Source organism: Cetorhinus maximus, chromosome 19 (assembly GCF_964194155.1).
Source record: "Cetorhinus maximus chromosome 19, sCetMax3.hap1.1, whole genome shotgun sequence".
Lineage (NCBI taxonomy): Eukaryota > Metazoa > Chordata > Chondrichthyes > Lamniformes > Cetorhinidae > Cetorhinus > Cetorhinus maximus.
The window spans coordinates 82,067,787-82,211,965 of record NC_135897.1 but is presented as its reverse complement, the minus strand read 5'-3'; the positions used below and the strand labels follow the sequence as shown (position 1 = coordinate 82,211,965).

Genomic DNA, 144,179 nt, shown 5'->3' with positions numbered 1-144,179 from the left:
AGAGGTTGTGGGTTTGGAAGGTGCTGCCGAAGGAGCCTTGGTGAGTTGCTGCAGTGCATCTTGTAGATGGTATATGCTGCTGCCACTGTGCATCTGTGGTGGAGGGAGTGCATGCTTAAGGTGGTGAAGGAGGTGCCAATCAAGCAGGCTGCATTGTCTTGGTTGGTGTTGAGCTTCTTGAGTTGTTGGAGCTACACTTGTTCACATGCTATTGGAGAAGGTAATGTGAATGATGAAAATACTAAGAGTGCAGGGTGCTGTGATCTCCTTTGAAGTATCCTGGGACACTTTACCACATTGAAGGCACTATATTAATGCAAGGTGTCGTTGATTTTGTGCTTTGGCCTTTAATGAAGTAAGCACGTTTAAGGAATTTAGGCTTGTGGTCTGGTACAAAATAATTGGAAGCTTTTGTTGGTGGCAGGTCAGCAGTGGGGAAATGGGTTCAGGCATGGGTGGAAGAATTAGGAGATGGTGGGGAGGTGAAGCATCAATTTGCTCTCCAAAATATTTAGAAAAGTGCTCACTTAGCTGGGAAACACTCTTGTCATTTGGAACAACAATCAATAAGTGCAGTAGAATGTGATAAGTATAGCAAGTGGGATGCAAGTCAAAGAAAGATGTGGTCAAACTGTATCATGCTCCATTTGGCAGCAATTTGTACTATGTCCAGTGTTGTGAGTGAGTCGTTCAAGCGTTGGAGGCAGTAGTAGAGAAAGGCCAGAGGGCTGACCTGAGTATTTGAGGTCTTAGTTAAAGGAAAGAGTGAAGAATTAAGCTTTTAAGACTCGACATGAGGTGATATTACGGAGATATAAGGGAATGGAAGGGGTAAAATGGGAAAATTACTTTAAAGCGTAGGATAATGGAATATGGACTCAAATTAGTTATAAGTTAAAATATCCCATGTGTCAATCACCAGTGTTTCACATTGATCATCAATGTTTCTTGAGTTCTGTTTGTTCATCAATGGTTGCAAGCAAGACTCAGGCTAGGATTTGATCTTCCTCAGCTGCCACTCTGTTGCCTAAAGTTGTCCAGTTATGTTATAGAAATCCCTCTCTTGCATAGCTGCCCAAACAGATGGCTATTGCACTGTCTTGTGCCAAAATGGCACCTATCATTCTACAAGTATAAAAAGAAAATCTTGAGAAAATGTTATATTGCACAGATTGTTCATGTAATATTGTTATCATGCTATACTGGAGGAGTTATGTTAAAATTGTACAGAACCTTGATTAAACCACACAGTACTGTGCATAGCTCTGATCTCAATATTATAGAAAGGATGTAGAGGCATTAGAGGAGGTGCAAAAAAGATTTACAATGATGCTACAGTTGAGAGCTTATACTGATCAGGAAAGACTGAACAGAGGAGGCTGTTGGGTGACCTAATAGTGAATTTGTGGTTATGGAAGTGTTTCACCAGGTAGGCATAAAGATGTTTCTACTTGTGGGAGGGATGGGTGAGTGTGAGGTCAAAATTATGGGTCATAAATATAAGCTGGTCACCAATGAAGCCAGTTGAGAATTGAGGAAAAGCTTCTTTAACCAGAAAATGGTGGGAATGTGGAATTTGCTTCCGCATGGAGTTGTTGAGATGAATAGCATAGATGCATTTAAGGGAAAGTTAGTTAAGCAAATGAGGGAGAAAGGAACAGATAGTTATGAAGAGAGGTGGGAAGAGGCTAATTGGGAGCATAAATATCAGCATGGACCAGTTGGGCCGAGTGGCCTGTTTCTTTTTCCTTTTTGCTTGAGATCGCACCATGCTGGTTGCTCATCCATCTCTATTTCCTCCTGTCAGTCACCCATTCCTCTTCCAACCCCACTGCGTTTAAGTCTCTCACCGCTGTATCTTTCTATCTGGTATTAGGCCTTCCTCCTCTTGTTCCTGGCAGTCCATCTCCATCACTCACCTCACCACATGTCATCTCGCCGCAACAGATGACCATACCATTTCAATGTCTTCTGGGCTGCTTTCTTCAGTTCTCCCACTATCTTCACCGGACCAGATCAGCCATGGTTTTATTGAGTAGTGGAACTGGCTCGAAGAGCTGAATGGCCCACTTCTGCTCCATACTCCTTTGTTCCGCTGATGTGTTGGTTCCTGTCCTTTCTTGTCACTCTACCCATCCATCTCAGCATCTGCATTTCATTAGTATTCAGTCATTGTTCCTATCTTCTTGATGTTGCCCAAGTTTCTGCACTAATTAACAAGGCCGGTCTCACGACTGTCTTTTAGATTCTTAAGTGTTATTTCTCTATCGCATAACACTCCGCTGCATTTTTTCAATTACTCCAACCAAAGTTAATCCATTGCTTAATTTCCATTTCTGTATTTCCACCTTTTGCTCCCACTGACCGCAGGTACTTAAAACTACTTACTTCCTCCAAGCCTTCACCCATAATCTTTACACCTTCACTCTGATCCTCTTCTCTAGGCTCAAACTAACAGTATGTGAATTGGGTCTTTGGTTTACTGCCTTCCAGTGCTTTTCTCCAATTCTCCAGATACTCCGCCATGTTCTCATCATCCCCACCACATACTCAGTATCAAACATCATTGACCATGGCACTTGCTGTCTCACTTGCTCAGTTACAACATCCATCAGGAAGGGAAAGCAACTCATTGCTGATTCTTGGTGTAATCCAACTTTGGCTTTGAAACTCTTACTCTCCCCCCACACTGTTTCTTACTCTTGTCTGGCACTGCTTGTATTTGAGCTATGCATGTATAATCACTTTGTCACACAAAGTGATCAATAAATGGGATGAACTCTTGGATAAATTAGTGGAGGGAAAAACCTTGGATTCATTTAAGAAGCAGCTGTATGCTGGAGCCGTTATGCACTGTGATCACCAAATGGCCTTCTTTATCTCATCCTTAATTACCCTGTGATTTAAAGTGTGTACCAGGTTACACTGTAATTGTAGACTGTAGCGCATTGCTCTAAGTGACAGACCTGCCCAGAGCAATGTTCAGAAAGCCCTTTTGTGTTCCCAGTACTGAGCTCACGTAGTAAAGGTATATCTGTGATACCAACAAAGAAGTAAGCAGAATGAGTAGGGAGGAATGGGTGGTGTAGGGTCGTGGAAGGAGAGGTGAAGATTTTTGGTAGCGGGCATGATTTTTTTCAAGCCGAATGCAAATGTCACTGCAAAGACTGAACTGGGGAAATTCAATGGTAGATCAACATATTGAATAGGTCTAAGTGTTAAGCAGGGTAGACAAGCATGACTGAAAGAATGACAGAAAAGTATTAGAGGGCATATGATGCATGCGAAATGAGCACAATGACGGACTTCTAATATATTAATATAGATAGAAAGAAGACCAAGAACAGCGATTGAACTAGCATTTATATATTGCTTACTTATCAATGACATTTTTTTGCAATGTTGGTCAAAGGATAACAGTTGACCAGAAACTCCCCTGCTCTCTTTCAGATAATACTGTGGGACCTTTTAAATCGATCTAAAAGGGTAAAATGGCCTCAGTTTAAAGTGTCATCTGAAAGACAGTACCAACAGCAGTGCCACACTCTCTAAGTAGTGCAATAAAATGTTCATTTAGATTATGGAGTAGGGCATAAATGCACAACCTTCTTATTCAGAGTTGAGAGCCAGGTCTGTCAAATCTGTGACTTTTATGTCGGTGTTTTGAGATTGAAACTGGAAATTCCGTAAGCTGGCGGGTTGCGGACTCTGGGAAGTAGATGATGCTGTTGGCGAGTTTCTGAATTTTCTCATCCAAATGTATTAGCATTGTGTATATTAAAAGAAATTGACTTTGGCAGTGCAACTGCAAGTTGCCAGTTTTTTAACAGAAGAAAAATGTTTAGATAAATTTCTGGGGAGTGTTCTAATTGTGGCATCCTGTTTTATAAAATATTCTGGAATCCTGCTTTATTATCACTAGCCTATGTTTGTTTTTCAACATGGGCATATTAGGATTGGTTTTACAGACAGCACAGGGAGCGCTGGCCAGGAATTTGAAGGTCTGTTGGGCCCAATTTCTTTTTTAAAATCCATGCGTTTAAATGTGCTGAAAACTAGACACTGAGGGTCCTATGAATCCCCAGCCAGTGCTGCCTGTGAATAACCGTGGGATAAGCCTTTGAACGGATTCAGCATCTCAAGTTGTCTGGAGTTTCATACGGTTAGCGCTGCAGATGCTTCAAATGGCTTCTGCCACCTGACCTACGGACTGATATTTTAGATTGAAATGAGTTGATTTTGTGTTAACAGGCTGTCCGTACACCCTTGCTGCCTCATCAGAAACAGGCATTGGCCTGGATGGTATTGAGGGAGAACAATGCAGATCTGCCTCCATTCTGGGAGCAGAGGAACAACATGTACTATAACTTGCTGACAAACTTTGCAGAGAAGGAGAGACCCGAAAATGTCCATGGAGGGATCTTGGCTGATGACATGGGCTTGGTAACTATCTACCTTTGTCAGTGTGACTTGGGGCCTTCGCTTTTTTAAAAACCGAGGTTCAGTTATTATTCTGTACTCAAAATATCAACAAAAGGCAGCAGACTCCTCCCCAGCTGGACAGCGAGTGAGGGGAAGGACACGCCACACCCATAGCCAGAATTGGGGAAGGAAAAGAGCAAAGATGCAACCTCTGTCCAGAAAGACTGGGGAGAGGAGTGGTGGCACCATACTGAAGGGAAAGAGATAAGAGCTCTTGTTTGTTTCTGTCAGGACGTGGTGGTTCCCTCTGTGGAATCAAGAGCACTTTCTGTATGGAAAATGAGACACATACGTATTCACCCACAGAGAACTGGAAGCATTTTGTATGAAATGAATCACAAAGGAAGTAATTGTTACAGTCTGTAGCTGAGAAGAGATCAATCTAGTGGGAAAAAAAATGTAATTGGACAACCAGCACGCAGCTACTCAACAATCTGAAATACACTGCATAGATATCAAACAGGCTGTACACAATCAGGTTCCCTTTAAGATGCTTTAATACGCAGCAATCTTAAAGGGACTGCACAGTGCAACAAACAGGCTACACATAACATAGAAAGATTAGACGAAATATTGCAGCCAACACTGTGTGAGACATAGAATTAATTGAGTGCCAAAATGCAGCCTTCAGCCTCCGAAGTTCTAATATTGTTTCTCTCACCGCCACTACAGTATGAGGCTAGTCTCCGTGATATACCTTTTGATCTGGGGGAGTTGCACTATAGCATGATCACCACTTATTGATTCACAGATTGCAGTTTACTTCTAACTGGGAGAAAAGCCTTTATTTAAAAAGTTTCCATGCCTCATTGTGAAATGACTTTTTTGCATTTTTCTAGGGAAAAACACTGTCGACTATTGCAGTCATCCTTACGAATTTTCACCAGGGGAAGCCACTTCCCACTGAAAAATATGCAGAAGTGGTGCTGGAGGAGGTATGAGTTAAAGCAGATGATCTATCATTTGAGTTTTTTTGTATTAAGTACCTTTAATGAGCACTACTGACGAGAGATTGTTACTACTTTTTAGGTGAATAGTTCACTAAATTGAGGTTTGGGCTATTAACCACCAATTTCAGGGCAACTACTCAATTTTGCAAGACAGGTTAAAAATACAAAACATGATCAGGACACAGCAAATTTAATTATATAAACGCAAAGTGATTCCAATCAAAGTTGCAAACCAAACCCACCTGACAAGATTTTATTTGCGATGAATAGCTTGGCCACTAACACTAATACTAAGCTGTGAAAGTAGCATTTATTTTTTTTTATTTGTTCATGGGATGTGGGTGTCGCTGGCCAGGCCAACATTAGTTGCCCTAGTTCAGAGGGCATTTAAGAGTCAACCACATTGCTGTGGGTCTGGAGTCAAATGTAGGCCAAACCAGGTAAGACCAGACAACATTTCCTTCCCTAAAGGGCACTAGTGAACCAGATGGCTTTGTACAACAATTAACAATGGTTTCATGGCCATCATTAGACTTTTAATTCCAGATTTTTATTGAATTCAAATTCCAACATCAACTCCCCAGAGCATTACCTTGGGTCTCTGGATTACTAGTCCAATGACAATATCACTGCGCCATTGCCTCCCCTGTAGTAAAAGAATTACAGTGCGTATTACGTACAAGATGCACTGCAGCAACTCACCAAGGCTCCTTAGACAGCACCATCCAAGCCCATGATCGCTACCACCTAGAAGGACGAGGGCAGCAGATGCATGGGAACACCACCACTTGGAAATATATCGCCATTCCTTCACTGTCGCTGGTTCAAAATCCTGGAACTCCCTCCCCAACAGCACTGTGGGTGTACCTATACCACATGGACCGCAGCGGTTTGGCTCGCCACCACCTTCTCAAGGGCAATTAGGGATGGGCAGTAAATGCTGGCCTAGTCAGCAACGTCCACATCCCATGAATGAATTTTAAAAGAGCTGGGCGAGTTTCAGTGGTATCATATATACCATGGTCGAAATAAGGAAACAAGTACCTTAATATGCCATAAAACAAAGTATTTCATTCTTGTCACGTTTTGTCTGTAAATGGGAGTATTTTCAAGTAATTTTTCAAGAAAATGTTCTTATAACCGGTTAAGCTGGTGATGTTACCAGATTTCTTTATCACTTAATATGGTTTGATAAACTTTTGCATTTGTGAAAGTGAGGAATATTTGCACTGGGAAATGGCACATTGAGTAAGCAGCAAGTAGACAATTGCGGATCAGGTCAGATATCCCATTGCTTTCCATAACTGACCTCAACTTTCACATGTGAAGACCCCTCCCTATTTGTAGCAGTGTGTGTGTGGTATTTTCTACATGGATTATCCTTTTGATCCCGTGGGATGAGTTACATTTTGCTTAACCCTGGAAGGGAGAAAGAACTTGCCTCATGAATGTGGATCAGACTAGACAATGCTCTAGGCCAATTCCAGCTCCAGTCTCCATCTCAAACGGCCTGACCAGCAGCTCCCCATTGGAAAAATCCACTGAGAGGTTAAGGCGATCTTATTTAGGGGTGAGGATAGAGGAGAGTGTTCATGATCTGAAGGTGTTGAACTCGATGTTAAGTCCGGAAGGCTGTAAAGTGCCTAATTGGAAGATGAGATGCTGTTCCTCCAGTTTGCATTTGGCTTCACTGGAACATTGCAGCAGGCCAAGGATGGACATGTGGGCATGAGAGCAGGGTGGTGTGTTGAAATGGCAAGCGACAGGAAGGTCTGGGTCATGCTTGCGGACAGACTGAAGGTGTTCCGCAAAGGGTCACCTAGTCTGCGTTTGGTCTCTCAAATGTAGAGGAGACCGCATTGGGAGCGGCGAATGCAGTAGACCAAATTGAGAGAAGTGCAAGTGAAGCGCTGCTTCACTTGCAAGGAGTGCTTGGGCCCTTGGATGGTGAGGAAGGGGCAAGTAACGGGGCAGGTGTTGCACCTTCTGCGATTGCATGAGACGGAGGAGTGGACCAGGGTGTTCCGGAGGGAATGGTCCCTACGGAATGCCGACGGGATTGGGGGGGTGATGGGAAGATATGTTTGGTGGTGGCATCATGCTGGAGTTGGCGGAAATGGCGGAGGATGATCCTTTGAATGTGGAGGCTGGTGGGGTGAAAAGTGAGGAAAAGGGGGACCCTATCATGTTTCTGGGAGGGAGAGGAAGGTGTTAGAGCAGAGGCGCGGGAAATGGGTCGGACACGGTTGAGGGCCCTATCAACCACCATGGTTGGGAAACCTTGGTGAAGGATGACATGTCAGAAGCACTGTTTTGGAAAGTGACATCATTGGAACAGATGCAACGGAGGCGAAGAAACTGAGAGAATGGGATGGAGTCCTTACAGGAAGCGGGGTGTAAGGAGTTGTAGTCGAGGTAGCTGTGGGAGTCGGGTGGGTTTGTGATGAATATTGGTGGACAGTCTATCACCAGAAATTGAGACGGAGAGGTCAAGGAAGGGATGGGAAGTGTCAGTGATGGACTATGTGAATGTGATGGGGGGGTCGAAATTGGAAGCAACATTAATAAATTTTCCCAGGTCTAGACGAGAGCATGAAGCGGCACCAAAACCTTCATTGATGTATCGGAGAAAGAGTTGTGGGAGGGGGCCTAAGTAGAACTGGAACAAGGAATGTTCCACATACCTCAAAGAGGTAGGCATAACTGGGGCCCATGCAGGTACCCATAGCCACACCTTTTATTTGGAGGAAGTGAGACGAGTTTAAGGAGAAATTGTTCAGTGAGAGAACAAGTTCAGCCAGACGGAGGAGAGTGGTGGTGGATAGGGATTGTTCGGGCCTCTGTTCAAGGAAGAAGCGGAGAGCCATCAGACCATTCTGGTGGGGGATGGAGGTGTAGAGGGATTGGACGTCCATGGTGAAGAGGAGATGGTTGGGGCCAGGGAGCTGGAAATTTGTTGATATGATGTAGGGTGTCAGAGGAATCATGGATGTAGGTGGGAAGAGACTGGACAAGGGGAAAGAGAACGGAGTCAAGATAGGAAGAAATGAGTTCCGTGGGGCAGGAACAGGCTGACACGATGAGTCTAGCGGGACGGTCCTGTTTGTGGATTTGGGGGAGGAGGTAGAAGTGGGCTGACCAAGATTGTGAGACTATGAGGTTGGAAGCTGTGGAGGGAAGATCTCCAGAGGAGATGAGGTCAGTGACAGTCCTGGAAATAATGGCTTGATGTTCGGTGGTAGGGTCATGGCACAGGGGTAGATAGGAGGAAGTGTCTGCGTGATCCTTCCTCCACCTCCCCCTGGACCATGACCCCACCACCGAACATCGAGCCATTGTTTCCAGGACTGTCACTGACCTCAACTCCTCTGGAGATCTTCCCTCTACTGCTCCCAAGCTCGGTCAGCCCACTTCTACCTCCTCCCCAATATCCACAAACAGGAATGTCCCGATAGACTGATCGTGTCAGCCTGTTCCTGCCCCACAGAACTCAATTCTTCCTATCTTGACTCCGCTCTCTCCCCTTGTCTGGTCTCTTCCCACCTACATCTGCGATTCCTCCGATGCCCTACATCATATCAACAGATTCCAGTTCCCTTACCCCAACTGCCTCTTCTTCACCGTAGACGTCCAATCCCTCTACACCTCCTTCCCCCACCAAGATGGCCTGAGGGCTCTCCGCTTCTTCCTTGAACAGAGACCTGAACAATCCCCACCACCACTGCTCTCCTCCGTCTGGCTGAACTTGTTCTCTCACTGAACCATTTCTCCTTAAACTCATCTCACTTCCTCCAAATAAAAGGTGTGGCTATCGATACCCTCATGGGCCCCAGTTATGCCTGCCTCTTGTGTGGAACATCCCTTATTCCAGTTCTAACCAGTCCCCCTCCCACAACTCTTTCTCCGGCACATCGATGACTGTTTCGTGCCGTTTCATGCTCTCGTCTAGACCTGGGAAAATTTATTAATTTTGCTTCCAATTTTGACCCCTCCATCACTTACACATAGTCCATCACTTACACATAGTCCATCACTTCCCTCCCCTTCCTTGACCTCTCTGTCTCAATTTCTGGTGATAGACTGTCCACCAATATTCATCACAAGCCCACCGACTCCCACAGCTACCTCAATTACAACTCCTCCCACCCTGCTTCCTGTAAGGACTCCATCCCATTCTCTCAGTTCCTTCGCCTCCGTGGCATCTGTTCTGATGATGCCACTTTTCAAAACAATGCTTCTAACATGTCTTCCTTCTTCCTTAACTGAGGTTTTCCACCCACGGTGGCTGACAGGGCCCTCAACCGTGTCTGATCCATCTCCTGCGCCTCCGCCCTCACACCTTCCTCTCCCTCCCAGAAACATGATTGAGTCCCCCTTGCCCTCGCTTTTCACCCCACCAGCCTCCGCATTCAAAGGATTATCCTTCACCAACTCCAGCATGATGCCACCACCAAACACATCTTCCCTTTAACCCCCCTGTCGGCGTCCCATAGGGACTGTTCCCTCTGGGACACCCTGGTCCACTCTTCCGTCACCCCCTACACCTTAACCCCCTCCCACAGCACCTTCCCATGCAATCACAGGAGGTGCAATACCTGCCCCTTTACTTCCCCCCTCCTCACCGTCCAAGGGCCCAAACACTCCTTTCAAGTTTACTGCATTGGCTGCTCCCAATGCGGTCTCCTCTCCATTGGAGAGACCAAATGCAGACTGGCTGACCGCTTTGTGGAACACCTTCGGTCTGTCCGCAAGCATGACCCAGACCTCCCTGTCGCTTGCCATTTCAACCATCCTGCTCTCTTGCCCACAGGTCCGTCCTTGGCCTGCTGCAATGTTCCAGTGAAGCTCAATGCAAACTGGAGGAACAGCACCTCATCTTCCGACTAGGCACTTTACAGCCTTCCGGACTTAACATTGAGTTCAACAACTTCAGATCATGAACTCTCTCCTCCACTCTCACCCCTTTTTGATCCCCTTATTTCAATATTTATTTTAAAATTTTTTTTCCCCCACCTATTTCTATTATTATTTAAAAAATTTATTTCTATTCATTATTTAATCCCCACCTTTTAGCCTATTTCGATCTTTTTCTCCCACACTATCCCCTGCACCCACTAGGGCCATCTGTCACTTACTCATTCTGTTTTCTACTCTTAATGTCACCATTAGCACCTTCTTTGGCCAGTATCACCACCGTCAACACTCCTTTGACCTCTTGTTTATGACATCTTTTGCAACCTCTCCTTTGCCTCCACCTATCACTGGCCTTCTATCCATCCCCACCCCACCCTTAAACGGTATATATTTCACCACATTTCTACTTCTCTTTAGCTTTGAAGAAGAGTCATACGGACTCAACGTTAACTCTGTCTTCCTCTCCATAGATGCTGTCAGACCTTCTGAGTCGTTCCAGCAATTTTTGTTTCAGATTTCCAGTATTTTGCTTTTATTTAAGGATGGCAGATTTCCTTCCTGAAAGGACATTAATGAACCAAATAGATTTTTATGGCACAGTCACCATTACTGAGCCTAGCTTTCAATTCCTGATTCTCTTCTATTAATTGAATTTAAATTCCACTAGATGCCATGGTGGGATTTGAACCTGTCCCCAGAACATTAGCCTGTGCTCTGGGTTACTAGTCCAGTGACATTGCCAGTATGTCACCATCTCCCTTTTAATCTGGAGGAAGAAGGATCTGGAAGGAGAGAGCAGTAATTACAGTAAGATGGACCTTGTAGTTGGTTCTTCCAGTCAGAGCATATTGAAGGGTATACAATTCCTGCTTCTAGCAGCACTGATCACCTCCTTCCCCCACCCCACCCCACCCCACCCCACCCCACCCAAATTTATGTCCTGCTTGGGAAATCCTTAAAGTTGGAGAACAGAACTTCTGGGAATGAGTGGGGTTTGTCAGTACACTGGTTCCTCCTGTGTGAGAGCAAAATGTTTCCAATTGATTTGTTCCCTGTGGCAGATCAGCTATTTGGCACAGTTAGTGGTTTTCAATCAGTGCGTGCCACTCCTTCAGTTGTGATCTGAGCTGGGATCATGAAAGAACATTCCTGTCAGGGCTTGTTTAGCCCGTCTTTCAGAAAACAACCTTTAAGAAAGGCTCAGCCTGGCCTGCTGGGGCTGAGTGTGATGAACATTTCTGAGTGCCCGAAAGTGGCAGACCAGCAAACAGGAGAGTATTGGACTCGATCCCATACCACATAGCCCTGGACTCACCTACCAATATTGCCACACCTAACTCTCACCTGTGTCCGCTTGCTGCTATCTGAATTTTGACCTCCTTGTGTGCTACTGCTATCCCTTCCTGCTCAAATGGAGTTAGAGAATTGGAGAGAGGCGCACATGCAGAGATGAAGGTGAGACACAGTCTGGGAGGGGACAGAGAGGAAAACTATTGAACAGTCATGGTTTAATGACTCCCAAAATGTGCAACTTATAGGGCAAAGAATGATACCTTTCCATCACCACTGTCATTATCACCATCTTATAGTCATTGCACAAGAATGGAGCTCAATCCCCAGAATTTTCCGTGCTCGTTGGCGGTGGGCGTGTCCGGCAGTGTGAGCGGGCAGTATGGTGAGAAGGCCAGAACTTGGTTTCACAACATCATGAAGCCAGTTTGCAATCGTCCACTCTGCCCATTATTGTTGGGCCACGTTCCCTGCCATTGGATGTTGGGAACTTCATTGTAATACATCTGCATATCATTATGGTGGTGGTCGTGGGTTTGGAAGGTGCTGTCTAAGGAGCCTTGGTGAGTTCCTGCAGTGCATCATGTAGATGGTACACACTGCTGCCACTGTGCTTCAGTGGTGGAGGGAGTGAATGTTTGTGGATGTGGTGCCAATCAAATGGGCTGCTTTGTCCTGGATGGTGTCAAGCTTCTTGAATGTTGTGGGAGCTGCACTCATCCAGGCAAGTGGGGAGTATCCCATCACACCCCTGACTTGTGCCTTGTAGGTGGCGGTCAGGCTTTGGGGAGTCAGGAGGTGGGTTACTCGTCACAGAATTCATAGCCTCTGTTCTGCTCTTGTAGCCACAGTATTTATGTGGCTAGTCCAGTTCAGTTTCTGGTCAATGTAACCCCCAGGATGTTGATAGTGGGGGATTCAGTGATGGTAATGCCATTGAAAGTCAAGGGGCGATGGTTGGATTCTCTCTTGTTTGAGATGGTCATTGCCTGACACTTGTGTGGCGCGAATGTTACTTGCCACTTGTCAGCCCAAGCCAGGTCTTGCTGCATTTGGACATGGACTGCAGCGGTTGAAGAAGGCAGCTCACCACCACCTCCTCAAGGGTAACTAGGGATGGGCAATAAATGCTGGTCCAGCCAGCGAAGCCCACATCCCGTGAATGAATATAAAACAAAAGCCCAGCTTGCCGGTATCATTCCCCCACGCTGGATCATCCGAGCAATCACACTGACGTGTTTCACAACTGAACATAAGCGACATGCACCTGGCGAGTTGCACTTCACTCAGGACTTTGTGGTTGTTTGCCAACCTTTCTTCAGGCACCACTCACAGTCAACAGCGCCCAGCTACGCAGACAGCAACACATTGTTTTTAGGGGGGCTCACAGGCAGGTCTTTACTTACCAGACCAACTGTAGGTGGAGGGTGGCTTTTCAACAGCTGCCGGGCTAGGGCTTTCTTGGGGAAGGGGGAGAAGTGGCCTCAGGCCAGGGAAGAGGCTGCAGGGCGAGGCTGTACTGGGTAATGGGGCTATCCCAGGGTGTGTGTGGGGGCACATGTTGTTCTGTGCAAGTGACCTCAAGAGGGTGAAGGCTGAGGAGACGGTCTCCAGAGGAGACGAGGCCAGATGGACGTGAGGGTGTGTGAGAGAGAGCGCGTGATAATGTCCCTTGAGTGGCAGTGAGTGAGATGTTAGTGAATGTATGACAGGCTTGAGTGAGTTGTGAGAGTTGAGCGATGAGATGGTTGCCATACCCTGGCGGCATGGATGAGATCATTCATACTCTTTCTGCACTCAATGGCCAACCTCTTCTATGTAGTGTTGGTACTGACCGCCTCTATCATCGCCTCCCAAGCCAGAGTGGTGACACTGATGGGCCTCCTGCGGCCAGAGCAGGGTGGAGGATATCGCGGTGGGCTTCTATGGCATCCAGAAGGCGCCCCAGGGATGCGTCACTGAATTGGGAGGCTGCAGTCATCTTGCCTTTTGGGGCCATGTCTTCTGTGCAGCAGCCCTGGGCTGGAAACACTGAGAGGTGTGCGCACGGCTGCACTTTAAATATGGTGCCCGGCGTGAGGAACCGGCGAGGTGATGACGTGGCGGGCAAATCGGAGCATGATTCCCGGAAATACATGATTAATGAGGCGGGATTGGGATGATACGGCATGAAAAGCTGCCATTGCGGCCAGTGGGTAAAGTGTTCTTTTTCCCACCCGCCATTGCACTTAGGGCAGAATCATCCTAGATTTGGATTATGTAATAAAAATGGAATTTAAGTTATTTACACACAAATTGCTTACAACACACTGATGTAGCCCTCTGCTTCAAAAGTTTAGATACCCTGTTATAATTCGTTGAACTGTTCAGCTCCCTTGTCCTGTTGGGTCGTCTTCGACTTGGTCAATATTTTCACACAAACAGATGTTGTGAAACATTCATGCCCGCTGACTCTTAAAATGTTTAATCATACAAATAACGTGTATTCGCCTCTGTCTATTTTAAACCAGTGTACTGATCTTAAAAATTGTTTTCCAATAGCTGCTTCACTGGTTGAGCTCATCCCTTATGTATTTGCAGACACTCCCTATTGGAGAAGTTGGATGTGTGACCTGTTTCTAGGCCTCTTAAATGATCGGCCTCAGGTCCTCTTATGTTGTAATATTTCTTCCCTGTCTCCTTTTGCTCTCTGACTGAACTCGGCTCAGCCATTCCGTCTCCCTACATGGGTTAATTTTCCAGTGCTTTCCCCTCTGGAATTGGGAACTCTGTATGATGAGAATAAAAGGTTCACTGACCTTTTCTTCTCTGATAATACTCTTGTGTGTAGTAATAGATGTGTTTACTCTGATATCATTGTAACCGTGCATGTGTGAAGCAGGGATTAAGGGTATATTTACACTATAACAGCAGTGTGAGCATGAACATTTCAGTTTGCACCGATGTTGCAGTGTACATAGAACCTCGATCCCAGACAGAGGTAGACCTGATACTGAACACAGTGGTTGGGAGTCAGCTTGGGCCTTCATCACTCTACACTAGTTTAGCATTGATGCAAAACTTAAATGCTTTAAGTTTGTGATGTAAATGTGTCCTAAAACTGTGGTGCTATAATACTTTTAGCTACGCTTTACCAAATTTGAGTGACGTATAAGTCTGGATACAAGGGCAGGCAAATACTAACCTGCTTTCTGTCCTATAAATGTAGGAATCATCTGACTTTATCGATGCAATGGGGAAAGCTTCTGCACAAAGAGCTAGCAAGGAACTGTCCAACAGTTTCAAAATACAAACGGGTAAATGCATTATCTTTACTGTTGTAATGAAGGTTAGTTTTCTTTAAAACTTGTTAAGCAGTAATCTGTTTTGGCATAGGGGGCATACTCACAAAAACCTTAGTTCTTGTTTTAACGTTTTATTTTGGCCATGCTTTTTCTGAGATCGTTTACCAAAGTAAATTGCTACATTTCAGTTTTGGTTTGTCAAATGTCACTGTAATTCTAGGCTCTGGCTACTAGGTGCCTCCTTTTTAGAAAGAGTTTTAGAAGTGTCTTCCACCTCTATTGCGCTTGGATTGGATTGGATTGGCAGCTCTTGGAGGAAGACAACTGTCCCACTGCAGCCACTTAACTGGCCACCACAGGGAATACGCCTGTGGTTATTTGAGCAGTTTGTGAATATGGGGATATGGGTGGATGGTCCTGCAGTGTATGTTCTGTCTCTTAGTGTTTTGGAATTGCAGTGTGCTGCACCACATGTCTTGTGCCAATGCATTAAATCATGGCTTCATTGCCTGACTTTGTTATCTCTGCGCTGTGGTGCAGTTTGCTAGGGCAGTCCGATTCTATGTCGGATTGTTAAATATCCGTTCACTTTTATCATCCCAAATAATGTAGGTGCTGACAACAGGCAAAAGGCCACTGTGATCGATACCACAGGAAGCATTGCTTCCTCAGGATCTAATCCACTTGCTTCATCATATCCCAAAAGGTAATGTGCTGTAAAATTAACCCACATCCTTTCTTAGTGTTATTTATTTCTGCATTTGCATGCTTGAGTTGCAATTCTTAATTTGGATAAGGTATTTTAAGGTATTCATTTTTACATCTGCACAGCCCTTTATACACACTAATATTAGCTCATCACTGCGGGTGTACAAGATGATATACAACTCTCCGTTTAAGCCTTTGTTTGATGAATACACTGTGGGAAATCATCAAGAGGCTTGTGTTTTCAGGGACCCACTTAAGCGTGCACCATATATGTTTGAAGAACTATCCGCATTTGGAACTGCCTAAACACCAAGGACTCTGAAATTCAATCAGAGCAAACCAGCAAGCGAGGAATATAAGTGCATAAAAACACTTGAGTCGCTTGGGCTTTTCTGATCACTGCCTCAGATCTGTTCCTTGCAGAATAATCTGCAACAAGTCGCAATTTGGCAGATGGGACCTGACTCTCTCGGCCGTCGAGTCAGAAATTTGTGTGTTCAAGTTTCTCACTCAAGAGACTTGGGTACTAAGCCTAGGCTGAAATTCCCAGTGTGGAACTGAAGGAGTGCTGTATGATTGGAGGAATTGTCTATCAGATGAGATGTTGCATTGAGGCCTAGTGTTCCCTTGCAGGCTGATGCCAAAAATTCCATGGCACTACTTTGAAGAAGTGCAGAGGAATTCTCCCACTGTCCTGGCCAACATTTATCACAGAATTATCACGGTGCAGAAGGAGGCCATTCAGCCCGTCATGCCTGTACTGGCTTTCTGAGCATTTCACCTAGTGCCATTTTGAATGCCTCGATTGAACCTGCCCCCTCCAAACTCTCAGGCACTGCATTCCAGACCCTAAACACTCAGTGTGAAAAAGTTTTTTTTCATGTCACTTTTGCTCCTTTACCAATTACCTTAAATCTGTTGCCCTCTGGATTTTGATTCTTCCGCCAATGGGAACAGTTTTGTCCTGTCTACTCTGTCCAGGCCCCTCATGATTTTGAATATGCCTGTCAAATCTCCTCTCAGCCCTCATTTCTCTTAATCCCTCGACTCAATACTTAAAACAGATGAAGTTGTCATTTATTTTGTTGTGTTTGTGGGCGCTCACTGTGTACAAAATGGCTGACACATTTCTTGCATTGAACTTTGAAATTACTTCATGGGCTGTAAATATGATTTGGGATGTCCTGAGGCCGTGAAACGCACTGTATAAACGCAAGTCTTAATTTTCTTTTGACTATGATGGTTTCTGAAAATTCTTTACTCCTTTTTTCTGCTTTTACATTTTATTTATATTTCATCAACCCGAATGCTGTTCTGTGCAGGAAAAAAACAGAGGGAGTTAAATACACGTACAGCAGCGACTCTGAAAAGGATGAAGAATGGGCTTCCACAAAAAAGAAAGGTAAGTCTGCGACCATTATGTTTTTTTGGTATGGATTTGCAGGACCCAATCTAAAATCATTTAACCAACGTGAATAAAATAGATTATTTGCCCATTCTCATATTGCTGACTATGGGGCTTTGCTGTGTGTAGATTGGCATTTCCTATATTACAACAGTGCTTATATTTTAAAAAAAAGCACTTTGTTGATTGGGAAGTGCTTTGGAACATTCTGAGGTTGTGAAAGACGCTCATTAAGTGTGACTATCTCTTTTGGAACAGAAGGAGAAAAGGCTGGAAAAATTCAGCAGGTCTAGCAGCATCTGTGGAGAGAGAAACAGAGTTGCCGTTTCGCGAGGGTCATACGGACTTGAAACGACAACTCTGTTTCTCTCTCCACAGATGCTGCTCGACCTGCTGAGTTTTTCCAGCATTTTCTGCTTCTGTTTCCGATTTCCAGCATCCACAGTATTTTGCTTTTTATCACTTTTTTGAAAGTTGTGACCTGGTTACCATTTTTTTTATTGCAGTGAAAACACAAGTGAAAAATGCGATGGGTAAAAGAACAGAATGGAAACCTACAAACAGTGGGAGAAAAGGTGAACTATTTAAAACCAAAAAAAAAAAATCGGATTTTAAAGAGGATATTTTCCATACGTTTGTTTGTATAAAATGACACCCATGATCTGAAAGGTCTCGATGGAAATTCTAAAAAGAGTAGTTCTCTCTGGTCTAAGATTTGTTTGGGAAGTTGTGAGAAGTATAAACCTGTTTTCGATCCTGGGGCAGGGGCATCGCTGGCATTTATTGCCTTCCCCTACTTGCCCTGAGAAGGTGGTGGTGGGCAGCCGCCTTGAACCGCTGCAGTAATGTATTAAGGGTACACTAGAAACTAGATGCTGGAGAAACACAGAAGCTCATTGATTTTTTTTCAATTCTTTTAATACCATTCATAGATTTGGTTTCATGGTTATTTTGGGCCCAGTGTTTTTGGACTGCTCGAATGGATGATTTTCTTGTGAATTCAAACCTTGTTTTGTCGGAAGAATGTCTGTGACGAGGAACAATAATCATTGCTTGGTCTCCTTGTAATAGCTACTTTTTGCATTTTAACATTTTTAAAAAATCTTTTATATGACAGGCATCACTGATAAGCCTAGATGTGGTCTGATGGAGGATATTGATTTCGCATCTGCACTTGGCGGCTCAAGTTCCACGTTAAAAAAGATGAAAGGTAATGCTTCATCAGCGTGGGTAACTTGTGTTTTTTTCCCCTCCTTTTGTTGGCGATTCCTTCTCTCTGTCTCTCAGCTGGAGATGCTGAATACTTGCTGAGCCCTCTCACCTGAAGGTGCTGAATCCTTGTTAAGCTCCAATCTCACAGGTGCCAGCTAAGCTCTGGTTCCTCAACCAAGTGCCTGCTCTGCAGGGGCGGCTGTGAAGGATCAGCATCGGCAGGTATATTCAACCACCAGACAGAACAATGGCTGCTGTTAGGAAATAGAGATAGTTTAAGTAAGTTAGATTTGTATTTGTGGGCGTTAGGAATGAGTTTTAGCTTTAAAGTTTGTTTGATTTGTGTTTCTGATTGTATTAAGAAAGGTCAAATGAAGTTTTAGTTTCACTTTTAAAAAGGCTGCTTGCATTCCTAATGAGGTGTTTTACCACCCCTATAAAGTAAAGTTAAACATACAAGGGAAGGATTGGCCTGTTGCCTGGCAACAGGGGCCTAGAGAGACAGGTCCCTCCCACAGCCACACAGAAGAGAAACAGCAGTTTGTTTTGGAAACTGTTTGAGCGCAGTTGATTTGAAGACAGCTGTAAAGCAGAAGCAGCCTAAAATGGGACAGTTAGCAATTCCTAAGCTAAGGAAAACCCGAAAAATCCAGGGGAGTGGAAAAAGAGAAAGTCCAAAGGACACCTAGTTAAAGGAAGGACAGGAACCTGGGAAAAGGTCCTGTTAATGAAGTTAAGAGTGAGGGGCAGAGAAAAAGGCTCCAAGCTTCAGATTTAAAGAGACACAAGCTGCAGAAAGCAGATTTAAAACGAGAACAGCTTGCAAGAGGCAAGAAGGTCCAAAGAGACAACTGAAGGTCTGTAACTCTTTGCTATGGGCATGTGACACAGTGGTGTTCTGTTAACCCTAAACTGGGGAGAAACAGAGTGTGTAGAAGACAGCTTGAATGCTTGTGGTGACCCAGGGAAGAGGAACATCAGGGGGAAAGTTTGAAACCCTGGAGGTGAATCCTTGTGGAAGGCATCTGAGAGAAAGTGTCGGTTTGGGAGAAGATTCGATGGTGAGGTCTTGGAGGGTGGAGTTTCATGTGAAAGTCGGAATTCAGTGAGTCTGGTTAGCTCACGGTGTAACAAGCATCTGGTGGGAGTTGAGAGAACCATAGCATCTGTTTGAGGTGGCATCTGTCACGTGGTTTCAGAGTGTGGTGTGTCTGACCACAGAGTGCCATAGATTTACATGGACTGTGTACATTAGAGTATAAGATAGCTTTTGTAACTCGTGTTATCCTTACAAATCTGTATGTATCTGTAAAGATGTAGTTGTGGATGAAGGAGTATTGTAATATAGTTCATCTTTTCTTGTTGAATAAATGTTTTATTCATTTGTTAAAAGTTCATCAGCTAACTCCTATGCGTCTGTTCAGTAGCTACCCTCCACGTATCTAAACAAACAAAATAAAAGTTAGGATCTATCAAGCTGGGTTCCACTCTGGGATCAGGCTTGTCCAGGGGTAACCTCAGCTGGGATCATAACACTGCTTTTGTAATGCTTTTCTGTGCTTTGTTCCAGAGTTTGGAAATATTAAATATACCAGTGAGTAGACATCTGCTTTTACCCTTCCTCCCCTCCAAATTCCCCACACTATGTCCTCTTACTCCTGGCTATGCCCTTGCCATGTTCAAATCAAAGCATGCTTTTAATTCCTTCTTTCCCAAGGCCTCCCAAGTTGTGGAACTACATCCGCTCTTTGCTACAGTTTGCAAGTTTATCAAGAAGTCTTGAGCCTCAGTGGGCAGCGTCCCTGCCTCCCAAGTCAGAAGCTCTGGTTCAAGTCCCATTCCAAGACTTGATGGCCAAGGAAGATGTGTTCATAACGCAGCCAAACAGGTTGAGTATCAACCTGCAAATCCTTCCGGTGCACACCAGTGGCAGGCAGTAAGAGTGAGAAAGATTCCTGCTCAGCCTTGTGAAGGGAAGAATAGCTCCAGACTACAATTTGCATATTAAAGTGCATGTTGCCACAGCAACTCAGACTCCCTGAGTAAACAGCAACACATCACCGCCACCACCACCATAAGCTGGCCATCACCTCTTGTAGAATAGAACCATGTGGCACAACTATTCAGCACCTTCAGGCGAGAGGGCCCAGCGAGTATTCGGCATCTCTAGTTGAGAAATGGAGAGAGAGAAAATCGAATGGAGGCCATTCAGCCCCTTGTGTCTGTGCCAGCATTCAATTAGTCACAATTTCCTTGCTCTTACCCCATAGCTCTGCAAATCTTGCCTTTTCAAGTAATTATCTAAGTCTTGTTGAAAATTACTAATTGAATCTGCATCTACTGCCTTTGCAGGCAGTGTATTCGAGATCCTAACTCGTTCTTTTGCTACCTAATCAATATTCCTTATTTTATTTTGTAGATTTTTCTATCCAGTGGAGACTCATAGGTGCCAATATTCTTGATAATGATGATAAAATTCTGTGCACAAAATAACTGAAGAACTTAATGATTGCAATACCTTTAGTGCCTTTAGATGGTGCTAGTGGAGCATGTACAAATGCCATATTCCAATATTTCATAAGAGCTTGCAGTTCTAGAGTGCTCCTCCTGTACAGGAAGACATCTCCAAATCCTGAGATTAAGGAAGACAAAATTGGATGTTAAGGAATAGAGTTGGATGGGATGTTGATGGTTTGAGTGTGGGAACATAAGAATGAATGATGAGGGGTTTTTGGAAAGCGGGGGAAGGAGGTAATAAAGTGGATGAAACTGGGCAGGGTATAAATGCTGTACTTTTACATTGTCTACCTGTGACATCTGGTAACCGGATGTGGGTGCTGGACAGAAATATTGCTGCCTTATTAAGCAGGTTTTTTTTTACCTCTTTCAGTTTAATTTATATAGTGCCTTTTAATACAGCAAAATGTCCCAAGGTGCTTCTTAGCAATTATTGGACAAAAACTAACACCGAGCTATGTAAGGAGATATTGGAAGAAGTGACCAAAGTCTTGGTCAAAGCGGTAGGTTTTAAGGTGTATTAAGAGCAGAGTGGCTTAGGGAGGGAATTCCAGAGCTAAAAGCAAGGCCAACAATTACACAGAACCTATATCTGAATTTATAGACGTGATTAGACTTAAAATCTAGTTGGTTTGGAGTACCTTAAGTGAGTTTGTCAAAATGCAAACAACTTTTTTAATATAAAATAAAAATAGAAATACTGGGAACACTCAGCAGTGAGGCAGCATCTGTGCAGAGAGAAAGAAAGAGGCTGACATTTCAGGTCGATGACTCTTCATTAGACCTGTTTATCTTTATTGCTAAAACAAGCTAAAACTTGTTTTCATAGCTGCATCTCTTTCCTCAGTTCTGATGAAAGGTCATCGACTTGAAATGTTAGCCCTACTTTCCTCTCTTCACGGCTGCTGCCTGACCTAAGTGTTTCCAGCACTTTTTGTTCAGATTTCCAGCGTCTTCAGTATTTTGTTTTTGTTTTTTTTTAGGTTGTACGAGTGCACAGAGCAGCACTAATACAGCATCGAATACAAAGGCAAGATCGACCCTGATTGTTTGTCCACTGTCTGTGCTCAGTAACTGGATTGTGAGTGCATTGCGGCAGATTTGAGTCTCGACCTACAAATTTGGTTGTATTCTTCATCAATATCCTCCTTTTATTGTAATCAGTCCAAACTAGTTGAAATAACTTCAAATGCAAATCTGTCTTTCAGGATCAGTTTGAGCGACATTTATACCCTGACGTGAAATTGAATATGTATCTTTATTATGGTTCTGAGAGAAATAAGGGTGCAGCGTTCCTTGCTGAACAGGATGTAGTGTTGACCACCTACAATACCTTAACAGTCGATTATGGGGTAGGTGATGAATGTTAAATTGGTATGGTATTGAAATCCATTGCAGTCTTTTAGATTGCACACTTTTAATGCTTGTAAAGTCAAAATATTTCACTGAAAATCGCAAACACTTTTGGAATCAAGTCTTTTGCTTTTCTGACCCATGAATAGTTCTTAAAAGTTGTGCTGGAGTTTGAAATTTCCCTTTATCCGTCGTCTTTGGAGCTGATACAGTTGTTATTTCTCAGTGTGGAAACAATTTCCATACAGCTGTTTGTATTTATATTGTGCCTTTTTAATGTAGATAAGAGTCTCAGACAGAGAGGCATGAGGAAAATGGATTCCAAGCCAAAGAAGGAAAGTTTGGGAGGACAGACTAAAGTCTTTCTCCGAGCAATGGGCTTTAAAGAGGGTCTTCAAGATGGAGGGGCAGAAGGATTTAGGGGTGGAACTCTAGAGAGTGGGATCCAGGTAGCTGAATGCACATGTGCTAATGGTGGAGTGAAAGAGTCAGATGCACAAGAGGATGGAGCCAATAAACATGGAATTTGGTTGGGAGATTGTAGGACTGGAAGAGTGACACAGAGGGATAAGGTAATAGAGGGATTTGGTCATGTTTTTTAAGTTTGAGGTACTGAGGCAAAGGGCTTGGAGCCGATGCAAGTCAGCTATGATGGCGTGATGGTGAGTGTGATTGGGGTTGTAGGATAAGATGCAGAGAGTTTTTGGATGAGGGTAGGCCAGGAGAGTAATGGAATAGTCATGTGTAGATGAGCAGAAGTAGGGTCAGGTTATGTTAGATTAAATATAGTGCATGATCTAGTGATAAGAAGGAAATAGGCAGATTTAATTTAAGGAAAATGTGGAGTGGAACATTTGGCTTAGGGTCAAAGTGGTCACTTGCGAACAGTTCTTTTCCTGTTAAACCAGTGTTAATGGTGAGCAGGACCTAGTGCCGATTTCCCAACCTACTCCTCACAGTTAAAGGTGCACCAATTAATTGTGACACCTATCTCCACCTCACAGGATTTATGTTATTAAAAGGAACTTGATTTAATGCCAGGAAGCTCGAGGATCTGTAGTGCTCTATCCGTGGAGGTTAGCACAGTAAAAGCAATGGGAAGTGAGCTGATATTAACTGAAGGTCAGGAATATTTTGATGATCCCCACAAGGGTTATGGTGACAAACAGACCTGGATGCAGTATTTCTGCTGAATTAATAATGCAAGAGACTTGTAATTGAAGTAGTTTCCCATTACACTGTGCCTCACAACAGTCAGGTGAATGAGAATTACACTTTTGACCTGCTATATAACACATTGCTTAAACCTTAAAGCGGCATTGTTTGAGACAGCTAAATAAATATTTTATGCATTTGCACTGGTGTGCGTATATGTGTGTGTGTGTACTGTATAAATGCAAGTCTCTCTTTAGGAAGAGTGACAAAATCTATTCCAAGTTTAAATGAGTTTGGTTATGATGAAGGATTAGAGCTCATGTCTAGAGGGAAGGTTATAGGGACATCATTGATCAAATTACATAAATTGTTAGCAGTCTGACAATAGCAGTTGCTGTTTTTATAATGACCAGCTAATACAGGAGGTATTTTCTGCCTCTAAGGTGTAATTGTGTCCCTTCAAAAGCTACAATGTCTAATTCTTGCTGAGCAAACATTGGGATAGATTTGAAACTTGACACTCAGTTGTAAAACTGGTGTTGTGGATCTGCCCCCAGTTATAGAAAGCGACCGGGTTTCATTTCAATTGATCTACACCAAAGTTAAAATAGGGTGCTTCCTATACTGGGTGGCCAAAGCGCAATGCTAACTTAACGCCCCCAGTAAAAAGTTGAAAATCTAACCCGTTAAATGAGTGGAATTTAATTGCGCTTAAGGCTAAAGATGAAAACCTCTGCTTCCTTGCTTTACTTAAGTGTGATTTGTAAAGTTAGTCAAGTGGTTAGGGATTCTGACTTCTTCATTCCATTTAAACATTTTTTTTATTTGAGTGTAACACGAAATACGAGGGACCGATTACTAGATATAATGAGTAGATTAAGTAGCATAAGCAAAATAATACACTAGGTTTATGATGCTAATGGGCCCAAGAGAGACAACTTAAAATTGGTTAGAAATAAGCTTGAAATGGATATTTGAAAGTGATAAATGTTTGAAATGGTATGTCAAGGAAAGATATTGCAGGGATATTGTCTAATAATAAAATTAAAAATAGGAGCAGGAGTAGGCCATTCAGCCCCTCAAACCTGCTCTGCTATTCGATAAGATCATGGCTGATCTGATCTTAACCTTAACTCCACTTTTCTGCCTCTTTCCCCCATAACCCGTGACTCCCTTGTCAAATCAAAAAAGCCTGTGTAACGCGCTTTGAATATATTCAATGACTCAGCCTCTGCTGCTCGCTGGGGAAGAGAATTCCAAAGTCTTATGATCCCGACACTCTCAAACCAAGGTTTACAGCAAGCACTTGGAAACTCCTCATCTCCATCTTAAAATAGGAGATCCCTTATTTTTAAGCTGTGCCATGGCCTCTGGAAACTGACTGTGTGAAAGGGTATTACAAAAGGTGAGCAGAAACGAAAAGCTAAGCTGGTCCAGAAGAGAGCCAAGAGAAAACAGAAGCCAGTCCAATGCATGAAGTAGTTGTACAGTTTTCAAATGGGAGGGCGTTGCACTGGATTTTTATCCTTTATCATCCTGCAATAATTATTATTAATTTGCCCCGACAGAGTGGAAGCGCCAGCCCATTACATAAAGTGAACTGGCTCCGTGTGGTATTGGATGAGGGACACACCATCCGAAACCCAAATGCCCAGCAGACTAAAGCAGCGCTCTCACTAACTGCTGAAAGAAGATGGGTGTTAACAGGTAGGACTGGGAGATGTGTATTGTCTAGTTTCAACCAATCATTGTGATTTTCGCCGGGCGGGGGATGATACTGGGCCGGATGTCATGGTAGAAATGATGACGAGGCTGCGGCTAACAGTGCTTGCTGTTAGTAAAGTGTAAATCAAACAGCAAGTTTCGACCACTGCACATGCGCAATTAAATGCGGAAAGGAAGACATTGCCATCCGAGATGTCCTGCTCCTCCAAAAGCTGGAGGGCACTGCTAACTTGTGGAGAGACTTGGTATTAAAACAAATTGAACTGCGTAAGGCCCCTGTATTTAACTGATGTATGTACACTAAACTCAGCAGTTTGCTTGCCCATCCCAATGTTAGTAAAAATTTTAACAGCGTGATGAGTCTCAAATACTGCTAAACAACCTCTCTGGCTCTGAAAATGAACTTTAGCTAGTATGGCATCTCATACCTTCAGATTTTAGTTATTGTTGGCGATTTTATAATTTTTTTAAACTTTTTATTTCTGTTGCTTTTATCTATCAATTGAATCTTTCTTTCCCAATCTTTATTTTACTTTCTAGACCTGATTTGGCATTAAATTAAATATTCTTAACTGACAATTTCTGGTTCAGCTGCTGCATGTCTCATTAACGATTCTTCAGCCTGATTGGTTAAGGAGATACACAGTTGCTTGCCCTGTTTACACAGGTATCAGATCCTCCATTGAGGGTGTTGTGCTTTTTAGATAGCTGACAGGAAGTTCCAGTGCAAAAGTTCATTTCAAAAAGCCTAGGCACTGGGCAGACTGCTGACTGTGGAATCCAACCGCTATTTCTACGCTGAGATAAAGTGAAAAAACTGCAAATACTGGAACTGTACAACAGGCCTGAAAGCATCTGGAAAGAGAAAGGACAGCGATCATGAGCTGACAGCAACACTGAAGAAGCTGGACACCGTCCAGGACAAAGCAGTCCGCTTGATTGGCACCACATCCACAAATATTCACTCCCTCCACCACCGATGCACAGTAGCAGGAGTGTGCACCATCTACAAGTTGCACTGCAGGATTTCACCAAGGCTCCTTAGACAGCACCTTCCAAACCCACAACCACTACCATATAGAAGGACAAGGGCAGCACACACATGGGAACACCACCACCTGGAAGTTCCCCTCCAAGTCACTCACCATCCTGACTTGGAAATATATCAGCTGTTCCTTCACTGTTGCTGGATCAAAATCCTAGAACTCCCTCCTTAACAGCACTGTGGGTGTACCAATGCCACATGGACTGCTGCGGTTCAACAAGGCAGCTCACCACTGCCTTCTCAAGGGCAACTAGGGATGGCCTAGCTAGTGAAGCCCACACCCCGTGAATGAATAAATAAAAAGAAAACACCCCTAGCTGAAAACATTTTCCCCCTTCACAAATGCATATTCGTACTCTTTTTTTTAATTGCTGCAGATTATAAACGCGTATGTGCATTGAGTTTGCTCTGAAAATGATTATGTGGATTAATATGTTCTTGTGAACCTGTTAATGTAAAAAGCTGAATGTGATGCATATTATCAGATCTGGGATACTCAAAACCATAATCTGAAGATCAGTATGATATACATAGTGAGGGCCAATTAAATGGGACTGAAATGGGACTTTCTCACTGGGTATATAAGTTACTTACCATGTTTAATTCATTAAAGGTTTCATTATTGAAGGTCTGATTTTTAGATTACTCAGCAGATCCCAAGAATATTTTGCAATTAAACAGTGAAGGTGATCTTCCTGAGCTGTAACTTACCCCAAATGTTACAGAGGGAACGGCTTGGGTGTTCAAGGCAGCCTGGGAGCTGTCGTTTTATTTGAAAACTTGTTTTGTGCGTAAATGCTGCTAAAACTGAAGCTACGATTCATCAGATGGGTCGTTTGCTCTCCAGAATATTAATCCCACCGCTTTGGATTAAAACTTCATCCAAAGAACACCACCTCTGTCATTGTCAGCGTGGCTCAATTGGCACCTCTCAATCACAAGGTTCCCGGTTCAAGACCCAATCTCGGGCTTGAGCACAAAAATCAAGGCTGATGCTTCAGGGCAGTACTGACGGAGCACTGCACTGCTGCCTTCTAGATGAAGCTTTAAACCAAGGCCCCATCTACCTGCTCGGGTGGATGTAAAAGATCCCATGGCAATATTTCAAAGAACAGGTGTTACCCCTGCTGTCCTGGCCAATATTTATCTGTCAGTCAACATCACAAAAACCAGATCATCTGGTCATTGCTGTTCGTGGGAACTTGCTGAGTGTAAATTGGCTGCCACAGTTCCTACGTTGCCACGCTTCATAAGTACTTCATGGGCTGCAAGGATTGAGACGTCCAGTGGGCATGAAAAGTGCTCTGTAAATGCAAATCTTTTCTTTCTCTGACGATGCAGTCCATTCTTAGTACTGCTCCGGCGGGTGGAGGGGTGTGTACTGCTCGCCCCAGCCCCAGAAGAAAAGTTTGTCAGAAACCAAGCAACTTTAAAAAAGGCTTCCCTGCAGTGACATCACACAACCTTAATAATCTGGGGGTCGGCCTTCTGCCCCTCAGTCAAGGAAAGTCCCGATCTCAAGTGCTGCTGCTTACTCAGATTGGTCAGCAGCTCTTGTAGTCCCAGCAGTGCCAGAACTGATAAGTGGGTGCTGCTGGTTCTGCAGGGAGCCCCCGAGATAAGGAGGATATATGGCCACCAGGGAGAGGCAAGCCTGAGGTTTTGGATGGGGAGGGATTGGGGAGCCTAGGGAGAGGTGTCTGGGGCATTGGATTTTGAAGGTCAGGTGGGGAGGTCCTATCTTAGGGGGAAGTGCCCCCCCAGTGTACACAGGGAAACCACCCCCCCCGCCGCCCCACCGTAAGGAGGTAATTCCTTTCGTTCCCACCCTCTCACCAGGTTTGGTGAAAAAGTGCCCTGCCCACTCCGGGCCGCCTTCTACCATCCAGCGTATCATGGCGGCAGAGGTGGACTTAGACCCTTAAGTACCTAGAGTTGGGATGGTAGTGGGCTGGCCACCTGACATATATTTTACACATCCCCTGCAGAAGACATGCCCAGGGTGGCGGGGGGGGGAAGGTGCATAAAAACCCAGCTCCTAGTATAGAGCGCACCTCCACAAGCTCTGACCCAGAGGTGAGAGTGCTGCTAAGTTGACGTTCACAATTTTGCCTCCACGTAACTGTTTCATGCCCTACACGTCACCATTGTAACGGGTAATTATGCTGTACATCTGCCAGTGGCTGAACATCCAACATGGCTTTTTTAAGGTCTTGGTCGCTCCAATCAGCGTGGTCACAACAACAACGTTTATTTTTATTTATTCTTTCTTGGGATGTGGGCGTCGCTGGCAAGGCCAGCATTTGTTGCCCATCCTTAATTGCCTTTGAACTGAGTGGCTTGCTAGGCAATTAAGAGTCAACCGCATTGTGCGGGTCCGAAGTCAGTCACATGTCGGCCAGACCAGCTAAGGACAGCAGATTTCCTTCCCTGAAGGACGTTTTTGAACTAGATGGGGTTTTTTTACAACAATTGATGATAGTTTCATGGTCACCATTACTGAGACTAACGTTCATTTCTAGATTTTATTTATTGAATTTAAATTCCACCAGCCCTCGTGGTGGGATTTGAACCCACATCCCCAGAGCATTAGCCTGGGTTTCTGGATTTCTAGTCCAGTGACATTACCTCTACACCACCATCTCAAATCTTCCAGTGCATTAGGATCCATATGTTCTAAACTGGTGCTTGCATGAGTATTATCTTAAATGCGTTTGAATGCAGGATAAGGAGATATTTGGTAAGACATGTAGCTATTCATTTGATATGCTTCTGCCACAGGCACTCCAATTCAAAATTCGTTGAAGGATCTTTGGTCCATTCTTTCATTCCTGAAGTTGAAACCATTCACAGACAGACAGTGGTGGCACCGGACTATTCAACGCCCTGTAACCATGGGGGATCAGCATGGCCTCAAGTAGGTGTTCTTAAATTGAAATTGGGGGCGGATGAAAGGAATTTCCGAGAGTAGGACCGGAGTAGGTGAAGGCTCTGTGAAAGGAAGGGGGGACGTTAAGGACGCATTGCACAGAAGTTTGGAGGCCGAGAAAAGTGTTCAGAGCAGGGAAATATAAGGTGGGAGGAGATTGTGGAGGTAGGAGAGGGTGAGACCATAGAGGGACTTTTAAAAACCTGGACAGGGATGTTAAATTTGAGCTGTTGGGGGACAAGGGGTGAATACAGTTTTTGTTGAGGTGAGGCCAGATGGACAAGTGGATTCATGTTCAATGAGATACATGTAGCAGGGTTTTGGGCAAGGTGGATTTATGGAGGGTGGATGAAGAATAGTTTTGGGAAGTAGTTAAGATGAAAGATGTCAGTTCCACTTGCAAAAAGAATTAGAATGATTCTCCTGAAATGTGCTTTCAGAATTATTTTACTCTAATTAAATCGTGCAACATACATCTTCAGAATATCACTTGCAGGTAATGTGTAATGGAGCCGTTTGAAGTTCACATCTTCAGTACTAAGGGACACGAGCAGATCATTTGTGGGCAGCCGTTTTCTGTATTGCTGTGGCCATTGTCCATGTATACGCAATGTGCACGGTAGCACTGTACACAGAAACTTACTGAAAAATCTGTGTTTCAGAGTTGTCACTAACATTTAAAAAAAAACATGTAACTGTAATGGTTTTCATTGGAATGTAATGTTAGAATTAATAGAAGCTAGTTCCTTGAAACATTCCAAAGTGCTGAACAAACAATAAATTACTTTGTTGGACACAGTTGTATGAGAAATTATAGCTACCTGTTTGCATACAGCTAGATTGTGCAGGTCGCAGTTGATTGACCAAGTTGTCTTGTGTTTGTTGCTGATAAGGGGAAGGAATGTTTCCTAGGATGTTGGGAGAATTCGGTTGTTCTTGCAGTAGCACCGTAGAATCTAGTACATCCGTCTGAATCAGTGAAATGGCCAGACCGTGCTTCGGTGCGACTCTCCTGCCAAATGGCAGCTCCTCTGGCAAGGTAGAACTTGGAGTATTGCACTGGGGGTCAGCCTAGTTTAAAGGTGTGTAGGAGTAGAACATTCAGCCCTTGAGCTTGTTCCAACTAAAGCCCTGGGCTGGGATTTCCTGGCCCTGTTGTGGTGGGGACCCGCCACGGGAGATTTGGCGGCCCAGCCAAAAGTCCGTTGATTTTCGGAGGGACCGGACGATCCTGACGGCAGGTCGGGCCGGAAGATCCTGCCCCCGGAGTAGGTCTGTTCAAGGAGTAGGGTTCACCAAAGCCTCCGACTTGGAGGCAAATGTGTCGACGAGCTATGTTTTCAAGAATGTAAGTTTACATTATCCAAAATAGTTTTTGTGCAATTTATAGAAGAACTAGCGTTCTCCACCTTTCCTCTTGCATATTAAAACTGTGCACAGATCTTGGCTCCATATCACAAGGAGGATATGGAGGCACTAGAGAATATGGACAAAAAAGATGTTACTAGAACTGAGAGATTATAAGTTGGGAAAGACTGAGGTCTGTCCTGTAGAAAAGTGAAGGTTGAGAAATGATCTGGTCTTTAAAGTTGCGAAGGGGCTTGAAGGAAATAAAAACGGAGAATGCTGGAAATACTCAGCAGCGTCGGTGGTTTGACATAGTGAAGATGTTTCCACTTGTGGGAGAATTCAAAACTAGGGGCCAAAGATACAAGATAGTCACTAATGAATCCAAAAGGAAACGTGGGAGGAATTTCTTTTCAGAGATTGGCTAGAATGTTGGAGCTTGCTGCCACATAAATTAATTGAGGTGAACAGCATAGATGCGTTTAAGGGGAAGCTAGAGAAACAAATGAGGGAGAAAGGAATGGAATGATAGGGTGATATGAAGTAGGATGACAGATAGCTCTTGTTGAGCATAAACATCGGTATAGCCCCTTTTTGGCGGAATGGCCTATTTCTGTGCTGTAACTTTTGTGTAAAATTCTGTAGTGGTGACGTATCAAGCAAAGTGCCCTAGCTTTTGAAGAAATAGTGCCCTAGCTGTTGTATTCTATGTGGAGCCGAGAAAGCTGTGTTATTAGCATGAGGTCCCTAGTGCTTTTGTTTGTGTTTGTCCTTCAGACGGCTACAAGCATTAATAAACAACATTACCTTGCGAAGAACCAAAACCAGCAAGGTAAAGGGCAAGCCTGTAATCGAGCTCCCTGAACGCACGGTCTTTGTTCAACATATAACACTATCCGACGAAGAGAAGCAAATCTACGAATCTGTGAAGAATGAAGGGCGGGCCATTATTGGCAGGTGAGACTCGGCAGATTTAAACTCCAGCCTCCTGTTCAGAAAGTCGAGGGAGCGTAAATTTGCCTCACTGCCATGTTTTATTCCATGCACATCTTTAATGCTTTTTTTTTTCTATAATGCTAATGTTTTATTTGTGCAAAGACATTCAGAGGTAAAGAGGAAATGTTTGGGAGGCTTACTATTTGTCATTGAATACATACCTCTAGTAGACATGTTTGATAGCCAACATAGATTTTGATTGCTTAGTTATATTAAATGGAAGGGACAGTAGATCAGAGTGATTAACTAGGAGATTAATTTTAATGGGCAGAAAACAAATGGGCTGGAGGTCTGTAATTTCTCAGTGTGGGTTACAGGCAAAGTGGAACATTTCATCTTAAGTTGTTTACTGAAACATAAGTGCAATCATAACTTAATTTTTTTTAACAAAGTACTTAATCTTCTGTGGCAGTGCTTATGGACAATAAATAAATTAAATTGTCTCTCTCCCTGTAATTGTCTCCAAACTTCTTTCTCACTCTAATGCTCTTCTGTTCCTCTCGCTCCCCTTTATTCTCACTCTCTTTTGTTATTATGCATATTAGGAAGGCTGTAGTTTGGCAACTGTGTCTGCCTGCCAGGAATTTAGTCTGACAGCCCACAATATTAGCGAGGACGCAGAGCTGGGATCGCATGGCTGCTTTCAAACACACATGTCCACAGCTTAATGCTTATCCTCATTCCAACATTTTTCAGATATTTCAGCGAAGGATCCATTTTCACACATTATGCGGACGTCCTTGCTATCCTGGTCTGGCTGAGGCAGCTGTGTTGCCATCCTCGTCTGTTTGCAAATTCCTCAGCTGTAATGGGTTCCTCAGGTAGGAACAGCCTGCTCAGAGACATTCAACACTATTTATGTGAATGAAATAGGAGACCGCTTCAGACACCTTTTACTACATAATTGATATCCAAGGGGATTACAGTGGCAGCATGAATACAAAATTGGCTAAGGGACAGAAGAACAGTTGTTTTTCAGACTAGAGGGGAGTATACAGTATACCAGGGGTCTGTTTTAGGACCACAGCTCTTTGGTATGTGTTATAGTCTAGATTTCAGAATATAGGGCATAATTTCAAAGTTTGCAGATGAGACAAAACTCAGAAAAGTAGTGAACAGCGAGAAGTGTAGCAGACTTCAGGAGGTCATAGACTGGTAAAATAGGCAGATAGACGGCAGAATGAAATTTTACGTGGAGAAATGTGAAGCAGTGTAATTTGCAAAGAAGAATGGGGGAGAGGCAGTATAAATGGTACAGTTTTAAAAGGGGGTGCGGGAACATTGAGACCTGGGGGGCTTGCGTACAGAAATCTTTTGAAGGTGGTTAAGACACAAATCGGCCATGATGATGAATGGGAGAACAGCCTCATGGGGCTGAATGGTCTGCTCCTCATCCTAAGGTGGCATGTCAAATTGATGAGGCTTTTTAAAAAAAATAAAGATACAGGACTCATGGCTTTGTTAATAAAGGCATGGAATACAAAAGCAAGATGGCTATGTTAAAGCTTTATAAAACACTAGCTAGGCCTGTGTTGAGGTATTGGGTCCAGTTCTGGGCACCATGCTTTAGGAAGAACATCAAGGCCTTGGAGAGCTTCAGATGTGCTGGACCAGGATGATACCTGGGATGAAGGACTTCAATTATATGGAGAAACTGGGCTTGTTCTCCTTGGAGCAAAGAAGGTTAAGGGGAGAGTTAATGGAAGCATTCAAAGAGTCAGTAACCAGAGGACACATTTAAAGAGCCAGAGGCAAGATGAGGAGAAATTGTTTTACACAATGAGTTTATTTTGCCTGAAAGAAAAGATGGAAGCAGATTTTATTCTAATTTTCAAAAGGGAATTAGCAACTTACTTGAAGGAATTTTCAAAGAAAAATGCAGGGAAGTGGAACTATTGCACAGGGCCAAGTGGCCTGTGTGTAGAGTTCTATGAATATCAGGTGCCACATTTCAAACAAAAATTCAGTGTGTAAAATGCTATAAGATTTTGAAGCTGCTGTCTAAAAGCAAGCGTATTATTGTCTAGCCAAATTAAACTGTAGACACAATGGGCAGAATTTTGCCCTAGGTTGGCGGGCAGGCCCCACCGGCTCGGCGGCGGGCGGGCAGCTGATCGCCGCCGAAGCGGGCCCCGCCGCCATTTTAAGTGGGTGGGCCAATTAAGGCCTGACCAGCGGGCTGCCCGATGGGAAGCGCTTCCTGTGCAGCGGGTGGCGGGGGGGGGATTCTCCAATTGTCAAAGTGCGCATGCGTGCGAAAGAACGCACAGCTCCCTGAGACTAAGTGCTGCCTCAGGGAGATCACTGACAGTGCATCAAAGTGTCAAAATAGAAAAATAAAAAAAATATTAACATGTCCCCCTCATGTGACAATGTCACACGAGCTGGGACATGTTAATAAATCTCACATAAAGTTTATTTAAGATTTTTAAAACGGACATGAAACCTCATCTCGCCGGTGGATGAGGTTTCATGTTTTTTCTCCTTCCCGCTGGGGCTCCTGGCCTGCCCGTCAGCCTTAAGGTTGGACGGGCAGGTCCTTTAATTGGGTTAACTACCCTGTCAATGGCCTCAATTGGCCATTGACAGGTCGGTGGACGGACAGCTGATTTCGCTGTCCGCCCGCCTTCCTGAATATTTAAATGGGGCGGGATGACGTCGGGGGTTCCTCCTGACATCATCCCGCATCATTTTCCCGTCGGCGAGCGGGAAATACCGGAAGCCTTCAGCAGATCTGCCAGAATCTGTGAAAAGAATGGAGGAGTTTTCTATGCATGTGCTGTTTGATCTGCTGAGTGTCTCGAGTATTTTCTATTGTCTAGCAGCTGTGGTAGGAGTATTCTTTAATTAGGTGAATGTTAAAGATCCCTTGGCATTGTTCGTACAAGAGCTGAGGATTCTCCTAATTGTGGCCAACACTCCTTTCCCAATCAACACCATCAAAAATTAACTGGCCATGCATCCAATTGCTATTTATGGGATCTTGCTGTGTGCAAAATGGCTGCTACATTTTTTTTGCAGTTGCTGCAACTAGAGGTTGATGTACATCTCTCTAAAACGCTTTAGTATGTTTACAGATGAGGTGAAAGGCTAATGAGTGTTGATATCTTAAGTGTTGAATGCATCCGTCTTGATTTCTTTTCCCCAATTCTTCCTGGGAGATATTCCCCTAAAGGAGAGAGTTGGTAAATGCCTTGTTTCTCGCAGCTCTGCCAACATTGATTTGATCATTGATTTTAATTTTAGCTGCCGCCACTTGTTGTTCAAACACCTTCTAGCAGGGACTGCTGATTAGCTACCCTTCCCCAGCCTGTTGCTAACCCAGAGGCAGTACACACAGTTGTAATATCTGGCCGAGTTCAGCTAACTGAACACAAACAAATGGATCCTGCTGATGTAGGGTGCTCTATACCGGACCCAAGAAGAACTTGCATTGATGTTAGTGTTTTTATGTAGAAAAATGAACCAAGGAGTTCCCCAAAAACTTAAGGAACAGAAGTAGAGATTAGAAGGGGTGACCAAAGCTGAGGTTGGTTTTAAGTAGAATCTTGAAGGGGAAGAGCCAGGTGTATGGGTTTGGGGAGGGAATTAAGAGTGTGGGACGTGGGCAATACATGCAGCCAATGGTATAGTGAAAGGAAGATAACTCGCTTGGCTGGATTCAGAGGGAGAACGTCTAGAGTTGTTGTACAGCCGGAAAAGTTATAAAATTAGGAAAGATGATTATCATGGGTGAGATAAGATAGAATACGGACAACAAACTTTTCCTGGTAGATCAGTTGAAGTTTATAGAAGGTAGAGTTTGGGAGGCTGGCCGGGTAAGTTTTGGAGCGATTGATGCATTTACCCAGAAACTACAAGGTAAAAAACATTGGAGAATTGTGGATATTTTCCTTAAGTGTAAAATATATTTCAATACAGTGTTGGTCACTTAACTAAACTGGTCAGCGCTCTAAAACCATCTGGGGCTACCAATCATAGCACGTACAAGCTTAATGAAACAATATTGCACTCGTTTTAGTGTAAGTTGATGTAATTTAATAAAGAAAACATTCCAATCTTCCAAATTAATTATTTATCCAAACGGGACTATTTTTTAAACTGATCAGAGATTATAGCGTCTGGCTGTGCCTGAGTCAATAGTCAGGTTAGCTGTGTATTTGTGCAAATGGTTAAAATTGGAAAGGTTGGTTATTTCTGTTTATTATTGGAAATCAACAATATCCCTCTCTCTCTCTCTCTGTCTCTCTTTCCCCCACTTCCTCTTTCTCTCTAGTGGATAATGCCACTCCTGACGAGCTGCGGGAGAAATTGGTGAAGAAGATTAAACTAGTTTTGAGTTATGGCTCTGATGAAGAGTGCGCCATCTGCCTGGAATCGCTAACCTTTCCTGTGATTACGCACTGTGCCCACGTTTACTGCAGACCGTGTATCTGCCAGGTTATTCAGAGTGAGCAGGTCAGTGGATGGCAGGAGTGACTTGACACAAACTGTTCTTGAATTCATGGGTTTAGGGAGATTCCTACGAAAGTTTGTGTTGATATTGGTGTCAGTAATTTATTTGAGGGCTTCTCCTGATTGTCTCCTGTACTCTTAACTAAGAAAACTTCACATGTCCGTCTGAGGTTTCTGCCAGTCATCTGCCAAAGTTTATTTAAGCCTGCGTTTCCACATATGAAGCAGTTTTGCTTTCTACAGGTGCTAAAAAAGTTGTACTGCATGTTCCTGGGGTTGGTTATACTAAAAAATTTTTCCATATGGTGTAGAAATTATAAAAGCTTTAAAAGGTATTTACAAATTTCTGTTAAAAAATCTGCACAGGAGGCTACGTGTGAGGCTGCTCCTATTTTGCTACCTATGTTGGAAGGGGTCACTAGTGGACTGTATGCATTTATATTATAGTATTCATGCTGCAATATTTAAAAAGTGCCAATATTTCTGCCTCTGATGGCTTAGAAACCCACCTCAGATATTGCTGTGTGCCACCAGAAGGCATTGTGACCAAACAAGAAATCAATTCCAGCAGCATTGACCCAATAATTTTAGTCATGACATTGAAGAAGGGCTTTTTAAACCTTCATAACCCATTGTGATGTCCTGTGACTTCTGCCATGCAGTTTAAACAGTGAACTTTAGAGGGCCTAAACATAGGAACAAACAAATTAGGAGTAGGCCATTTAGCCCCTTGAGCCTGCTCTGCCATTCAATAAGATGGTGGCTGATCTGATCATGATCCCAACTCAACATTCCTGCCTATCCCCAATAACTTTTGACTCCCATGTTAGTCAAGAATCTATCTATCTCTGCCTTAAAACAATTCAGTGACCCTGCCATCACCGCTGTCTGAGGAAGAAAGAGTTCCAGAGACTCTCAGTGCTCGGAGAGAAAATGTCTCCTCATCTCTGTCTTAAATTGTTGGAGACCTCTTATTTTTATACTGTGTCCCTTAGGTATAGTCTCTCCTACAAGGGGAAACATCCTTTAGTCACTTGGAACTTGAGTACTGCTAAACAAATAAAAGAGACATGTTGAAGTTTTTCACCTTGCACTCATCAGGACACTTCGCAAGAATACCAATATAAGGGGAAAACAACAATTTATACAGTATGAGGAGAGAGTGCTGATTTGTTGGCAAGTAGACTCTGGTGGAGGTGTTGCCATGAACAATGCACCAGTTGATAGTGATTGACAGTTAACTGCCAAACATTGTTTGAAATTCAAACTAGGCAGCTTGACCCTGATTGGTCAAGGCACTGCTCTTATGAGTGCAAGACGAAAAGTTTTGACATGTCTCTTTTTTTTTCAGCAAAACATCCTTTCACCATCCACCCTGTAAATCCCCTCTGGTTCTTTTTTATTTCAATAAGATCACCTCTCATTCTTCGAAACTCCAATGGATACAGGCCTGGCCTGTCCAGCCTTTCCTCATAAGTTAACCCCCCCGTCGCAGGTATCAGTTGAGTGAGCTTTGTCTGAACTGCTTCTAATGCATTTATATTCTTTCTTAAATAAGGAGACCAAAACTATATACAGCACTCCAAATGTGGTCTCACCGATATACTAGGTAACTGTAGAAAAACATCCCTACTTTTATTGCAAGGGGAATATAATATAAACGGCGACATTCCATTTGCCTTATTAATCACTTGCTGTACCTGCATCCTAAGTTTTTGTGATTCATATACGAGGACACCCAGACCCTCCTGCACTGTAAAGTTCTGCAATCTCTCTCCCATTTAAATAATATGCTGCTTAGAAAAGCAGTATATTAATAGAATAGAAAATAGAAATTCTTCCTGCCAAAGTGGACAGTTCACATTTTCCCACATTATACTCCAACTGCAAAAGGAGCATGGGCGCAACACTAAGTGAAATGGTTTATCGGTGTAAAGACAAGAGCTTCAATTCTTGTGAGCTATTTAAATGTGTCTGATCCATTGGATGTGTCTGGTTACATTTGCCTCCTTTTTTCTTCCCACTTTTTGTCTCTGCTAGCCCACCGCCAGGTGCCCCTTGTGCAGGGCCGAGATCCGAGTAGAACAGCTGGTGGAGTGCCCCCCCGAAGAGACAGACACCATGGCACCTGACAAATCTCAGCAGGCCTGGGTCTCCAGCTCAAAGGTCAGTCAGAAGCTCCTTGTTATTTTTAAAAACCTTATCTGTTTGTGGGGGTGGGTGGGAGAAGCACTGATATCAGGAGGAGGAGGAGATCCTGTGAGCTAGTATGGATATCATCTGTGGAATGTCAGCCTGCAGATATTCGGGAAAACTGATAGCTGCAACATTTGTGGACTGTCTGCATGAGAGCTCATTTTTTTTTACATAAAGTTTGACAGTAAAATAGGAATTGAATTGCTCAAATTTAAATTCAAAATGATGAGACAAGACCTGGCCAGGAAGGGTGATTTTTGTCGCGTTCTTTTTCTGCATTTGGGTGAAATTGATGTAACGTTCCATGGCACAGCTGAGTTTATCTAAAACATTGAAGGCAGGGAATGCCTGGAACGTCTTTGGTGATTTTACCACCTTTAATATAGTTTACATAAATGATCTTGTACTTGGTGCTTGCCCACTTTGGGATTGGACAGTCTGGATTGGCAGTGAACTAAATGGGAATTTCTAAAGGAAGCTGAGCATCAAAAGCACCTTATGCTTTGCACAGCCAGTTTTTTTCCAGTCTCTCCTTGTTCTACGTTGGAAATGGGGAGCAGTTTGGAGAAAAGAAGGCCTTTCGTCGTATTATACCTTATTATGCTTTGCTTTTATCTCATCAAATTGAGATTTTTTTGACCATTTTTTTTTCATTGAAGAGATTTGAAAAGAGTTTAGAAATGCCATAAATTATAATCAATAAATTACTTTAATACAGGAGTAGACCATTCGGCCCCTCGAGCCTATATTGTGTGGAAAATTTTTAAAAAGGCACTGATAACTCATGAACAGTGTCCACTTAACTTCAATGATGTTCCCCCATGGACTGTAAATAATCAATTCATTAGTGTTTCTTTGCATTTAATAAACTCCACTTATCCTTGTGTTAGGAAGTTTCTTGATTTCTCTCTGGTTGTGAAGCGAGGGCGATGAAATGGAAATCAGTGATCCTGCAAAGGCTGCAATTTTGTTTTAACTTAAGCAAAGTGACCAATTGATAGAATCATAAAGCAAAGAGAGGGCCCATTTGGCCATTGTGCCTGTGCTGTCTCTTTGAGAAAGCTGTCCAATTAGTCCCACTGCTCTGCTCTTTCCTGTAGCCCAGTAATTCTTTGCTTTTCAAGTATATATATATCCAATTCCCTTTTGAAAGTTACTATTGAATCTTCTGCCATATCAGGCAGCGCATTTCCAACTTACTCACAAAAATTGCATTAAAAAATTCCTCTCACCTCCCCATCTGGTTCTTTTGGCAAATAACGTTAAATTCTATGTCCCCTGATTACTCACCCTTCTGCCAGGAGAAATAGTTTTTCCCTATTTGCTCGATCAAAACACCTTGTAATGTTTGAGCACCCTGTATTAAGTTGCCCCTTAACCTTCTCTGCAGTAAAGAGAACAATGCAGCTTCTTTAGACTCTTCACATAATGTGAGCAAGTGCAGCATGGGGTTATGAGACGATGAGTAGCACTGATTGCAGTAAGTCAGTTTGAATGTAACTATTGTTGTCTGCCTTACCTTACCGTGAACTAAAGTAACTTGAAAAGATTAGAATGTGGCCTTGTCTCACCAAGTCTTTTGGCCTTTGAGAAGAGTGGAGAAGCACGTGTGAAAGACTCAAATATCTAGTTCAGAATAAAAGGGGATACTATTTTTACAACCTTATTCAGCTGTGCATGAGTAGATGCAAGGCACAGCGGATCCTGAGAAAATGTCTGATTTGACAACAACAAAAACAACAACTTGCACTTCTATAGCGCTTTTAATGCAATAAAACTTCCCACGGTGCTTTCAGAAGTTTGGCAAAGCAAAATTTGACACTGAGCCACATAAGGCAACATTATGGTAGATAGCTAAACCTTGGTCAAAGAGGTAAGTTTTATGAAACGTCTTAAAGGAGAAAAGCGAGTTAGAGTGGCTGAGAGAGTTAGTGAGGTTGTTGTAGAGCTTGGGGCCTAGGCACCTGAAGGCGCCAATGGTGGAGCCATTGGCGCCTTCATTGGGGATGCTCACTAGGCCAGGATTAAATAAGTGCAATAACTCAAAGGGCTTTTGGGCTTGGAAGAGATTAGAGGTAACGAGGGGTGAGAACATGGAAGAATTTGAAAACAAGGCTGAGAATTCGAGGTGTTGCTTGACCAGGAGCCAATGTAGGTCAGCGAGCACAGGGTGATGGGTAAACAGCATTTGATGCGAGTGAGGACACGGGCAGCAGAGTTTTAGATGACCTGAAGCTTATGGAGGGTAGAGTGTGGGGGATCAGCCAGGAGTGTCTTGCCACTAAGACTTACCACTAAGTCTAGAGGTAACAGAAGTGTCGATGCGAGTTTCAGGGGCGGATGTGAAAATAGGCGGTGTCAGTGATGACATGGTTATGAGTCAGAAGATCACCCTGGGATCAAATGTGACACTAAGGTTATGAGCAGTCTTATTAAGCCTTAGACTATTACCACAGAGAGGTATGGAGTCAGTACCTAGGGGCTGCATCTTCCGGTTGGCGAGCAGGGGGCGGGGCCCACTCGCCGACGCGTAAAATGACACGGACTGACGTCGGGCGTGCGTCCCGACATCACCCCGCGTCATTTAGATTTTCAGTTCGGCGGGCCTGCAGCTGAGTCGGCTGCGTGCCTGCCCAACTGTCAAATGCCTATTAAGGCCATTAAGAAAGTAATTAAAGTGATTAGTGGACCTGCCTGTCTAACCTTAAGGCTGGCGGGCAGGCCAGGACCCCAGGCGGGCTTCTGTAAAAGCATGAAACCTCATCCACGGTCGGGATGAGGTTTCATGAGGTTATTAAAAGTTGTATGAAATCTCTAAATAAAAGAAATTGCCATGCTCTACCTCATGTCACAGTGGCACATGAGGGGACATGTCAGTGATATTTTTTCCTCGTCTTTATTTAATTTTCAAACCTGAGCCGATTGCCCTGAGACAGCACTTTGCCTCAGGGTGATCTGTGGTGCTCCTTCACGCGCATGTGCACTCCTGGCTCAGGGAATCCCCCCCCCTCCCACCCCGCACAGGGAGCACACAGCGCTTCCTGGCAGACATCGTGCCGACGGGGGGAAAATGTTGCCCTAGGGAGCAGAGTTTCTAGCTTATCCAAAAACAAGAGCCTTGGTCTTCCCAATATTTATTTGGAGGAAATTTATGCGCATTCTATACTGGATGTCAAACAAGCAGCCCAGTAGTTTAGCAACATTCAAGGAGTTGAGAAAGATGATGATGAGGTAGAGCTGGGTGTCATCAGCATACATGTGACAACTAACATTGTGATTTTGGATGATGTCGCTGAGGGGCAGCAAGGTTGTAGAGTGGAAATTTGCACCCAAGTAAAATTTAAAGAGATGGGACAATTAAAAGGAAGTGCTGCAATAATGGAACATAATCTGAACATTTTCGGAAAGGTATGTTAACACATCACTTGGTATTGACCTGTCCAATTTTGCTGTATTTAATTGTAGGTAGATGCCTTGATGCATTCCTTGATTGAACTTCGAAAGCAAGACCCCACCGTCAAGAGTTTAGTGGTCTCTCAGTTCACAGCCTTTCTTACGCTTATAGAAACTCCTCTCAGGTAGGTACAGACCCATGTGTGCAGCCAGTATTGTTAGAGTGTGAAGCTAAAACGCCTGGCCCTGACAGACTACTTAGTTATTCATAAAAAGTGGGTGGCGCAGTTTTAGCAAGTGCCTCTGAAAATGTTGTAAGAAATATTACAAATTGTTGGAAAGCAAAATAAAACCAATGGCAAGTTGGTCATGGACAAGGAAGGTCATTAGCCCATTGTGGCTCATTGCTCACTAGATAAAAAACCTAAATAGTAAATGACATGGCACCTGGAATAAAAGGGAATAAAATCTTTCCTATGCAGCAGCAACATCTTCATGCTGATCACTTTCTGAACAGCTTCCTGATTTGTGGGTTCCAGTTCGCAAGCACACCAAAAGCAATTGGGGAAAATAGGTAAATTATCATTGTGCAGTCTAATTCAGTTTGTTTGCTACCTTTGGTCTAGCGCATTTCAGGAAGTGTAGTTGGGTGCTCTTTCAGGTAGATGAACAGTGTATAATGTGGGTGCAATGCTCCTGAAGACTTTAACTGCTCTAAATAAGCCTGAATCATTGTCTAGCTTCTTTGTCACATTTTTAAAAAATTATTTATTCTTTCATGGGATGTAGGTATCACAGGCAAGACCAAAGTTTGTTACCCATCCCTAATTGCCCTTAAACTGAGTAGCTTGTTAGGCTGCTTCAGAGGGCAGTGCTGTGGGTCTGGAGTCACATGTAGGCCAGACTGGGTAAGGATAGCAGATTTCCTTCCTTTAAGGACATTAGTGAACCAGGTGGGTTTTTACCAACAATTGACAATAGTTTCATGGTCACCATTACTGAGACTAGCTTTTTAATTCCAGCTCTTAATAAATGAATTTATATTCCACCAGTGGCCGAGGTGGGATTTGATCCTATGTCCCCAGAGCATTAGCCTCGGCCCTCTAGACCAGTGACATTACCACTACGTCACTGCCTCCCCATCATAATAGGATTGCACAAAAGGACTTCTTTTAACTAAGCATGAGATTTTACTGCTGCTTTTAACAATAAATCTCCTAGATTAAATGTGCATGCACCCTCAGAGTGAATGTGAAAAGCCGAAAGCTGGCACTGCTTTCGCATTAGAACATTGCCTCCAAAACACTGAGACTTATCTTGCAGTCATGCCCGGCCAAAATAAACCTGGCAGCATTGGATGTTGCGGGCTACAGTTTTTTTTTGGCCAGAACTAAAATTTTCAGCCTGTCAGAGTAGTACCAGACTTAACACACTGTAAGAATCGACACAGTGGAATTGGTTCCACAACATCATAAAAGAGCTCCTGTATTACACTGCCGCAACCACTCTAACTGTGGCGGGCTTTATTGTGCTGAATCTGCCCCGTTCGTGCCATGTGACAGATTCAGCAGCCATCATGAACTGTAGAGTGAGAGATTCATTTGTGGGCGGTTTTATCTTGGTCAGTCAATGTGAGTAACACGATGTAAGCCTGCCGATCTTGCTCACATGCAGTTAGCGTAAAGTTTGTAACTTTCACTTGACTCTTGCCTCATCCTCAACGCCTTGAAGAGAAGGTTCAATCGTGTGTAGCATTGCTCGGGGAAAGCATTGGGCAGAGTTTTACAGCCTCACCCCTGCCCCCGCCACTCCAGAACCGGAAAGTGCCGCCCATTGTTGGACTAAGGGCAGGCTGACCTCTGGACCCACTGCGGTCAAACTCAAAAATGATAGATGCAAAGTGTATGTCATCAAAGCGATGCCAGTGGCAATTTGGGTATTGAGTAAAATCTCTTGTCATTGGGAGTTGGGTAAATTTTGCTATGTTGCTGCTTTGGGAGATGACCGTATAGCATAGAGATGACATAAATTGTTCTAAATATGTGTTTATTTTTCATCTAGTAGATTTGTTGATGTCTTTTGTTTATGGATAGTATTGTATTTAATGTGTTACGTCAACAACACCTTGTTATCTGGCTTCAGACTTGAGCCTTGGCCAGAGGTGGTGCACACCTCAAAAGCTGGAAAGCCGTCAATGAAATGGGGCTTCTTGACCTGTGGTACAACTGAGAGGAATTGGCTTACATGTGCATTTCTGCTTTTGTTTCCTTTTTTGTAGACAAGAAGGCTTTGCGTTTACCCGCCTGGATGGCTCGATGCCACAGAAGCGGCGGATAAATGCCATTGAGTCCTTCCAGAGCAGCGAGCCAGGCTCCCCAACCATCATGCTGCTGTCGCTTAAAGCTGGCGGAGTTGGTTTGAATCTGACTGCGGCTTCCCGTGTGTTCCTCATGGACCCTGTGAGTAACGATGCAGAAGCCTTTAGACCTGTTTAATATGAAGAAGCTGTGTAGCCAACATTTCACCACCATTTTGTGGTTTTGAAGAGCCTGAGCTTAACGCATATTTTATTCTGCTTTTATAAGTAGATATAAAATAAACCAGTGTTGTGTAATGTTCCAAATCCATCTGTCTCTCTTCAAACTAGGAACTTTATGCATTCTATTTTTTAAAGCAAAAGAAGCCATATACATTACAGTATGTCTCTAATGAATGAATCTGTTTGGTGAAAATAAGTGTTGCCATCTTTTCTCAAGGTAGCTTTAAATGGTGGGAGGTCTTGTGGCACAATGGTAGCATCCCTACCTCTGACCCAGAAGCTCTGGATTCAAGTTCCACCTCAGGACTTGATGGCCATGGAAGGTGTGTTCATAATGGAGCTAAACAGATTGATTGACTATCAGCCTGGAAATCCTTTCAGTGTGCCTGATGACAGGCGGAAAAGAGCAGGCCAGTTTTCTGGGCAGCCAAATTGCAGAAGGCAACGGCAAACCACTGCAGTGCTTTGCCAAGAATAATCATGGACCAATCCAGTGGAAGATCATGGTTGCCAATGCCCTCTCAGGGCATGGTACCTCTAGGAGGAGAAGAAGCTTTGGATGAAGAAAGCCCTTCAGCCCATTTAAATCCTGTGCTTCCAGAATACCAACATTGCCACCTTTCCATGACTGTATATAGCTGTCACCCCAAGTCAAAACTGAGGGCTGTATGGTGGTTGAGATTGGGATTGTTGACTTGAGTTCCGAGGTAGATGTTTATTTTCTTTTGGCCTGGCTGAACACCAACACAAAGTTGGACACTAGCTGCTCAGAGTTTTTAATCCATTAAAATGAACAGAAGGAAAATGGGACCAACTGGTCCCTAATTTTTTTTTAATAAGGGCCCTGCCCCACTAAGTTTTTGCATTCCAGCACAAAAGAGGAAAATCAATCCCTGATGTGCATTCTGCCGCAGGTGAGAATTCCTTGTGGACCTCAGCAATCTTATTCCTGCCATGTCACAAAAATATGTGGGAAAAATGGATGTATGTAAGGCTTTTTGTGTCTATTTAACATTTGAGATTCAACATTCAAAAAATGGTGCCCTTCACTGAGATCATAAGATTGCTGTGTCTAAAATGTAAGAACTAATTAGTGGTCCCACCTTTACCATGGCTCAGTGCCAGACCAAAACTGAGTAACTTCACATTAGACTGCAGAGCAGTTAGAAAGTCAGAACATAGTAAAGTTGACAATTTGAAAAGACCATATTGATCCAACAGGCTGGTCCCAAAGTTCAAAAATTTCAATATATATGATTTTATTTCTTGTTTCTCTCGTATGCTTCTTCCATCCAGGAAAATCCTCTTGGCTCCCTCTTAAATTTGCCAACTATTCCCCCTCCACTGTCTCCTTGGGCAGCGTATTCCGTGCATTTAGCAATACTTGGCGAATCAAGCTGAGCTGATTGAGGCTGGAGATATTCCAGCGATTCACTTACCTGTCAGTCTCAGTGAGTTTCTTTTGGGTTTCGAATCAAACAAAGAGCTCTTAGGAAGATGAGGTCAAAGAGACAACCTGCAAAAAAGGATGATTCGCTGAGAAGTAAAAAAAAACGTTGAGAACTTCCGGGAATGAAAAAAAGAAGAAATGATAAAGTATTGTCACTGAGGAAGCCAGTTACAAACATGAAAGAAGAGAGAAAATAGGACTAGCCGGTCCATCCGAGCCTGCCCTGGGCACAGTGCAAGTTACACACACGATCTCACCACTACGGTCACGCATTCTCCTGCAGAACATTTTTGGAAGAGAATAAATCTGGGAAATTCCTTGCAGCCCCTGAAGGTGATCACGAAAACTCCAGGAAATTACAGTGACTTGTGACACATTCCCCAGCATGAAGTTATTTTGACTAGTAGCAAGAGCTTGCCTAAGCTCATTTGTAAGTCTTGCAGCGAATCTGCATTCCGTGCCAGCAACATATTCCAGAGGCCATGGACTGCCTGTGAAAAGAAGTGTCCCCACTACCTAACCTAGTTCCATATTTTAGTAACTTACACTTGTGTCCTCAGTCCTCGATATCCTATCCACCAGGACTGAGTCCAATCCCTTAATTATTTTAAAGATCAATCACATTGCCACAATGTCTACATTCCTTCCAAAGTAAGAAATCCTTAAATTAGTTATCAGTCTAGTGGCCCCCATCTGAATTTTTTTCATTCCCATTCTTGCATTGTACATAGACCTGACCACTGTTTTTATGTCATTTAACATCCTAACTCCCACACGTGTATTTAATTCCCCAGATTTCATTCTGATAGATCATCGGTAAAAGGTGATCTTGATGCTGTTTATCTTTACAGAATAGAATTCTGAAACATGCTAACCAATAAACAAAATCACCTAACTTTATTTTAAAAGGCAGGCAAAATCAATGTAGGCCGCAGCCTGCCTTGCTCCCTATTCAAGTTTACAAAGTGATACTGGAATCAGCCAGATAGACAGGAAAGCCTCTTTGGACAAGATAAGACTTACAAAACAAAATGATCTAACTAAACCCAACAACAGCAGCACTACCAGTGCTTGGAATAACCTGTAAGGCGAAAAACATTTGTGACAAAATCTGATTTCCACCTGTCCAGTTTTAGACATTTGTACAGTGTAAATTGGATGCCAAAGGCTCACTTCTGAATTTTTTTATTTATTCATCTTACGGGATGTGGGTGTCGTTGGCTGGGCCAGCATTTATTGCCCATCCCTAGTTGCCCTTGAGAAGGTGGTGGTGAACTGCCTTCTTGAACCGCTGTAGTCTCTGTGATGTAGATACACCCACAGTGCTGTTAGTAAGGGAGTTCCAGGATTTTGACCCAGTAACAGTGAAGGAACGGTGATATATCTCCAAATCAGGATGGTGAGTGACTTGGAGGGGAACTTCCAGGTGGCGGTGTTCCCATGTATCAGCTGCCCTTGTCCTTCCAGATGGTAGTGGTCATGGGTTTGGAAGGTACTGCCTAAGGAGCCTTAGTGAGTTCCTGCAATGCACCTTGTTGATGGTACACTGCTGCCGCTATTAGTCAGTGGTGGAGGGAATGAATATTCACTGAGGGGCTGCTTTGTCCTGGATGGTGTCGAGCTTCTTGAATGTTGTTGGAGCTGCACTCATCCAGGCAAATGGAGAGTATTCCATCACACTCCTGACTTGTGCCTTGTAGATGGTGGACAGGCTTTGGGGAGTCAGGAGGTGAGTTATTCGCTGCAGGATTCCTAGCTTCTGACCTGCTCTTGTAGCCACAGTACTTATATGGCTAGTCCAGTTCACTTTCTGATCAATGGTCACCCCAAGATATTGATAGTGAGGGATTCAGTGATGGTAATGCCATTGAATGTCAAGGGGCAATGGTTAGATTCTCTTTTTTTCAAGATGGTCATTGCCTGGCATTTGTGTGTGGCACGAATGTTACTTACCACTTGTCAGCCCGAGCCTGGAAATTGTCCAGGTCTTGCTGCATTTGGACATGGACTGCTTCAGTATCTGAAGAGTCGCGAATGGTGCTGAACATTGTGCAATCATCAGGAAACATCCCCACTTCTGATCTATTTATTACACTTGCTTCTGTATCTTGTAATGTGAAAAGAATTTAAAAAGATGATTTTCGGGTGAAATTTCTTTCAACATGAATTTCGGTTGTTGTCGGGATTGGGGGTTGAGGAGGAAATGTCTGTGTTCTATGGCTCCGGGTTGTTCCCAGTGGAGTGAGCTTGGGCCTGTGATACGGGCCTCTGGCTCGACTCTTTACTGTTGAGTTCTGTAGTGCAGGTTTGTAATAATGGTGCCACTCCAGCTGTGCTGTAATTTGTCTTTGTGTTGCAGGCCTGGAATCCTGCTGCTGAGGACCAGTGTTTTGACAGATGCCACAGGCTGGGTCAGACCAGGGATGTTGTTATCACCAAGGTAAGATATTCATGCACTCTTCAGAAAGCTGATAGGAAAATGTTTATCTACAAAGTCTGCTTATTTCACCTGTGTATTGTCGAACTGCATTCTACTGAAAACAGTCATGAGATCTGCATAGTGTTAACTTCATGTGCACTGTTGTAGATCCATAACTGTTGTCATCAATTATGCACCATCCCTTATGCAGTTTTTGCCTTTAATAAAGCACTGTGTAATATCCTGAGGTTGTGAACAGAGCTATATTACTTGGAGCTCTTTTGTAAGTAGTGTCTGGTTTCTTTCAATTTTTTCCCCCCAGCTATTTGCTTTTGTAAAAAAACTGCTGGCTGGATGGCACAGCATGTCATACCCACAAGAACATTTTAAATTATCTAGGAAAAATCTTATAGCATTTACTTATCCGTGTTTTCTTTGGTTAGCCTACCAGACTGTTGCATTTATCTGTCAAAAACATTTGTGCACCATTTTTATTTTTATAAAATCCGTTTTCCGTTGCTAACTGGAAGCTTCGGTGAGTTTGATCTAAAATTTTAAAAGATACCCACTGAGAAACAGGAGAGTAAGAGATTAAAATGACAGGGAGAAAGTAAAGTGTGAGGTGTAGGGAGTGTAGGGCAGCGAGTGACATTGAAAGGAATTTGACTAACGGCTTGGTGACAATGCAGGAGAGAGTATTGAGCAACCTGTGGGGAAGAGAGAGAGAGAGGAATAAAAAGATTCCAAGAAATGAGCAGTGGGACACAAAGAATTAGAAAATGGAGGTGAGGAAAAAGTGAGGAAAAAGGCTTGGATTTTCACTGAGCCCTTTATAAATGGTGGGCAGGTCCCAATTCTGAGATTCCCAACCCCCGATTTCCCAGGCTGTGCAATTTTTGAAAGTGCCTTGAAAGGGTGCGGGCTGGTTCCTGTCAGAAGCCCACGCCTGGCACTCCTGACCTGGCTGGTTCCATTACTGATAGGTACCTCCTACTCTTCCGCAATTTTCATGGAGTGGAGCCATATTTTTAAAGAATCGTGGTTCACGGCCCCTTCGAGGAGTCAGGAACCCAAGTGTACGTAAGGGAACTATTTAAAAGGTAAGGTCAAAAGGTCTTTCTCATGCCCCCTATGCCAGGTTAGGCCCCTGATGCCAGTCTCTGCTCTTCCACTCACCCTCCATGAACCCTCATATCCCTACCACACGCTCTTCCCTTCCATCCACCCCCATATCCCTTATGTCAAGCTATGGCACTTACATGCCCACTGACCCACTGTACTTTTTCTAGAACCAATGACCCTACTGTAAAGTGGTATGAGTTTAAAAAAACCCTTGAAAAGAAGTCATTCATTGAGAACTTTTCCTATGTTTGAAAACAAATGTCTGCAGTTCAAGCTAATAAAAGTGTCAATCATTCAGGCCCTTTGAAGTTTCATGGGAACATAGGAAATAGGAGCAGGAGTAGGTCATTCGGCCTGTTGCGCCTGCTCCACCATTCAAACAGATCATGGCTGATCATCTACCTCTTATGCCATTTTCCCACACTATCCCCATATTCCTCGATGTCATTCGTATCCAGAAATCTATCGATTTCTGTCTGGAGTGTACTTGATGATTGAGCTTCCCCAGGCCTCTTGAGGTAGAGAATCCCAAAGATGTGGGATCCTCTGAGTGAAGAAATTCCTCCTCATCTCAGTTTTAAATGCCCCGTATTCTGAGACCGTGTCCCCTGTTTCTAGACTCACCACCCAGGGGAAACATTCTATATCCACATTTATCCTGTCACACCCTGTAAGAATTTTGTAAGTTTCAATGAGTTCACAACTCATTCTTCTAAACTCTAGAAAATACAGGCCCACTTTCCACAATCTCTCCTCATATGACAGTCCTGCCATTCAAGGGATTAGTCTGGTGAACCTCAGTTGCACTCTGTCTATGGCAAGTATATCCTTCCTTAGGTAAGGAAACCAAAACTGTACACAGTACTCCAGATGCGGTCTCACCAAGGCTTTATACACTTGCAATAAGGCATCTATACTCCTGTACTCAAATCCCTTGTGATGAAGGCCAACATACTAAGTTTCAAAAACCACAAATCCTTGAAACTATTTAACTGGTGTAAACAAACATTGTGAAATTGACCACAGAGATCAGAGAACCTGAGCTGTCAATCAGTCAATGTTTCAAAGCAATGTTTCCTTTGGTGAGTAGCTGTTCTTGTATTATAACAGCTGTCTGGGCTCTCAGCCAAGCCTCATTAGGTATACTTTCTCCTGCCTCCCCTACCCACCTTGAGGATAAAAATCCAGGTCAATGTTCTGTTTTATTTTTTAAAAACTGAACATTTGACCAAAAAACAATTTATTTCTTCAATTTGTTTTTTAAAGTATAAATACTTTGCAAATGAATGGCTCCTGTTTTGAGTAGAGTTACTTTTGAGCTACATCCCACTTTGCTTTATCTTTGTATCGACTTTACATCTCAGGCCTTGGACTTACAGATGTTTCACTGTCCTGCTTTTTGTGTACAGGACATACCTGGGTAAGGTTCCACGAAGCCGGGTAGATGCCGGTGTTGTAGCCGTACTGGAACAGCTTGGCTAGGGTCTTGGACTTACAAATGTTTCACTGACATGTCGTCTTGCCCACAAAAAATTGAGAGGGGAAGGTTAACAACTGAACATTATTACAGACCAATGCTGATATAATAAATCACTCCCAAATCACAGTACAGAAGAGGCCCTTTGGCCCATCGAGTCTGCACCGACACGTGAGAAACACCTGACCTACCAACCTAATCCCATTTACCAGCACTTGGCCCATAGCCTTGAATGTTATGACGTGCCAAGTGCTCACCTGGGTACTTTTTAAAGGATGTGAGGCAACCCGCCTCCACCACCCTCCCAGGCAGCGCATTCCAGACTGTCACCACCCTCTGGGTAAAAAAGTTTTTCCTCACATCCCCCCCCTAAACCTCCTGCCCCTCAACTTGAACTTATGCCCCCTTGTGACTGACCGTTCAACTAAGGGGAACAGCTGCTCCCTATCCACCCTGTCCATACCCCTCATAATCTTGTACACCTTGATCAGGTCGCCCCTCAGTCTTCTCTGCTCCAACGAAAACAACCCCAAGTCTGTCCAACCTCTCTTCATAACTTAAATGTTTCATCCCAAGCAACATCCTGGTGAATCTCCTCTGCACCCCCTCCAGTACAATCACATCCTTCCTATAATGTGGCGACCAGAACTGCACACAGTACTCCAGCTGTGGCCTCACCAAGGTTCTATACAACTCCAGCATGACCTCCCTACTTTTGTAATCTATGCCTTGATTGATAAAGGCAAGTGTCCCATATGCCTTTTTCACCACCCCACTAACATGCCCCTCTGCCTTCAGAGATCTATGGACACACACGCCAAGGTCCCTTTGTTCCTCAGAACTCCCTAGTGTCATGCCGTTCATTACTTCCTTGTCAAATTACTCCTTCCAAAGTGTATCACCTCTCACTTTTCAGGGTTAAATTCCATCTGCCACGTATCTGCCCATTTGACCATCCCGTCTATATCTTCCTGTATCTAGCCAACATGATCGGAGTATGTCTTCCTTTACAGCTATATCACCAGGTTAATTTGGATTTGGCACAAATTAGGCTCTTCCTTGGAAGCTTTCTTGGTGACACGTGGTTTCAAATTTTCCTCAATGAAGTCAGTCAGATTTTTCTGTGCATACATGTGTTTCCTGATCAAAGAAATCTGCACCATAGTTGACCACTCACTGTGTATGTGTGTGTGTATGTCTATTTACTGATGAGCAAAATTCTCCCTGATTTGCCGCCTTATATTGGAGAATTGCAGTCGACCTGTGGTTTTCCTGTCATCTGCAAGTACTCCAAAGTATCAAAGACCCAACTTGCAAGGAGCTAATTGCACCATCGAACCATGAAATTATGGATCGTGAAACTACTGCTTTATGCCCACTTCTAAACCTCTTCACCTCTGTCTCTTCCTTTTAAGTTGCTCCTTAAGTCAATCTCTTTGACCAAACTTTTGGCCACCTGTCCTAATAACCTCCTGATGTGGCTCGGTATCAAATATTGTTCGATAACTGAACTGTCAAACACCTTTGGACGTTTTACTGCGTTAAAGGTGCTATATGAATGCAAGTTACGGTTGTTAAAGAGACCTTTTAAATGTTGTGATTGTGAGAAGAGATTTAAGATCTCTTGACACGAGTGAGGCTAAACTTCTGCACAGCCAGGTCTCCGTGATGCAAAGCTTAGCTTAGCTAGCTGGCAAAGAGTTTGGAACAAACCTAAAAAGTGGGTGGGGGTAAAACAGCGTTCATTGTCCCAAGACCAGAACAAGCAAAAAAAGTGCTGAATCTAAGCATCTGTAGATTCAACAAATCTTTATCTGGCTAACTGGACGAGAGAGAGTGGAGAGTGAAGATTCTTTAATTGATTATCTTGTTTGATACCCCTTGTCGCTTGGAGATTAAATTCTGTTGAGACTGATGCTGCCACTTCTGTGATTTACAGTAGTTTCAGCAGCATCTCTAAATCTGTGTGTGTGTGTGTATGTGTCTCCATTTGTAGTTCATCGTGAAGAACTCGGTGGAGGAAAATATGATCAAGATTCAGAACAAGAAACGAGAACTTGCAGCAGGGGCCTTCGGATCCAAAAGACAGCGAGAGATAAAGCAAAGCCGGATTGAGGAAATCAAGATTCTGATCGACGTGTAAAGCTGATTTTTGCTGTTAAATCAATTGGTTTTGCTTTTTTTTTTTCCTTTTTACGCATCCGAGAAATTTGAGCTTTTGAAATTTAAAACTTTTTGGTTGTGTAAGTTCTGTAATGGGGCTGCAAAAGAAATGCAATTTGTAAATGGAATACAGATTTGTATGAGATGGCAACTTTATTGCAAAATGTTGAATTCCGTGAATCAGAAATCGTCAGTGTAATATAATGTAGGGAATGCTGCAGTCAGAAGTGCCGTCCCTCAGATGAGATGTTAAAACACAGCTCAATTTGCCTGTTTCCAGCGGTCAGGTAGACATTAAAGATCCCATGGTAATACTCAAGAGAATTGGAGCATTCTGCTAGTATTCTGACTAATGTTTTTCCCTCAACCAACACCAACAAAATCAGATTAGCTGGTTTTTCATCTCATTGTTATTTGTGGGGTGTTTCTGTGTGACTGCTGTGTTTGCCTGAATAACCATTATTGTATTCCAGAATTCACTATGTGAAGGGGATTGAGATATTTTTCAGATGTGATGAGATCCTTTGTAAAGGCAAGTTTTTTTTTAAATCACCCCTGTTCTGTTATATAACGTGATTCAGCTAAGGACTTTTTAAATCTTAAACTTGATTACTCTCATCCAGTTTCATTTTTCTTCTTAAAAGAAAGGAAGTAGAAAGTAACCGGGACTTGAGCCTCTACAAGGACTGTATAGTAAAGGCCCTTGTAAAGGCGATCAAGTCTTGTTTTCCTACAGAGGACACCATCTACTATGGTGCTATCACCATGCTACATGGTATAGATTAAGAACAAATCCAGCAGCTTGGAACTGGGCATTGGTAGTGGCAGAATTGTATTCCACCACAATCTTTGTAACCTTATGGTTCTGCATGTCTCTCTCACACTCCATCACCATCAAGCTGTATGACCAACCCTTGGACTCGCAAGTGTAAACAAGGCTGTGGTATTTGCAACCATCCCTATAAGGCACGCTGAGCAGATGCTCCTGCTTGGCCAGTCTTCAGCCAATTTGATTCATTCCACACAATATCAAGAAACAGCTAAGTGCACAGGAGACAGCAAAGGCCCTGAGAACATACCAGTTGTATTGCTGAAGACCTAAGCTCCCGGAACCAGCAATGCCTCCTGCCAACCTATTTCAATACAAACGTAGCTGTGCCATCAACTTAAAAATGTGGAAAATTGCCCAGACATACAATCTTACAAAAGGCAGGACAATCCAGAAATTCAAATGAACCACTTATAGAACAGGCCACACAGGCTGGGTGCAACGAGTAGCTCACTCCCTGATTCAACTTCCCCAACCATTGCATGCTGTCCAGTTACTTGGATGGTGCTGCTGCAATAATACTCTAGCTCCAAGCCATCCAATACAAAGCAATCCACCGATTGACACACACTGCACTAGCTTAAACATCCACTAACAGCTTCCAGTGGATGCAGCCTTACTGTCTACAGGATAATCAATTGCATCGAGTCACCAAGGCTTCTTCTGTGGCACCTCTCAAACCCACAGCCTTCACCTCATAGAAAGACAAGAGCAGCAAATGCATAAGACAGTCATTTCCAAATTCCCCTCCAAGTGACACGGGGCATCCCTTTATCGTTGCTAAATCAAAAGTCTGAAATTCTACTCAACACCATTCTGTAGGTACTTCATTACATGGACTGCACAGCTTCAAGAACACGGCTCACCACCACCTCTAGGGTAACTAAGGCCGGACAATAAAAGCTGACCCTGTCAGCAGTGCAGATATCCCAAGAATGTCGTAATTCATTTTAAAACGTTTTCAATGAGTTTACTATGAGGATAGTACAAATGACAGAATGATGAATCAAGCGTACATTGGATCAGTAACATCCTTGGCTAGAGCCTGACTAATTGTACTCAGTAACGGGGATGAATGCCAATGTGACCACTAGATTTACTTAGGCTGACATTCTAAGTGCATATTGCGACAAAAGAGTCCTCGAGCATTTCACAATCACTGGAAGCCACTTCAGAGGTTTAAAAAAAAGTATGAAGCTACAGCATGCTGAAGGTTTGAACTGAGTAAAAGACCCTGAAACTGTCTGGTAGCTGAGAGAACATCACGACGATTTCATGCTTTAGTTCACCAGAGCTTCCTTGCCTAGAACTTTGGGAACATAATTAACTCAATTTTACAGTCAGTTTAAAAACTAAATTTGTCCCAAGCAATAAAAGTTGCGATCAAAAGAAAGTTGGTCTGAGAATCCTGCCCCGCACTATCATGATGCCTGAAGCATAGTGATCAGACACCCCATACTCGCCACCTTAAATTAGGGGAAATAAATAGCTTGTGTGTGTCATCATAGATTCAAGACATATTCAAGACTTTAGAACATAATACATATCACAGTGCAGTCGTAATGCTACGTTGTTAGAGCTGTTGACCTTCAGAGGAGATATTTTGTTCTGGCTTCCTATTTTGGGGTATTTTACTGCTGCTTTTGTGCGGGCTTCTCATCTCTTTTGAAATGGCCGCCAGATACCAGAACAGGGCTTTGTGGAAAAGGGTCTAGGAGAGACTTCAAGTGGCTCCTATGCGACATCACACTCTGAAATTGTGGGTTTTTTTGGTTTGGATAATGGTGTAACTTAGAACTAAAGTTTTAGCCATTCGCACCAAAGGATATTGGTTGAAAGTAAATTTATTGATTGACCATCTTTTTTAAACTCCTTGAATCTTCCTTTACCTTTAACCTGAGCCTTACTGAAAACCTGCACTCAGTGACAAACCTTGGTTGCTTGGCAGTTTTGATTTGGTACCTCGCTCCTATATAAGATTCAGATACATATTGCAGTCTAATTGAAGGTCAGCAACAACTACTACTACTTGGCTTTTAACAAAGTATTGTGGCTGGCAATGGTAATTAAAATAGGGATGCACAAGAGGCCAGCGGTGATCTCTGAGGTTACATAGATAGGGAGGAGTGAGGCCATAGAAGGATCAGAACAAAGTTGAGGCATCGTTGGACCATGAACCAACATTGGGCAACAAGCATAGGGGCGATGGGTGAGTATAGTATGAGATAGGATGTGCTCAAGTTTATGCAGAGTGTTAGATGGGAGGGCTGCAAGGAGAGTAGTGGAATAGTTGAGTTTGAAAGTCAGAAAGGTATGGATGAAAGCTTCAGCAGCATGTGGGCTGAGGCAGGGGAGGAGAGGTGCAATGCTGTGGAGGTGGAAATAGACAGTCTTGCCGGATGCCAAACAAGCTTGCCTGCCCTAAAGCCCCCAGCAGGTGTACAGTTTGTCTGCCAACAGACTTCTGCTACTTGACAAAACAGTAATTCTTCTCTGTGAGATGTTGGCAATTCTCTCGGGAGCACGTCACAGGGGTCATACCAAGCGGGTGTGAGAACCCTGGCTGATTATTTTCTTTCCTTAATCCAAAGGCAGTGAGGCCAGTGTTGGTGCTGTGGCTGAGCTAACTCATTGTGAACTGGTAATTTCCTGAGTGCTGCTGGTTGGTAGCAGTTCTTGACTTTCAGGGTTGGGGAATGGCTTTGTTCACACAATAAGTACAGATTGTGCAGTGCTCAGTGATTAAATTTCACATCCTTGTTCAGAACGTTCAAGCAGAAACATGTCCTTCCAACTTGCAAAAATTGAGTGCTTTTTTTGCCTAATAGAAATGTCACATTTAAGTAGTGAAGATGAGGTAAGCTTTGACAGTAGATACAATTTAGCTCTTTTAAAGTTACAATTCAGCATATTGTGGTAATCCTATTGTGTGTCCAATATTGCTGCTCACCACAGACAACTTCACAGATTCCAGCTCTCTCACTAGTGTGTGATACAGAACAGCAGATGTCACTCCATGCGACCTGCAATAAATTGAGAATAGCAAACCTGACTGATCTCTGCAGTCCTGCCACCAATCAACAGGACTGTGTGTTAGATGGAGATTGCTGTCCTGCATTCCTGAAAATAAAGCCCAGTTTATAATACTAACACTAGACCCGCTTGTCACGACAGGAAGAGATGATGAATCAGCCTGGAGGGAATGTCACGTGAAGAGGGATTCTGTTGCCTATACAAACAACTGCCAGTAAATCTTCATTATGGTCAACCCTCTAACATAGCATGATTGTGCTTGCCACCTGTCAAGTTAGATAAAACTTAATGGTCCCATGTTTTATTGCTTCACAAGGGCCTGCTAGACCTGTTTTATCTACAGAAACAGTCATGTGTTTTTTTCTACTAGCAAGCACTGTCTTACGAGCTAGAGTGCCATCATGTCCGAATGGTTAGATATTATTGACATAAAAGATCAACATATAACATTGTTCCCTTAAGATTTTCCATAATATTTTTAGCTGCTGAGATGCTCCGTCCAAACTATTACACAAGAACACCCTGAGAACATTAGAAATGTATCCAGTTAGTATCGCTTAACATGCTGGCAGCCTCCGCTTGATCAGCTGATTAGGAATGGCATTTTCGAAGCTTGTCTCAATTCCATACCTTGGTTTCTTTCCACCAGCCCCATGGATGGCAGCTATCATATTTCTCCATCCAACTGAGAAAAACAATGTAGAATGTCTCACTTCCAGCAGACCCTTCTTTTACCACATCACTGCAATCAATCCCCTTGCTGAACATTTGCAGGAACAGTGGTTACATCAGAGGTGTTATTTTTGGTAAGGTACCATTTGAAAAGCTATATAAATGACTTGGATAGCAAATCACAGTGGATACAAAACAATGTGAAAGATGGGCAGAAAGGCTTACAGGATTGTGAGCCATTGGGTAAAACAGGGCAGTTTATTCTGTCAGAAAGGCTAGATTTTTAGCTCACACTTGGTGATGATGTATATTGGTAAAAAGGATTTCAGGTTGCATCTTTTAATATTCCAGTGAATCAAATGTGCCATGAAATTTCAAGGCAGGTTGATAGCTGCCAATGCCGGGAGCTCATATAGGTGTCTAACTGGGAGGTACAGAAAATTGAAGTGTCAAATCAATTTTGGATAATTGGTAAAAGAAACAAAAGCGATGTGTGGAAAAAACTTTTTCACACCGAGTGGCTAGGGGCTAGAATGCACTGCCTGAGAATGTGGCAGGTTCAATCGAGGCATTCAAAAGAGAATTAGATGATTATTTGAAAAGAAACAATGTGCAGGGTTACGGGGGGGCGAGGCAGGAGATTTGGCACCAGGTGAAATGCTCATTCAGAGAGCCAGTGTAGACATGATGGGCTGAATGGCCTCCCTCTGCGCTGTAACGATTCAGAGATTCAATTTGGGCCATCTACACACACCATGTATGTGATGTTAATTCTGAATGCTAGAATGCAACATAGATATTGTAAATTGTTTTACTTTTCCGACTTTGTATAGTAAAGTTTATTTTGGTTTGTTTATCCTATGTGCTGTGTCAAGTTTGGTAGGATACATCGAAATTTCACACCTACTAAATGTTAAGAATGTGAAAGAAGTACTAGAAGACTGTCCTCAGTAGTATTCAAATCTTACATGGATTTAGGCCTTATACAGTTAAGGGTTTTTAGAAAAAATGTGTAGCACAGCAGAGGAAACTAAACTTTGAGGCAACTTCAGTGGTGAAAGAGACATGATAGTTCAATTTAAGAACAAAGAACACGTTGACATCTTTGACCTCTCTATGTCAAGAAAGGTGAAATGAATTAACAGCTATGGATTGGAATGTGGACCAAGAAGCAACAATGGGGCCAATAATTTGATGCTGGAGACCTTTACGATTTAGCATTGAGAACTGAGGCCACTGGGAACTCATTGTCCTGATGTGCAGCTGACAGTTGCATAATGTGGGAGGAGCCTTTACACAAACTGCACAACTTTCATGAAGGTCCCTAAGGATTATTCAAATTACAGAGTAGGATTGGAACAGCAATGAAGGGGTGGTTCTTGGCCTTAAAGCCTTTTCTTCCCCTGTGGTTGACATGAACAGGCAGACTGAAGCCATTCAAGCTATCTTCTCTCATTGATGGGTTTCCATGAAATAACATTACTCAGAGACAGCACTGAAGGAAGCTGATAGAGAGTGGAACTGTCATAAAAAGAGTGGCTGAGGTTATGTGTTGCTGTCAAAATTCCCTGCTTGGACTATTGTCAGCATTTTAAAGATCTAGATCATGTCTCCCCCCTGCCACTGCCCTGTTCTCTAAAATTAAAAAACCGCCTTTGCATATATGTCCTCAAAAATCTCTTTAATGCCCTTTTGAATATGGGTGCTATAAACTATATGCAACATTTGAAAATGTAACTTTGCCAGTAATCTACACAAGATAAAAGTAATTTTACTGTATGTACTAAAGAAAGAACTTGCATTTATACAGTGCTGTTCATAACCTCTCAACCCCAAGGTACTTGATAGGCGGTTAATTACTTTTCAGAGTGTAGTCACGATTACAATGTAGCCAACTTGCACACAGCAAATCCCACAAACAGGAGCATGGTAATGACCAAATCATCTTTTTTTTAACGTTGATCGAGGATAAATACTGGCCGGGACACTGGGCAGAGCCCAAATGCCCTTCAGGTGATACCCTGATAATATGCACTGACCTGAAGCCATGATACACAATTGGGTCCCCCCCCAAGTGCTTCACACCTTAGGCAGGTATAACAGGACTAGCTACATAAATGCAAACAATAGACATGGAACCTTGTTTGAGACTCACACACACACACACACACATCAGGAAACTGGATATCCTGTCCAACATGTGTTCCCGACATGTGACCGGAGGTGATTTTTAAAAAAATATCTGTTCATGGGATGTGGGTGTCGTTGGTTCGGACAGCATTTATTGCCCATCCAATTGCCCTTCAGATGGCATTTAAGAGTCAACCACATTGCTGTGAATCTGGAATCACTTGTAGGTCAGACAAGGTAAGGACAGCAGATTTCCTTTCCTAAAGGGAATTAGTGAACCAAACCAGATTGTCAATTGTTGCAAAAACAATGGTTTTGTGGTCATCCTCAGACTTTTAATTCCAGGTTTTTATTGAATTTAAATTTTCACCATCTGCCGTGGCGGGATTCAAACCCAGGCCCCCAGAGCATTACCCTGGGTCCCCGGAAAATACTAGTCAGTGACAATACCATTATGCCACCACCACAGTAGTGCACATTCATAATTTCAGCCCTTGGGATGTCTATATGGTTTGCTGTGTAGGTACAAGGACAGGCTAGTTTATTAACTAGGTAGGTTTCATCAATTTTCTGAGAGATCTCATTAATTCTGACATTATTACAATGTTAGCCATTAGTCAGTGGTTAGCACTCTTACCTCTCACGTCTGAAGAGCAAAGCTCTGGGTTCAAGTTCCATTTGAATGTAAAATTGAGGTTGACACACCAGTGCTGTACTAAGGGAGTGCTATACAGTCAGAGGTGTTGTCCTTTGGATGAGACAAACTGCTCTCTTAGGTGGGCATCAAGATCCTTTGGAAATATTTTGAAAAAGAGCAGAGTAATTCTTTCCCCTGATGTCCTAGGTGATATGTATCCCTCAACCAAAACTGATTATGTGGTCACTGTTGGGAACTTGCTGTGGTCAAATTGGTTGATATATATATATATATATATACACACATACATACTTTTATTTTATATATACACATACAATTTTTATATATGCAACAATGACTACACTTCATTAAAATAAAAGTACTGCAATGGTTGTAAAGCACTTTGGGGCATCTTGAGGTTGTGAAAGGCACTATATAAATGCAAGTCTTTCCTTTTGCATCTATCCTGTAGCTTTTAAACATTGGTAGTTTGTAAGACAGCTTTGAGATTTTATGCAGTGCGGTTGGGTTTGCAAGATAATTAAACCCAGGGGAAGGTATATTCAGTGAATAAATTCAACAATTTCAAACCAGTAAGTTTATTTTGTGGGTAAAGTGCTATGAGACACATAGAAATTGATGGTCAGCAGGTTAATCACAACACAAATACCACACTAGGTGGAGAAAGTCTTCAGTTCTATGTAACAATCTTGCAAGGTACTGGTTATGTACAGTGCACAGCCATCCCATCTCTATAGGGTTTTTTCATATCATTATGTCTCAAAGATAGAAATTACTTCTTGTCCCAGTGGAAACAGGGTAAAGTATTTTCTTTGTAAAGCTGATGGGCGGGGAAGGGGAGGGAGGTTAGTAGTTATTGCTCTTCATGCATGTGAAGCTACTTCAAACATCTGTAAAGTACCGCGAGCACTGTTAAACTCAGTGTCTACAACACGGTTCAAAAAGTTAATTAAGTCTGTTTTACTAAGTTAAGCAAAAAGCCTTCTGGAAGAGCATTACAGCAGTAGGAAGTGTGTCCATGTGCAAAATATTCAATATTGGGAAGAGATTTGCTTCAGGTGTTTGAAAGACGATGTTCATGGGCTTTTTGCCACATTCTTACTACAGATGTTCATCACTGAGGTGACAGCCAGACGGCGACACCCATTTCAAACCATGCCATTAACAGGTTAAGTACAAACCAGCCATGCACTGAACTCCAGCCTAGATGCTGTGGCCTTCTGTGTTCAGTTCTTGCTGGACTGCCACATGGGGAGTTGGGCCACCTGCCTTTAGTTCAAGTAAGCATCCAGTTTCTTTTGGATGTTCTGGAAAGAATCTACTCCCATGTAATCAGCTTGACCCTGTTCCCAATTTTTCCTGCGCTCCTCCGAGGACACCACTGGAGCCGGTGGGGTGAATGAAAGCTGCGAAACAGCCTCACTCAACTTTTCCTCCTGTAAATTAAAAACAAAAGTTAACTGCCAATTTTCAATCTGCAGAAATGGCACCAATACATTGGAACAATTTCACTTATTTTAAAAGAACGAACTGTCTTGTACTGAAATACTACATTATATAACATCAGGACCCGCCAGTTAAGTTATGGTTATTCTAACTCTGATCAGCAATCTAGCTTTTGTACCGATCATTATTAAGTCGTAAATTAAATGCAAATAGAACATTTTCCCATGCACTTTTCAAGTGCTGACCTATTGGCCTTTAACTAAGATGTCATGTACTTCACAAGCACAATCTTTAAACAGCATTTACGTCAATCCTATTGAGTTAGTAAAGACTTCCCCTGATACAAGTGCACATAAGTTAGTTAACCAAGCCAAAGTTGAATGAGAACTGATTGTAGGGACAGGGACCTTTGAAGTTTAGCATACCTTCCTACAGAATGACAGGCCACAAGTGAAAGCCAGTGCATAGACCAAGCATGACAGCTGAAAGGTTGCCAGACATATTTGTGAAGACAGAGAAAAAGAGTCAATGTGGGAACTTGCACATATCAGTATACTGCATACAACAACGGCTTCTCATCTCGACCGCCTTCCAGAGATCCGACATTTCAAGAGTTTAAAAACAAAATAACGGCAATGTTGAGGAGTTGGCTCAGAACCACAGTTCCGAATTTTGATGGCAACACCAAGGACCAGAAAGTTAAGAGTCAGATTTTTCTCCTCGGCAACACCTAAAATGTGGCTGGTGAGTGGCCCCATTGCAGAGGAGGGTAGAATATCATCCGCCTCTCACTAGGTCAGGCCTGGGGTTGTGGGGGTGGGGGGGTTGCTGGAAGGCGATCCGAGGGGAGGATGGGAACACAATCGCGGCGGCAGCAGCTTAGATTTTTTTTTCAACATATGAGACAGGCGCCTCTGCTTCCCCTGGACCTAAAAAGATTAAACATTTATTCGGGCTTTTCTTTTTCAGCAGCCTCCAGCAGTCCCTTTAAGGGCCAATGGGTTTGGCGGCTCAAAGCCAAGTGCAGCCAAAGCGGAGCAGCATGCAAGCTCCACTCATTGGTACCTGAGTTCCAATCGGTGACCTACATCCAGCAATGGACCCAAGATTTGCAGCTTTTAAAACAGCCTCACTCCTGCTGGGCTGCTTTCACATTTGCAGACCTGCCTGAATATTGTATCAGGTGGCCTTTCGACTTGAAAGGGCTGATATCCCACCCATCCCTCCACCCGCCTTCCCATCTCTCCACCGCCCCCACCGCCTTCAAATTTCAACTGCTAGCCACCAGCTTTTCAGACGCAAAACAGAAGACTGCCTGTTGAAATTTTCCTCATGATTTTTTTTTAAAAGAGGGTCGTGGGGTGGGCGAGGTGGACAAAGCTCCAGCATTTTGCCTGATTAAGCAAGTTTCTAGGACGAGCATGGTCAGATTGAGCCAAGACTACACTGCCGCCTTTTGTATTATTCACTCAATCGAAGCAGGCACACATTCACTGCATGACACAGACCAGAGATCAAGCAGCAGGCAGAAATTGGGCAGGGCATTTTTCTTGCACCATTGTCTTGAATGTTTAATAACAAGGTGAGAACTGGGTCCTAAATCATCACTTGTCCACGTCACAAGCCTACAATTAATATATTAAAAGTCACCATTTATTTCCCACACCTTACTGGGGGTAATTCATTCAACTTAGGCCAGTGGTTCCCAAACTGTGATACGCAAAGACATGTCTGGAGGGCATGCAAGAGAAATTGTCTAATGGAGGATTTTTTTCCCCTCTTTTTTTAATTCATTATTTTTCCATTGTGTGTATATGTGTGTGTGTGTGTGTGTGTATATAAAGGGGGGGAAAAAAGTTACGATGCTTCCCGGTAAATCCATGGGCATATGGTGTGGTCCAGGGATGGGCCATTGGGTTTGTGAGTCTCTGTTCTATTTGGTCATCAGCGACCCCCTTAGCTCACTCTTTGAGCTTCTTAGTGCAGGTCTGAAGTCTCAGCGGAGGACGAGACCTCTTCCAAACTACATGGAGCTGGCAGGGCCGCCTGGCTTAATGTACCATCTGGGAAGGAGGGACCATCGCTCGCACTTACCTGGCTTTACGCCTGCATAAGCGAGATACCCTACCAACAGCCTGCAGCTTCCAAAGGTGCAGGACTGCCGGCTGGAGATGGACTTAATGGTGTCTGGAGGGGGGTTGTTGTCAACTGCTCCAGACCACTGATCTCAACTGCTGTCATGGGCTTTGGGAGACCCATGTCTTCAGACTGGCTTGTCCAGGGAATAAGGAGTACCTCGTTCGCTCGCACGGGAACCTCTTAAGACTCCAAGGGGAACTTGGCTCCTTTAAGATTCTGCTGCCGCTGATCAGCGTCAAGGAGCTTGGAGGAGTTGGTGAGGCTGGACGGTTCTTCATAACATGTGATGCAGGGCAGGAGACCCTGCTGAAAACTTCACCAAATTCGGTAAGAACTTAACAGCTTTCATAATGTTTTTGTAAAAAAAAAATCCAACTCTTGGTATCACAGAATCAGAAAAGCTACATATCATCTAACACTCTGATAACTAAATGCACCATTTGTTTTGGATATAAATGTGTGCATGATCATTCCGACATTTAAAGGGGGTGTTGACGAAAAAAAATTCAACTGACTTGTGTGCGGATACAACACAATAACCTGAATGACAAATTTGAACAAAAGATCGTATCCATATAGTCTCTTTAACATAAAGAAAAACATCTGAAGGGACTTCCCAAATGGAAGTTATTAGGGAAAGGATTGTGAGGCATGGAGGGAGAGATTAGCAGGGATGATCAAAACCTGGCCAAAATGATGATTTTTGGGAAGACATTAAAAGAAACAGAGACTGGGTGGTCATGCAGAAGAGGTTCAGGGAGAGAATGAAGCCAATATCACCAAAAGATCCCCAACTGGTGAGGTAAAGGGAAGGAGTTGCCTAAAAAAAAAGACCCAGAGGATTGAAGGGGGCCATGGAAGGTACTATAAGACCTGGGAGACATTGTAGAGATAAGGTGCAGAAAGGCCAAGAAGGAAATTGATATGAATGAGTAGTTTAAATAAAATATGATGTAGGATAGAGGCCAGTGTATGTCAATGATGGATGAATGGGACTTAGTGCAGAACAAGACACCGGGTTACTGTATTTTGGACAAGTGGGAGCTTGTGGGAAATGGGAGGGCATTGGAATCATTGATTCTAGAGGTGACAAAGAACGGATAAGGATTTCAGTGATGGGGAATGCAATATTGCACTGGTGGAGATAGATGGTCTTGATGATGGTTAGGATATGGGGCTTTGTTACCCAACAAGGTGTTAAAATATTAAACTTGATTGCTGTTAGGGGTATGTGGGCAGTTGGTAGCTCTGGGAAAGGGGGTATGCAATAGGAAAAGTTTGGGAACCTCTGAACTAGGGCATCAGCTTAGCATAAAGGACAAATACATGCGTTTGTTTAATTAATTTATTGGCATGTCCAAAAACCAATAGACAGGGAGCTATTTCTTCCTAAGAAAAAAATCTATAAGTCACAATGTTAAATAGCATCATTTTTTTTTCCGCCACTGGTCTACATGTTAGTTGATCTCCAACATGTCAAAATGTCCCAAACATTTTGCCCGTTAGTATTTCAGCATGCTTACATCTACATTTTTCGATGCAACTTACCTCTTGCTTGGCAGGACTAGTCTCCTTTGGGATATCATGCTCTATAAGCAATGGCGAGACAGATGTCGTGAAAATGTCCCACCACATATTGAGGAATTCAGGGAGAACAGCAGAGGAATAATCATTACTATCTCTCATCACACATTTTGTCTTCGGGTTATAGGAGTAGTTCCATGGTTTGACGTTGCCAAGAAAGTGGACCACCTTGGCATCAGCACCATACCTAGGATTCCACACATTTGACACAAGGCATTAATTATGTTAACCAATAATTTAAAAAAAAACATACTCTGAAAATTAGCAGCTCCTCTATGTTAATGTTTATAGTAAATCAAAGAATCTGCTTCTTGTAAGGACAGGAAAATTATGCCAGTTAATGATGATTCTTCCAGGCCGCACAGAATAAGGATACAGGACTACACCATGTAATGTGCCATAAAGATAGGAGGTTATATGTATAGAGACAGGCATCATACAATGTATCGCAGAATAACAATGGAGTTCTACCAATGTCCCATTGAGTTCATGCTACATTTTCAGCAAATATTCCAGCTCACCATCAAACACCTGGTCCGATTTTCTGCTATGAAAGAGGAAGGTTGGTGCACAGATGTCACTCAACTAAAACAAGTTGAAAAGTTCAAAATGCCCTAAAAAAAAGTTTTCCCTGCTCATATTGGTTTTGATTGTAGCCACCAACACTTTTCCAATGTGGAAATATTAATAGCCTTTCAGCATTGGAGACAATATATCTCACAGTAACAACCTCAACAGCACGGGCAATGTTGTTAGTGAGCCAGTTTATCGAGGCTTATTATTTATGCCTTAACCACTAAAAGGTTCTTTCCGGTAATGAGGTTTAAATCAAAATCTTTATAACTCCTGGAGCCAATTATTCTGAAGTTTTTCTCAGGGAAATGTTTACTAACTGGGACAAAGATCAAGTTATGTTAGGTCTCTGTTCCTTTATGTCTCCATTTGACAGTTCCAATGAGCTTGACAGTTCTAATGAGTTGATCCACATTTCATGCAAATTCATGTCTAATTTTAACAATCCCAAAGGACACTTTACCTGTCCCAAAGCTGTCCTGGGACCATGTCCAAAAGGGTGCTCTACCTCTCCAAAAACTCCGCCAAAATTAGATTTTCTCCTATCTGGTCTAAAGTGCACAAGCCATGTTTTGGCACATGCCACTAGCCAAAATTCAGATTAGCCTGAAGGCAGCCGCACTTTAGCATGTGCAGTTGCCTCCATGAGCCACAGATGTGCTACTTAGAACACGGCCCCATTCCCCAACCTCTGTGAAAATAGTGGGGGCCGGGTGCGGAATGGGGCGAGGACTTCCAGATCCGGGCCTCCACAGTCATTTTCATAAAGACTGAGAGCCCCTCTGTCTGTGCAAAAATTCAGGCCAAAGTTAAGGTTCAGGTCACTGACCACTGGATGAAAGATGCTGTGTATTTCTACCATTTTCTGTTTTTATTCCCTAAAAGACGAGTTAAGACAATTAAAAAAAAATTCTTCATTGGATATTTGGGCCTTGGCTTTGCAGTTCTCTTGCGGCAGGTGGAAGAATTCGACTGTGTTCCTGTCTCTTGCCATGTGATAGGCCTGTGCCAGGGGCATGTTAATAGCCTGCGACAGGAAATATAAGCACTAGGCCCATTGTACTTCAGGTGCAATGCTCCAGTCCAGCACTGGAGTGCGAGTGGTAGAAAACCTCTCTGTGACAGCTCAGTGACTGGGGTCAGGTTCCATCAGGCCAAGCTGAAAATTGAAGGGAAGCCTTTGTTCAGTTTTATGAGGTGGGCAGTGTGGAGGGCCGGGGGGGGGGAGGGGGGGAGGGGGGGGGTGGGGAACAACATTCATTCATGTTTTGATCTTTAAATAAGCGTTCTATTTTTAATTATGTTACCTCAGCAGATAACTGACAGCTGTTCCCTTCAGATTCACCATTGAGTTACACTGGTATGGAATGATGTTTTTGGTTCAGGCTCATTCCACTGCCAAATCTAAAAGCCCTTAAGCCTGCGACTCAAAAGGCAGCACTAAGTTTGTCACTGGCAGGCTCCACAAACACAGAAATGTGCGTCAACAAACACACGTTATCAATCATTGATCCTATATTTACTATGCTGATTTTCCACCCAAATCATTTTTTTTTACATGAACAGCATTGTCATATCTGAATAGTCATATTGGAAAATTAATTTTCATGGCGTTATACTACACGTGGATGCAGCATTTTGTGCCTTTGTCTTTGCTATGTGGTCTTGTGGTCTTTTGGTTTCCAGACGTTGTTAATAATCACACTTTAAGCTTGTAAAGATCAGAAAGACTTTACGTTTAATTCTTGCCATGTTGTCTGGTACACTAGGAGGACAGGATTGAACTGGTTCTGTACACATCAAAGTACTCTCTAGTGCAGCTGTGAAATGTGAACCCTCGGAACGCTTACACAGAACACATTAGTTCCTAGCTAAGTAGTTCATAGCTATTAAGAGATAATACAACAATAACAGTCTTATATTCCCCATTTCCATTCTCAAATCATTTACAAATTACAGTTACAAATATTTCCCGATTTGAAACCACTGTACCTGATGACCCATCTACACGTGCAACTTGATGAACAAACCTGATACCTAGCTGGCCTCCAACAATCCATATTAAACTGACAAATTCCACAAATATAAAACAATTTTTGCTATTGTCATGACATTTTTCAGCACAAATACATAGGGGAGAACCTTTGGGTCGGCAACCAGGGGCGAGGCCTGCTCGCCGAGGCGTAAAGTGACGTGGGGTGACATCGGGCGTGTGTACCGACGTCACCGCGCGTCATTTAGATTTTCAGTTCGGTGGGCGCGCAGTCAAGTTGGCTGCGCACCCGCCGAACTGTCAAAGGCCTGTTAAGGCCATTTAACTAACAATTAAAATAATGAACAGAGCTGCCCGTCCAACCTTAAGGTTGGCGGGGGGGCAGGCGAAGAGCCCAGGCGGCCGTCGCATTTTTCATGGAACCTCATCCACGGGCGGGATGAGGTTTCAGGAATGATTTTAAATTTCCTCAAAAATTTTTATTAAAATTAATGCACATATCCCAGCTCATGTGACAGTTTCACACAAGGGGACATGTCATAAAATATTTTTCAACACTTTATTCAACTGTTAAAACTTAAAACTAACCTGCCCGAGGCACCTCTGTGCCTCAGGGAGATTTCTACGCTCTCTCGCGCGCATGCCCCAAACTCAGGGAACCCGCCCCCCCACTGCCCGCACAGGGAGCGCTCAGTGCTTCTAGGTGTGTATCGCACTGGGCGGGCCTTAATTGGCCCAACCACGTAAAATGGTGCCGCGGACCCAATCGGGGGGGGGACACCGATCGGGTCTGCGCCTGCCCGCACTCGCCCCCCGCACAAACTCCCCACGACAGGGGGATAATTCTACCCATGAAGTCGATAAGGTTAGATTTTTAAAAAATTATTCATTCATGGGATGTGGGCTTTATTGGCTAGGCCAGCATTTTATGCCCACCCTAACTGCCCTTGAGAAGGTGGTGGTGAGCTGCCTTCTTGAACCGCTGCAGTCCTCGTGGTGTAGGTACATCCACAGTGCTGTTAGGGAGGGAGTTCCAGGATTTTGAACCAGTGACAATGAAGGAACGGCGATATATTTCCAAGTCAGGACGGTGCATGGCTTGGAGGGGAACTTCCAGGTGGTGGTGTTCACATGCAGCTGCTCTTGTCATTTTAGATGGTAGCGGTCGTGGGTTTGGAAGGTGCTGTCGAAGGAGCCTTGGTGAGTTCCTGCAGTGTATCTTGCAGATGGTACACACTGCACTACTGTGCGTTGGTGGCGGAGGGAGTGAATTTGTAGATGGGGTGCCAATCAAGCGGGCTGCTTTGCCCTGGAAGGAGTCGAGCTTCTTGAGTGTTGTTGGAGCAGCACTCATCCAGGCAAGTGGAGAGTATTCCATCACACTCCTGACTTGTGCTTTGTAGAAGTTGGACAGGCTTTGGGGAGTCAGGAGGTGAGTTACTCACTGTAGGATTCCTAGATTCTGACCTGCTCTGGTTCAGATTCTGGTCAATAGTAACCCCCAGGATGTTGATAGTGACGGATTCAGTGATGGTATTGAGTGGTGCTGAAGATTGTGCAACCATCAGCGAACATTCCCCCTTCTGATCTTATGATGGAAGGTCATTGATGAAGCAGCTGAAGGTGGTTGGGCCGAGGACACTACCCTGAGGAACTCCTGCAGTGATGTCCTGGAACTGAGATGACTGACCTCCAACAACCACAACCATCTTCCTTTGTGCTAGGCATGACTCCAAACAGTGGAGGGTTTTCCCCAATTCCTATTGACTCCAGTTTTGCTAGGTCTCCTTGATGCCACACTTGGTCCAATGCTACCTTGATGTCAAGAGCAGCCACTCTCACCTCACGTCTGGAGTTCAGCTCTTTTGTCCATGTTTGAACCAAGGCTGTAATGAGATCAGGAGCTGAGTGATTCTGGCAGAACCCAAACTCAGTCGGTAAGGTTAGATTAACTTCAATCACAATGTCATGGTGAGGTTAGTTGTGCTGTATGGACAGATGCAGCACAATCCGCCTCCTTCTCTGCTGTAATGTCCATGATTTTAATGAAGATGCAGGGGTCTAGTCCTGAGACCATGAAAGGCACTACATAAATGCACATCAATCCAATTTTTAAACCTATATCAGATACAACTACTGACCCCTGGCTGACGAGTCTAAAATATAGGGGCACAATTTCAGGATAAAGGGACAATCCTTTAGGGCTGAGATGAGGAGAAATTTCTTCACTCAAAAGGCTGTGAATCTTTGGAATTTTCTGTCTCAGAGGATTGTGGATGCTCCATTGTTGAATATATTTAAGGCTGAGATAGACAGATTTGTGGTCTCTCAGATAAAAAGAATATGGGGGTGCGGGCAGGAAAGTGGAGTTGAAGCCTAAGTTCAGCCATGACTGTACTGAATGACTGCATGGTGTACTCCCACTTCTATCTCTTATGTTCTTCTGTTCTGTTTTTTTTAAGGAGTTAAATGGAATCGATTTTGTAGACCGTGATAAGGGGAGGGCTCCAGGGCTCAACAGCCACGAGGTGAACAGTTTTTTATTTTGTGTGAGACGGAGCTAGGTAACTGGTCCCACTTCCCCGCCCTCTCCCCGTTGCCCTGAAATTTTTCTTTCCCATTAATTACTTACCCGGTTTTCTATCGAAAGCAGCAATGAACCTACCACCCCACCAAACTTCGGTTTTATTTCGAAGAAATTACCCCGTACATACTTACTGTTTGAAAGCAGGAAGGTAGGAATAGACTGCCACGCTGCTGAGATTGTAAATGAAAGGCAGGTGCTTGGTGATGTCCGCTGTTGCCCAGTTGCTGAAGAAGCTGTTCAGTAAACCCTGGTCCCCTCCTAAATTGAAACAATAACTCAAAAATGTTAAGATGCCAGAAACCAGTTGTCTTTTTCAACACCAACTTGAACCTACAGCATCTCTAAAATAGTACAACAACCCGAATCCGCTTGACCAGAGTGTTATCAAGCAAAACTGGGCACGGAGTCACACGGCGGCAGGAGGGGTGGCCAAAAATGTTGTTAAAGAGCTAGGTTTTTAAGAGGAGAGAAGGGTAAAGTGGGAGAGAGAGGTTTGGTGGGGGGGGGAATTCGAGAGCTTGGGCCCTAGGCAGATGAAAGCACTGCCACCAATGATGGAGCAATGAAAATCAGGGATGTGCAAGAGGTAAGAACGAGGGAGAAGGCAGGAGAATGGGGTTGAGAAACTGATCAGCCATGATTGAATGGCGGAGCAGACTTGATGGGCCGAATGACCTAATTTCTGCTCCTATGTCTTATGGTCTTGTTAGCGGAGAGATCTGGGAGGGTTCTGAAGGAAAACCTTGAAGGAGATGACAAGGATAAGGAGGGGCAAAGTCCATGGGAGGATTTGAAAAGAAGGATGACAATTTTAAACTGAGGAGTTGCCAATCATCAGCATCATTGAGTGTTATTATTGATTCACAGATTACTGGCAGCCTCGGCTGTTACACACGGTGCTGAACCCAACTCTCAGCACTAAAGCTGCAAGCTGCCATTACCACTAAAACAGGATATTAAATCCGACATTAAAAATCTTGATGTGTCGGAACTGCCAAAAGTTGCCCGAGAGGAACGAGAGTAAGCCCGACAGTAAAAGGTGAGCGGTGCTAAGCTAACTCTTCAGCTGCAAAATGCATTTTGGTGATAGCTTGTTGACATTCCTTAAGGATTCCTCAATATTACACAAGTCACCAGAATGTTGAAAGTGCACTTAAACTGAGGATTTAAATGGCCGAATTCCCCATATGAGCTGAGTGAGTCTGAACGCCCACAGCATGTATACACCTGCAGCTCACAGATCAAGCAGACTGGCTCCACTTTCCCCCACTTCTGACTTACAGAGGAAATTTTGCTTGTTGTATTCTTAAAGTGTGGATCACGCTAAATATTTAGCCTGCGGCACTTGGCCTCAAATTCCTAGACTGAATTCTTCCCCCTCCCCAAATATTCTGCATTAAAGGAATCCATGTAACTTGATACATTTATGAGGATCTCGTTCTCTACAAAAGGACTCGTATTCAAATCTCATAAGATATCCTAAACTGTCAGTTTGTGGTGCTTTGGAATTGTTTTTATATGATGAAGATGAGGGGTGCCACTGGCTAGAGTCCCTGAATCCTTCCTATTTTTGACACCCAGTGAAGTAACAAACATTCTCAGTTATAACATAGAAGATGCAGAGTAAAAACTGCTTACGATAGCGTAGATTAGTTGGTAGCGTTCTCATCTCTGAGTCAAAGGAGGAGTTCCAGCTCCTAATCTAAAGCTATTTATCGCAGGTTCAAGTTCACAAAGTCTAAACTGACACTCCAGTGCAGTACTGAGAGAGTACTGCATGGTCAAAGGCACCATCTGTCTGAGGCCCTGTCTGCCCTGTCAGGCAAATGTAAAAGATCCCATAGTATTATCTTGAAGGCGTGCAGAGGAGTACAACCAGTGTGACCTGGTGAATATTTATCTCTCAGTCAACATCACTAAAACTGATTATCTGATCATTTATTAAAATTTCCAAACTACTAGTGCCTACAATTCAAAAAGTATTTCATTGGCTGTAAAGCTTGCCCTGAAAAGCACTATATGAATGCAAGAGCCGAATCTTCAGGGGGGGCAGGCGAAGAGCCCAGGCGGCCTTCGCATTTTTCATGGAACCTCAACCACGGGCGGGATGAGGTTTCATGAAGGGTAGATAAATTCAATAAATTTTTTCATTAAAGTTCATTGACATGTCTCAGCTCCTGTGACACTGACACGTGAGGGGACATGTCTTAAATTTCTTTTTCTTTATTCAAATTTTTGGAACTTAAACTAACCTCCCTGAGGCAGCTCTGTGCAGACCCTGACTTAGGGAACCCTGCCCCCACCCGCACAGGGAGCATTCAGCGCTTCCGGGCACATGTCATGCTGGGCGGGCCTTAATTGGCCCGCGCACGTAAAATGGTGGCGCGGACCCGATCGGGGGCGCCGATCAGGTCCGCGCCCACCCCCACCCCCACACAACCCCCCCCTCCCCAGACAGGGTCTTTTTTTCCTTTCCGTTAATACCTTCCATCAGCTCCCAACATGCAGTTCGTGCAACCCTGGCAGCAATCCAAAACTAAACTTGCCAGATTCACTGAAGAGGCGGTTGGGAGCCACATGGAGCTGGTAGCAGAGAGAAGCACACAAAGCAAAGCTGGCAAAAAACCCAGCTGTACCTTTCACTGGGCCTTGGAGGGAACAATTTAAGAGGGGGGACATTATTCGAAAGAAATATTTACAATTAAAATGACCTACCAGTAGCTACAATTTAAGTCTCAACTGTTTATCTCTACATGCCATCTTCCAGTATATAAACTGCCACATTGGGGCCAATCTGTAAACAAAAGCAGCAGCTTTCCTGGTAAAATGTCGCAATGTGTGGTCTCACCCAACAGCTCCTCCTTGTTTGGCTGGAGTTCTTTGCTTAAATACTGCTCAGAGATTTTATGAGGGGCCAGTGCTGCTAAGGGAAAGGGTGGGGGGAGGGAAAGGGGAACAGTAGGGTTACCAACCCTCCCAGATTGTCCTGTAGCCTTCACAAATTGAAGTTAAATCTCCATAATACTGACGTGAGTGACCCAGAGAGAAAAGTCATGGGGCCATCACAATAAACTGTGCGAGGCTTTCATTTGCTTTGAACACTTTTGTTGAAGGTACGTAGGGCAAGCTTTCAAGTATAAATGTCCTAAAAATATGTAGGACATTTTAAAAGTATTGGAAATGAGGGGGAGAAAAGGTTGCTTGAATGGTTGGGGTGGTCTTCCAATGGAACCTCCAACATTATGTTCAATCAAAGTTAGCAACCCTAGGTAAGAGCACAAGGGCAGGTCACTGTCGTTGCATCAATGATGGGGTGGAGAACCAAAAGAGGTAATACTCTGTTGCCATCACACTACCACAAGATAGTCCACTCATTTTGTACCGGCTATGCACATCCTGGTCAGTAGATTATCATCTGTTCTGTTACTTCAGCAAGCAACTTAAACTCCTACAACTGTTCAAACACATTCAGTGTTCGAGCACAAGTATGATGCTTGCTGAAAACAAAGGAATCGTCTAGCTCAGTAAACTGTTTTGTTACAACTTTAATTCAAGGAGTTTTACTTGAAAGGGGAAAGCCTATAAATTAAACTCAAAGCTCAAGAGTAAGGAACTGGAAGTAAGTTAAATTTGCAACAAGCGCGTCAAAGTATACAAACCTAACAACTACTTTATAGCGTCTTCAATGTAGTGAAACATTCCCAGGTGTTTCACAGGAGTACCAATCAAATTCGACAAGTGACATATTAAGACAGGTGACGCAGATCTTGGACTTGCTGGGTTTTAAAGTACATCTTGAAGGAGAAGATTGATGTAGAGAGGTGAAGAGGTTTAGAGAAGGAATTCTAGAGCTTAGAGCCCAGGTATCTGAAGGCACATCTGCCAGTGTTGAGTGATTAAAGTTAGGGATCTGTGAAAAGGCCAGAATTAAAGAGCACAGGTATTCCAAGCTGGAGGAGATTTACTGAGATTGGGAAGGGTGAGGCCATGGAGGGATTTGGAAACAAGGATGAGAATTTTTAAACTGAGGCATTGCCGGACCAAGAGCCAACGTAGGTCCACGAGCGCAGGGGTGATGGCTGAATGGGACTTGGTGCAAGACTCAGATCAACACTTCTTCAAAAGTAAAGTGTCTGTTTTGTCATTTGGTAGGAGCTAGGATCTTCCTGTGAAAGACAGAAGTGCCTAATGAATTTAGGCATCACTTCTCAATATGTGGTCGCACTATAGCTGCCAGGAAAAGTTGCAAATGCCCTTCTTACATTGTATTCATTCATTACTCAATAGTTGAAATATAGCCATAATTTTAAGTCACTTCCTCAGTACTCATTAAAACTGACAACTCAGTGAGCCACCATTGAACTATGACCCAGCTCACACTGTAAAATTATGTAAGTATAATGTTGTAACATCAGTGCCTGAACTTCTGATTAGCATTCTACACTTAATGTTGCAAAACTGGGCTGAGTGTTTCAAATTGATAGCAGCCATACAGGCAGGTCCCCACAATGTTTTGAAATCTAAGCCACACAGTTAAAGAATCAAACAGTATAGCTTTAGGTCAACTCTTGTTGGTAATAAGCTCTCTTTCAATGGCGTATTCAAAAAAAATTAAGAAGTGATTTAACACAATAACTCAACAGCAACTCATGATCCCAATGGGTTCACTCACAGGTGAATCGTTGAAAACCAAACTTGCTCATTTCCTATTTCACTACAGAACAACTCCCTCCCACACCAACACTACCACAGGTGCAACGCCTGCAGAGTTACTGATGAGGCACTGTCTTCGAACAAGACTAAGCCTGATACTTCCCAATTTGGAGGGGAAGGTGGAGAAAAGTCAAGGGAACCAAAAAGCAACACATGATTTGCATAACAAAAACAAAAATACCTGGAAAAGCTCAGCAGGTCTGGCAGCATCTGCGGAGAGGAACACAATTAACCTTTCGAGTCCGAATGACCCTTCAACAGAACTAAGTAACTACTTATGTTGAAGGGTCATTCGGACTCGAAACGTTAATTGTGTTCCTCTCTGCAGATGCTGCCAGACCTGCTGAGTTTTTCCAGGTATTTTTGTATTTTTGCTTTGGATTTCCAGCATCCGCAGTTTTTTGCTTTTATCATGATTTGCATAGTTGGTGAGTGTGAATTTACTGTTGGTGAGGCAACATACGTAAGGAATTTCGGTGAAGGACCAAAGTGGTTACCCGGTAAGGTAAGCTCTGTGACGAGACCATTGTCGTACCAGGTAGAAGTGGAGGACCGGATCGCCCACAAGCATGTGGATCATTTAAGAAGAAGGGAAATATCTCAACAAAATGATGTTCCACCTGTAACCATCGCTGAACCAGTGGTTCCTGTTGAAGATGCTCAACCAAGGACCGACATGCCCAATGTCTCTGTCGGAGTGGAAGACACTGAACTGCCTGTGCCTAATGAGGTACCTGATGTTAATGCAGTTCCAGAGTATGTGGTTCCTGCAAAAGATTCGGAAGTTGTGGAGCTGTGACGTTCCACACGGATCAGGGAACCACCTGAAAGACTGAACTTATGGGCAGAATATTGAACTCAGTGGGTCGGCGCGGCGCTAGTCCCGGCCGAGCGTAAAATGATGCGCCATGATGTCGGACAAGCGTCCCGACATCATTGTGTAGTCCCGTGATACTTCGTTTAGCAGGCATGCGCCGCAATAGGCCTGTGTCCACCAACAATTAAAATGCTTATTAAGACCATTAAAAAGGCAATTAAATTCAAATTTACGCTGCACATCCAACCTTGTGATTGACGGGCAGGCGAAAACACCAAGCGGCCTTTGTGCTTTTTAGGAAACCTCATCCATGGGCGGGATGAGGTTTCCTAAAGCAAATAAAAATTTTACACTTGAATTAAAAACATGTCCCTGCTTATGTGACAGAGTCACACGAGGGGACATGTTTTATGACATTTTTATTTTCTTCATTAGTTTTTTTAAACAGCGCTTCATCTCCCTGAGGCAGCTCCGTGTCTCAGGGAGATTGAAGCGCTCTTTCGAGCACACGTGCAAAGTTCGCGCTAGGCCCGCTCGCCCTCCTCCTCCCCCTGTCCGCATAGGCAGCGCTGAGTGCCGCTCGCGTTCCACACTGGGCAGGCTTTAATTGGCCCGCCCGCGTAAAATCATGGTGTGGTGCCGATTGCGGGTGGCGGTCAGCTCCCCGCCTGCCCCCGCCAAGGGCAAAATTCTGCCCTATAATTTCACGACCTGTGTAAATATTGTAATGTCATGAGACAAATATCCTTGTAAATACAAAATGTACAGTAATGTTAAAGGGGGAGGAATGTAGTAATTATAGTTTTGATAATCGTAGGACTGTAGCTTTAAGAATAATCCTGTGCTGTAAGATCAGATGATCTGTGTAAACCAATCAGTTTGCAGCGCGGGGAACCTCCAGAAGAGAGTTCTTCTTTAGTTATGGAGTTTGATGCACACATGTAACTGCTGCTGCTGTCTTGTAAATAAAGCTCAATGTTGCCACCAACAAAAGTTGCCTGGAAAATCAACTCTATAACATTGAGCAAGCCACTTAGTTACATAAAAATGTGCTAGTGGTTCAAGAAGGTAGCCCACTCAGCCTTCTCAAGGTAACTAGGGATGGGCAATAAATACTGGCCTTGTCCAGGCTGTGAATCAAGGGACGAGGGTGTCCCATTTAGCACTGTGGTTGTGTCACACAACACAATGGTGCCTTCAGTGTGAAGATGGGACTGTTTCCACAAGGACTGTACGTGGTCTCGCCTATCAATACTGTCATGGGCAGACGCATTAGTGACAGACAATAGGTTTTCCCCTCATGTTGAGTCACTCACCACCTGCCGTGGGCCAAGTGTGGCAGCTGTATCCTTCAGGCCTTGCCCAGTTCAGTCAGTAGTGGTGCTACTGTGCCATTCCTAATGATGGGCATTGAAATTTCCCATCCTGAGTAGACTTTGTGCCCTTACTCCCTTCAGTGCCTCTTTCCAGTGGATTTGACAGAGGAGTACTGATCTATCAGCTGAGGGAGGGTGGTAGGTGGTAATCAGCAGGAGGTTTCCTTGTTCATGATGCCATGCGACTTCATGGGGTCCAGAGTCAATGCTGAGGACATGTCTCGCCAACTGTATCCCACTGTGCTGCCACCTTTGATGGGTCTGTCATGTCGGATCGAACATGCCAGGATGGTGATGGAGGAGTCTGGGACATTGGCTGAAATGAATGATTCTGTCAGTGTGACTATGTCAGGCCATTGCTTAGTGAGTCTGTGGGACAGCTCTCCCAATTTTGGCACAAGTCTCCAACTGCATTGAGAGTTTGGAAATAACGCATATTGTATTGATACACTAGTACATTGGCTAAACTGCAGTGAGAATACTGTATGTAGTGTTGAGCATCCCATTCTGGAAAAAGATATTAAAGCTTTTGAGAAGATACAGTGTAGATTCACTGGGATGATGCCAGGTATGGGAGCCTATAGTTCAGAGGAGAGAATTGAGATACTGGAGCTAATTCCACCAGAGCGCAAATGGGTAAGAGTAAATTGTTTGTTAAATTATTGAAGAGCTTTAATGGAGTTAATAGTGACTATTTCCTCTGTTGGTGGAGTCACTAATGAGAGGTCATCAATTTTAAATTGTCAATAAGAATGTCAATAAGAATGAGAATGAGATTTTAAAAATCTTGACAGGGTACTGAACACTTTTCCACAGAGGCAGAGGTTATTGCATTGTATATAGGCAAAATATTTGGAGCAGAGAATGACACAAGACTATGAGGACAGCACAAGGCAGTGGGATTAGTTTTGGATTGTTCCAACACAGGTCTGGCAAAAACACAATGGGCCAAATGGCCACCTTCTGTGCTGTGAGCTTCTTCGGTTCTAAAAAGGATCACACAGTCATTATCTCCTGTACAAGTGGCTGCATTAGTCATTATAATTAGGGTTTCTGGTTGCCATACATTGCCACTTCAATTATTACAATCAATTATGGTTAGACAGGTTGACCTCAATAACATTAATCCAGCTGACATTAGGTTATAATTTGGTTTAGAATAAATTTACAGTGTGCAAAGCAGATAATGGACCCAAAAAAAACTTTGTGGGCGAGTCAGAATCTTAAGTTATTGGAAACAACATGTGAGATCAGACACAATCTGGGATCATCTGAGTTTTGGAAGAAATAGAATCAGGTTTAGAACGTTGCACCAGGATTAGCAATAATGGTGGGCTGCTGATGCATAGAAATGGCTCAGGATTTGGGGCTTATTTAACCTAGATCTCAGAAAGACCAGCTTGTCTTTATACAAAGCTTTTCAAATTCCCAGGACATCCCAAAGCATTTCACAGCCAGCAAATTACCTTTGGTGTTTAGTGACTGTTGCTGTGTTGGCAAATGCTGCAATTTGTACACAAGTTTACATAAGTAAGTAATGAGGTGAATGACCAATTAATCCAAAGAAGAGTCATACAGACTCGAAACGTTAACTCTATGTCTCTCTCCACAGATGCTGCCAAACCTGCTGAGCTTTCCCAACACTTTTTGTTTTTATTTCAGTTAATCTATTATTGGCTGAGGGATGAATGTTGGCCAAGACAATCGGAGAACTCTGTGCTCTTTGCCAAAAAAAAATTATTGGATCTTTTATGTTCACATGAACAGGCAATGGCTACACTCTGGTCTCACGTTGGTGTGCACAGTGTTGCTGGATAAAGAGAGTTGTTATACAAGAAAACTGATAGTTGGAAGCATACTATTTTCATACTATTGCTTAATGAGGGAAGCCAAATGTGTTTGAACTCTAAATTGTTTAGTCTACCTTAAGGGATAATGGGCCATAATTTGTGAGACTCCTACCTTTGATACATCTAGCTGGCTCATGGGAGTGTGGAACTATCACTTATTCAAACTCACTTAAACAGCCGGAAACCTAACATTGCAGAGATAAGAATTTATGTTACTCAGATCTCTTTAATGATAGAACCTCCAATTAATTATTGTCAGAGGCTATTTCAAGTTGAGTCCTTATATCAGTGTGTAAGATTATTATCTCATCTGAAAGACAACACCTGCGACAATGCAGCACACCCTCAGTACTGGAACAAAATGTCAGTCTGGATTATCTGCTCAAGTCTCTGGGGTGGGGTTTGAACCTTTGTAATCTCAGAATAATTATAACATCTGAGCAGAGACACATTGGGTAAAATTTTTAGCTTGGGGGGGGTGGGGGCGGACGCACGCCTGATTCGACCGAGCATAAATTGACACGCGATGACGTCGGGCGGGCATCGCGACATCATCGCACACTCGCGCAATATTTCAGTCAGTGGGCACGCGTCAGAGTCGGCAGCACGCCCACCGACAATTAAAAGGCCTTTTCAGGCCATTAAAAAGTTAATTACAAGAAATTTTTCGCTGCCCGTCCACGGGCAGGATGAGGTTTCTAAAAGCAAATGAAAATAAAATAAAAACTTTAATTTTTCATTAATAACATGTGACAGAGTCACATGAGGGGACATGTTTTATAACATCTATAAAATCTTTATTTTTAAAAAAAATCTGTTAAATCTGATTTGCAAACGGCACTCGCGCGCACGCTTTGCAGTTTGCGCTCGCCCTGCGCGCACTCCCTCCCCTGCGTGCACAGGTACCACTGAAGCTCGCGTTTTACGCTGGACGGGCACTGGCAGTCAGCTTCCCGACCGCCCCCCACTGAGCCCGCCTGGCATGGGTGCAACTCTGCTCATTGACTTCGATATGGTGGAAAAAATGCTGGCAAATACCTTATCACCTCTTTCAGCTGGGGTGGAACTTAAAATTCAATTCATAAAAATTTTGGAATTCAAAGCTAGTTTCGGTAATGGTGGCCATGAAACTATCATCGGTTGTCACATGGACCCATCTGGTTCACTAACTCCCGTTAGGGTGGGGAGATCTGCTGTCCTTAGCCTCGTCTGGCCTTTATGTGACTCCAGACCCATAGCAATGTGGTTAATTGCCTCTGAAATGTTGAGTTTAAGGGCAACTAGGGATGGGCACCAAATTCCAATGTCCACATCCCATGAAAGAATTTTTAAAAAATTGCTCGGAAGTTCAACGTCTGTTGCTACGGAGGCAAATATGCAGACAGCAAAATACAAAAAACAATCAACCTTATCAATGAAAATGAAAATTTGGCAGTTACTGTAATGGTAGCTGACCTACATTGCCAGTAATATGTTCAAGCAATAAATTGAAGTAAAAACAGAAAATGCTGGAAAAACTCAGCAGGTCTGGCACATCTGTAGAGAGAGAGAAAAGAGTTAATGTTTTGAGTCCATATGACTCTTCTTCAGAGCTAAAAGAGAAGTAGAAACGTGATGGATTTTATACTGTTTAAGAGGGGGGCGGAGCAACTTAGAAAGTCAGGGATAGGTGGGAGCTAAGGAGACATTTGACAAATATGTCATGGCCACAGGACAAAGGAACTGTTAAAGACCAAAGAATGTGCTCATAGTTGCATAAGGGTAAGATAGAGAATGTGTTAATAGTAGACCAAGGGTCAGTGGTCTTTGAAAGCAAAATATAAGAACTTACAGATGGACCTGTGGGAGAGGGGGGAAGTGGGGAGGGAGAAAGGATTTTTAAAAAATTGAATTAAAAAAGGGGTAAAGATGGAGGATAGAGTTCATGGCCTGAAGTTGTTGAACTCAATGTTACGTCCGTGATTAAACCAGGATTAAACACTCTCCCTATCATTGCTGATCTAACTAGGCCTATACTTTAGATTTTTTTAAAAAATCCATGCTCTGTAAATTGGCCAATAATTATTAGGTGCATCTGACCTCAAGGCAGAAAGGACAAAACATGGATTAACCTGAGCTGACATTTTAAATTATTCTGAAACGCACCAGTAAAAATACTGACAACACAGTAAAAAAAAAAATCATCTGAACAGCCTGAAGCAACATGTCATTCCAATTAAAAAAGAATCAATGAGAAGTATTGTGAACTGTGAGGAGGACATAGACAGGCTGGTGGAATGGGGTGGATACTCGACAGATGAAAACTAATGGAGAGAAGTGTGAAGTGGCACATTTTGAAAGGAAGAATGAGGAGAGGCAATAAAAAATAAAGGGTACAATTCTAAAGGGTGTGCAGGAGCAGAGGGACCTGGGCAGTCTATGTACACAAATCGTTGAAGGTTGCAGGACAGGTTGAGAAAGTGGTCAGTAGGGCATACGGAATCCTGGGATTTATAACTAGCAACATAGAGTACGAAAGCAAGGAAGTTATGGTGAGCCTTCATATATAAAAAAAACACTCAGCTGGAGTATTGCGTCCAATTCCAGGCACCACACTTTAGGAAGGATGTGAAGGCTTTAGCCTGTGCAAAAAAGAATCGCGAAAATGGTTCCAGGGCTGAGGAACTTGGGTTAGAGAGGCTGACGATGTTCTCCTTAGAGAAGAGAAGGTTGAGAGGAGATTTGATAGTGGTGTTCAAAATTACGAAGGGTCTGGACAGTAGTGTCATGCCGAGGAGGCTCGAAGAAAAAGAATCTAAAATAAATTTGTTTCTCATCCATATTCTCTTGTTTAAATTCTTTCTTTTCTGATTTGGACAATTGCTGGGCTGATATAATGGCTGAATCTGGCCACATGCTTATAGTTCTGGTAAAATTCTGAGCAATTCCAATGGACAAAGGCAAACTCAGCAACCTCCTGCAATGTGACTTGTATGAACATTCCAGCCAGCTCTGGACAAAGGCAGAGCTGTTTGTGACACCTCATCTCCAATGTTGTGCAAATGGTTCCACAGTTACCTGCTCACAATACAGTGGGTATTAACAAGGGCTGAATGGGCCGACCTGGTCACACGACCGAGATTTAAGCTGCTTGAATTGCTTTAATTACTGCAGCTTTTGGGTTCCATCTTCAGTTGCTCTTTAACCTCAGAAGAGATCAAAGGGCTCCAAGCTATAGCAGCCTCCCTCTGACCTCCACCGCTCCCAAAACCTGGTCTCCAGAAAGAATCCTGTATTTCGCCTACAAAGTGAACTAATTCCCCGAATACAAGAATACTTTGCTGCATCTTCACCTGCCTCAGCCTTCAACCGAGCTCCTAGGCAAAAGACCAGGACTTCCACCACACAAAGCCAACTGAAAGAACCTTACTGGGCTCATGTGAAACAATAACTCTTTTTTTTCTGTGGTCTTTGCCCGGTACCTTTATCTTTCCCTTATCCCTCTTTTACTGTGTGAATGTACCAGGGTCGTGTTGCGATATCCCTGCGTTTTGAGTGTGTGTAAAATAAACTAACCCTCTGATTTTACCCTATCTCGAGTTTGCTGTGGGGTTATTTATACAGGATTGGATCACTCCAAAACTGGCTTTAGTGGCTTTCAAAAGTGTATTGGATAATTAACTGGAGACAGAATTTGCAGGGCTATGGAGAAAAGGTAGGGGATTAGGGCTAGCTGAGTTGCTCTTGCAGAGAGCCAACAAGGTCAAAGCAGCCCGCTCGATTGGCACCACATCCACAAACATTCACTCCCTCCACCACTGGCACACAATAGCAGCAGTGTGTACCATCTACAAGATGCACTGCAGGAACTCACCAAGCCTCCTTAAGACAGCACCTTCCAAGCTTATGACTGCTACCATCTAGAAGGATCAGGGGAATCAACACACGGGAACACAATCACCTGGACGTTCCCCTCCAAGCCACTCACATCCTGACATGGAAATATATCGCCGTTCCTTCACTGTAGCTGGGTCAAAATCCTGGAACTCTCTCCCTAACAGCACTGTGGATGTACCTACACCGCAGGGACTGCAGAGGTTCAAGGAGGCAGCTCACCTTCTCAAGGGCAATTAGGGATGGGCAATAAATGCTGGCCTAGCCAGCAACACCTGCATCCCATAAATAAATTAAAAAATACACAGTGGACTGAATGGCATGCTGTGCTATAGCCATTGTGTGTTCCTATGAGGTAATGAGCAGAAATGCATTTTAGCCCTGAAATTACAGGCTTTATCCTGTTGTTCTTAACCAAAGCATGAACTTTCTGGGGCTATTCTGCATTCAATTTCAAGTCAACTTACACATCATTTAAATCCCAACATTGTAGATTTTGCATGGATTATTTCTGAAACAAGGAATAAGTGCTTGAAGATAAATTTACAATGATGTTAGTGACCAAACCCTTTGTCCATAATTTTAACAGACTCACTAGTTTGTTTATTTTATGTTTCTTTACTGTAAATGGCTTAATACCTGTTGAAATAGCAAACAGCAGAATATCATTCCCAAGACGATCACTGATCTCATCCCCTCAAGAGATTTTTCCCTCCCAAAGGCTTCCAACCTCCCAGTTCCCTACTTCTACATCCTTACCAAGAATCACAAACAAGATGCAGTGGCAGAACAATCTTTTCATCCTGTTCCTGCCCCACAGAAGTTACTTCTGCTCATCTCAAATTAACTTTTTCTCAACTTGTCATGTCCATTGAACTATGTCTGCATCGCTTCCAATGCCCCATGTCACTTTAAGTGTTTTCTGACCATAAACATCTCTTTTTTGCCACCATTTGCATTCTCTACACCTCCATCCCTCACCTGGACAGTCTGAGGGCTTCTCTATCTCTTCCTTGAGCGGAGGCTCAACCACTCCCCATCCATCAACAACCTCCTCCACCTGGCTGAATTTATTCCTACGCTGAACAACTTCTCCCATGACTCCATTCACTTTCTCCAAAGAAAAGGTGTTGCCATGGGAATCTGTATGGGTTCTAGCTATACCTGCCTTTCATGGGATTATGTAGAACATTTCTTCGTTCAGTGCTACTCAGGTACTTTCCTTCACCTCTATTTCCAGTACACTGATGACTGCATTGGTGTCACTTCCTGCTGTCATCCCATTCTGGAAAATTTCATTAAATTTACTTCCAATTTTCACCCCTCCCTCACTTCCAAATGATGCATCACCAACTCTTCCCTCCCCTTTCCTTTCCCGACTTCTCTATCTCCATTCCTGGGTAGAGGCTTTTAAGCAATATCCACCCTTAGCTCACCGGCTCCCACAGCCACCTTGGTTATCCTTCCTCCAACCCCTCCTCCCGAAAGGACTCTACTCCATTCTCCCTGTGTCTCCCTGTCTGTCACATCTGTTCCAAAGCTGCCACCTTTCATCCCGGCGCTTCCAATACACGGCTTCCTTCTTTCTCCAATGAAGATTCCACTCAACTCTGAGTGACAGATCCTCGAATGTATCTGTCCCAGTCCCCACACTTTTGACCTCCCACCTTTCCCTTCCACCCAGAACCATGCGGCTGTATTTTACAGGCCCCCGACAGATGTGAGTGCGGCCGGGGGGGGGGGAGGTGAAGCACCCAAAATAGGGCAGGTGCCCACCCTACCACCTTCCCCGCCCACTCCTGAGCTCACTCCCATAAAACAGGGGGTTGGGCAGGTGCCAAAATCGGCAGCCCACCCGCCATATTCAGATAAGTAATCAGGGGCCAATTAGGCTTGTTATCAAGCCCATTGACCCAGATAATGTGCTGCCCACACCGTAAAACGTTTGGCATTGGCAGCTGGGCAGGAGCAGGCAGCCTGATTTTTAAAAAAAGTTCTTCAAAGGGCGGAGAGGAAGGGGCTCTCCGGGGGCTACCCTTTGTCAATTGCGGGGCACCCTCCCCTAAGATCAACCACCCCCCCCCAACTTCATTCCTGCAGCCTTAAAGACTCCCTTATCCCTCATTTAGCCCACCTGCAGCACGTTATGGTTGCAGGGTGGATGGGTCAGAGCGAATTATGTTGGCTCCACGGCTGACGTTGCTTCGGTGGGGGGTGGGGGGAGGGGCGAGGGTGGGGCGGGGGAGTCCGAACCCCATCCCTCCCGCCTGTATTATTCAGCCCATGATGTGTTCCCTTCGTCCTCACCTTCAAACCACCAGCATCCACATTCAACGGATCACCCTGCACCATTTCCGATCCTCTATGCCACTACCAAACACATCTTTCCCTCCCCTTCCAGTATTCCAAAGAAACAGATCCTTCTGTGACACCCTGGTCCACCCTTCAGTTACTCCCAGCACCCACTCAGAAGGAAAAACCAGAAACTTGGAAATGACTGGTCCTGGACCCAACTGGTTCAAGACCAGTTCAGACCAGTACCAGTCATTTCCAAGTTTTACTGGTTTTGCCCTTCCCTTCCTATGGGACTTTCTTATGCAAGTATAGGAGATGCAACACCTGCCCCTTTACCTCCTCCTTTCCTACTATCCAGGGCTCCAAACACACGCTTCAGGTGAAACCGTGATTTACAAGTGCTTCTTTCAATTCACTAAGTTGTATTCATTGCTCACAGGAAGATATTCCCGACAATACAGAGACTAAATGCAGATTGGATGGTTGGTTTGCTCAACATACCTTTTTAGTCTGTGAGCATGGGCACAAGCTTCTAGTTGCTTGCCATTTTAATTCTCTGTCTCCTGCCACTCTAACCTGTCAAGCCCCTACACGGTTCCAGTGAAACTCAAGGGACAGCACCTCACCTTTTGATCAGGCGCTTTATAACCTTCTGGGTCCAACAGTGTCAAGACAATGGGAACTGTAACTGAGTGAGATCTGCCTACAACTTCACCAGCTCACCAAAAACATATTGAACTGTTTAAAGAAAACCTGTTTTTCTAAAAAAATACAAGAAAAGGCATTGACCAAGATGGCTACCAATAGTCTGATATTGTAAGTTGACTACTTTCCTGGAAAGTTCCTATATGGATTGCAGTGCAGACCTGCCCTGACCTGTTGCAAGGAATTTCACACCTGTGGATGACAAGGTCCACTTCCAAATGGACTCTGAAAGGAAGGCATTAAAAATACAAAGTGCTGGACTTTAATCAACTATAATTCTGTCAAGACAATGGGAACTGCCAACCAGCCAGACACACCCAGTAGACATTCAAAACGCCCTGTGGAGGATGAAATAACCCCGTCTCCTCCTATTGGTTTCTGAAACAAAAACAAAAATAGCTGGAAATACTCAGCAGGTCTGACAGCATCTGTGGAGAGGAAGACAGAGTTAACGTTTCGAGTCCATTTGGCTCTTCATCAGAACTGATCAGACCAGTTCTGACGAAGAGTCATACAGACTCTTCACAGATGCTGTCAGACCTGCTGAGTTTTTCCAGCTATTTTTGTTTTTGTTTCAGGTTTCCAGCATCCACAGTATTTTGCTTTTATCCTATTGGTTTCTACAATCTTGAAATGTATCAAAAGTTTCTGAGGCATAAGATCAAAACTGCAATTATTGATTCTACAACAATGATTGCAAGACATGATAATCAAATTCCTTCTTGGAACAGGTTTAAGAACTGTTTTTGCCAAGTCAGAAACAGAGAGAAAAATCAAAGTCATCTAGAAACACTGCTGAATGGGATTTGAACCCTTGTCTCCGAGAATGTTAGCCTGGGCCTTTGGATCATTAGCCCAGTGACATTACCATGACGACACCGCCTTCACCCAGAAAACAATAGGAGCAGAGGTTATGATCTGAAGTGGCTCTCTCTCTCAAGCTAAGATTGTCGCCAAAAAAGTGCAATTACTTGAACTTCAGTTCAACTCCAGGATTTTAAAGGATCCTCGTGAATTTCAAGTGGCTGCAACATTCATCAATCTATGTCTCAAGGACAAGCAAAGGACTTTTGTTTTCATTTGTTCATGGGATGTGGGCTAGCATTTATTGACCTTGTTCAGAGGGCATTTTTGTTTTAAAGAGTCAACTCTAAGAGTCTGGAGTCACATGTAGGCCAGACCAGGTAAGGATGGCAGGTTTCCTTCCCTAAAGGACACTAGTTTGTCCTAAAGGACAAGGTTTTTTACAACAATCGACAATGGTTTCATGGTCATCATCAGACTTTTAAAAATAATATCAAATATCACCATCGACCATGGTGGAATTTGAACCTGGGTCCCCAGAGCATTATCCTGGGTCTCTGGAATACCAGTCCAGTGACAATACCACCATGCCATTGCCTCTCCAATATACTTAATTGTGTATCCTTTTAATTTTCATTTGGACTCTAACTTTTCCTACCTTTGAGATCTGCGTGTATGTGTGTGTTATTGCGTCTTTTACAATATTATTTTAAACTTACTCTTTCTTTGACTCAAGAAAACCTGCTTTGATTGGCTCCTTATTAAAAAGTGCATTTGGATTGGAAAAGGCATTAATGCGGAAAAGAAGTTTAAAAAAACCTTTGTTGCGGCCAACTGAGGGGGCCAAGTAAAGGGGAGCCAGTTACCTCCTCCTCGCCCGGTCATAACAACAGTGATAGCAATAACTTCAGATCATAACCTCTGCTCCTACTGTTTTCTGGGTGGAGGCAGTGGCGTTGTGGTAATGTCACAGGGCTAGTAATCCAAAGGTCCAGGCTCATATTCTAGGAGGCAAGGGTTCAAATCCCACCACAGCAGCTGGTGGAATTTAAGTTTGGTTAACAACCTCGAATTAAAATCTAGTCTCCGTAATAGAAACATAGAAAATAGGAGCAGGAGTAGGCCATTCGGCCCTTCGAGCCTGCTCCACCATTCATTATGATTATGGCTGATCATCCAACTCAATAGCCTACTCCCGCTTTCTCCCCATACCCTTTGACCCCTTTCGCCCCAAGAGCTGTATCTAACTCCTTCTTGGTGACCATGAAACCATTGTCAATTACTGCAAAACCATATCTGGTTCACTAATGTCCTTTAGGGAAGGAAACCTGCTGTCCGTACCTGGCCTGGCCTACATGTGACTCCAGAGCCACAGCAACGTGGTTCACTCTTATTTGCCCTCTGAAATGGTGTGGCAAGCCAGTCAGTTCAAAGGCAATTAGGAATGGACAACAAATACTGGCCTTGCCAGCAATGCCCACATCCCATGGAAGAATAAAGGACAGCGGGATCTGTTGTTGCCATTTACTCCTTTGGACTTGTTTAGACCAATTTCTTCACTTGCCCTGTTGCCATCCCATTTTACCTTGCACCATCATCCATTTTTCCATTTAATCACTCTCGCCTTCCACCTTATCACAGGTCTTCTCACTTGTTCTATCCTTCTCTCTCTTTTCTCTGTCTCCGTACTTGTTTAAAACAATGACATCTTTGACTTTTGGCAGATGATGAGTCACTGACCTGAAGCGTTAGCTCCGTTTCTTATTCCACAGGTGCTGTCAGACCTGCTGACTACTTCCAGCCTTTTCAACAATAACAACTTATATTTATATAGTGCCCTTAATGTAATAAAACATGCCTGGGTGCTACATCACAGCATTATGAAAGGAAATATGACGGCAACCAAATAAGGAGATATTAGGGCAGGTGACCAAAAGCTTGATCAAAAATACAAGTTTTAAGGAGGGTCTTAAACGAGGAGAGGGTAGGGAGGCGGTAGGTGTAGGGAGGCTACTGCAGAGGTTAGGGCCTAGGCAGCTGAAGCACAGCCACCAATGGTGGATAAGGTTGCCAACTGTGATTAAGTGCATTCCTGAAGGTTTCATCACGTGACTTGCCCCCACAGCAATTAGTCAGCCATTAGTCAGCCAACACATCCATCCTTGTGACACACTGCCTTCCCACACTTTGGAAAGCAAAAAGACACATTACCCAACTGGATAACGCTTGACAGCCTTTTTCAATATTTTCATACCTGGTAAAGAGAAACGTTCAAAGTAAATGTCAAAAAAAATCTAACTTTTTTAATGTCTCGATAATTTCTCTCCAGGGTTGCACACAGCAGCGTCCTGCAGATTGATCTTCAATTCCTGGAGACTCCAGGCCAGTCCTGGAGGGTTGGCAACCCTAATGATGGGGCAATTAAAATCAAGAATGCTCAAGAGACCAGGAATAGAGAAACGCAGATATCTTGGAGGGTTGTGAGACTGGAAGGGATTACTGAGGTAGGGAAGGGTGACAGTATGAAGGGATTTGAAAACAAGGATTAGAATTTCTGTTCGTAATATCAGGTGAGGGCTGCTGTGACCTGCAGTAACTTCTAATTCAACCTTTGTATACATTTTTATCCACAGTGTTTACTTTTTGAATTTCCTGATCAAATACTCTTTGATGATTCACGGTTTTAAGCCTATAATTTAGACGGATTCTTTGATTAAATCTTCACTAGAAATCCAGCATTGCTTAAACAAGTGAACATCTTTGGATTCATAAATCCCAGTATAGGCCACACAGACCCACCGTTTGGAAGGCTTTGGGAACCCAGATCAAAATGCAAGTATCTAGATCTGTAAACGACTTTGCTTTGCCATTTTATGAGAAATCCTTTAAGAGGCAGTTATGTGTGGCTTAAAGCCAATGATTTAACATATCCTGTTTAAACTGTATACTGGAGAGGGAAATCACTCAGCAGTTAAAACAGATTAAAGGGGAAGCATATTCCACTTAAACGCACCATCATTTCCTTACTGGTGCCTCGCAATCACTCCAACACTATGTGCTATGCTGGTTATAGGGAACAGCTACAGTGTAGATCTCATCTTGTGTAGCACCTTGACTTCATGAGCAGGAAATATTTTCCACACCACCCAGGCCCCTGGGGTGCCTCTAGGCAGTGGTTTGGCAGCATAGACCCAGCAATATAGGTAAATAAGAGACATCATAAAGTATGCAGGTAATTACATGGTAGACATTGGTATCTGTGGGGCTGCTGAGGGGAAAAGGCAGTTGCTTCACAGAAAAATTCACCGTGTGAGACAAGCCAGTTTCAGAGGAAACCTAGTGCTCAATGAGGGAAGTCAAATGGACTTAAATGTGAAATGATTTAGTCTTGCTTCAGGTAAGATGGGTGATAATTTTTATGCCTCGTATCTTCGCTACATCCAGCTCCTTCATAGGGAATCATATATCAAAATCACAATTAAAGTAGCTAGAAAACCTAACATTGCAATAACTTAGGTTATTCAGAGCACTTTCATTATGGAGCTTGCACTTAAAAATTATAGACCTTTCAAAATATAAGGCTCATTTCAAGATGGGTCTTTATGCCAGAGTTTCAGGTACACTGTAGCACAGCAAACAAATGATAGAAGCCGCTAAGCAGGCCAGCAGCAAGCAAACTAATCCAATGAATCGAGCTGTTCTTAGTGAGCAATCACTGTTGATTTTAAAACGTCACATGAGCCACTGGCCCCAATTAGAAAGCCTCACCGTGTCCCAGGCTTATAGATCTTTCAGAAGGAACTGCAAATAGCACAATCTGGCAAGCCAAATTCCAGTGGTTTCCCCTTCCGCTGAACTTTGTTGAAAATGGCACCTTCTGGCTCTTCCATCCCAATTAAGGGATTTTTTTTCCCCCCCCTTACAAATTCTTTCAAAACTATTTCTCTACAAATGCTGATGCCCACAGCCTCTGCCATTTCAGCAAGCAACAATTAACAACATTTCAAATTCCCAAGGCAGAAACAAAAGATTTTCGTCTACTGACACTGAAGCATAGAATTATTACTACGTGCTAGACTCTACCACCTCACAGATCCATCAAAACCACAAAGCCTACTCTTAACAGGGTACAGCGCTATGATGCAACCTTTCGCCCCTGGCATCCTGCTTTCTCTAAATATGGAAGAGTCCTTCCATTAACTGAACTGTAACACTTCCCTCAAGCTTTCATGTTTCAGCCAGAATGTGCTGCAAGGTGTTTCAATGCAGGCCATGAACTTGAAAGGACATTGTGCAGGCTGAGGGAAGATCTAGCAGCTGGCTTAACGTGCTAGACCGGAACTTGGTAAGGACACAAGTTCACACAATCACCTTGACCATGCTGTCTGGGAGGTGTGGACAAATGAAACTTAAAATGCTGTAACCTGCAAGGCTACAGACCTGGTGCCAGAAGGTGGGATTAAAATGGGCAGCTAGTTTTTTTTCTTTTTCGGCTGGCACAGACATGATGGGCTGAATGGCCTCTTTCTGTGCTGTAACTGCTCTATGATTCTATGAAACCTCCAGTATGGTACCAGCCTTGAACCAGTGAAATGGCACAAATGCTCAGTAATGGAGACAGGGGGTGGGGGGGCGGTGGTGGGTGGGAACTGGTGGTACAGGTAGTGTAGTCCATGGCAGCCGCACCAACATCCTTGTTATAAAATCTGATGTTGGTTAGCACCAGTGAACTTTCAAGTTTCATCCAAGGAGAAAACAGAGGGCAGCATTTCTTTACATAAACATTGAACTGATTTGGATATTCTGTTGGCTTAAGAAAAGCATTGGTAAAGCCTGTTTGACACTACTGAATCATTGACGCAAGTGACAGCACGGTACTCAGTTTAAGAAGGATGTACAATTCCTGTGTACATTCAGAACTGAAATTACTTCATACTTCAGTTGTCTAATCTTCTTACGTTCTTTGTGCATGTTGTAATCGTACATCCCAACAACTGACTGATCGAAACAAGTTGCAGGTTCCTTCGGTTATTTCTAATAGGCAGAGTACAGACTGTACTCAACTAGCCCGCGCTTGCAAGACCCAAAACAAACTGTCTACCATGAGATGTGATCCCGCAATTGGGCAGCACTTCCTGAACAATCCTGAGTGTGCTAATAGCTACACTAACAACCAACTTAAGATAATCAGTCGAGCTTGTAACGTGACTCATTTACGCTTGCTGGGAGCGACATTCATTCATTCACCAGGAACTCATTCTCTGACATCGAAAGGAATATGTTCAAGCCTGGTACCTTTTTTTGAATTATCCATTAGCATGGGTTCACCGTTGCTTTCTCCATGACACCGCCTCAGCTAATTATTTGCCTATTACAAATAACCGAAGGAACATACAACCAACTTGCAAACCAATCGGCACCCTTTTCTCCTTGTTGGTGATCATTTGAAATTTGGCATTCTTGTGTTTGTCCTGACGAGTGCAAGGCAAAAGCCTTTGGCAACATGTCTCCCTTTTCACCAGTAATTACAATGACAAGCTTTTCAACCACCAGCTGAAATGTTAGTCATGTGATAAGAGAGAGCATTTCAATATGGTTCTTAATATAGAGGAAAATATACCCATAATGCCAAAATTAGCAATGAGGGGATCATCCTTAAGACAACAAGAACTATACAGTACATATAGTTGGGGTAATTTTGACTTTGGACAATAATGTAAAACAGATGATACTGAATTAGCTGACAGGCAATAGCAAGGACACTGGCGGAGTGGCACTGGTGGGATGATGAATGCTGTCATCCTGAGAGAGGACAGTAGGTTCATGCTCTATGGAGCCACTATCACTCCCCTTGGGCAACACCACAGCAATCTTAGTAATCTGTTGCAGCCTGGATTGCAGGGCTGTTGTGAGAGCCTGCAAACCTCTCTGAGTTGCCATGGTGGGAGCTGCCTGAGTTTGCATGACTTCAATCTGAGCTTCCACTGCAGCACAAGATGTTTGTTGCTTCTGACATGTTTGTGACATTAGCCATAGTTGTATATTGCAAGATGAGCATTTAGTTATATTAGCAGCTCTCTCTGCTGCCCTCTCTATTTGGGGAGGTGTAAATAAAGTTAATTCAATAATGGCTGCCTGCAGTTGAGTACATGTTAGTCTCACTCCGTGTAACAACACATGGGACACTGCATCATGGCTGCATCTGCAAGTGTTCTCACGGAGTTGACCACCACTTCTGTGTTGGAAAGGGTGGGTTCCCAAGCTCTGTGCAAAATTGGTGTCAGGCTATTGGACAGTGAGCACATGGTCTCTGGCAGTCTGTCAATGCATTCAGCATTTCTGTGTGCATCTCCATTAGCCTTATTCTTTACAGTGCCTCACTGAAGTCCTCATGAGTTCTCTGCAGTAGTATGCTTGTGTGACCTCACCCTCTAGCAAACTGGCATCGGTGCTATGCTTTCCCTCCCCCCTAGCTGCAGTCCATTTGTGCTGAGTGTCTAACCATGTGCAGATGCCGACCCTAAGCTCCCCTCTAAATTACACGCAATGTCAAAAACTGAACTGGCGGCTGCGAGTGTCAAGACTGTGTCACGGTATTCCTTCGGATCAGTCTATTCTTCCTCATCCACATCTTGCCTCTGCACCAGCTCTTGGGTATCAGTTCTTGAGTATCCGAAAGGAGAAAAGCACAAGTATGGGTTTATCTTTTCTTTACTCTTTCATGGGATGTGGGTGTCGCTGGCAAGGCTAGCATTGGCTGCCGATCCCTAACTGCCCCTTGAACTGGGTGGCTTGCTAGGCCATTTCAGAGGGCAATTAAAAGTCAGCCACATTGCTGTGGGTCTGGAGTCACATTTGGCCAGACTGGGTAAGGGGTGGCAGATTTCCTCCCCTCAAGGGTATTAGTGAACCAGATGGGCTCTTATGATAACTGATGACAGCTGTCATGGTCACCATTACTGAGGATAGCTTTTTCTAATATTCCAGATTTATTAATTGAATTCAAATTCCACCAGTTGCTTTGGTGGGATTTGAATGCATGTACCCAGAGCATCAGCCAGGCCTTCTGGATTATGAGTCCAGTGATATTACCACTATACCACCTGCTTATGTTAAGGGGAGGAATGCAAGAGGTGCATTTGTAAACAATTTGCGAATTGAGGAACAATGAGGAGGAAGTGAGATGTGAGAAGAATGATTAGGTAGGAATGTACTGGGTCACCTTCAACGGTTTCAGTGCCGCTGCTGGTCACGGCCTCAGTCCTGGCCATTCCAATGTTGATGTGCACTCTCTCCTCCAATGGGATGAGAACATGCAGCCAGTAGGCTCCTGCTACCATGAGTTATGTGCCACTTTTTCCTCCAAGAGAGAGGTGTGTGTGGTGCAATGTGCTTTCATGATGTGGCTGTCATGGTTGAATAGCTGGCAGTGTTTGCGAGCTGTGAGATGTGAGTGCGAGGCTTGCAGCCATGCTCTGTGTATGACAAGTAAGCAGAAGCTATGAATGTGAGGTCTGAGTCATGGTTGATAGAGATTGTTGGTAGATGAGTGAAGGTGGAGTGTTGAATGGAGCATTGTGTGAGGTTGCTGGTTTATCTGTAAGGATGTGACATTTGACTATGCATTCACTGATCTTGACCACTCGTGTGAGGTCATTAAACTTCTTCCTGCACTACATCCAGGTCCGCAGGGCTACACTGCTTGGACTGACAGTGATGGCTGCCCGCTCCCACTGTCTTCATAAAATTGGAAGGGTTTCCTGGTCTGCTGTGGATGGAAGACAACTCACCTCCTGCCCCCCTCCCACACTGAGGCCTCCAGTGCTGCATCAGAGAACTTCAGAGCACATTCTCTGCCATGTTACATCATAGTCACTCTTCTTGAAGGACAGACACTCTTCCCCAACCACTTCATCTATAAGAGATCCAATTTGGCTTGAAGTAGTACAGGTTAGCTTTAAGTGCTGCTAGCTATGCACAAACCTGGGCCCCACGCTGAGGAATGAAGCACTCAGCAGTGCGTTTAGCACTGGGCTGCAGGCAGCCATCATTTAAATGAGCGGACAACACCAAGCCTGCAGGCTGCCTGGATTTGAAGGAACGTCCACAGGTTAATCCTGCATCACCAACCCCGTACTTCTTTTCAAGGGCTATCCCATTTTGTTTCCTACGCTTTTATTATAAATATGTATTTTTCCGTAGTTGAGTTTAAAATACTTGAGAGTTTGGGTGTCAATGCCCGAGAACAACTCTCACGCTGTAACGTGGAACAAATGTACTCTGAACAGATAACATCTCCTACTGTCAGGTTAAGCATTGTCATTGGTGGTGCTAACAAGTCCGCCCATTAAAATATCCAATTTAAATTATTTTCTTTAATTAAAAATAGTAGCTCTTCTATCACACAGCCTAGAAAACCACTTGAATCATTGCTATGTACTTCTGTCTATTTAAAGACATCTCTGCTAGACAACGGACAGAACAATGGCAAATATAACAGACTCGCCGTCGCCTCTACTGTTACTGGTTTAGAGGGAGGCAAGAACTATTGAGGTGTAATTCAGTGTCAGGAACAATATTCTATGAAAGCTGGGTCTTAAAGGAACTTTCATCTGAGACCAAGAGCAAAATACTGTAGATGTTGGAAACCTGAAATAAATACAGAAAATACTCAGCAGGTCTGGCAGCATCTGTGGAGATAGAAAGAGTTAACGTTAACCCTGTTTCACTCTCCATAGATGCTGCCTGGCCGGCTGAGTATTTCCAACATTTACTGTTTTTATTTCGTTCGAGACACTTCGAGAAGCACTGAGGAAATGATGATGGTGAAGAATTGGAAAACTCATGAGGAATTATCTTCGGATTCCTTTTCATGGAAAAATACACATCTTACCTGAAATTTGAGCCTTGATGCTCCTCCACTGCTTTGCCCCAGTACCTGTCTAGGCCTTAGGCTCTCTAAGTTTGGTGGGCTGGTTCATTGCCATGATTCAGTCCCAGCTCACACAGGCACATCTCCTGGAAGGAACTTGCACCGGGAAACAGGGATGGGATACACAAGAGGCCTGCAACTCCAGGAATTTTTTAGGCCTTTCTAATTAGCCACAGCCAGGAGGTTTCAGACTTGAAGGGAAGCAGGGAGATTAGTCGAGAACGGTAGTCCATGCCTTTTATAGGCTCTCTTCTCTTACCGCTTGACCTTTTTGGATGCTCTTATTTGAGGTACTCAAGTGCAAGGTTTAATGACAGTTTCTCCAGATGCCTCTGAAAATGAGTGCCTTTCCATCCTTGAGTTGAATATCAGGTAGTTGTAGTTGAAATTCCAGGACGGCCTACTTTAGGAGTCCCTGGAAATCCCGGGGTAATGTGGCAAAGAGGCAGAGACCCAGTATAACTGGCATCTCCACAACATCTGGGACGTTTGCAATTTCCAGGAGGGGGAGGGGGGAGAGAGAAAGAGTGTGTGCGAGATAGAGAGAGAGACAGACAACAGGAGCGAAAAAGAGGTAGAAAGGAGAAAGATAGTAATTACATCCACCATATTCACATTCAGTGAAATAGATTTTATGTTCCTTAAACTTTTCACATTAGATCACTTGCCGAATTGTTATATTTTTGACCACATTGTATTGCCAATTGCACATTTCCTTATTTGGAGAAGGGAGTTCATTATAATCTGAAGGGGTTTAATAAACTTTCTTTATATAGTTATGGCTGGAGTATGATAAGCCCCGGACACACACTGCTTTATTCACTACTTTATTTATAGTTAGTCCATAGAGTTTACTCAGGTGCCTCCAGCATTTCCATCATGAAACCAATTGTGCCTGTGAGACTATCAGAAAACGTTATTAATAGACCTTGGAGCAAGTACCACTGCTATTGTGTGTTTTACCAATAGGTCAAGTTCACATTTGCAACAAGCTTGTCTTTCTAACGCAATGGGTCGTCTCAAATGTTTAACACTTGACAAGTCCAAATGTTCAATTAAGTGAAAATTATTATCATCTTTCTAATTAGGATCGGGACAGTTAAACTATCAACTGGTGAATGCCTGGATGAGAGATGCAGAGCAGAGTTATACTACCAACCTTACACCATTTTCAGGCTGGGATAAAATCAGAACTTTGCAGGTGTGTTTTCAACAGACATCAAGAGCTCTGCTCCCTGGGATCCAAAAGATGCTTACATTTTTTCCAGTAAAGGACCTGCGGAATGGTTGGCTCTCAGCCATCAAAAGTGATTGGAAATGAAGTACAGCTTAAATTCAACACCATTGGGCAGCCTGAGAGCTATTTAAGTTGTAAATATTACCAAGGTTTTGCTGCGTAGCAATTGCAGTTATACCACACCTAGTTCAATGTTAAAGCGGTCCCAAGCCCATAACCTTTACCCTCTGGAAGATCAAGTAGCAGGTGCATGGGAACCCCATCATCTCCAAGTTCCCATCATGACTTGAAATGTATATCATCATTCCATTATGGTCGCTGAGTCAAACTCCTGTGACTCCATCACCCCCAACCAACTCCACCCCACCCCCATCAACCCCAGTGGCACATTGGCAATGCCTTCACCACATTGACAGCAGCAGTTCAAGGCGGCAGCTCAACACTACCTGCTTGAGGGAAACTAGGGATGGGCAACAGACACTGGCCTTGCCAGCGACGCCCATCTCACAATAACGATTTTTAAAAAAAAACGATTGTATTTTTGCTTGAGATTGTGTCATATTGCTTAATTCAATGCAACTTGGGTGACTTCGGACTTGAATTGAACGCACAATTTGTACTGATGCACAGTCTGACTTAAAAAAGCATGCAGAGTGCTGGCCAATGAGATCTGTCTGTGCAAAGAACGTGGCTGCACTTTTCACACCAGGGGGCAGAGACCACGCACAAGGCTTTCTTTCTGATAATGAAACATACCGTCAAAGCTGCCCTTTTCTGTAGAAAACTGTAAAAGTTGGTTGTAGGTTTCGATGGAAGGGCGGTAAACAAACACTCCCGTATTGAAACAATCCGGCCAACCAGGGTCCGGTGCTGCAGATAGTTCTTCCCTTTCAAAGAGTTCATCGATGTTACATAATACCTGTTCGAGATATCAGAAGCACTGGTTACAGGAAATACTCACAAGCTATTAAAAAAAAAAGCATCAGTGAAAATATTTGACGGGAAAATATTGTAGAGCTATGGGGTCAGAGCAGGGGAGAGAGACTAAATTGGATGGTTGTTTCAAAAGAGCTGGCACAGGCGTGATGGGCCGAATGGCCTCCTTCTCTGCTGTATTATTCCACGTATTTGTACGTTGTCTAAAGTCAGTTGAGAACAGCAGTATTATAAACTGTTTAGCACTTTCCTTTCATTCTACTAAAGGTATGTGAGCTTGAGTGAGTTAATGTACACTGACAGCAAAATGAACTGCAAACTGTGCAACTCACATACTGACTGACATCTCAGACTCACCTTTTTTTAAGGCTGTACATGCTTAAAGTACAGTATTCAGCCAGTCACACCTTCTTAGATCGAAATTGTTAGGCTACACCATCCCATTGCTGCTTGTGGAGGCGACCTTACAACATAAATTACATTCCAAAAGCACTTCAATTGGCTGTAAAGTGCATTGGCATTGTTTAGAGGTCGTGAAAGGCACTATGTAAATACAAGTTCTTTCTTTAAGTAGTTAATGATACAGCAGTCAGTCACTTTGAAGAGGACCTCTGAAATGTGGCTGTAGACAAACTGGCCATGTCTGCAGACACAAAAGAATAAGCAATTTTAGGGTTACTGTAGACACATGAATGGGTACATGGAATTCCACTGTGCTGGCTAATGGGGCTGTTGGAAGACATTTAATGCAATGAAAACTAGTTCAATCGGAGGTGACTTTCTTGGCAAACTGACACAAAACAAATCTTCCCACCCCAATTATAGCAGCAGTAAATGGAGCTCTACACCAGCGTTACTCATACCTTTGGCACCAAATCAAACACATGTGACTACTGAAGCTAACCCTTTGAGTAGATATAACCTTTTCCCTTCTCCACTGGATGAATCAGAGCAGTTGCAGAATGCTCAAGCAATTATTTCTCTTGTTTTCTTTGATCCAATCTTTCAATGCATTTCATAGCAATACAAGCAAGCTAGCTAGAATGTGGGATGATGGAGGGAAATATTGAAGTACTCTGGGGTCAGGCCATACAGTGGCATTGTCCAAGAGTATTTATTCCCAAGACTATATTTAGATATGTTACCACATTACTCTTCACTGGTTTCTCAAAGGAGCTTGAGACTGGAACACTAAAACCTAATTAGCCACCTAGAATACGACACCCCTTCTGCTCCACTCATAGGATGCTAGGCTGAAGAGCAAGGTGTTGCCTGGGTATTAATTCAGAGGCGTGGGAAGGAGCCAGGGAGCTGTTTGAGGTTGGAAAATGCGGAAGTATGGGTTTAAATTTAAATTTTATTTTGACTGACAGGCTGGCTCTTTCTTTGGCAGAAAAGCCTATAACACAAAGCTGCCATCAAGCTGGGCTGAGAGCTGGTGTACCTAGTGAGGGGGTGGGAATGTATGCGAGGGAGAGGGGGAAGTATCAAGGGGGAGTTGGAGCAGACAGATTGCCTTGGGGATAGGGTGAGGAAGGGGGGGTTTACTGAGTAAACCTCTGCTCCTCCTGGCCCACAAGCAGTGCCATAAAGGCACTTAGCATATGGATTCATCCCTTCTCAGCAGCTTTCATCTGTCAGGTTTCTTTGAGGCTAAGGAAACACAGCTGACTGTGGTTAAAATTAGAAGCACTGTTGAAATGAAGGCATGTAGCCTTATTAAAACATTTAAATGGCCAATCCTTCTCCTGGGAAAGGTGACTTCCCCCAGAATTTGGGAGGATTGGGAGTGGAGGGGGGAGTTGGGGTATTGGCTATGAGATTTAAATAAAGTTAACACCTCACCAGAAGCCTATCACCAACCCACCTCTTCTTGGAGGTTAAAAATCACCCCATTGTGTTTCCACCACACAGCTTCGCAAACAGGTGATGGCCTTGACTATGAGGGAAAAAGTGAAGAACTCCAGAAAGCCTTAGCTTCTGGGATCAGATTCAAATAGAATTTCATCCAAAACATGTTAGGCAATCCTTCCTGTTTAAGATAATGTAAGTTAAAGTCTCCAGGCATATTAGACATACTAACACAAAAAACATGTTCTAACGGCATATTTAATAGTTTGCTGCCAAATTTTGTCTTGGCGTTAACAGTGCTGAGTCTACTGTCACTCCCAGCTCACTTTGACAGTCTAAAGTCTGCACTAATCCTAAGCTCTTCCTTGTGCCTCAATTTGTAGAATTATTAACATTAATTAAATTTGGGAGATGATGGCATAGTGCTATTGTCGCTGGATCAGTCAATCCAGGAAATGTTCTGGGGACCTTGGTTCAAATCCTGCCATGGCAGATTTTGAATTCAATAAAAATCTAGAATTAAAAGTCTATGACCATGAAATCATTGTCGATTGTTAACACTAAAGCCCTTTAGGGAAGGAAATCTGTCATCCTTACCTGGTCTGGCCTACATGTGGCTCCAGGCACACAGCTTGACTCTTAAATGCCCTCTGAAATGGCCTAGCAAGCCGCTACAAAGTCACCAAAAAGGAATGAAACTGGACAGACCACCCGGCATCGACCTAGGCACCGGAAACGACAACGGCATTCTCTGCCCTGTCGACCCTGCAAAGTCCTCCTTACTAACATCAGGGGGAAAGTGCCAAAATTGGGAGAGCTGCCTCACAGACTAATCAAGCAACAGTGTGACATAGTCATCCTCATGGAATCACATTAACAGCAGTGTGTACCATCTATAGGATGCACTGCAGGAATTCACCATGGCTCCTACGACAGCACCTTCCAAACCCACAACCTCTACCATCTAGAAGGACAAGGGCAGCAGACACACGGGAACACCACATGGAAGTTCCCCTCCAAGTCACTCACCATCCTGACTTGGAAATATATCGCCGTTCCTTCACTGTCGCTTGGTCAAAATCCTGGAACTCCCTCCCCAACTGTGGGTGTACCTATACCACATGGCCTGCAATGGTTCAGCTCACCACCACCTTCTCAAGGGCAATTAGGAATGGGCAATAAATGCTGGCCCAGCCAGTGAAGCCCACATCCCATGAATGAATAAAAAAAATTGACATTTCTTAGTTCTGTTGCATAATAGATCAAAACCCTGCTGCCATATCTCTCTCCCTCTCCTATACTCTCTATTTTGGTGTCTTCTGCAAACTTAAAAATCTGATAACTGGCTTCTGCAAGCAGGCCAGTTCTGAGGATAAGAAACAACAATGGGACATGTAGTGACTCCTGTGGTACTCCCCTCATCTGATGCAGTGGCCTCGATTTTAATGCCTCCCTGGACAGTTGGGAAAGATGAGGGTTTTAAAAGAGAGAGAAAGAAATATGATAGAGTGACCTGACCCCATTTCGAACCATTTAAATTTTAACAATCAGGCATTTGACAAGGCTTGTGCAAAGGGCAGGCTCAGGGCCTAATTGACAGTCGACAGTTGTGGCCCGATGGCAAACTTAACTGAACCCGTGCCGTTGTTTGATGGCAGCAGATCCAAGGTGGGAGGTGCAAACAGCCCAAGGTAAGTAATGTAGATCACCTCCTTTTAGAACTCCTTGGAAGGCATCACCTGATTACAGCCCCTACTTTTTCCCTTCCTTAATCGTGGCCTGGAACTTTGGCATCCTCATCCATTTCCACCGCTTCCCTTTCCCTACCACCATCAGCCCGTGACAGGCTGGAGCTTCTGCCTCATCCCCATCCCGCTTGCTCCCCGCCTCACGACTGACTACTAGGGAACATCCTCACGTGTCCCCAGCTGCAGCCTCCAGCTGCTACTTAATACGCTGGCCCACCAGCCAGGCAGTCAGTCAGTCTGGCCAGCTGATGGGTGGGAGACAGCCAGAAATTATTGAAATGAGGCCCTGTCGATCTATATCTATAAACCCTGGCCTTGCTGGGTTCGTGGCTCACCATCAGGCTCCCCAAATTCCCTGTTGACACGGAGGCTGGCATTTGTATTTGGCACTTTTCATTTCTGTATTTTTAAATCCAATTCTAACTTCTTCTTTGCTTTCTCATGGATTTTTAGTTTAGTTTTTCAAAATGGGGAAATCAAAGCAAACTCCCCGGTAATTATTTCTTTCGTTTTGTGCACTCTGTTCATTTCAACGCATGGCACCTTTACATTTTGTTTTGCACTGCTGTACACGCATGGTATCTTAAAACAGAACCATTCGACTGGACTGCGCACTATCTTCCGAGTTACTTCACATCTGCGCCCACGTGCAGCTTAGGGAGTACAAGCCCTCTCCATCCATTGGAATAAATTACATCATAGGGCCTTCGAAGGTTTTTTATTTGTAAAATCCAAAAAGAAACTGAGGTCAAAAAGGACCTTAGCTTCATAATTCCATTATATTGTTAATGAAACTATTACTGTATAACTACTATTCCAACTGATCTTAAATTTCAGGGCTGGTGATAATTTGATTCCTGGACTCAGCTTGTCAGAAGTTAACATGAAAAAGCAAATCCACCCAGAGCTATATTAGGGATTACTACAGCTTAGTCACATGATGCAACATGAGCAGCAAGGAGCAATGCCTATATACTGTACAAACTATATTTGATTGCTTAGGCTGCTTTTGGTTAGCATTGGTGGTATTTTGCCAGTCTTAAAGTCATCTACCCCAATGTCTGAAGACTGTCACTTACCAATGTGTCTGCATCCATGAATATACATTTGGAATAGCGTGTGAGAGCCCAGCAGTGTAGCTTCGTAAATGTCACGCCAAGCTCAGGTCTCTTGATCAAGGCCAAGTGAGCTGAATCCTTGCTGTCCAGCACATCCACTAAAATAACCTCATCAAAGGTTCTTCCCAGCAGCTCTCTAGAGAAATAGGGGTAGGTTTAAAAAGAATAAACACACATTTTTCATTTGAGATGTACATGGAATTTACAGAGGCAATTTGTCTAGCATTCAACTCTAATGTGGTGTCAAATTGAAGGCAACATTTTCAGTTGACCATAACCCAAGCCCTTTGCTCCAAGGACATATATTCCAAACAATCTAATGAAGGGCTAAATAAATATCTGTTCTCAAGAGTTTAAGAATCACTTGCGCTTTCAGTAATCCAGAGAAAAAAATGGCCATAACTGCGTAAATTGCACTTTTTTTGCGGATTTAAAGGTTACTGCATTAATTTATGCTCTTTAACAGATTATCCTCCATAATGAATGTGTGATTTCTCCAGTGTGAAATCAATTGTCACTATGAAATGGCAACTCGATTTCAGCATGTGGCCTTTCTAGTTATGATATGGAGTTTCCATGTATTGGTACAGGTTGATTAAGAAGTCCTGCTGGAAATTCACATTTGAGGTTCTCGAGTTGGCGATGTGCTGACAGAATCCTATGTCAAACTACCAATGACTGCATGGGACCAGAGTCATAATCTGATTTGGATAAACTGTTGTTGCTTTTACTGGATTATACCAATCACTTACATCAGCTTACTTTGGAATTAACATAAGAAGAAAATAACATGGTTGGTGCATCAAGCTTTATGCTTTACGATGTAACAGTTTGTTCCATTGTGGAAAATGTCCTTGGGTAGAAACCTCCTACAATGTCTCCAGGCCCAAAAATAACAAAGCAAAGATCTATTATATACACCCAAAACTAACCAACTCTGAACAGTTCCGCTGCACTGAGGACAAGTGGCTCTCAATGACAGGAGAGCCAGACTGTTCTTTAAACAATTTGATTTTTAAAACTTCATTGTTGAATACTGTGTGGTATTTTTGGGCCAACACAATGAACACTACACTCCATTTGAGCACTGACTCTTTAGTGCAACACTGAGGGAGTGCTGCATTGTCACAGGCACTGCCTTTTGGTTAAGATACTAATTTGAAGGGTAAAGTAATTTAAAGTGCTACACAAGGGGGCTGGGGGGCCTAAATGGGACAGACCTCGAAAACAGTGGGTGGGGATCACAATGTGTAATTACTCTGTGCTCGTTTGATATAGCACAATACAAGCAGCACAATAACTTCTGGCTGCCTGCTCATTTACATGGAGCTGCATTTTACAGGGCGCTGTGGACCTTGCCCTCAAGGCTAAAAGATTGGAGGGGATCCTGCCGCTGCTTTAAGGCGAGAATTCCATCCCTTTCTCAGGAACAAGGCCTGTCTTAGAGGACAGCTCTGTAGTCCCAGCCGCGCCAGCTGGGAGCACTGGTCATTTCTGGGATTACAGGCAGTCCCACCATACAGAGGAGCCCAGGTAAGTGTAAGGTCAGGGGTCTCTGCAAAGTGGGCGAGGGAACGGGTTCAAGAGGCCGTGGAGAGGGTTAAAGGGAGGGAATGACCTTGAGCGGGTGGTGCCTCTGATGGGTCCAGAGAGCCCACAAAGGAGGTTCCGCCCCCTTGCCCATCATCACAGTACCCCACAGCTGAAGCTGCTGGGCTTCCCAGATGACTGCGCGGGTAAAATACTGGCAGCGGATGAGGCTCTTAAGCGGCCATTAATTCCTGAGTAGGTTCAAGGGCAGGTAGGCCACTCGGTGCCTCTCCCGCCTGCCATAAAATTTCAGGTTAGGGGTGGGTGGGTTGGCGGCTGAAGACCACCCATTGGATTTTATGGGGGCAACATAAAATCCAGCCCGAGATATCTGCATGCAGCCAGCGCTAAACATACTGATGATTAGCTGCACACATCAACAGTGAGCCTAAAAACGATGACTTAAAGCTAGATTGCATTGCTTAATGCTGGTCTGCATGTGGGAATGGTAGCATAATGGTAATACTGTGCAGTAGTAATCCAGAGGCCCAGACTAATATCTAGAGGCATAAACTCAATGGCAGATTGGTCTGGGAACAGGAAGAGGGAACCTTGGGCTTAATATTTCCTGTAGACTAAGACACTTCACAATACAGCACCAGTATAACAGCTTAGATTATGAGATCAAATCCCTGGTTTACAGGAGCTGCTTATTCTGTAAGTTTTTTAATGTACCTACGTACTAAGAGGGAATTGGCACATAGGAACAGTAGCAGAGTGGCAATATTGTGCACTAGTAATCCAGAGGTCCAGACTGATGTTTGGGAGAAATGGGTTCGAATCCCAGCATGGCAGCTTTGTTTAAAATTAATTAATAGTTTGGAATAAAAAATCTAGTATCATTAATGATTATTATAAAACTGCCAATTTGTTGTAAAAACCCATTTGGTTGTCTAATGTCCTTCAAAAAGGAAATCTGCTGGTCTGGCCTATATATGACTCCAGGCCCACAGCAATGTGGTTAACTCTTATACTATGAAATGGCCCAGCAAATCACTCAAGTTACAATACAAATAAAACTGAACAGTCACCTGGCATTGACCTAGGCATGGGAAATGACAATGGCACACCCTGCCCCATCCACCTTGCAAAGTCCCCCTCACAAACATCTGCATTGTGCCATAACTGGGAGAGCTGTCCCACAGACTATAGGCAACAGCCTGACATAATCACAGTCACCAGATCAGAGTTACAGCCAATGTCTCTGACTCCTCTAGCACTATTCCAGGGTATGTCCTGCGGCACAGAACAGAAGGAGGGCTCCTGATTTTGCCAGCCAATTACCCGAGAGAGATGGGCTCTGTTGAGGCAGGTCCAAGGGAGCCTCAAAATAGTGACGCCCTCAGAGGAAGTTAAAAGTAATTCAATACTTTAGGGGGAGGAGGGCCCCAGGGGATGGAGAGGAAGCCCAGTGGCAGCATGTACCATGTACAAGATGCACTGCAGCAACTCACCAAGCCTCCTTCAACACCACCGCCTGCAAGTTTCCCTCCAAGTGATACACCATCCTGACTTGGAACTATATCGCTGCTCCTTCACTGTTGCTGGGTCAAAATCCTGGAACTCTCTTCCTAACAGCACAGTGGATGTATCTACAACACATGGACTGCAGCAGTTCTAGCAAATGGCTCATTACTACCTTCTCAAGGGTAATTGGGGTTGGGCAAAAAATCCCATGAATTAATGCGTTCAATGCTAAGGGGCATGGAAGAGTACAGCACCAACTTGGCAGAGGGCTTTAAGCAAGATTTGGAGCCCATCCTTTCCAGTAGTGACCAACAATGACGCAGCGTCTGATGGCCAATGTCCCAGCTTCTACTGCAGCACAAGTTGCTTCCAGCAAAAGTCTTGAGTGCTGAACTGGGAACTCAGACTGAACTTACGCAAGATCAGCTTGCTATCATGCCAGTTAAGATGGCTGTTATCATCGCTGTGGATACCAGTGTTCAAAGGGGCTTCCAGGGTACCACAGTAGTCCAGCAATCTTTCCTCCAACAAATTACCAGTACCTGCTGAGGTGCCACTCCCAGGGTGCATGCAGTATGAACCTGCTGCCCTATCCCTGGATGACAGCCTTCATTCTCCCATCACTCTCACGCCACCAGTCCCCATCTGTCAGCCAGGCAGCCCAGAATGTTGCTGCCCAGGCTGAGATGGGGTGGGCTGAAACAGGGCCTCCAACGGCCAGAGATGCTCAAAGTTGTCCTTCAAGGCCATCTGCAGTCTCCACCACTGAAAGCCACCAGCCTTCCTCCAGTCGTGTCCGAGGCCACTGTGGTAGCACTGCACAGGAACACCAGGACAGGCAACAGAACAAAGGGAATGCACAAATGTGATTATTTTATGTTTGTGTGCAATCTGGCATCATTTCATTCATAAATCCGGTTTGGAACTTGCATTTTATGTTGGCTTTTACTTTTTCATCGCAGCCATGAGGACGATGTGTCGCTCAGTGACAGAGGGAAGGATTGTGGGACTGCTGGGGAGTGGGGGATTGAGATTGCTGTTGATGTATTGCACTCAAGTTAGTTTTTCATGTGCAGCCAGAGCAGAAAGGGGCCATTCAGGTAGTCACGTCCCTTCCACCGCAACCTCCTCCTTGCCTGAATGCTGGTGGCCAGGACTGGCAAGGTTGTGCTACACACCACCATGAGCCTGCAGGCCCACCCAGCCGCAAGTACTGCAGGGCTCCTCCAGACTGATCCAGGCAGCAAAATGGTTGCTTCAGCTCACCACTGGCCTTCTCTGTCATGTTCCTTGTGGCAGCATGACTCTGTCTGCATGCTGCGCACTTGTTTGAGGGTCACAAACCCGGTGTTATGAGCCCTCGTCATCCAGTAGCCACCTTTTGGTTTGCTGTGGTCGCTGAAATACAGCTGGCACAGTGAATTGCCACAGAAGGAAGGCTGCCAGGATACAGGGCAGTGCTCTGCATGATGCCCTGCCTATGGCCGTGCACCTATTGTGAAATCCCTTTCAATTCTGGTACATGGCAGAATTGTCATGTGGTGCCCAGCAAAGCAATGGGGGTTAAGTCAATGGCTGCACGAGGGAGTCTGTAATCTGAGCAAACCCTCGTGCTGACTGCGTCTGCTTCTCTCTAGAAAGGTTATCTTTGTGTCCTCAGCGACCTCCTTTATGCAACTGTGGGTGGCAATCTATCAGCTGTTGCTAGTAATATGAGCATTGACCGGGAAGGAACCAGACATGTAAAGGTTAATTGCTATGGTCACTTTCACAGTCACTGGCAATGCAATCCTTGGCCTGCTTTGAGGCTGTCATTGTGGCTGTAGCAGCTGGCAGGTTTCAGCGGAGGACCTCCTTAGCAAAGCCCAGCTATCTCTCACATTGTTCTGTGTTAAAGTTCAGGTAGGAGATATGGTCTCCTGCTGACAGCCTGTCTACATAGCACCCTCCTCCCTTTTCTAGCAGCTCTGCATGACCGCTGCTCATTCTGCGTGTCCTGTTCTATTCCCATGGAAAGACCTACTTATTGCCCTGCGAAGAATTGGATGTGCAGGTTTCAAAGTTTCTGCAATAAAGTACTTCAGCATCTGCCACAAATCACTCCCTGTACACTCACCATGGAAAGCACAGCTTAAACTCACACAGCAGAGCAAGTGTTAAAGAGGTGTTGGCTGGATCATAGAGCTGCAGAATGACAGCTATACTGTCAAATCAGCATTGCGTGTTGATGGAGGTCAACATCTGCCTACTCTGCATACTTCTGGCAGCTGTTCGCTACACATGTGTGCTGACTCCAAGAGGTCATCCAGCATGCTTGGCACCACAAGTGTTTGTGTGCACTACTGTTGCCATTTTGGAACTCTAAGGGCTCTGGAAAAAAACAAACACTACGGAGCCCAATTTCACACCCCAGGATTTCTTCAATTAAGTACTGCCCAGCTGCTTTTCACAAAAAATTACTTCTGCATGAGGTCAGCTAACTGTTTCTCTTGTCATTTGTTTGTTTGTGTCATCTTCTTCCCAGAAGATTGACGGCTATGGATTTCCAGCTCTGTCTTGTGCTGCCCTTACCTATGCTGCATAGGTCAGCTGTATCCAATCCATTATTTATTTTCTCCTCTGCTTCCCTCTCCTACATTTTCCATTGATCTTCCTCTCCAATAACTACCTCTCTCTACTGTCTGCTCCAATTATTGTACCTTTCTAAATATTGTACCTTTTTCTTTGATGTTATACACTCATTTCCTCTTTTCGCTAGCACTTCCTCATTCGTTTTTCTGTCTGTGTAGGATATGCAGAACATCCGCCTCTATGTTCACATCTCAAAAGCATTCAGCTTATCAATAGTCCCTATTTTTGTTCTGCAGTAACACCAAGTTAACCTTGCTTACATATAAATACTCAGCAGTTTCATATCGAATCATTAATGTGCACAAGTTCAGCTCCAAAAATAACCTCTCATAATTAGAGTTGCAGATCCCAGGAATGTCTTTGACACTCTGTAAGGCTTCTCCCCAGCAGTAATCTCTTATTAATATACATCCAGCCATCTTCCCTGAATCAGTTTAGGCTCTTCTTTCAGGTTTGACAAAGGTGGTGGAGGCGAGAATGTAGATGCATTACAGGAAAATGTGAAGTAACTGTCGAAAGTGATACTGCTCTGAAAAGAGTTTAGCGCTACACCAGATGGATAAGGCACTGGCCCTCAATGTGCATCCTCGGCTGTTAATGGATTTCACAGGGTGAAGAGGCCATTCCCATAGCTGTTAATCCTCTTTAGATTAGTAAATGGTGTCATGGAACTGGAGGGTAACAAATGCAGCAGCTCAGTTTCAGGAGGATGGAGAAGAGTAAACTGGGCAACGACTGGTAAGTTAACCTAACCACAAGTTATGGACAACATGGTATCCAAGCTCAACATCAAAATTTGTGGCCAATTAAAAAGGTGTTCAAAATAGTCAAGTATCAAGCCAGCTTTGACAAATTTAACAGTTCTGTTTTGAAGAAGTTATCAAACACCTATCTTAGATGTAAGAAGTTTATAATAGATTAGGTGTATGGTGGATGAGGGAGTATGGCAGCATTGATAGAAAACAAAGGGTCAAAATGTTGCCTATTTTGGAGAAGAATTTGATGGGTTGTAGCCCAGGGATCAGTTCCCTATATACCTATAGACGGATAGATGATTGGACTTGGGCATAAATGGCACAATATCAAAATTTGCTAATAACACAAAAGTTTGGCAATGCGGGGACCGTTTAAAGACGTTTAGGAAAACAAAGCAGTGGGACAAAACCAAAATACTGCAGCTGCTGGAAATCTGAAATAAGAGGAGAAAATTCCATAAATACTCAACAGGTCAGCAGCATCTGTGGGGAGAGAAACGAGAGAGTTCGTGTTTCACCTTCTGTCGGCTCATCAACCTGAAATGTTGCACCCGATTTTGACCCATTCGAAACAACACCCACTTGCAGAGAGTTAAAAAGACTGGGCCTGGTTTTTCTCTCCACAGATGCAGCCTGCCCTGCAGAGTATTTCCAGCATTTTCTGTTTTTCATAACACAATGGGGAGACAGAGGAGGAGAAGTAAGGGGCTGTATTTAATGGAGGTGACAGGGGTCTCGCGCACAAACAGAAGACCCAGCAAGAGCCCCACATCACCTCCTTTTGAGGAGGCTTTCAAAATAAAGTACCTCTCAGGCAATTAATTGGGCAGCAGCAGGCCTTTCCCAGGATCAAGGACCCGGGGAGGGGCGCAAAATCCCAGCCAACAAAAGCCGCTGGCCAGAGGCTTGCAGCTCTTTATTGTTTGGTAGCGCCAACGTGGAGGTAGTGGCTGCTGCCACAAATGCACCTGAGGCCCACAATCGCCAAGGGACAAAGGCCACAGGCGAGAGATGGCAGGATGGGTACTGCAGGATTTTGGGGGGGTGGGGAGGGGAAGGGGTGCGGTTGGGGTTGGTGGGTGGTCGCGGAAGATAATCACCTGAAATAAAAAGCAACAGTAGCTCTCAGCTACCTTTCCACTTTCCACTGCACAGTCCCTAGACCAGGCACCAAGTGCTTTTGAACAGGGGTCTCTCCCCACCTACTTGGGCGCCCTCAAGCAACCACAAAAGGGCTTGCTTTTCGGGCTTCCCGCACGGCAACTTTCCTGCCCTACCCTGGTTTGAATACCGACAGCAGTGGGATGAGGCCTAAGGGCCTCAATTTGCAGCAGGGGCTGTCCACGGGCCTTCCTACCATGGACTTCATCAGGGTAGAGCTGGGAAGGCAGTGGGGTCCCCATCTGCCATCCTCCTTCCCTGATTAAATGTCCCCCCACCATCAAACTCGCTTCAAGGTAGGGCATTAAATCCCACCAAAAGGAGTGGGATCATACTGTCAATGGAAAGATATTGAAAAATGTGGATGAACAGATTCCAAGGATTTTAAATGCAGAAACCCTTGAAAGTGCACCTGGGAGGTAGATAAATAAAAACAAGTGGCTTTTATAAATAATAGCGTTTAAGAGCAAAAAGATGATATGTTTATAAGGCGCTAACTAGGCCACTTTTAAGGGTGCAATCTGCAGTTTTGAAATCCTATTATAGAAATCTCACTATAGCCATAAAGAAATGAGAAACATGTTAAGAGGAGAAACATTGGACAATTTGTTAAGGAAAGGAAGATAATATTTGATTCAGAGAAACAGTATGACAGATGCCCTGGGCCATGAGGCCTTCTCTGCTATTGAAAATTCTTGTGTTATCAAAATTTAATTTTGGGTGTTCCAATATTTTGAATACCGCTTTAGCGATGAAATCACGACTGGCCTTAAATTTAAAATAAAAAATCCTGATTTTGAATGCAAGACACAGGATAGGTCAAAAATCTTCCCATCAGCATCCTACAAGAGGGGCATGGAGAGAAACAAGCCCAGTTTTGGGGGGATGTAGATTCACACCAAAATCCCCTTATTTTAGCTACTTCATTGCTCTCTCATTTCGATAAGCCTCATCCATTCCAGATCACTTTGTATATTTATTTCTCCATTGTCAATGTCCAATGAAATGTTTTATGCAGCCTGGTGGGATTGTAGATTCTCCTGTGTCCATTTGAAGTACCTTGTTCAATGTTGATTTATTCTCCAGCTGGGTCACAATAGAATTGCACACCTGGGCTCTGCTCACAATGCCACTTGGTTCCAATTAAAGGCCATACATTTTGTACAGTATCAATTCTAATGCTACTTGGGATGCTCAGTAATGCCTAGGTTAGACCCCTTGCAGAAACAGAATTAGTCTATCCCTGAAAGCTCTACCAAGTTGAGAGTTAAGCATCACAACTGGAATAATGTCCATCAAGATACGGGAAAAAAAAATCAAAGAAGGCGGAAGTGGACGAACAAGACTTTATTTACATTATGAGTTGATGCAGTTTAAAAAAAACAGCATGTGTTGCATCACAAGTAACAAACAACGAAGTTCCATGAACGTTTAAAACAAAGCACAATAGTGACTTGGGCTATTTGATTACAACTGCTGTATAAATGTCTGGCTGCTGTTGGTCACCTTAAAGAGCAAATTCAGTTTAAAGTACAAAAGTTATAGACACCTCAGAACAAACCTGAGTTTTGATAATCCAGCTTCATGGTCACTTTTACCAGCTTTTTTTACTTACAGTTCTTTTTTTTTTTGAAAAAAAAATTCAAACTGCCATGATAGGATTTGAACTCATGGTCTATTGGATTATTGCGTTACTAATCCATCCCAATGTTCTTCACCTACCGGTGCAACTATTTCATACAATATTTTGAATGGCCAAAAACTGCAAATGTACGAAGATGCTTTTCTGCGCTGGTTTATATTAGAAATGCATTGTGGCCTTTTGCATAATATCTTGTTCCACTGCAATGCACAAAAATGTAGTTTGTGTTAATTGGAGATTGAGAAATACAAGCTGCTGGGTTATTGTCTCTTTTCAAAATTTACTGGAGCATTCAAAAACAAGTGTTTTCCAATCATAATGGTTCAATCATAACTTGTCAAGTGTGTGGATAACTGATTCATTTTGAACTAATGTGAATAATTGTTAGTGTTAGTCTCAAAATGTTACTTAATTTAAAGCATCAAGTCTCTTGACAATGAGCAAGCTAGTCCCAGTTCCCAAGTCATATTGGACTCAAAACGATAACTCCGTTTCTCTCTCCCTCCCTCCACAGATGCTACCAGACGTGTTGAGATTTTCCTGCATTTTTGGTTTTATTTAAGTTAGTCCTTCCTTGGGTTCAAATATCCAAGTCTCTTGACAATGAGCAAGCTAGTCCCAGTTCCAAAGTCATATTGGACTCGAAATGATAACTCTGTTTCTCTCTCCCTCCACAGATGCTACCAGACGTGTTGAGATTTTCCTGCGCTTTTTGGTTTTATTTAAGTTAGTCCTTCCTTGGGTTCAAATTAGCAGATGTTGGCGCTGAGGATTTTTTTTGTTTTACTTTTTTGGCATCCAGTATCTCAGTACAAGTATAAACTAAGAGTTGCATCTCCTGAATGTAACCTACTATCCTGTTCTAATAATGCGACGATTCATGGAGCTTTTCCCAAATCAGTTCAGCTCGCAGCTTCTCCACCAATATAGCACCTGAATAAAAGTGCCAAACGAGGCAGAAGTTAGTGCTGGCTCAAGTCTACCCAAACCACTTTGTTCACTTTCCTTGCACACAGGGATCACTGCATTCCATTACTCCATGCTGGATTCTAAACTAGACTCCAGGGGAGTTCGAACCAACTGAATTACTTAGACCACTGTCATTTACGTTTGGATATTGCTGCAATTTATATTTTGTCAGACAAGATTTTCAGGCTCACCTGGGGTTATGGCCATGCACTTAAATGTGCACAAGGCGACAATATAATTGCTTACATGCCATAAATGGAGAAAACCCATTTACAAGACTACACTGGAGTGTCCTACTCAACTCATAAGGATTTTTATTAAATGACCATTGAGAATTTGGTAAAGTGGACCTAGAGGGAGTGAGAGCGAGAGCAGACTGGTTAAAATAGTGTTTGAAGAACGGACTATAAATAATTGAAGGTGGCTACAAGACTCAACCGAGCTGAAGGGCCAATTGATCAATTATGGGCAGAATTTTCTGGCAGGGGGCGGACCCGATCGCCGCCCGCGATTGGGTCCGCGCCACCACTTTATGCGGGCGGGCCAATTAAGACCCGCCCAGCGTGAATCACGGCTCCCGATGACAGTCGGAGTGGGCGGGTGGCGGTGGGACTGCAGTGACTGTCGGGTCCAATGGCGACCCGGGCGGCCTGTTTTAAAAAGCTGCTGCAGCCTTTCAAAGGCTGTGAATCACGGCCAGTGGGAGGATTCCCAGAGCTGCTGCTGGTGAGCAGGCCAGGCAGGGGGGTAGGGCAGGGGGGCACTGTGCCCTTCGTTTTTTGGATGATTGCCCTGCTGCCCTCCGAGAAGGTGGCAGCACGGCAGGAGGTCCTCGTACCCCAGGACAGGAGGAGGAGGTCCCTCCCCCCACATGACCAAACGTGCCTGGGAGGAGGTGGCGGAGGTGGTGAGCTCCCGCGATGTGGTGCAACGCACCTGGATCCAGTGTTGCAAGCGTTTCAACGACCTGTTGTGCTCAGGAAGGATGAATACCATGTTGGCATCAGTCACTTAGCCTAGCAGGCAGGCTTCCCCCCCTGGTCCCCCCACCAAGTCTGAGTGTAGTGATTGCACTGAATCATTGACAGCATGTGTCCTTCACTGGGTGGGCCAGTAGATATTGCCCATGCCGAGGTCAGCCTGAGAGGGTGGTGAAGAGATGGGTTCTGCCCCCGCAGCACGTGGTACACTGAGACCCACATTACTGTTTTGGAGGAGCTGCACCTAGGCGCAGAGCTGGAACTCCAGGACATGTCAAAGTCAGGGTGATGACATACTGGGAGGGGAGCTTCAAAGTGGCGTGGCACCGATCAATCTGCTCTCCTCTACACATCACGTACTTGATTCTCCTTGCCATGTGTCGTGCCGAACGTGATGTAGGCAGCATTTGGCCAAGTGTGGGGACGGGGCAAGCCTAGCATCTTTGTGTGTGTTCGGCAGCAGTGGGGTGAGGAGACACTAGAGCCCTGCAATGTCCCAATCTGGTTGGGGTGGGCCGTCCGCGAAGAGAGTCCAGTTACAAGTAGCACTAATCAATGCTCTTCTCTCAAGTTGGAGAAGTGCGAGAGGAGCCAGGAGTTGAAAAGGAGCGCGAGAGGAGCCAGGAGTTGAGGGGGAGCTGGGAGAGCAGAGGTGACTGAGGGAGCTCAGTGAGGAGGGAACAAGGTGATCCTGTGAGTATAGTCGGGCAAGTACTTACTACTTTTATCGCTTATAGTTTTTAAGGTCTTATTTTGTGGTCCATCGTTTGTAAGGGCCATATTCTGTAACAATGAGGAGCAGGGAAGAAGGGCCCTAGAGTAATTGATATTAAGTATCTTCCAAAAGGCTTAATTTAATTTAAAGGGGTAAGTCATGGCAGGAGAGCTCAAAGCCATGGTGTGCTCCTCCTGCTTTGTGTGGGAAGCTGGGAACATTTTCAGTGCCCGAGGCCAGCGCGTGTGCGGGAAGGGTCTCCAGCTGCAGCTCCTGGAAGCCCGGGTTACGGAGCGAGCGGCGGCTGGGGACACTGTGGAGCATCCGTGGATAGTATCGTGGATAGCACATATAGAGAGGTGGTCACACCACAGGCTAAGAGCCCTCAGGCAGGAAGGGAATGGGTGACCACCAGGCAGAGCAAGGGGACTAGACAAGCAGTGCAGGAATCTCCTGTGACAATTCCCCTGCAAAACAGATAAACCGCTTTGGATACTGTTGGGGGGGAATGGCCTCTCAGGGGAAAGCAGCAACAGCCAAATTTGTTGCACCACGGTTGGCTCTGCTGCACGGGGGAGGAGTAAAAAGTGTGGGAATGCAATAAAGTTATAGGGGATTCAATTGTAAGGGGAATAGATAGGCATTTCTGTGGCTGCAAATGAGACTCCAGGATGGTACGTTGCCTCCCTGGTGCTAGGGTCAAGGATGTCTCAGAGCAGCTACAGGACATTCTGAAGGAGGACGATGAGCAGCCTGTGGTCATGGTACACATTGGTACAAATGACATAAGTTAAAAAAGGGATGAGGTCCTAAAAGCAGAATATAGGGAGTTAGGGAGTAAGTTGAAAAGTAGGACCTCAAAAGATAGTGATCTCAGGATGATTACCAGTGCCACGTGCTAGTCAGAGTAGAAATAGCAGGATATATCGGATGAATACGTGGCTGAGAAGATGGTGTGAGGGGGAGGATTTCAGATTCCTGGGACATTGGGACTGGCTTTGGGGGAGGTGGGACCAGTACAAACTGAACAGGTTACGCCTGGGCAGGACCTGCACTGATGTCCTAGGGGGAATATTTGCTAGAGTGGTTGGGGAGGATTTAAACTAAAATGGCAGGGTGGTGGGAACCTATGCAAGGAGTCAGAAGAGGGGGAAATCAAGGACAAGAACAAAAGACAGAAAGCGGAATAAGAAAAGTGATAGTGAAATCAAGGACAAGAACAAAAGACAGAATGGAGAATAAGAAAAGTGATAGGCAGAGAAATCAAGGGCAAGAATCAAACAGGGCCTCAGGTGAAAAATAGTAGGAATGGGACAAACAATGTTAAAAAGACAAGCCTTAAGGCTTTGTGTCTTAATGCAAGGAGCATTCGCTATAAAGTGGATGAATTAACCGCGCAAATAGATGTAAACAGATATGATATAGTCGGGATTACGGAGACATGGCTGCAGGAGGTGACCAGGAATGGGAACTGAACATCCAGGGGTATTCAGTATTTAGGAAGGACAGACAAAAAGGAAAAGGCGGTGGAGTTGCATTGCTGGTTAAAGAGGAAATTAATGCAATAGTGAGGAAAGATATTAGCTCCGATGATATGGAATCTGTATGGGTAGAGCTGAGAAACACTAAGAGGAAAAAAAACGTTAGTGGGGGTTGTATATAGACCCCCCAAACTGTAGTGGTGATGTTGGGAATGGCATTAAACAGGAAATTAGAGACGCGTGCAATAAAGGAACATCTGTAATTATGGGTGACTTTAATCTGCACATAGATTGGGAAAATCAAATTAGTAACAATACTGTAGAGGAGAGAAAACAGGGAATTATAGACCAGTCAATCTGACGTCGGTTGTGGGGAAAATTCTAGAGTCTATTATAAAAGATTTAATAGCTGAGCACTTGGAAAACAGTGGCAGAATCAGACAGAGTCAGCACGGGTTTATGAAAGGGAATCACGCTTGACAAATCTACTGGAATTTTTCGAGAATGTAACTAGTAGAGTTGATGAGAGGGAGCCAGTGGATCTGGTTTATTTGGACTTTCAGAAGGCTTTCGACAAAGTCCCACATAAGAGATTAGCATGTAAAATTAAAGCACATGGGATTGGGGGTAGTGTATTGAGATGGACAGAAAACTGGTTGACAGACAGGAAACAAAGATTAGGAATAAACGGGTCTTTTTCCGAATGGCAGGCAGTGACCAGTGGGGTACCACAGGGATCGGTGCTGGGACCCCAGCTATTCACAATATATATTAATGATTTAGATGAGGGAGCTAAATGTAATATCTTCAAATTTGCAGATGACGCAAAGCTGGGTGGGAGGGTGAGCTGTGAGGAGGTTGATTTGGACAAGCTGAGTGAATGGGCAAATGCAATATAATGTGGATAAATGTGAGGTTATCTACTTTGGTAGCAAAAACAGGAAGGCAGATTATTATCTGAATGGCTATAAATTGAGAGAGGAGAATGTGCAATGAGACCTGGGTGTCCTTATACACCAGTCACTGAAGGTAAGCATGCAGGTGCAGCGGGCGGTAAAGAAGGCAAATGGTATGTTGGCCTTCATAGCGAGAGGATTCGAGTACAGGAACAGGGATCTCTTGCTGCAATTATACAGGGCCTTGGTGAGGCCACACTTGGAATATTGTGTGCAGTTTTGGTCTCCTTATCTGAGAAAGGATGTTCTTGCTATAGAGGGAGTACAGCGAAGGTTTACCAGACTGATTCCAGGGATGGTGGGACTGACATGTGAGGAGAGATTGAGTTGGTTAGGAATATATTCATTGGAGTTCAGAAGAATGAGGGGGGGAATCTCTTAGAAACCTATAAAATTCTAACAAGCCTAGACAGGGTAGATGCAGGAAGAATGGGGGAGTCCAGGACCAAGGGTCACAATTTGAGGATGCGGGGTAGACCATTTAGGACTGAGATGAGGAGAAATTTCTTCACCCGGAGAGCAATGAGCCTGTGGAATTCGCTACCACAGAAAGTAGTTAAGCCCAAAACGTTGCATGTTTTGAAGAAGGAGTTAGATGTAGCTCTTGGGATGAAAGGGATCAAAGGAAATGGGGAGAAAGCGGGGAGCAGGCTATTGAGTTAGATGATCAGCCATGATCATAATGAATGGTGGAGCAGGCTCGAAGGGCCGATTGGCCTACTCCTGCTCCTAGTTTCTATGTTTCTAATGTTTCTCCTTTTCAGGAGAAGAATGCACATAATGCACCAAGTGGGTGAGGGCTGGCAGCGGCCTGGCACAGTTGGCAATTTTCAGCTGCTTCCAGCAGGAGGCCCTAGATCTGAAGAGGTGCCATGCGCCCAGGTCCACCGGTGTCAGTGAGGCTGGAGTGCCACGGGCAGGTATGTTTGCCCAGCAGTGAGGTCAGCATTGTTCTCCCAGCAGCCATAGCAGTGCTGAATGTTCAGTGATTGAAGTTTGCAACATGGCTTGACCATTGCTTAAGGAAGGATGAGCGCATAATGATCCGGGGGACAGGGATGCACATTGACATTGTCTCCACGTTAACTGATCCAATGTCCTTGTTCTTCCTTTCAGCATCAGCGGAGCAGGGCCAGGAGGAGGAGCAGCAGAGGACCCCCCTCACACCTGAGGGGCCTGAAGTCTCACCAGCATCACACCATCTCTGCCAGGCAGGCACCAGCACAGATACTAGGACCTCAGTGGGAATTCGAACATCAGCTAGTGTCCCGGGGCACAGCAGTGAGGGCACTTCAGAGTCACTGGCAGAGACAGAGAGTGCCCATGACGCCAGCAGTCAGAGGACTGCAGGGGACCAGGCACATGCTCAGTCAGTGCCTGATGATGTGTCTCTGGAATCGTCCACGATGCAGCAGGCGTAGGAAATGCGGCCGGATGTCCGGGAGCATCTGGGGGAGATACATGAGGCTGTGCTTGGTTTGGGTGTCTGTGGTGGAGGAGTTTACGCGGACTGTCGCCGAAGCAATGAGCCTCAAGGCCGAGCGCCATGCATCCTCCATGGAGAGTGCGGTGACTCTTGTGGAGAGGCTCCTCCAGGAGACCCATCAGGGCTTCCTGGGGATGCGCTCGGACCAGCAAGCCCTCACATCGGCATTGACCTCAGCTGGTCAGTGCCAGTGTGGGAGGTGGTCTGGGCACCAAGTTTCCCAGCTTGGTGCCCATCCATCCACGTTGAGCAGCGAGGTCCAAAGCGACCTCATATCGGCGCAGCAGCTGCCTGTCGTCTCTGCGGGCATCTATCAGGGCGCTCCGGATGAGGGCGGCTGTTCCTCCACCCCTCTGCCAGTGACCATTGCATCCGGTGAGGCTGTGACGACTGGGGGGATGCCAGCTGTGGAACTGGCAGCTCCCTCCCAGGCGGGGCCAGCACAGGCTCCACAGGCCAGAGGACGGTCGCCAAGGTATTCAAGGCCAACAGGACAGCAGAGTCAGCAGGCTGGCTCAGATGCCACTCCCAGCGAGTGGTCAGCACCAAGACGTAGCATCCGAAAACGTAAACATAAGGCACCTTAGGCACACCACGGGTTCATCACTGGTGCTTTTGTGTTGGCCCGAGATGAGGTCTTTATGAGTTGGTGTGATTTTTAACACCTTTGTCATTTTGTTTCATTGTTTCTTTGGTTGTAATATTAAATTCAGACATGTCACCATGGCTGAGGGTGCTTCTTTTCTTCTGCAGGTGGATGGTTTCCAAAAATGTAATGAACGTTTTGTGGGACATTCAGCTTTATTAACAAGGACCTTAGTTAATGTTCCTAACCAGGCAGATTTTGCACGTAGGTGTCGAGCATGGAGCCTGCAGCCCAGGCTTGTCCTGGAGGTCTATCTGTGGTGAGCTAGCTGAAGGCTCGTTGGATTAAAGCCTCCCGGATGTCCCTGCCTCCCTGCAGTATGCCCGGGTCAGTGTCTACTCCCTCAGCATTTCCCTGTGCACGCTCATCCTCGGACTCATCGCTGGACTCACCGTGTGCAGCCGCAACCACTGTGTCGATGTCGTCATCGTCCACAGGGTCCCCCCCTTTCCAGCGCAAGATTGCGGAGCGCGCAAGATGCAGCCACTATCAGGGACACTCAATCTGGGGGGTACTGGAGTGAGTCCCGAGCAGTCCAGGCATCAGAAGTGCATCTTGAGAAGACCGATGGCTCTCTCCACCACAATCCTTGTGGAGGTGTGGCTCCTATAGTACCACGGCTCAGCTTCTGTTCTTGGATGGCGGCGAGGCGTCATGAGCCACCTTCTGAGGGGATAGCCCTTGTCACCCAGCAGCCATCCATCCAGCAGGGCTGGAGCACTGAAGAGCCCCGGCACCTGGGAGTGTCTGAGGATGTAGGCGTTGTGGGAGCTGCCTGGGTACCTTGCACAGACTTGTAGAATCTGCATCCTGTGATCACACACTATCTGCACGTTCATGGAGTGGGAGCCCTTCCTGTTGACGAAGGCACCGGGCTCACCTGCTGGCGCCTTGGTGGCCACATGTGTGCAGCCTATTGCACCCTGGACATGGGGGAAGCCAGCAATCACCACAAAGCCTCTGGCTCGCTGTGTCTGGCTTGCCTGGTCCTAGGGGTAGTGGATGAAGGTCAATGCACGCCTGAACAGAGCGCATGTAACCTGCTTAACACAAGTGTGGACAGCTGATTGGGAGACACCACAAAGATCACCCACAGACCCCTGGAAGGAGCCAGAGGCATAGAAGTTGAGGGCAGCTGTGACCTTTAGAGCCTCTGGCATGGGGTGTCCACCCACACAGTGCCCCTTGAGAGACGGAGCCTCCTTCGGCACCGCACCTCAGTCATATTGAGGTAGCTGCTTCGCCGCCTGTAAACCCTGGCAGCAGGATAGTGGCGTCTTCTGCGGCCCCTTCCGCCTTGTTCTACCTCTTGGCCCTGCGGCACTTGTGCCTGACCTCCCAAAGGTGGCTCCCCTGGAGGCTGGATGTGCACTCCTGGCCTCCTCCCCCTTCTAGCCCTCCCTTCCTCCTCAGAGGACGTGCCTCCAGTGGAGTGTTCAACTCCCATTCCCAGGCTAAGGGAAGGCTTCCTGAAACCTGCAGGCCCAAAAATAGATTCCTCACTGCAGAGTGCTGACCTGAAGGTTGTGAGTCCAGACCAAGCAGCTGTTATGCGTTTTGAAGTATTGCAGATCACACAGGCAAATATTAGTAACTTTTGAAAAATAAATATTTGACAGTGCACACTCGTGAACCCATTGAGCCCTCTTATTCTGCCCATGCATGAGGTTTATATAAATATGTCCTACCCACCTGCCCGTTGTGCCCGTGCACCGACCCGAAGATTGCACAGGCGCCGAAAAATCACTGTCGATTAAGGCACCTCAAGGGCCTTAACTGGCCGGTTAATTAAAGGCGGGCATGCATTGGAGTTCAACGTGTGCCCGCCCAACGAAATATCGCGATGGCGCGGGGTGACGTTGGGACGCTCGCCTGATGTCACCGCGGATCATTTTACGCGCGTGCGTGCGGGGACGGGCCCCGAATGTCAACGAGAAAATTCTGCCCTTTGTTATCCACACACACACAAAAAAATTTACACCCGCAACTTAAAATGTCAGGTAGATACTGTGCCTACAGTTCCAAATTAGTTGGGTCAGGCTATGCCAAGATGGAGAACAACCAAATATAAATCTTTCAATGTATAAATACCTCATATCGTTAGATACTTGGGGACTAACAAGAACCACCATCTGCCTTGTAGTTTTGTGGTTTCGCAATGAAGTTCCCAATACCAAGGCTCCTTTTCCATATAGGTCATTGGTTGCTAATGTTACAAAGGCTTGATCTAGAAAAAGAGAAAAAAAAATGAATAGAAGACAAAGGCATTTCTTCCAGTCCCAATTCAAGCTTAGATTTCAGTACGTTGTCTTATGTGACCATAATATGATAGAATTTACTCTGCAATTTGAGAGGAAAAAGCTGGAATCAGATGTAACGGTATTACAGTTGAATAAAAGCAACTACAGAGGCATGAGGGAGGAGCTGGCCAGAATTGACTGGGAGATGAGCCTAGCAGGAAAGACAGTGGAATAGTAATGGCAGGAGTTTCTGGGAGTAATTTGGGAGACACAGCAAAAATTTATCCCTAGGAAGAAGAAGCATACTAAAGGGAGGACGAGGCAACCATGGCTGACAAGGGAAGTCAGGGGCAGCATAAAAGCTCAAGAGAAAGCATACAATGCGACGAAGAGCAGTGGGAAACCAGGGGATTGGGAAGCCTACAAAGACCAACAGAGGACAACTAAAAAGAAATAAGGAGGGAGAAGATTAAATATGAGGGTAAACTAGCCAGTAATATAAAAGAAGATTGCAAGAGTTTCTTTAGATATATAAAGGGTAAGAGAAAGGCAAAAGTGGACATTGGGCCGCTGGAAAATGACACTGGAGAAGTAGTAGTGGGGATCAAAGAAATGGCGGAGGAACTGAATAGGTACTTTGCGTCAGTCTTCACAGTGAAAGACACGAGTGAAATCCCCAAAGTTCAAGAGAGTCGGAGGGCAGAGGTGAGTATGGTGGCCATTACCAAGGAGAAGGTGCTAGGAAAACTGAAAGGTCTGAAGGTGGATAAATCACCTGGGCCAGATGGGTTACACCCCAGAGTTCTGAAGGAGATAGCTGAAGAGATAGTGGAGGCATTAGTGGTGATCTTTCAGGAATCACTGGAGTCAGGGAGTGTCCCAGAGGACTGGAAAATCGCTAATGTAACCTCCCTGTTTAAGAAGGGAGTGAGGTAAAAGATGGGAAATTACAGGCTGATTAGCCTGACCTCGGTCGTTGGTAAGATTTTAGAATCCATTATTAAGGATGAGATTTCAGAATACTTGGAAGTGCATGGTAAAATCGGGCAAAGTCAGCATGGTTTCATCAAGGGGAGGTCATGCCTGACAAATCTGTTAGAATTCTTTGAGGAGGTAACAAGTAGGTTAGACAAAGGAGAGCCAATGGATGTTATCTACTTGGACTTCCAGAAGTCCTTTGACAAGGTGCCGCACAGGAGGCTGCTCAGTAAGATAAGAGCCAATGGTATTAGAGGCAAGGTACTAGCATGGATAGAAGATTGGCTGTCTGGCAGGAGGCAGAGAGTGGGGATAAGGGGGTCCTTCTCAGGATGGCGGCCGGTGACTAGTGGAGTTCCGCAGGGGTCAGTGTTGTGACCACAACTTTTCACTTTATACATTAATGATCTAGATGAAGGAACTGAGGGCATCCTGGCTAAGTTTGCAGATGATACAAAGATAGGTGGAGGGACAGGTAGTATTGAGGAGGCGGGGAGGCTGCAGGAGGATTTGGACAGGTTAGGAGAATGGGCAAAGAAGTGGCAGATGGAATACAATGTGGGGAAGTGTGAGGTCATGCACTTTGGTAGGAAGAATAGAGGCATGGACTATTTTCTAAATGGGGAAAGAATTCAGAAATATGGAGTGCAAAGGGATTTGGGAGTCCTAGTCCAGGATTCTCTTAAGGGTAACTTGCAGGTTGAGTCGGTAGTTAGGAAGGCAAATGCAATGTTGGCATTTATTTTGAGAGGACTAGAATATAAAAGCAGGGATGTGCTGCTGAGGCTTTATAAGGCTCTGGTCAGACCACATTTAGAATATTGTGAGCAATTTTGGGCCCCGTATCTCAGGAAGGATGTGCTGGCCCTGGAGAGGGTCCAGAGGAGGTTCACGAGAATGATCCCAGGTATGAAAAGCTTAACATATGAGGAACGTTTGAGGACTTTGGGTCTATACTTGATGGAGTTTAGAATGATGAGGGGGGGATCTGATTGAAACTTACAGAATACTGAGAGGCCTGGATAGAGTGGATGTGGGGAAGATGTTTCCATTAGTAGGAGAGACTAGGACCCGAGGGCACAGCCTCAGAGTAAAGGGAAGACCTTTTAGAACAGAGATGAAGAGAAACTTCTTTAGCCAAAGAGTGGTGAATCTATGGAATTCATTGCCACAGAAGGCTGTGAAGGCCAGGTCATTGTGTCTATTTAAGACTGAGAGAGATAGGTTCTTGATTGGTAAGGGGATCAAAGGTTATGGGGAGAAGGCGGGAGAATGGAGTTGAGAGACTTATCAGCCATGATTGAATGGCGGAGCAGACTCAATGGGCCGAATGGCCTAATTTCTGCTCCTATGTCTTATGGTCTTATGATTCACGAGCTCTCGGGAGGTGAAGCATATCCTGGAAGAAGGCGGCAGTATGTTGTCACAAGGTGCTTCACAGAAAAAAAAGACTCTGCACCCTTCATGTAAGCTTCAAGCCATTTCAATTTGAATTGGGGAAGTAAGTTTCCTATTCAGTGTCCATTTATTCTAGGGAAGCACAAACAGATTTAGGTCAGATGGTGCATTACACATTTCATTTTATCTGCAGAAAAATTTGGTGGCAACCTGCGGAAAATGGTAATGTAATCTAATCGCAGCTAATGTCAAAAATCTGAACTGTTGCTAGGATCACCTTCTGGTGTTTAAATGTATTTTGAATTAGTTTGTAGCATTCATATAGCGTAGATTACTTCTGAGAGTTGGCAGGTACATCATCTGCAAAAGGAAATATAAAACCAAATTCACTTGGAAAAAAAAGGTTAGTGCAACTATCACTGTTCTTTTTAGCCATCCTTCTCAAAGTGGTGTGGATCTTTCTCCCCACTTTTCTTTTCAATATTTAGTTATCTATTGCTGGGGGAAAAGGCAGGTCCCTTTCTCTAATTGATAGACATTGAGGTCGCATCCCCAATATCCATGCTTCAGGACATGAAAGCACAAGCTGGATTTCAGAGTTCAATTTTCTCAAATCTACCCAAGTGAAATTGCAACACTGGGAATGAATTTTAACTGGACATGAGGATTACTGCCTGGCTGATGTTTCGGACATGTAAATCTTTAAGCCAATTCTTGGTAGCTCCAATGTTGAATAGTAACTTCCATGATGATGTTTTGAAATGCTAAATCAGAACTGTCATCTGTGATTGTGTTAATCATAGATGGCTGTGTCAATCATCAGTTATGTCATTCTTCTCGGGCAGAATTTCACATTTGGCGTGTGTGGGCAGGCCCAACACGCCCATCCCTGCAACCATTGTCATAAATCTTTTCTGTACCCTCTCCAACACACTGGAACATAAAATGATGCACGATGACCTCGGGCGTGCATCCCGACGTCATTGCACTGTCTCGCGATATTTCGCTCGGTGGGCGCGCACCGGTGTCGGCTGCGCGCCCCCCAATTGTTGAAATATTAAGGCCATTAACGAACTAACTAATTTAAAGTTTACGCTGCCCGTCCAACCTAACGGGCAGGCGAAAAGGCCAAGCCCCCTTTATGTTTTTAGGAAACCTCATCCACGAGCGGGATGAGGTTTCCGAAAGCTATTACAATCATTTGTTGAGAAATGAAACATGTCCCATCTCATGTGACACAATCACATGTGGGGACATGTTTCATTAAATTTTTACTATGTTTATTTATTTTTTTTAAAAACAGGCGCTTCCCTCTCCCTGAGGCAGCTCTGTGCCTCATGGAGACTGAAGGGCTCTTCATGCGCATGCACGAAAGAGCACTGTCCCCGACTCTCCCTCCTCCCCCCACCCACACAGGTAGCGCTCAGTGCTACCACTCGCATATTCCACACTGGGCGGGCCTTAATTGGCCCGCTTGCGTGAAATCGGGGTGCGGAGCCGATCGTGGGCAGCAGTCGGTTACGCGACGACTCCCGCCGAGCCTGCCCGGCCAATAAAAAAATCCAGGCCCTAGTTTCCCAAATTATGAGTTTTACATTCCATGGCAGCCCACTTTCAAGGCATTTTCTTAAATGTCAAACATTTCCCCCAAGCAGAAAGTTACCATTAAATCAAATCATAAGAATTCCATCATGCAACCAGCCTCCAATCTGGTTAATAGGACAGAAATAACATATCCAAGTTACGTCAGATAGTTTTAGAACGCTGTTGATCTATAACAGTTTTGAATATGCCAGTAAATGAAAGAATAGACAATTTTGAGGGGACTTTCTTCACTTTTACAGCACCCCCTCCGCCTCCAAATTAGGAGTAAAGTGGGATGCAAAACTGAGAAATAGGGCAAAACTTGACAAAGAGTACTTGTCAAGATACCTATGGTGACTGATAGTAATTTGGTGATTTTGCCTATAATATTAAAAGACTGGATAACCTGAACCTAAGCTCCACTATTTATTTAGCCTCTCCGTGACTTTGGCCAAAATTCAACAAGTGAGGACAGATACCATTTTAACCCTCATGCTCATTGCTGATAGCTGAGTAGAAGAAAATGATATATATATATGGTTAGTCATCATTAACTGAGCTCAGCACTGCTTGGATATTAAAAGTGTAACTGAATGCATGCTCTTCCTAGTAGAGACAACTGACTTTATACAGAACATTGGTGTGAACTCCCTAAAGTTTCTGGATGTTGCTAGAATGGATGCGAAGGCATTGGAGAGGGTACAGAAAAGATTTATGAGAATGGTTCCGGGGATGAAAGACTTCAGTTATGTGGGTTGATTGCAAAGCTGGGGCTGTTTTCCTTGGAGAAGAGAAAGTTGAGAGGAGATCGGATAGATGTGTTCAAAATCATGAGGGGTTGTGGGCAGAATAATTAGAGAGAAAGGTCAAGAACCAGAGGACATGGATTTAAAGGAATTGGCAAAAGTAACAGCGACATGAGAAAAGACTTTTAAAAAAAAAGTGTTTAGGATCTGGAATGCACTGCCCGAGTGTCATGGTATAACATTAAATTGTGGCTTTCAAAAGTGAATTGGTAATTATCTGAAAGGGAAAAAAAATCGGACTATGGGGGGCAAAAGGGCAGGGTGGGGAGTGGGAATAACCAAGTTAATCTTGCATGGACATAACAGGCTTAAGCTGAATGGTTTCCTTCTGTGCTGTAACAATTCGGCAATTATTACCCAAGCGGAGATTACTACATGCAATACCATATATACATGCTGGGAAATGTAGTCAAAGAGAGAAATGTGATAAGCAAGATTCCAAAACAGCAACATGATAAATAAGCAGAAAATCTCCTTTAGTGATGTGAATGAGAGATAAATGTTGGAAAAGATGCCAGGAGAATTACCCTCCTCCCTCTTTGAATAATGCCATAGGATTCATTACACACACCCAAGCGGGCAGAAAGGCCTTCAGTTTAACACCTCCTTGGGAAGAGTGTCAGCCTGGACCAAGGGCTTAAGTCTCTGCAACGGGGCTTGAATCATGATGTTCAGACTCTGAGGCAAGAGTGCTAGTGCTGTGTCAAGGTGTACAACTAAAAAAATACATTCACGTGCGTGTTGTTTCATATAGAAATCATGCTTTGCCTCGACTTACCGAATACCAATTATACAGTGTCAATGCGTGACAGGAGAAGAAAAATTAATCTGAATACAAAAGTGGGCAATAGTACTATAAGCTATAATGCAGTTGAATCATCAGTTCAAACAATGACAGAATTTGAATAATACCAAGGACAACAGCACATTAGTGAACGTTTAATGAAAGGCTGCGTTTGCTGCATGTGCAGTTATGCCGCTTGCACTCCGTGACATCCCTGTGGGCAATGGAGATCAGAACTCTACTCATCCCCCCAAACTCTGTGACACTTATCCTCTCCTTTTAGTTTCACTTTCTTTTTTTAAGGATTTTGGGACGAGAAAGGGCTATTTTATTCAGAACAAAATACAATAGCCATTTTTGCCTCAGTGTTATGACGTGGCAGATGATGTGTGCCAGATGGACCAAGTCCATTGGGGAAACTTGTCACGCTATCACAACAGTTTTGCAATTTGTATTTATTTCGAGATGTATACTCTGAATTCAGAAGTAATAAGTCCACCAAGACATTTAGAGATTTCAAAAAATTAACAAAATAAAAAGATGTCAAGCACACACATAAGACATTATACTACTATTACTCCTAAAGTTCCTAATTAACCTGACCCCCCCAGTTACACTCCCTTTAAGGAAACAGTCTGAAATAGATTTTAGATTTAAACCAGACTCAGCAAGTTGACACAAAACAAAAACAAAAATACCTGGAAAAACTCAGCAGGTCTGACAGCATCTGCGGAGAGGAACACAGTTAACGTTTCAAGTCCGTATGACTCTTCAACAGAACAGAAGTTAACACAATACCCTGGACAATGAAATTCCAAATGGCTTTACTCCAGATTCAGTTTCATAAGGCAGCAGACTTATGCACAAATGCTGGAGGCTATATTAAGGCTTTTCACACATTCCTGATAGATCTTACATGGCCTTCTCCTGGCACATAGCCTTTCATTCCCATTTAAAAAAAGAGAACCATATATAAAGATGTAAATTCTATTGCTCTATATGTCTTTGAAACTATATCTTGCTCACAATATAAATACTTTCATGTCGCTACTATTTATTGTCAGTAACCTTCAGGAAAAATAAACACATTCCTTAGCCTTGCTTATCTGGCTAGTTATAAACAGGCTGAAATCCCTTTGATATTCAAATATCCCTCCATTTATCTAAAAATGCAAATTCCCTTCACACCTTACATGCTAAACCAGCTTCCATGTTTACTCAGTAGCATGTCAAGCACCTAGCTTCTTTTGATGATTTAAACTTGCAGTCTACTTGACTCCAAATGTAATTAAATCACACACACACAGACGCAACTATACTTACCCCCATAAACCTACTTCACAATAAACCAGAAAAATATGAAAATTATTAAACTTTCATGACACTCAGAAATTTCCTCTAGCTTTATCTTTTTCTGTGGCGTGCACCCATTTCAAACAAGCGAGTTTGTACAAAGGCTGGAGACATCAAACTCCCTTTAAAAACATGCAATAGAGCAGATTTTCAGATTCCTGCTTCTGAAGCTACTGAAGCACCTGGGCACAGCCACAAAGTTTAAAAATGGGTTGGGAAATTGGCTGGCTCCCTAATGGGTGTGTGATCCTTCTCCCTGATTTTTTTCCCCTCGATGCTCTGTACCTGGAGATGATTCAATGTGCCCAGGTTAGGAAGGCAAAAGTGACAATTTAAATTTGTGCATCTGTTTTCCACTGTCGGCAAAAATTCAGCTTTACGTTTTCTGTGCACGCGCGGGCAAGTGCGCAAGCGCAAACGGGTGCTGGTGCCCATCTTACGTTGGCAGTGGGCAGAATTTTCCACACCCCTCCTGCCACCAGGGTTGTCTGATCCCAACTAAAAAAAGTCAATGGACTTTTAGCTGGGCCAGCGAATCTCCCACGGCAGGTCCCAGCCAGCGTTAATGAAATGGTGGTTTTACACATGACCCAAAAGATGTGCAAACTCATCCAGGGCTAACTGAGCAGCTGAGAAAAATCCCAGCTTTGTGTATCCCAACCCTCATGAGTTAAAACTCAAGGGCTTAAATTTGGAACTCCCATCGGTGTGATCTGCCACCACATGGGTTTACCCACTAAAATAGTTCAACGATCACGTGGCAACAGAAAGCATTCCGCTGGAGTTAAAGGTGTCCAACATTTGTGTCAGCTACTCAATTCAGCAACGCCCAAGTATTGTGTGTGTTTTAATTCATTCGCCCCTGCAAAGTCATGCACAAACTATCTGACTCAGCACAATGGAGGTTGTCAGAACAGTATCACAGCTCACATTCAACCTGGAGTAGTGTTCTTAATTTCAAGCGCAATTTTAATTAAAAAATCAACAGGCCAATAAAGTCTTTGAAATGAATTATCGGTCACCATGCAAGCTACTCCCAACACACTATATTAGGGTTTTTGCTACAGCGTGCTCATAGCCTGTGAAGTGGCCATGATTCGCGTATAGGTCTTTGTGACTGGCGGCAGGCAGTTCAACAATGGAAAAAGCAGAAGCAGGCATTACTATCGAGTGGTGATATAATGTTCGTAAATCACAGTACAAGAACAAACAAAAAAAGTTTCTCTCCCCACCCCAACCAGGGAGATTCACAATTCCCTGGATTTGGCACTAATCTGAAGGATTAACATATTCTGAACTAAACTGTGATAAACCACTAAGCCAAATTAGAGGAGAAAAAGATCTGAAACTCTAATGCCATATCACTGTCAAGTTGAGGAGTCGCTACGATTAACTTGAGCAACTCCAGATTGCAATTCAGCAATACTGCTGAAGTGTAGGTCTATGGACATTGTATCCCATCACAACTCACCCCACCAACCATGGCCACTTGTGCAAGGCAAGAAAGTGAAGGCATTTTGCACTCATGATATTGTTAGTAAAAAGTTAACATCTTCAGCAAAGGACATCAGAAAATTCCTACAAAACAAAAACACCCCTAAAAACCAACTATTAAAAAAAAAATCACTTACAATGAATGAATGAATTGCGACAACTGATTAACTGGAAAGTGGAAACAAATAGTTATTTAGTAGTACAGAACTTTTGAGTATTGTGAAAAAAGGCATGTTGCCAAAGGTTTTCATCCTACACTCAGAACAATTCGCAGGAATGCCAAATGTAAAGGGAGCTACTCTCTTCTCATCATTCATAAATTGTTGTTCCCTTTACAGTTGGTATTCTTGAGAATTGTTCTGATGGGCACAAGGTGAAAAGCAAAAAAAGTGGAATTAGTTACATGTTGCTATCATCTTCATTTTTGGACACAATGCAATTCTCCAAATCAGGCTTTAGGTATAAAGTTATTATGTCAGTCTACCTCAATTAAATTTCTTTATAGTACTAAACTCCCACATTGTACCAAGATAGATAGATAGAAAAATAAATAAATAAATAAAAGTTATCAGTAGATTGCAGGTAGCTCTCTGTAGCAATCATAGGCACACCACATTTTGTACTTTAAGAAATGACAAGTTTCCTTTAAGAGCAAAACTCTTCAGCTTATACATAGCACTGAACTGAACTTCATGACAGAACAGTGTACACAACTAAGATTTACCATTCAGCTGTGTAAATAGTAGGCTCCAGTAATGCAGTTTAATCATGTAGATTTCTTAGGAGCAAAAAACACATGACCAGCCACTTTGAAAGCTGTATACACCCTGATCTCTGATCAAGGTGAGAGCTCAGCTCCTGGTATTCTGCCAAATCCTATCATCAAAGATGGAGCTAGAGGGACAGTGTGTACCTAAGCTATGGTCTAGGCAGAACAGGCACATGTATATGAAAATCTAGATCCTCTCTATGCAGTCGCCTGGGTTCCCTGCAGCTGGTGCAGGGAAATGGCTCTCAACAAAATGATAAAAGAGGTGACCAAAGTTAATGTCAAATGATCACACTACCAAATTATGATGCACTGAAAATCAATGTGTCTAGTCTCATTCTCAGTTTATCCAGATAGCTAAAGGCAAGGTTACCACAACAGGGTAGCACGTTAGGACAAAGACTAAATATGGTAACATGAAAATACTGCAGGCACAAGCAATGGCTCAGAACGACTTGATAAATCAACAATATAAGCATATTGCTGAAACGGGCCGTGTCGAAGCTTTTTGTCTTGTATTCATCAGGACGCTTCGCAGGGAATAACAATATAAAAGAGGAAAACAACAATTTATACTGCATGAGAAGAGAGTGCTGAATGGTTGGCAAATGGACAGTAGCCACATGAATGGTATTCACCACTAACAGGGTACAGCTGTCAAACCAAAAAGACATTCTGCCTATCACACAAATGAGTAATGTGGTATATGAATTTCCATGCTAGTGCGATGCTAGATATGTAGGCTGTATGTCACAAAGACTGGCGGATCATATCAAACAGTATGTTCCAGCCACTGTTTGCAATGGGCAAGGTACAGACTGTACCCAACCAGATCGTGCTTGCAAAACCCAAAATAATGTCCAACTTTGGATGTTATTCCACGATTGAGGGTTATTTAACAAATGTTGTCCAGTGTGCTAAGAATTACAGACAACCAATTTAAGATTGCCAGTTGGGCTCGCAGTGTGACGCATTTGCGTGTACTGGAAGCTACATATATTAATACAGAGAGCCCTGTTCTTTGCAGACAGGAAGAACATGTACACACATTGTTACTTATTTTGTTTAGCAAATGACAGTCATTCGCTGACTCATTCCTCAGGGCCATGCTTGACCAATCAGGGTCAAGCTGCCTTATTTAAATTTCAAACAATTCTTGGCAGTTAACTGTCAGTCACCATCACTGGTGCATTCTCCATGGCAACACCTCTACCAGAGTCCACTCGTCAACCAATCAGCACTCTCTTCACATACAAAAATTGTTGTTTTCCCTTTACGTTGGTATTCTTGCGAAGTGTCCTGATGAGTGCAAGGTGAAAAGCATCGACATGTCTTTTTTTTCAAGTAATACTCAAGTTCTGTACTACCAAATGACTATTATAAGCATAATATAGTGCAACTCTGCAACACAGGACACAGCAAATAAGAGGTATAAATTCTTTTAAAAGTCCAAGTACATACCTGGAGGACTGAATAAACATACAGTCTACATTAGGGGACTAAGGGGTGACAATAAAAATTTAAAGTTATAGGATTAAAAAAGGGAAACAAAATCTGTTTGCACCATTAAATCCATGCCATTTGTAAATCAAGAGCCAAAATCAATAGGCAATATATGAGACCCATCATTCAAAGATCATCCCTCCCTGCATTGAATACTCTAACCAATTTATCATGGGTCTAAATCCTGGAATTCCCTTCCTAACTGTGGGTGTTCCTACACCACAGGGACTGCAGCGGTTCAAGAAGGTAGCTCACCACCAACTTCTCAAGGGCAATTAGGGATGGGCAATAAATGCTGGCCCAGCCAGTGACACCCACTTCCCATAAATGAATATTTTTTTAAAAAATGAGACAGGGTACCACAAGATTTTTTTCCTGCCTTTCACCCCAACGATAAACTTATCCTCAAAAGCCTCAATTCATCCTGCTCTTAACGAGATAACCACAAAACTTCTACTTTTAAAAAGTTATGTCATCAGCAGTTATAAAGTCACCAGCTACTTTTACTGGGTATCTTACTTTCTTAAACAACAGAATACAATGGAAGTGAGGATTTACACAATCATGGATTGAGACAGAGACAATGTTTCATTTTCCAATGTGACATTACATCCATTTTGTTCTTCAGAAAACACTTTGTAAAGTCAAATCTGGGAAGGAATGAATAGTTGCTGGTTTTTCGAACATTTACATTTGAACTGATGATAGGCGTTTATTTACAACAATATTTCAAATTTAACTTTTATCACTTCAATAATTCAACACTTCCTTACTTATCTAACTTATTCTAAAAAGAACTTGCATCCGTGAACATCCATCCAATGTGTTTATTGTATTAGCCCTTCAACCAAATGAATGTAACTAGGGCCCAATCAAATCCCTAGAATATTTTAATTCTTTTGATGTTTATTGTCATGATAATCACATTCTACCACAAAAAAATGTCAATGTATTTCCTACTCATTACCCACCCCTTAAAAAAAACATCCAATTTGTACACGGATTTTAAAAAGTAACATCCAATTTCTCCACCAAATTCACAACCAGTCGCCACATACTGCCTGATATCCCACAAGATCTTAACATCAGTCTCAACCTTGGGTGCCTCATCACCTATAAGCGAAAAGCAACAGCCCACTCACACCCCTGTACCCCATGATCCCCAACCTTTCCCACCACCAAGTGGAAGATCTAATGCAATCAGCATATGCACAACAGTCCAAAGTGACACAATGGGTGGGGCTGCTTCTCTTTTCACACACTCCCAGTGTTGGGCAATTTATTATTTTTTTTAAATTCATTCATCAGACGTGGACGATTTTGGCTAGGCCAGCATTTATTGCCCATCCCCAGTTGCTCTTGAGAAGGTGGTGGTGAGCTGCCTTCTTGAACCACTGCAGTCCATGTGGTGTAGGTACACCCACAGTGCTGTTAGGGAGGGAGTTCCAGGATTTTGACCCAGCGACAGTGAAGGAACGGTGATATACTTCCAAGTCAGTGTGATGAGTGGCTTGGAGGGGATCTTCCAGGTGGTGGTATTCACATGTGTCTGCAGCCCTTGTCCTTCTAGATGGTAGCGGTCGTGGGGTTGGAAGGTGCTATTTAAAGGGGCCTTGGCAAGTTCCTGCAGTGCATCTTGTAGATGGGACACACGGCTGCCACTGCATGTTGATGGTGAAGGGAGTGAATGTTTGTGGATGGGGTGCCAATCAAGCGGGCTGCTTTGTCCTGGATGGTGTCAAGCTTCTGAGTTTTGTGGGAGCTGCACTCATCCAGACAGATGGATTGTACTCCATCACACTCCTGACTTGTGCCTCATAAATGGTGGACAGGCTTTGGAAGTCAGGAGGCGAGTTGCTCACCACAGGAATCCTTGGCCCTGTTCTGCTCTTGTAGCCACAATATTTATAAGGCTAGTACAGTTCAGCTTCTGGTCAATGGTAACCCCCCGCCAGGATGTTGAAAGTGGGACATTCAGCAATGGTAATGGCATTGAATGTCAATGGAAGCACCTCAGGAAGAACATAATGGCCTTGCTGTAGGGGGGGTGTGCAGCACAGATTCACCTGAATTATACTGGTGCTAACAGGATTAAATTATGGAAGAGTGGTTGCTTAGAATAGGCTTGTGTTTCTCTGAACATGGAAGATTAAGGAGTAATCTAACTGATGTGTTTGTGAACCACCAAGAATTTCAGAATAGATAGAAAGCAGAGGTGGGGAAGAAATAATAGGGTGGGTACCTTCCACCCTGGCCTTGGCGGGAACCACTGCAGGTGGATGCAGCTAAAAGCCCATTGGCTTTCAGTGGGGCAGAAAATCCAAGCCTGAGTCTAGAACAAGCTACAGAACTTTATTAGAGCCAGAGGTGATGTCAGGACGGAAGTCACACAAAGGACAGTGGAAGCTTGGAACTCTCTCTCTCTCTCTCTCTCTCTCTCTCCCCTCTTGCACCCCACCACCCCCCCCCTCCCCCACCACCTCAACAAAAAAAAAAGGCTGCTGAGGCTGGGGGTCAATGGAAAATTGTAATTGATAAGACTTTTGTTAGGCAAGAGTATCAAGGGTCACAGGATCAAGGTGGTCAGGTGTGGTTGGAATAGCGCCATAATCGAACTGAATGACAGACAGGCTTGAAGGGCGAATGGTCTATCCAGATGCCTATCACCCAATCGCTACAAGACTCCATCCCCCAGTTGAATTTCGACAAAGATTCAACACATCGCCTGCTCTTTAAAAACATACAAAGGTAAATACTCCTCCTTGAAGTACTCCTCCAAGTCCCTTTGCACTCCAGATTTCTGAATTCTCTCCCCATTTAGAAAATAGTCTATGCCTCTATTCTTCCTACCAAAGTGCATGACCTCACACTTCCCCACGTTGTATTCCATCTGCCACTTCTTTGCCCATTCTCCTAACCTGTCTAAATCCTTCTGCAGCCTCCCCGCCTCCTCAATACTACCTGTCCCTCCACCTATCTTTGCATCATCTGCAAACTTAGCCAGAATGCCCTCAGCTCCTTCATCTAGATCATTAATGTATAAAATGAAAAGTTGTGGTCCCAACATTGACCCCTGCGGAACTCCACTAGTCACCGGCCGCCATCCTGAGAAGGACCCCCTTATCCCCACTCTCTGCCTCCTGCCAGACAGCCAATCTTCTATCCATGCTAGTACCTTGCCTCTAACACCATGGGCTCTTATGTTACTGAGCAGCCTCCTATGCGGCACCTTGTCAAAGGCCTTCTGGAAGTCCAAGTAGATAACATCCATTGGCTCTCCTTTGTCTAACCTACTCGTTACCTCCTCAAAGAATTCTAACAGATTTGTCAGGCATGACCTCCCCTTGATGAAACCATGCTGACTTTGCCCGATTTTACCATGCACTTCCAAGTATTCTGAAATCTCATCCTTAATAATGGACTCTAAAATCTTACCAACGACCGAGGTCAGGCTAATCGGCCTGTAATTTCCCATCTTTTGCCTCACTCCCTTCTTAAACAGGGGAGTTACATTAACGATTTTCCAGTCCTCTGGGACACTCCCTGACTCCAGTGATTCCTGAAAGATCGCCACTAACGCCTCCACTATCGCTTCAGCTATCTCTTTCAGAACTCTAGGGTGTAATCCATCTGGTCCAGGTGATTTATCCACCTTCAGACCTTTCAGTTTTCCTAGCACTTCTCCTTGGTAATAGCCACCATACTCACCTCTGCCCCCCGACTCTCTTGAACTTTGGGGATGTCACTCGTGTCTTCCACTGTGAAGACTGACGCAAAGTACCTATTCAGTTCCTCCGCCATTTCTTTGTTCCCCACTACTACTTCTCCAGCGTCATTTTCCAGCGGCCCAATGTCCACTTTTGCCTCTCTCTTATTCTTTATATATCTAAAAATACTCTTGCAATCTTCTTTTATATTACTGGCTAGTTTACCCTCATATTTAATCTTCTCCCTCCTGATTTTTTTAGTTGTCCTCTGTTGGTCTTTGAAGGCTTCCCAATCCCCTGGTTTCCCATTGCTCTTCGCCGCATTGTATGCTTTCTCTTTAGCTTTTATGCTGTCCCTGACTTCCCTTGTCAGCCATGGTTGCCTCGTCCTCCCTTTAGTATGCTTCTTCTTCCTAGGAATGAATTTTTGCTGTGTCTCCCAAATTACTCCCAGAAACTCCCGCCATTGCTGTTCCACTGTCTTTCCTGCTAGGCTCATCTCCCAGTCAATTTTGGCCAGCTCCTCCCTCATGCCTCTGTAGTTGCCTTTATTCAACTGTAATACCGTTACATCTGATTCCAGCTTTTTTCTCTCAAATTGCAGGGTAAATTCTATCATATTATGGTCACTTCCTCCTAAGGGTTCCTTCACCTTAAGCTCCCTTATCAAATCTGCCTCATTACACATCACTAAATCTAGAATTGCCTGTTCCCTAGTGGGCTCCACCACAAGCTGCTCCAAAAAGGCATCTCATAGACATTCCACAAATTCCTTTTCTTGGGATCCACTACCAACCTGATTTTCCCAGTCTACCTGCATATTGAAATCCCCCATGATCACTGTAACCTTGCCTTTCTTACACAACTTTTCTATCTCCTGGTGTAACTTGTGCCCCACATCCTGACTACTGTTCGGAGGCCTGTACATAACTCCCATTATGGTTTTTTTTTTACCTTTGCAGTTCCTCAACTCTATCCATACAGATTCTACGTCATCTGACCCTACATCATTTCTTGCTATTGATTTAATTTCATTTCTTACTAACAAAGCAACCCCAACCCCTCTGCCAACCTGCCTTTCTTTTCGATAGGATGTATTTCCTTGGATATTTAGCTCCCAGTCCTGATCCCCTTGCAGCCATGTCTCCGTGATGCCCACCACATCATACCTGCCAATTTCAATCTGCGCCACCAGCTCATTTACCTTATTTCGTATACTGCGTGCATTCAGATACAAGGAAGTGAATTTTGACAAGGTTACTAAAGGAGGCTTTAAAGTGATGTTTACAGAGCCTGGGACCAAGAGACAGCTGAAGACCGTCTCCAAGTGGGAAACTCTTTCGAGTTATCAACAGTCACAGATTGCAATGCTTTCAAGTACAATCGCAGTTCTTGGTTTCCGGGAGTGGGACATGAACCCACAACCCTCTTATTCAAAGGCGAGGGTGCTATGGACTGAGCCACAGCTGACACCTCTCTCCAAGTGAGAAACTCTTTCGAGTTACCAAAAGTCACAGATTGCAACTTCTTTCGAGTACAATCACAGTTCTTGGTTTTCCAAGAGTGGGACATGAACCCACAACCCTCTGATTCAAAGGCGAGGGTTCTATGGACTGAACCACAGCTGACACCTCTCTCCAAGTGGGAAGGAATGCAGAAGAGGCCGGCCTCAGAAGTGAGGGAGGCAGGTGTTGAAATTCGAGGCTGCAAGTGATTGCAGGGCGGTGGGTAACAAGACTTGCAATCGATCCTGAAATCAATGTAGTAGAGCGCGGGAGGGCCAGTGAGAACGAAGGTGGTGGGGGAGCTGAATGAATATCGCAAGATAGAATGCAGTCTTAGATTAGCTTTCCTTTCTTTTAAAAGTGCAGAAATTGAGGCTGATAAGGAGGTGAGAGAGTCGAAGTTTAACAAAATGCGTGGAGAAGGATTTCAGGAACAGTTGAAGTATATTAGTTTTTTTCTCTCTCTAAGTGGCAGGTCATACAGAACTACAAAGAGATAAGAGTCACTGTCAAGAGGACGACAACCTCAATCACTGGTCAACTTGATCCTACTCTCCAATCATTGACAAAGTTACCAGTGAAAGCGGTAAGACCTGCAGCTCAAGGTGAACAACGCCAGCTACTGGCCAGCTCCAGAAAATGGAAAGAAACGTTTTAATGTCAAAGGAAACAGAAAGTTTTGTCACAAAGCCCATTTTTCTTCATTTAAAAAAAAATGCCCTCAACACATTTTTTGTTTTTTCCGGACGATGTAAACGCCGCCTTCAGCCTAGACTGATACACAGGAGTAATTCACTGCTGGGTGACACGATGATTAAAAAGTGTGGGTTTTAAAGATTTTCGATGCAAAGTTGAGCGGATAAGTAAAGCCCAAGCCTCATTGGACAGACTGTTTTCCTGGGATCCTGCACAGCAGAGGGGGAGGCAAGCTTGGGACACAAAAGTCCACATCCAAGTTGGGGAAAAAAAACACGTTAAGGACCAATCAGATCCCGATCACGCAGTCTTAAAATAATATATATATATTTGTTTTAAATATGGAAGGAACACAGTCTCTCTAATGGTACATTTCAGGTTGACCCAAGTCAATTTCAACCGGAAGGAGAGAAAGCGGAAAGAGAATCGGAAAAAATAATTTAAACAGTTTAAAAAAAAGAGACATCAAGTGATAAATTGCAGTTTGATCCAGGCTTACACACACACACACAGACAGACACACACACACAGAGAGACAGACACACAGACAGAGAGACACACACACACACACACAGAGACACACACACAGAGGGACACACACAGACAGAGACACACACACACAGAGGGACACACACACAGACAGACACACACACACAGAGAGACAGACACACAGACAGAGAGACACACACACACACACAGAGGGACACACACACACACACAGAGACACACACACAGAGGGACACACACAGACAGAGACACACACACACACACACACAGAGGGACACACACACAGAGAGACACACACACAGAGGGACACACACAGACACACACAGAGAGACAGACACACACACACACACAGAGGGACACACACAGACAGAGACACACAGACACACACACACTGACCGTGCAGAGTCCTCCTGCACTAGTCCAGGGACACACTCCGCTGATTGACACTGGCTGCCGGAGCCGGTCCGCTCCCTCCTCCCCGCATACCAAAAAAAACAAGCTGCATCTGCAGATCACAGCACAGCACAGCAGATCAGGTTTACCATCTCACCACCCCCCGTGTAAAAGGGAACAGGAGCGGCCCACAGTCCACACTCACCCGACATGTTGACTTGACACAATGTGCGATCCCCCGTCCCGAAGCCAGGAGCGGCGCTGAAAGTGCTGCAATCTTTAGCGGGATGGGGCTCTCTGCATGGGGGTTGGCGAGGTGGTGGGGGTGGGGGAGGGGGGTGTGTGGTGGTGGTGGGGGAGTGAAAGGAAAAGGAAAGAGAAACGCTGCGTCTCTCCGCTGGAGCCGGGACACGCACAAGTCTTTGCCCCGAGCCGCCCAGTCTCTTCTATATACGGCGGCTACGACACGTGATGGTGGTAGGAGCCAGCCTTCCACACTGCCAGTGTGTGTACGTGTGACTTGTGTGTGTACGTGTGTGATATATCAGTTTGATTGTGTGTTACTGTTGGATATGTGTATCTATTTGTGTGCAGTCTGTGTATATGCATGTTTGTATGTGTGTTTATGCATGTATTTATCATATTCTGTATATGTCTTTGTACATCTCTGCATATACATGTGTGTGTGGTTTTGTGAATGCACAGGTGCATGTACAAATGTGGAAGCAAAAACCTATGCAGTGTTTGCTCATATATGTTAGGCTTACACACTTGGACCAGTATGAGCGATGTTTGTGTTTGCATTGTGCTATGTTGGTCCTGGTCTGCGGGAAGCACTTTTGCCTGATTCAGAAGGTCGTGGGCTCACTTCAGAGCACTGAAAATCTCGGCCGATAGTCCAGTGCACTACTGAGGGAGTGCTGTGCTGACGGCTTTCAGATGCGGCTTCAAGCTGAGGCCCCAGATGTTCCCTCAGGTGGATGTAAAAGATGAGACCATTTCTGATCAATTCCTGCATTGCTCTCCACCTGCATCACACCTCCTCCTCCAAACCCTTATCTTTTCTTCTTATCTGCCTCTGAAAGTAACTCTCCCCTAATTCACTTGGAGCTGCGGTCTCAAATTCCCAGGTGTTTGGCCTTTGTCACTCCATTCACCACAACATTTCTGCAGCTACCAATCTGCTCAGCCGCACACCTTCGAGACCCTAACCCTTAGTTAAAACCATTACTCCCTTTCTCACACTGCCCATTCCCCCCCGGTATGGCCCCCATCTCCACTCCCATCAGTCACAGGGATGCAGGCTTGAATGGATATGGCGAACAACGTGTTTAGCCATTCGCTGCCAGATCTGGCTATACCACATAAGGTGCTATCAGGTCCTGCTCTTGTCCCTGAATGCTGCTCACTATTCCAGGATTATACAGATTGTGAAGATAATCCTTCCCCCAGCCTCTTCCCTCTACTACAGACCAACTTCTTAAACCTCTCTCCCCTGACTGCTCCGCTCTAACCTCCAACAGCAAGTGCAAGGAGATCATGGACTTCTTTGTCATTAAGATTGAGACCATCTGATCAGCTGTCTCTGTCACCTCCTCTCTTCTGCTAATTCATTGGGCCAAACTTCCTCTCTAATCTATCACAGAACTTGTTCCTATCTCCATTCACACCGTCAGCGAGCTCCCTTCGTTCCCGAGCCCCATCTCGTGCTCTCTCAGCTGGATCACACCATCCTCCTCCAACACCTCTGCACTGTTGTCCAGCTGAGTGCTGTCACGTGGTCCCATTCTTATCTATCTAATCATAGCCAGAGAACTGCCATTGATGGTTTCCCACACTGTTACTTCTGGTGTCCCCTAAGGATCTATCCTAGGTCCCCCTCCTATTTCTCACCTCCCTGCTATCCCTCAGTGATATGGTCTGAAAGCTACACCATTAGTTTCCACACGTACACTGACGATATCCAACTCTACCTCGCCATTACTGGACCCTTCCATTGTCACTCAACTGCCAGACTGCTTATCTGATTTCCAATGCAGGATGAGCAGAAATTTCCTCCACTTAAATATTGGGAAGACTGAAGCCATTGTCTTCGGTTCCCAGTACAAACTCTGCTCTCTTGACACTGATTGCATCCTTCACCTTTGCAACTGTCCAAAGCTGAACCTTTGTGTCACAGCACTGTGGGTGTACCAACACCACATGGACTGCAGCGGTTCAAGGAAGTGGCTCACCACCACCTTCTCAAGGGAAATTAGGGATGGACAATAAATGCTGGCCTAGCCAGCGACACCCACACCCTGTGAAAGAATAAAAGAAAATTTGACCCCGGGATCAACTTTCAACCTCCTATCTGCATTGTCACTATAAGGCTGCCTATTTCTACCTCTGTAACATCACCTGTCTCAGCTCACCTGCTGATACCTGGTAGCTTAGTTGCTTTCTACACTGTTGTACTGAAATACGCAGACCATAAAGGTCCCAGGTTTGTCCTCCTATTGGAGCTGAATTATCTGAGTTAGTAGTTGAGGTACTAAAATAGATATAAGGGTTTCAGGGTTAAGGGGAGAGAAGGTCAGCCTGTGTTCAATACCTTACAAACACTACTGGAAATAATGAAGTGTGGATATTGAATGTGGACTGGATTGGGTTTATTTATGATGCCCCCTAGGGTGGAAGAGTCTTAACTACACTCGTTGTCTGTGCTCACCCTGGGTTACAGCATTGGAGGCCTGTCAGCAACCAGGGAACCTTAGCCCAGGCTGAATCAGCACATCAAGGAGAGGAGGGGAATAAAGATGAAAAATGGAGGGGGGCAAGGGTGGGGAGCCTATAGGATCAAACATTGTTAGCTCAACACAATCTATTTCTGGCTGGCTCCACTTTGTTTCTGGGGTGGGCTATTTTCTTAACTTCTTCATTGGCAAGGACAAGGGGCTGAATTTTCAAGCGGCCATGGAGGCGGGACCAGAGGCAAAGGGGCCCACAAGTTCCTGCCACTGGGTGGGCACTGGTTTGCTGGCAGGCCATTTTCCAAGAGGTTTTGGGGGCGGTGGCTACCACCCATACTACCTATTGGCAGGTAGTCAATCATTCCCCTTAATGGGCCAATTAAGGTCACTGTACAGAGTGGCCTTGTCATAGGCAATTAGGAGTGGGCAACAAGCGCTGACCTAGCCAGTGATGCCCACATCTCGTGAATGAATTAAAAAAAACACCAACTGGAATTTTCGAGTTGGCAGTCAGGCCCCCCCCTCCCCCCCTCTTAGGCCGAATCCCAGTCAATGGAGGTGGCCTCCTGGTGGCTAACCAGGGTCCTAGTGCTCCACCTAGCTTTCTTAATCTTCCTGCTCCGCCCAATCCCTGATTGAGAGATGGTCACAGCCTGACTGCTGTGGTCTCTTTATTTTTACATTTTTAAATCTTGAGGTGCCCCCTGTTTCATATACCTCCATTGGCAGTGCCCGCCATTAATGGTGGGGTTACCAATCTGTCAGGGCTGGAGGACCTCCTGTTGGCCCTCTGGCCTGGGAACATGTGCACCATCCTTAATAGCATGGTGAGAGTGCACTCTGGTCACTAATTGACCATCGCTTCGAAAATTGCATTTGGTGTCAGGTGTCTATACGACATGGGGTCGGGACCTGGAATTCTCCCGCTGTTAGGGTCCCAATCTCGGAACTAAAATCCAGCTCAAAGCATAACAGGAATTGACTGTTCTAAGAGGCTGACCTTTGCACTGGTCACTGATCACTAGTCAGTTAAATGATAAGGATTTGTGGCATTATCTGTGAGCAAGATGGTATTTATGGCTTCAGTTTAAGATGTAAATAGTTACAAGGGGCAAGTGGAAATAAAAATAAATTACCTGCCTGATTTATTTGCTGGCAATTGGATCAGATTAGAAACCAGCTTAAAACCTTAGGAATGGGAGTTGAGCTCAAGAGATTTTTTTCGTGGAATGAGATTGGGAGGAGGCTTAGATGTTGAACATTCCATGCTGGTTTTTAGTGGATAGGCAGCTGATACAAGTGATCAAACCCAGCTGCAGACTAGGCAGGTTTTATGGGATGAACCTTGCAAGATCTGTCAAATGGTGGAAAGGGTGTCGAAAGGCAAGTCTTTGCAACAATTTTGAAAGTATGATCTAACCCTACATTTATGGAGGGAGAGATGGGAGAATCTACTGAACTTTACATTGGATATTGTGCGTGAATGTCGAAAGTGAGCTTGGCATTTTGTCTCCAGTGTCTTCTTTTGAAGACATAATAGACGTCAGAAGGGGGAAAATATAGCTGACATATAGATGGGTCTGACAGCTGTTTAGCTGTAATGTTGCTGAACAAGGAATTCCATTTGTTTAAAATGTAGCTTATTTTGATCTGGGATGCCCTAAGAATGGAAAAAAAAATAACAAAAGGTTAAATATTGATTCATTTCTTGGAGTATGGGACTTGGGCCAGAGCACTTTCAGCAGCACTGTCACAGTGCTGGAGGTGGAAGGGCTTGTTGATGTTTTATGACTATTGATTTGTGCTCAATACTGTTGTGTTGTTATTCCATTTAGTGGTTCAAGAGAATTTTTAGTGACGCACGCTGAAATGGAAGAAAGTTATACGGGCTTATCAGCCCCACTGGAGGCCCACAAAACCAGTAGTGGGCGCTGCTGGGATTGAATGTAGGTCCCGGGCTGAAGACAACATGGATCCTGGATAGAGGTAAGTCCGGGCTATTGGACAGGGAGGGACTGGGAAGCCTGGCGGTGGGGCTGGGTGAGGAAGATGAGGGTGTGGGTTTTGGTGGTCAGACAAGAAGTGACAAAGGTGGGGAGGGGGGGGGCGCTGTAACATTGTAACATCTAGGGGGGGGGCGTGGGCACAGGGCACCCCTCCCCCGAAGGAGATAATGCCCCCCTTCCTTCCCACCTTTTAAACAGTTTGGTTTAAAAAACAGCCTACCCACTCCCACCTGCCTGTCCCTGCTCATGCCAACCGTATTAAAGCATGAGCAGTGTAATATTCGAGTCACTTGGCTTGTTAATGAACTCGATTGTGCGTTAATTATTTAAAAAAAAAATAATGGCGGACTGCCGATTTCGGTACCTGCCCACCTACCATTTTATGGGGAATGGGTTAGGGTGGTGGGGGGAAGGCAGCGGGCTATCCACATATGGCATCCCCCTCCAGCCTAAGACACTCCTAGCTGTAAAATCCAACCCAAAGTGTGTGATTTACCTATAACATTGACTGAAATAAAACTATTCACTCCATCACTCTTCAACAGCTAGCACGTGATTTATTACCTTTTCATGTTTTCATTCGTAAGGCAAGCCACCTACTGGAATGTTCAGTGTAGTTGTGGTTATTAATTGGCATAGTTATAGGTAGTCAGTCAATGATATTTCCAATGGCGCTAACAACAACTTTCATTTATATAGCACCTTTCACATTAACAAATGCTTCAAGGGTCTCTGCAGCTGGTGTAATGAAACAGGCATAAAGCAACAAGGAAGGGATGAGAAGGGGGGGAGGGTGGTGACAGAAAACCTGGTCAAAGAG

At 44.1% G+C, this 144,179-nt stretch overlaps 2 protein-coding genes across 2 annotated transcripts in view; one reads left to right on the top strand and one right to left on the bottom strand.

Moving 5' to 3' along the window:
• The window catches only part of hltf (helicase-like transcription factor), a 68,522-nt gene extending 15,378 nt beyond the window's left edge, over nucleotides 1-53,144 (top strand). The window contains exons 7-25 of the mRNA XM_078564248.1: nucleotides 4,252-4,443; nucleotides 5,322-5,417; nucleotides 14,845-14,932; nucleotides 15,533-15,626; nucleotides 16,951-17,030; nucleotides 17,540-17,608; nucleotides 18,151-18,243; nucleotides 21,746-21,843; nucleotides 21,971-22,114; nucleotides 24,839-24,977; nucleotides 28,822-28,957; nucleotides 31,094-31,273; nucleotides 32,009-32,133; nucleotides 35,589-35,770; nucleotides 37,808-37,933; nucleotides 41,429-41,541; nucleotides 43,635-43,815; nucleotides 47,705-47,785; nucleotides 52,360-53,144. Coding sequence (XP_078420374.1) covers nucleotides 4,252-4,443; nucleotides 5,322-5,417; nucleotides 14,845-14,932; nucleotides 15,533-15,626; nucleotides 16,951-17,030; nucleotides 17,540-17,608; nucleotides 18,151-18,243; nucleotides 21,746-21,843; nucleotides 21,971-22,114; nucleotides 24,839-24,977; nucleotides 28,822-28,957; nucleotides 31,094-31,273; nucleotides 32,009-32,133; nucleotides 35,589-35,770; nucleotides 37,808-37,933; nucleotides 41,429-41,541; nucleotides 43,635-43,815; nucleotides 47,705-47,785; nucleotides 52,360-52,506 — 2,364 coding nt within the window. The 3' untranslated portion in view covers nucleotides 52,507-53,144. The remainder of the gene's footprint in view (nucleotides 1-4,251; nucleotides 4,444-5,321; nucleotides 5,418-14,844; nucleotides 14,933-15,532; nucleotides 15,627-16,950; nucleotides 17,031-17,539; nucleotides 17,609-18,150; nucleotides 18,244-21,745; nucleotides 21,844-21,970; nucleotides 22,115-24,838; nucleotides 24,978-28,821; nucleotides 28,958-31,093; nucleotides 31,274-32,008; nucleotides 32,134-35,588; nucleotides 35,771-37,807; nucleotides 37,934-41,428; nucleotides 41,542-43,634; nucleotides 43,816-47,704; nucleotides 47,786-52,359) is intronic.
• Nucleotides 53,145-60,410: 7,266 nt separating this feature from the next.
• LOC144693967 (glycogenin-1-like) lies at nucleotides 60,411-139,059 on the bottom strand. Its single transcript, XM_078564247.1, has 7 exons — nucleotides 138,827-139,059; nucleotides 120,996-121,131; nucleotides 102,387-102,561; nucleotides 97,529-97,691; nucleotides 70,302-70,428; nucleotides 64,982-65,204; nucleotides 60,411-61,284 (listed from the first exon to the last, which is right to left on the bottom strand). The coding sequence occupies exons 1-7, from the start codon at nucleotides 138,831-138,833 to the stop codon at nucleotides 61,120-61,122; spliced, it is 996 nt and encodes a 331-aa protein (XP_078420373.1). The 5' UTR covers nucleotides 138,834-139,059; the 3' UTR covers nucleotides 60,411-61,119.
• Between the last annotated feature and the right edge of the window lie 5,120 nt (nucleotides 139,060-144,179).

What these genes read in the sequence shown, in the direction of transcription:
- LOC144693967 (XM_078564247.1), bottom strand. An exon ending in TCATGGATGCAGACACATTG is followed by an intron (nt 97,692 to 102,386) that starts GTAAGTGACAGT and finishes TATCTCGAACAG; the next exon opens with GTATTATGTAACATCGATGA. An exon ending in AGAAAAGGGCAGCTTTGACG is followed by an intron (nt 70,429 to 97,528) that starts GTATGTTTCATT and finishes GTTTCAATTTAG; the next exon opens with GAGGGGACCAGGGTTTACTG.